At 48.1% G+C, this 144,179-nt stretch overlaps 1 long non-coding RNA gene across 1 annotated transcript; it reads right to left on the bottom strand.

Moving 5' to 3' along the window:
- Window positions 1-126,504: 126,504 nt before the first annotated feature.
- LOC138498667 (uncharacterized) lies at window positions 126,505-127,876 on the bottom strand. The gene is made up of 3 exons (XR_011278820.1): window positions 127,840-127,876; window positions 127,229-127,310; window positions 126,505-126,779 (listed from the first exon to the last, which is right to left on the bottom strand). It is a non-coding gene; the product is annotated as an uncharacterized lncRNA (long non-coding RNA).
- Between the last annotated feature and the right edge of the window lie 16,303 nt (window positions 127,877-144,179).

Below are 144,179 nucleotides of genomic sequence, written 5' to 3'. Positions count from 1 at the left end.
AGGTGGGTGCTGTTCTGGTCAATTGACTGACTTTGCCTGACCTTGGTGTTGGGACATGTCAGGTAAATGGCTCGAATGTTAGTCTGTCATCCTTCATAATATGCGAAAGTGTTTGCGTCGGAAAAGGTGGGGGGGAGTAAAGTGTTTGTGTATCCTACGTGGCAAGTTGGGGAAAATTTAACCGAAGAAGTTGGATACGGCATCTCACCCGTCAGTATTTATTTATTTGCATTTGTATCACGCAACTTGCAGCCCGGAGGCATCGAGGCGCTTTTACAGGAATATGAAAGAGGTTTGTCATACAGGTGTCCCACTTCCGTTCCCCGAGGACCCCCATCCAGGAGATCCTCACTCACTGGTCCACCACCAGGAACTGGATCGTATAGCGATGGCCGTGTCCTGGCCACCTGGATGACAGACCTCCGGGGACTAGTCAGGGAGCCACCTTCAGATTTCTCACATACACTTCCCCTATGCGGGGTGGATATGTCTGTTCTTTGTCCTGGATCTGGAAGAGAACAGGGACGAGCAATATCCACAAACTCTTGCATATCCTTTTGCTTGGCTCTGGTTGGTTTTCGTAGAGGTCTGGAGGTTTTATTGGTCTCTCTACAGTAGCCTATAAACTGGGGTTTCATGAATTCTGCTATCTCCCAGTTTCATATTGGAGAGCTTTGGGAGGAAAAGTCTGCTTACCAGCTACTTTGGGGTAGAAAATCTCCAAATGGAGGTTTGTTTTCCTGTAAGAGATTTGAAAAGGTAGGGAAGTTTTGCCCCAAGATAACTTTTTCTTGGAGCCCAGGTATTATGGCTGACAATATTTCACAAGATTCTTCTCTGATGTTAATGTGTACAAGTATCTTGGGGTACACTTCGTGATCTCCAGGTACACATGTGACTCTAACTAGGGCCGCATTTTTTAGGTCCCCAGTTGAGATTAAATCGACTCGGATAGCAGTTTGCTTACTACCAGAGTTGATTAAGACCCTTACTTGTCTTCCGTTTACCCAAGCCTTCTCGTATGTGAAATCTGTAGATGATTGACATAAACAGATACTAAAGGTTTATAGTTCTTCCCCAGGTTCATCCCGTTCTTCAACCTTTAGACAACCTATTTCCATACGTTCATCCTTTAGCTTCTTTGGACAGAGCTGAGCAACATGTCCGGTTTCTCTACAGGAGAAACAGACAGGAGGAGATGGTCTACTTCCTTTTATTTCTTCCTTTTTGCTTTCCTCTTTGGCTTTGGGATCAGCCCTTTTGATATCTATCCGTTCTCGTAGCAGCCCTTTCTTGCCTTTATATAAACCCCCTGGTTTCTCTGTTCCGTAAGGTTGAGGTTGGTGGGTCAATTTAGGATCCCTACCTTCCTCCCGAATGGAAATATTTAGCTGCATGGTTTTGCGCAGTTTCAATGGCCATAGCCACGGTAGGCCGTTTTAACTGAAGAATAGGTTTTTGCAGAAAAGGGGGTAAGGAATGAGTAAACTGTTCAAGGGTGATCATTTCTGTTAGCTCGTCTAAAGTGTTACCATTGATCCATAGAGCCACAGTGTTTTTAATGTGTTCACCCATCTCCAAAGGGGTTTATCCTGGATTTAATTTAATAGCTTTCAGCTTCTGCCGATACAAATTGGAGGTTTGCCCCACTCTTTTTAGGAACCCCTCTTTGATGGATAGAAAGGTGGCTCCTTGGGTGAAATTTAGTAGTTGATATCAGGTTTGTAATTCACCTTTTGAACAGAGGTCCCAAATAACATCTTTAAAAATTCTCTTCCCATCCCAGCTGCGCCGCTAGATGCTCAAGGTTTAGGAAAACATTTCCTAAATCTTCACCCTCCAGATATGGCTGAAGTACCCCTTGTGGTAGTAGGGGTCTTGCTTGCAAACTCAATAACTTTTGTTAAATTCTCTTGGCGTCTAACCTCAGCTTGTATCTGATGGGCCTGTTAAGGAGGAGCCAAATGCCTCTAACTGAAGTTCCTCCCCCGTCTTGCCTATATGTTGGGAAGCGGAAGTTGAAACAAGCAAAACACCAGTAATGATGCCTAAAACACAAAAAGCCTTTGAGAAAAGGTATCCATTGAGAAAGCCATTCTTCATGTATCCACGAAGAGATAGCTGCCTCTTAGGGGAAATCCCTGAAGAAGTGTGAAGATGAATGAAAGAGAATACTGGTGATGTAACATGAAGCAGAGATGACGCACCAAGAAGAGATGCCAAGGAAGAAAGTATATAGACCTTATAGAATCCGATGACGAAGTAAAGAATCTAGTAACATTTCACATGCAGAATGAAGATTGCACGTGCGAAGAGCACTGAAGAAAATGCAAGCCATTTTATAATTGTACAGATGCTGAAACACAAGTAGACTAAGTAATCATGAAGGCTAGCTATACGTAGTGAATAGACTGCAGGCGGTGCCGCCAATATAATATATATATGAATAGAATCTGGATGTTCCACGTCACATTTTAGCAAACCAGGACGTCAGTAGCAAAAGAGCTGAAAGTGTGGCGCAGCAGAGAAAAGCACCTGAAAATGGAGGAAGAATCGAGAAGGTTGTCTGGCCCAGTGTCATGGGTTGAGGTAGCCAAGAAACTGGTTATCTATTCAAAGAAGATACAATGAACGTGAGAAGCAAGGTGAGCTCCTGTTGAGGTGCAATGGAAAAACACTATGAGAGCCAAGTTTTATTCATTTAGTAGTATTAAATGTGAAGCTGCAGCTAAAGGAGAGGGGGTAAAGTGTTTGTGTATCCTACTTGGTAGGTTGGAGAAAGGTTAACCGAAGAAGGGGATACCGCGTCTTGCCCATCGGTGTCCCACTTCCACTCCAGAGGATCCCCATCCAGGTGATCCTCCCGCACTTGTCCATCACCAGGAACTGGATCCAATAGCTATGGCCGTGTCCTGGCCACCTGGATGACAGACCCCCGGGGACTAGTCACAGAGACACCTTCAGGTTTCTCACACTTGCTTCAGGATCCCAGGCCCTCTCTTTCATCAGGACCCCAGGCCCTCTTACTCCTGGATGCAGGTCCCAGACTCGCACTCTTCCATTGTATCTGCTTGGTTCACTCTCCTGCCAAGAATACAACTCTCTTTCACTTGCTTCAGGGTCCCAGACCCTCTCTTCCTAGTTCCGGAGCTCACCCTGTTGCTCCCCCACCCTCTACCAACTCCCGTGCAACCTGCGTACCTGTTTGCTTCCTTTCCTGAGGTACCATCGGTTCCTGGGCAGCTGTGTCCCTTCTAGATGCTCTGGTAGCGTCTGGGTATCCAGCGGGGTCTGATGCCTTTTCCTCGCTGCGCATTCTGTCTCTTCTGTGCTTCGCCAGGCACTAGGAGGCATAAAGGATTCACTTTGTAGCAACCCGAGTAGTCCTCTCGTAACGGACCACGCTCAGGTTCTCTCTATCATCCGGTTTGGGCTTCCCTTGCGCCTCACATCAGCTGCTCCTGTGCATGGCTCCCGCTATTCCTCTTCGGGAGACGCCTTTCTCTCTCGCGTGCCTCACCTGCGCCTGAATTTCAGCTTGAGCTTTTCCTTCGAAACTCCAGCATGGGAATGATGTACTGCTTTGGGCCAATCACTGCCATTAGAAAGCTGGACTGCTGGCTCTGCTCCTCATGAGTGCTCCTTGGACTCGCGGCCATCTTCTTTGCCCCAGTGCCAGCCTTAAAGGGATCTGCATGATTTGTCTGCGGCTGATTTTCCCACGACTGAAATGTTTGCATGGGAAATGTACACATTGCAAAATGTTCATACATTTCTCATGCCAACATTTCCTCACTCACGCCCTCACCACACCCTCATCCCCTACTTACCTTTCCTTTAGATGCACTGTGTCCCTGAAGCGCCGGATCCCTTTCACTTCCGTGATAGGGAACGGTGCTGCAGGGTCCCTTTTATTTAATTTTTTACTTTTGCTCGGGTGAGCTGCAGGGGTGTCCCCCACAACCCCCACCCACTATACTGTATAGTATAGTGTGCTGGGTGTTGTGGAGGACACCTGTGTACCCCCCAGCTTTTTTTATGAGTGGAGTGTTGTGGGGGACACCCCCCTAGCCCCATACCAACCCCACCGAAACACCTGAACACCCAAATATAAAAATGTTTGGTAGTTAGAACTCGTCGTGGTGTTTGTTTTAGGTCTTTTGGTGGGGTCGGTAATTTTAACTCAGACATTTTGTCCTATTCCCCTTAAAGCTATATTCATGATAGTTTGTACTTTCTGGCTTTTCATTGTTGTCATGCAGGTTAGGTGGACTGGGTTGACAACAAAATATGTCAGCTCTATCCAGGGAGGGGAAAAGAGGATTTGGAGAAGGAGTTAGAGGTATTAAAGCAGGGTAATACTGTGTTCTCTGGTGATAGTCGTGCCCAGTCCCATAGGGGGATTTCTTCCCCATGTGATCCTCCCTCAGTGCACCACCCCAGGGGGACTATTGTACTGTGCCTGCACCCCCCTGGCTCCATGGGAAAGGTCTCCCCCTAGGGGAGAAGGGACGACATCCCCAGATTCATCACATACCTTTCCCCTTATGCCACTGGTCTCTTTATCTCCAAGCGGGAAACTGGACAAAAACTCTACATTGCCCTGCTTCTTACCTTTCCGGTGTTCCACACAAAAGCAATATGGTTGGCGATCAAGAAACCAGCACATTATTCTGGGATTTGTGTTTTTATGGAGACTCATACAAATGAGGGGTGAGTGATCTGTTGCTAACTTGAATTCCCTACTGGTGAGATAGTACTTCAAATACCCCACCTTCCACCTTATGGCTAGAACCTCCAATTCAATTGTCACATCATTTCTTTCCCTAGGCAAAAAGCTTCCTGCTGATGTACAGTATTGGATGCTCCATTCCCTCATATTCTTTGGACACAAAAGCAGCTCCTAGTTCAACCTTTGAGGTGTCTGTTTGTAGGATGCCTTCCTTCCTTGTAAAGTTAGGTTCTTTCAATACCAGGGCACTACAAAGGATAGATTTTAAAGTGTTGAAACAGGCCTGTTCGGTTTTACACCATTTAAGTTTTTGGGGTTCTGCATTTCTTAATTTGTCAGTAAGACAAAAAGTGATGGAAGAATGCTTACAATTGAACAGTCTGTAATATCCCACAATGCCCGGAAAGGCTCTTAGGTCTCGTTTAGTTTTGGGGACTGCTGTCTCCTGTACTGCTCTAACTTTCTCAGTTTGGGATTGCAGAAATCCATTTCCAACAAAAAAAAAAGAAATACTTAACAGCGGATTGGGCCAAATGGCTTCTGGGTTGGTAGTAAGACCAAAGCTCTCTCGTGACCTCATAGAGATGCACCAAGTGTTACAATGAATAGCTATGTGTCGTCCAAGTAGGCCGTGCAAAACCCAGAGAATGGTCGTAGGAACTGATCCATTAATCTCTGAAAGGTTGTGGGTGCACCATGGAGACCAAATGGCAGAACTTTAAACTGTATCAGTCCCACAGGAGTGACGAAGGCTGTCTTTTCCCTTCCAGATGGACTCACTGGTACTTATAATAGCCCTTAGTTTGCTCAATCGTGGAGAGGAAATTTTCACATCCCAGTTGTTCAAGAAGTTCATCTATCCTAGGCCTAAGATAGTTTTCGAACTGGGATAATGCATTTAACTTTCTAAAGTCAATACAAAATCTCCACAACTGATCCAGTTTTACTACCAAGACTATTGGTGAGCACCAGGGACTTTGTGATGGTTTTATAATATTGTAAACCAGCATTTTATCCACTTCCTGTGAGACTATTTCTCTACGGTCCTCTGGGATCTGATAGGGTTTTAGATTGACAACTTTATCAGGGAGAGTACAGATGTAATAAAAAAACATTCTACTCTTCCTCGTTCGCTGTCAAAAACATCTGGGAACTGGTCTAACAGGGTTTGAATGTCCCGTTTCCTACTGGCTGGTAGATCAGTAGGGGCTAAACTAATTCCATCGAATTTATTAGCCAGGAGACTGGCCATCACTACAGAAGTTGTTTCAACTAGGTCTTCCCATCACTCCTTTAACAGATTGATGTGATAAATCTGTGTTTTGATCTGTCTATTTGGTTGTGACACCCTATAGTTAGAGTGTCCCATTTGTTCCAGAACTGCACAGGGACCATGCCAACGGGAGATCATTCTATGTTCTGAGGTGGGAAGGAGGACAGATACTTTTTGACCAATAGAAAAGGAACAAGCAATGGTGTTCCTGCCATAGTTGCCTTTTGTTGCGCTTGGGATCTATTTAGATGGGAGTGAACTATATATCTAACTATGGCCATATGTTCATTGAGATTCTGGGCGGTCTGGGATAAGGGTAACATGGCCTCATCCCATTCTTCCCATGTTTCTCTTAGCATATTGAGAACATCCCTACCGTCTCGTCCATATAGAAGCTCAAATGGGGAAAAGCCTAGGGAGGCTTGCTGAGTCTTTGGAATAACAAACAAGGCCCAAGGTACCATAGTGTCCCATTTTCTCCCATTTGCTTCAGACAACTTTTTAAGGACAGTTTTCAAGGTTTTATTAAGTTGTTCTACTAGCCCATCAGTTTGTGGGTGATAGACCGAAGTTCTAAGGGTCTTGATCTGTACAGTTCTTTTACCTTGGCCATAAGGCGGCTCATGAAAGTGGTTCCCTGATCAGTCAGGATTTTGGTAGGAAAACATACTCAGGACAATAATGGAATTAGGTGTTTGAGGATTTGCTGTGTTGTACCTCATAGGGAAGGCCTCTGGGTATGTGATGGCATAATCTACTATCAATAAGATAGATCGGTTCCCTTGTTTGGAAGTTTCCAAAGGGCCAACATGCCTATTTCTTTTCTTGAAAAGGGGACCTCAATAATGGGGAGTGGTTGTAAAGGGGAGTATGAGTGCCGGTTTTCTGACATAGTGGACAAGTGAGAATCATGCTTTTGACCTCTGTACATACCCCTGGCTAATAGAAATTATTCAATATTTGGGCTTGTGTCTTGACGGCCCCTAAATATCCAGCTTTTAGGTGAACAAGGGAAGTTTCTAGAACCATTCTTCTATGGCTGCGTGGTACCACAATTTGGGAGCAAGGAGCCTCATCCGGTCCGACAACACCCCTATAGAGTAAACCATGCCTAAAGAAAATAAATGACCCCTCTCTAGTTCTTCCCTCTTCCCCAGGAGAAACCTTGAGGAGGGGCTCTGCTAGTACTTGGTCGTTACACTGGGCGAAGGCTAAATCAGGAACGATTTCAGTGGCATCTTCACGTGTGATTCTTTTTCACCTCAGGGTCAACTACTGGCTCTATGTCTGCCTCTCTGAAACCTTTGGTTCGGCTCTCAGTTTTTCTTAGTTCAGTTTTCTCTACTATTTTGGGGAACAGGGCCTTTCCTTTTCTAAGATACCTTGAGCTACCTTGTACCCAGGTTTAACATGACAGGTTTGTTTGCCATTGTTTTGCAGTAGTATTTTGACATCCCTGCTCAAATCTGGCTCAATTACACTGGCCATTGTATATGTATTTGGATTTTATTTATTTGTAAAGCACGCCAGGCCCACAGGCATCAGGACGCATAATCTTGTAGAGCAGAGTTACAATTACATACAATAACGATAAAACTGGGCTCAAACTATTTACATAGGCATATAGATATGAACCAAGTTGACCATTACATCTAGGTCAAATTTCCATTCCAGACCCGACTTCAAGGTCAATCTAAGGTAAGTGTCGTAAATCTCCCCTGTCTCACCTGAGATCGCTTCTTGCTCTGTTCCGCGGGAGGATTCCTCTTGTGGACGGATCGTGCCTTGTATAGGCTCGCTCGAGTCTCGTCCGGCTGCAGAGCGCGTTCAGAGTTCCGGGATGGCCGCTGTTCCAGGATGTCCAGGAAAAGGGTAGCGGTCGCTAGGAATCAGGATTCCGGGAGCAAATTAGAGGTAAGGGGTGAAAGGAAGGAAGAAGGAACCAGGAACAAGGAATAGTGGATTCGCCGAACAGCACACGCACGTCAAGACACTACCTAATGATAGCGTTGAGACGTGCTTGGCCGCGGGGCGTGGCCAATTTATAGAACGTGCCGTGTGCGACGTGAAGGCTGGTGCGAGGCAAGTCGCTTGGCGCGGCCATGTTGGGAGTAACAAAGAATACAAGCCCCGTCGGGATAAGGACCAGGAAGTCCAGAAAGGGCAAGTTCTATGGTTCATGACAGCATGCCTCCTCCGAAGACCTGTTCCACCAGGTTTGCACGGGTGTATGAGATGGAATCTTCTAAGCAATCGAGGGGTATTTAAGTTAGAAACTGGTTCCCAGGTTCTCTCGCTAGGAGGATATCCCTTCCATTCAACCAGGTATTAAAGTCGACCCCGTTTCTACCTGGAATCGCATATTCTGGACACTTCATATTCCAGCTGATCGTCCACAACAACATGACTGGGTCTGCAGGATTTTCGGGTGGATTGGATGTAAGGTTTCAATAGGGAAGTGTGGAAGACTGGGTGTATTTTCTTCCAGGAATCAGGTAGCTTGAGTCGGAATGAGACAGGATTGATGATTTCCTTTATGGAAAATGGTCCATAGTACCGAGGGGCCAATTTGTTTGGCCGTAGATGTCACAGTAATAGTTTCGAGGACAACCAGACTTGATCACCAACAGAATAAGAAGGTGCTGGTCTTCTTTTGGAATCCGCATAAAGCTTAGTGCGTGTTTGAGCCTCTTTCAATTGTTCCTTGGCTTCCTTGTGTATGTTGATGAGAGTCTGTATCCATGAGTCGAGAGTAGGTACTGGAGTGGGATGTGGAAGAACAGAAGGTAAAACGGACGGCTGAAAACCTTGACTGCAATAGAAAGGGCTGACCTTGAGTGCTGAGTGATCGGAATTGTTGTAGGCAAACTCGGCCAGGGGTATGAGAAGAGACCAGTCATCCTGAACCTTTGTGGCAAAACAACAAAGATATTGCTCCAGAGTTTGATTTACACGTTCCGTGGCTCCGTTGGTTTGTGGGTGATAACCTGATGAGAGAGCGCGTTGGATCCCTAGAATACGACACAGATGTTTCCAGAATTGTGAGACGTATTGAGGTCCTCGGTCCGATATGATCTTGGAAGGAAGTCCATGAAGACGGAAAATATGTTCCAGGAAGATTCCAGCAAGTTCTGAGGAGGATGGTAGTTTATACAAAGGTGTGAAATAAGCCATATGAGTGAACAAGTCTATGGTTACCATGATGGTCGTGTAGCCTCGGGAAGGTGGTAATTCCACAATGAAGTCTGTAGCAATAAACTCCCATGGTCTTGTTGGCAGTGATGGTTGCAGTAGAAGACCTGCCGGTCTCTTGTTATCATGTTTGTTTTGACTGCAGATAGCACAAGCCTTGACATACTGTTGTACGTCGGTCTTCATTCGAGGCCACCAAAACTGTCTTTGTATAAGACGGAGGGCGTTAGTTATACCACGATGACCGGAGTCAAGGGTATCATGGCAGAGGTTTATTATCCTGTGTTGTCATTTCTGCGTAGGAATGACCAGTGCATTGTCCTTGAATAGATATTCTTCCTTAACTCTTAGACTCCATGGATTCTTCCTTGAAATATACTTCCAGAGGTCAGAGGACTGGGTTTGCACTCGGATTTCTTCCAGGAGGTTGATTGCTTGAGCTACAAAGATAATGTGGGGAAACATCTTAGGATAGGCCTTGTCCTCAGTGGCTACGTAGTCAGGACGTCGAGATAAGGCGTCAGCAATCATGTTTTGTGATCCGGGAACATGAGTGATTTGGCATTGGTACTGGGCAAAGAAGTAGGCCCAACGTGCCTGACGAATGTTCCTGCACTCCAACGACTGTTTAATTTGGAGATTCCGATGGTCCGTGTGGACCTGAACTGGATATCTTGCACCCAGAAGTAGGTGTCGCCATTCAGTGAAGGCTTGGCGGATGGCCAACAGTTCCTTCTGCAGGACGGAATAGTGTGTCTCGCTGGGATTCAGGGTTCGTGAAAGGTAAGCAATGGGGTGCTCCAGTCCATCCTCAAGTTCCTGTTTCAAGACCGCCCCTATGGCGTAGTTTGAGGCATCCGTTTCCACTAGGAATGGGAGATTTATGTCGGGCTGGGTCAGGATGGGGGCTTGTGTGAACTCTGTCTTCAATCGTTGGAATGCTTTATCTTGCATCGTAGACCAGATAAAGGGGGTGTCTTTCTTCAATGAGCAACGATCGGCTGAACGATCTCAGAAAAGGTAGAAATAAACTTCTGGTAGAAGTTGGCGAGCCCCAGGAAGGATTGAATTTGTTTCACAGGTGTGGGAGCGGGCCAAGCCAGTATGGCCTTTACCTTTGAAGGGTCCATACCAATTCCTTCTGGGCTAAGGATGAATCCTAGGTAGTGAACAGAATTAACGTGAAACAAGAACTTTTCGGCTTTGGCTAACAGTTTGTGTTCACGAAGTCATTGTAGTACTGCCTTTACATGTTCTTCATGTTTTAGAGGATCCTTGGAAAAAATTAATATGTCATCCAGATAGACAATGACGAAGAGGAACAACATATCAGAGAACACCCTATCCATAAAACGCTGAAAGACTGCGGGAGCATTGGCTAGTCCAAAGGGCATGACTAGGTATTCATAGTGACCAAAGGGTATTCTAAAGGCTGTTTTCCATTTGTCTCCTTCCCGGACACGGATTAAGTGGTAGGCACCCCGGAGATCCAACTTCGTGAATATTACGGCACCTCTCACAGCTTCCAGGATATCTGAGATCAGGGGCAGTGGGTACCGATCTTTGAGGGTGCATTGATTTAAGCCTCGATAGTCGAGGCAAGGTCTGAGTTCCTTGGTATCCTTCTTGGGAACGAAAAACAACGAAGCACCCGCTGGAGATTTCAAGGGTTTTATGGTGCCGTTTTCAAGATTGATGTCTAGGTATTCCCGAAGGGCCTTTTTCTCAGGTTCGGAAAGAATGAACATTCTGCCGAAGGGTATTATAGCTGAGGGATCTGTATCTATGGCACAGTCTTCGGACCTGTGAGGGGGTAAGGCTTGGACTATGGCAGTAGAAAATACATCAGCATATCCCTGATAGGCCTCTGGAACTTGTATGATATTGGAAACCATGAGTGGTGTTTCTTGGTCTCTTGGTGGTTCTTTAGGAGTTATCGAGGAGGGATCCAGGGATAGACAGTGGGACATACAGAACTCTGAGCCCAGGAACAATGATCCTGCTGTCCAATTGATATGCGGATTGTGTTTTTGTAACCAGGGCATACCCAAAACCATGGGGTAATGGGCTGACTTAATGATGTCGAATGTAACCCGCTCTTGATGATGGTTTATGGAAAGTTGGATCTCTTTAGTCTGCAGGCTTATGGGTCCTGAAGAGAGGGGTCTTCCGTCAATTGCTTCCACCGGCTGCATGGTGTTTCGTGTCTCGTACGGAATATGATGACTAACAACCCTGTCTTGATCAATGAAAATACCCATAGCTCCGCAGTCCACCAAGGCCAGAATGGGATAGGTCTTGTCTTTGGAGGGCGACAGGAAGGCCTGTAGTATCACCAAATTATTTTGTCCAGGAAAGTTCAAGGATGGAATTGATGTGGAGAAAACATCTCTCTCCCGACACCTTGCCCCATCTAGGATCAGGAGCTGGCGTTTCCCGAACGCCGTGAAGGGGCTAGAGGGCATTCTCTGACAAGGTGTTTATCTGAGGCACAATACATGCAGAGGCCTGTGTGGATCCTTCTCATCCTTTCTTGAGAGGAAATAGGCCCACGAAAGGCCCCTATTTGCATGGGTTACGGATCTATGTCAGGGGTTGGGGCAGAATCGAATTTAACAGAGGTGTCAAGGGGATTCTTTTGAAAGGGTGTCTTGGTCTTTCTTCTTTCAGCCTTTCTTTCCTGGATTCGGAAGTCTATTTGCATGGCTAGATCCATAAGAGCCTGGAATGAACTAGGACGAGCCACCCTGGCTAATTCATCCTTAATGTCCTCGTTTAGACCCCTGCAAAATAGAGTGAAACTTGCTTCTGAGGACCAATCCGCTTCCTTGGCCAGTTGTTTAAATCTAGTAACGTACGTTAGCATATCCTGAGTACCCTGTCAGAAATCAAGTAAGCGTTCCTGAGCACTAAAAACCTGTTCTGGGCGGTCAAACATGGTCTTGAGTGCCTGAATGAATCTGTCATAATCATCCAGGAGGGCGTTCCCTGAGTTGACTAAGGGAGTGGCCCAGATCAACACGTTCCCTGTGAGGTGCGAGATTATGAAGCCCACCTTCGCCCTAGAAGTTGAAAAATAATAGGGCTTAAAAGTAAAATGCACCAAGCAGGAATCCAGGAATCCACGTAAGGATTTTGCCGAGCCACCATATTTGTCTACCACTCCACCCAGTAACACACTGTCCTTGTTAGCTAGGTCGCGAGACAAAACAAGCTGCCTTAACGTAGCATTCTCAGCCTTTAAGTTCTGTACTTCAGTTGTGAGCTCTTGCATGCCACGCATAAGGTCCTGGATTGCTTTCTCCATAGCAGTATCAGTGTCGGTCGTTTGGCGTCTCAAACTGTCGTAAATCTCCCCCCGTCTCACCTGAGATCGCTTCTTGCTCTGTTCCGCGGGAGGATTCCTCTTGTGGACGGATCGGGTCTTGTATAGGCTCGCTCGAGTCTCGTCCGGCTGCAGAGCGCGTTCAGAGTTCTGGGAAGGCCGCTGTTCCAGGATGTCCAGGAAAAAGATAGCGGTCGCTAGGAAACAGGATTCCAGGAGCAAATTAGAGGGAAGGGGTGAAAGGAAGGAAGAAGGAACCAGGAACAAGGAATAGTGGATTCGCCGAACAGCACACACACGTCAAGACACTACCTAATGATAGCGTTGAGACGCGCTGGGCTACGGGGGCGTGGCCAATTTATAGAACGTGCCGTGTGTGACGTCAAGGCTGGTGCGAGGCAAGTCGTTTGGCGCGGCCATGTTGGGAGTAACAAAGAATACAAGCCCCGTCGGGATAAGGACCAGGAAGTCCAGAAAGGGCAAGTTCTATGGTTCATGACAGCAAGTCCCAGGGGGGAGTCAGTACTAAATCTGTTGGTATTAATTGTCTTTCGCCAGGTTCTAGGACTGCTTCCCTTCTACTGGATTAAATCCTATAGATTCCTTAGTGGCTACTGTGGGGGTACTAGCATGCTCACTAAATTTGGTAATAGTAATGGTCCCACCATTTGTGTCAAACAGGTCAGATCCCATTTCTGACACCATATTACCTTGAACCTTGCAGAAGTGTCTGGACCCTCGGGTGTCTCCCATCGCCTTGCTTTGCTGGGATAGCTCACTCCCTGTGTGTTGAGGTGAGGTTGGACTGTAGATGCAGGTCTGAGCTTGGGTGCCTTTCTTGAACAAGAAGAACACGTATGTTATGAGTGTATGTGACCAGTGTGAGCCCCCTCCCCGGAGCCTCTTCCCAGGCAGACTGGCTCCCCTGTTGGCTTGAAATAAGAAGCTCTCCTTCCTGCAGTGAGTTGCAGGGGTGGTTGTCTGTTCTGGCTTAATGTCTCTGCTCCAGTTACCTCACTGGTTAAGATAAGCCCAGGCCTGCTGTGGCTTATTATGAGATCCCATTCCCAGTATGTAATGTCAGCTTGCTTTTAGGTTGACTGTTGTCCGAAGTTCACTATATTCACTGTTTGGGTGTCCGTTATAAGCACGTTTTTCATTTGCTTATAGCTATCTTGACAATGTCCTTTCTTCTTATTTGAGCGTTTAAATGTCCTGATTGTTCTGTGGTTTCTACTGCGGCGCTGTGCTTGTGCGAAAGGAACGGTCTGATTGCTTCCTTCCTTTTTGCAGCTGTAGAGCGGGCCGAAAAGGAAGCTGCGGGCTGGACCAAAGAGGGAGCTACGGAGCCGGCGGAGGTTTGTTGTCGAGCAGGAGCTCGGATCGGTAATGGCTTAAGTCGGAGGCTGAATGCGAGGAGGAGCGGAGCAGCAGGTGAGTGTTTCTAATCCTCTGGATTAGTTTAGGAGCCTTCCTTTACTAACCTTATGTTTTCCTTTTCAGGTGCAGACTGTGACCGGAGAACCGCGGTAAGTGTTAAGCTACTAGGCAGTAAAACGCGAAGGACTGACATGCGCGTGAGTGCGGTTTAAATAGCTACCCAACCACATGCACTAGACTGCCAACTAGGAAACATGCAGGCCAGGCTGTCGACCATGTTAGTTGGTGAATGCAAAGTATACAGGTTGGCCATCTTGCTAGTGCACAAGGATGCAAACAGCTCACATGCCAACGGAATGGCCCAATGAGCGCTGAGCGCGCCACAAGGCGGTCCAGCCTTCCTTTTCCCTTGCCCTACTGGTCCCAAGCGTGATGCAGGAGCGTGTGGTGTGTGCACAAGGAAGCGAGGTCCCAGTGGGCATGACAATCAGAAAGGGTTAGGAACAGGCCTCTCTATCCCTAAAGCTAAGAGGGGTTCCCTACCCCAAAGGAAACTAGTGAAATTGCCAGGCAGTCAGAAACTAAAAAGTCTGTCACTGTTGTGTCCCAAAATCTACTTCTGTCCCTAACACTAATAATTTAAGATAACTTTGCAACAATGATCTCTTCTGAAAGTCAATAGTGTTCTTGCTGTTTTCAATCAACAGAAAAGGTCCCCGTTTCACTGGTAATAAAATGATAAGGAATAATGTTCCAAAATACTGAATTCCAACGCTAGAGCTGTGTTCCTTTCCCCTAGACATCTTCTTATCTTAAGTTACTAGATAATTCACCAATAACAGTTTCTTGATTTCACAGTTCTTGTATCCTACCAGCTTGGCATGCTCCGCTACCAAATGTAGGATTCCTCTGAACAGTACCAGGGTTCTTGAACCTCTTGTTCCCAGTCTCTCATATGGGTGCAGGTCCCTGACTTGCAAAAGTGGATTGGATCACTCTCCTGCCAAGCCAGTGAATTCTCATGTATTGTCTCTCTTTTCTCTCTCACCAGACCTTCTTCGCTTTAAAAATTGGTTTCTCATATGGGTGCGGGTCCCAAGGGAGCATGCTGCCCCTTTTTAAATCCTACTACCTTGCAGGGCAATTACAGTTTGTAGTTACCTGGTTGGCCGACCAGGCCCAGCTTGACGCCAGCTTACTGCTGGACATTGGCAAGCCTTATTACTTGTGGGAAATCCTCTGGGCGAAGGACATTAGCTGGTGGGGTAGGTCCGCACTACTGGAGCTGGTTTGGAAGATTTGGTGACGATTCCAGTGGCTTTTGGGTGGTCGAGACCTGTACTCTGTCAACATCCCCTGGCAGCAATTTGCAGGAGGAACCACAGTGAGGTCCGCAGTTTCAGGCTCCACTGGGACCCTCATGGGCTAATTACCGTAGGTGACCTGTTTGATGATGGAAGACTGATGAGTTTCCCAGAGCGGATTGCGGTGTATGACAATCCAAGGGGCCAGTTTCTTACATATTCTCAAGTGATTAGGACATTGGAGCCCAGATGGCCTTAATTTAAGTGGTGCTTGGTTGGGGACCCGGTGCTGGATACTTTATATGACGTATCAGAGCGGGGACATGCTGTGTCTAGGCTATATGAAATGTTGCGAGACACATTCAGGATTCCAGAGCTCAAGGTGCGAGCCAAAAGGTAGGCAGATATTGGGAGGGAATTCAAGGACTGGGAATAGGCCAATGCGCTGGCGTACACGAGGAAGTTGTCCAGAAACGCCAGATTTAAATTGACACAGCTATATGTCACTCATAGGGTATATATGACACTGCACCCAATCTCCCAGTTGCCTGGCGCAGAAGTGCCCCAGATGTGCGAGCGATGAGGCTGGTATGTTACTTATGTTTTGGTCCTGTTTAGTGATAAGGGCCTTTTGGCAGGACATCAGTGGGAGGGTAGTGAATGGGGGTATTTCTATGCACGATTGGTCGCCTGATGCCAATGTTCCCACGCAGACGCGCTGTGGCGCACCTGACTAAGATGAAGGATCTCATGCATATTGGATAAGCGAAAGATTGCGTTAGCGTGGAAGTCCGCAAATGCTCCTCAAAGGTGTGTTGGGGAGACCTGCGGAAATGGGTGGAAGCTAAAACAGTGGTGTGGCATTGCATGGTATATAGGGGAAAGAGGGAGGTCAGTAATGAGGTAATTGCCTGGAATGCACTACTGCAGGCAATGTTTGCCCCCTCGGATGACAGCCTTGAACACCTGTATGGTTTCCTTGTACTATGAACACTGAGGTGTGGCATGGGGTAGGGTGGGCGGGATGGGGTTGGCAGGGAGGGAAAGGGCACTGTGGGGGGCAGGATGGAGGGGCAAGAGCATGCACTGGTTTTAGGTTGTATGTTTATATGTTTTTAGGATCACGATTTGTCATGTATATGCGGGTTTACAGGAACAGAGTAGGGCTCCAGACAGACACTCCCGAAAGGAACGCTAATTAATGTGGGTCATTCATCTGTGCTGAAACCGATTATGTATTGGTAATGACAATTGTTGAGGTGACACTGCGCAGGACGTGTTACTTGCTGTAAATGATTTACTTGTTGAAATCAAATACAAATAATTTTGGGTGCAGGTACCAGACTCGCACAGTTGCGTTGTATCCACTTGGTTCACTCTCCTGCCAAGTATACAACTCTCTCTTGTTTTCCTCAGAGTCCCAGACCCTCTCTTTCATCAGGGTCCAAGGCATTCTCATTCTTGGGTTCGGGTCCCAGACTTGCACTGTTGCATTGTATCTACTTGGTTCACTATCCTGACAAGTATACAACTCTCTCTCACTTGCTTCAGGGTACCAGGTCTCTGACTCTAAATGGAAAAATCACATATTTGCCCCAGTTTATTTTAGGACCAGAATGAATTACAAACTCATTGACCATAGCCATCATCCTGGGCACTGAGAATTCTAGATTCTCCAATAATATCAGGAGATCATCGGTATGTAAAGATATCTTATGCTCTTACATACCATACCAAACCCAAACTACCATGGTTTCCAACCATTAACATAGAAAAATGGGGAACAGGGCTAGGTCCTGTCCGTTTCCTCTGCCAAACCGAAATTCCCTGGACTGGATGCCCTCGTCCTGGGGCTTGCATGAAGCACAAAAAGCCATTAATTGAATTTGTGGCTGAAGCCCAACCTTCCCAATGTCTGGAACAGATAAGTCCATGCTGGCAAATCAAAGACATTTTAGGAATCCAGGGGCAGAAATGAAATTGGTATCCCTCCCTGTCCACCGATGCCATATGTTATTCAAGAGCCTAAAATGGTGTGGTGCCGCTGTCTGGCATGAAGCTACACTAAACCAGTGTATGAACCGCTCTGTTACCCCATAAACCAATTTAGTAACACCATGGCCAGATGTTTTGTCTCTACATTCAGGAGAGAAACATTCAGGAGAGAAACCAGCCAATATGACTCTTTCCTCCAGGGGCCTTCCCTTCTTCAGTACAACACAATCTGTGCTTGTCGCAGATCTAAAGGTAAAACACGTTTCTCCATACTACATTCAAACGCCTCTTTGGAAATTGGCAAAAGTATTATGTTTGACATTTGAAAACCTAACCCGGGACCTTTTGAGACCGGGCTATTTGCCCGGCGTAAGCTGTTCCATAACCTCCCAGTTCCCTATCTAAGGTCTCTGTGTCAGCCTGACTCAGACTGAGCAGGGCAAGCAATGGAGTATCTCCCACACAGCTTCTTCCCCAGGTCATTAGCTTCTCCCACATGAAGATTCATAAAATTAGCCCTAAGCTTCCATTGTGTGTTCTTTTGATCTACAAGGCCTTTCGCCTGCCCCGTCATTTTACATATCCTATTCCTTTCCTTCTCCCTCCTGCCTAGGAGGCTAAAGATCTTAACAGCGTTCCCCCCAAATTCATTCTTTCATGACTGCATGGCCAGCAAGCAGGCCTACACATTGGATTGAAGGAATGCCTGATACTGCTCCTTTTTACATTTCAGAGATCTCAAACATTAACTTTTTCTATACTTTCTTTATGAAGATTTTTTAAAACACAATAATGCTAACATATAACAATCAACACATGTCGAAACCAACACAGAGCTAGAGAGCAAATATCATAAGCAAGTGCAAAGAAATCACACTAATAATCCAGAAGCAGAGATGGAAAGAACGAATGACAACTTTACATTTAAATCACCTTTTACCCAAGAACATATGCTTTTACACTGAACATTCATACCAAAGAGAAATGATATAACCTACATGGTTTAAGAGCACACAGAAATCAAAAACAGGGGACCATCTATTGGAATATTTCGAGAAACTATTAGGGTGTACAGCGTTAATCTTTTCCATTACATCAGGTCCTAGCTTTTACATCACCATGTAGCTAAAATGGGTCCAACAACGGGCGAGAGTTGACCTTACGGCCATTAATTAATGTGAGTGCAAGGTTGCTGAATGTCCCATTGCTTGGTAAACAACTTTCTCTCTATCCTTCATGACTACAACCAGTGGGTTAAAGGGCAGTTGGATATCCATAATTCCTTTAATTTTTTTTTTTATTTTTTTTACTTGAATTTTTAATTAAAAAGAAATGTTTAATTTTTACAAGGGTTTTCCCAACTTAGAGAATCCCGAAGCGAAAAACAAGTGCTTCTGAGTCCGGATTCCTTTCCTCACAGTCTCTTTTCTTGTTTGGTTTTTAAGGGATGCAGATGCCTCCCTCTTTGCCTTTGAGCTTTAGTCTCCTGATTTCAGTGACTCTCTCGCTGAACCTAGCTGGTTTATCAATCTAAAGGCTGCTTCTATTAGTTTCACCAATGTCAAGGACCAACGTGTTGTCTCTCTTGAGATTAGCCTGTTCCACAAAACCTCTTCCTCTACTGTTGTTACCCCTTGGAGTCGAGGTTGAAGGTATGTGGCTCTGCTTTGTTTGGTCATCTGGCATTGGAGCGTCAGATGTTTCAAGGTTTCCACTTTGTCCATGTTCTTGCATAAGCGGCAGCTGTTGTCCATTGCCGGACTGCGGATGGCTAAGATTTAATGCGTCATTAGTAGATTGAGTCTAGCCTTCAAGATCATACATCGCATGCCTTTGTTTGGGAATTTCAGGCAATAGTTTTGCGGTTTTTTGACTTTGTTAAATGTTGGCGGGAGGTGGGCCAGTAGTTTGATAGTACTGGCTTTTTCAATTGTCGGATTCCAGTCCCTCCATTCCATTTTCCCTTTCACCCGGTCCGGATTGGATATCAGATCTTCTTCTGTACAGGCTATTTCTGTCAAGATGAGTTGGAGTCTTGTAGCCCACATCTTGAAAGCCTTACATGAGCCACTCTTTAGTTCTTCTGCGATAATGTTGTAAATTGGTAGGGTGTCCGACATCAAGATTTTCCTCCATAATCTAATTTTGCTTGGTTCTACCAGCGAGGCTAGCGAGACAAGGCCTAGTTCCTGCCTGATCGCGGGCATGGAAGTTGACTTCGGTAAACCCAAAACAGACTTCCAGAGGTGGCCTTCCAGCTTCTGCCACACGCTTCTGGGGATGTTTAGTGAAGCTTCCATGCCGTAAATGATCGATGGGACCACCTTCCCTTTATAAAAGTTGATGGCCGGTAGCATAGAGAATTTTCCAAATTTTCTGTCCACCGCTCTCGTCTGTGCTGTTAACAATCTCACCTTGCTCCATAGGTGTTCTTGCATTGCTTTGTCTCTTGCTGAACCATCAATGATCACCCCCAAGTATTTGAACTCATTCCCCACCTCAATTTTTGTTTTGTTCAAGTAGCAGTTTGGTGGTCGCGCCGACTTTTTTGTTGATTTGTCGAAAACTAGCATTTTTTTTTTGCTATATTGATTTCCAAATGGTTTGTTTCCATATATTTTTCCAAGTTTGTTAATTTGCGCTGGAGTCCAATTTGCGTTTGGTCGATGATGATGGCGTCATCTGCATAGAGTAGTCGTGATATTTGTGCTGTACCTATCCTGGGGGGAAGGCACTGATTTGTTCCTCCTCCGATTGATAGTCCCCCAAAAACGTGATAAACAAAGCCGGAGCTAAGGGGCAGCCTTGCTTAACGCCACGCTTCACCTGGATCTCTTTTGACAGGGCACCTTGTTTGTTCAGTTTTACCCTGATTTTCGTGTCGGCATGGAGTGCTTTGATCGGGTTCAAGATTGCCGGGGGGCAATTCCAATGATTTAACTTATCCCAGAGTTTTGCCCGATCTATTTTATCGAAGGCTTTCGACAGGTCTACAAATGTAAGATACACTTTTGGGGCGCCATCTCTCACTTTGGCCTTTAGTATGTTGATCAATAGGATGTTTATAGAGGTGCTCCCATTTTTCTGAAACCCTGTTTGAAAGGCATCGTTGCATCGAGCCGTTTTGGCCCAGGTTCTAAAGTGGTTCAATAACTGTGATGCAAAAATCTTCCCCACGATATCTAGCAAGGCTATGGGTCTATAGCTTTCTGGATTTTCTCTGCCACCTTTTTTGTAAATGGGGACGATTATAGCCTTCAGCCAGGTTTCGGGGATCATGTTAGTGTTCCTACAGTGGGAGAAGATTTTGCTGACCACGGCCGCCCATGCTTTTGGCGATTTTTTCAGATCTGCGTTGGTCAATCCATCCGGACCGGGAGCTCTTGAGGTTTTTAGTTTGAGGTTGGTGTTTTCGATTTCCACCACGTTCGACAAGTTTACCCACTCTGCTGTGGCATCTTCGTCACTCTCCAGTGCTCTCTCTTGCGGTAGGTCGAATTGGGCCGTTAAATATGACACCCATTTCTCCTCTGACACTGAGTTTGCGATTTCTGTGGCCGTGTTAGAGTTCGTAGTTTTAATTAGTGCCCAGAAATTGCTTGACTTTTTTGTGTTGCGGGCTCTCAACATTTTCTCGCCATCTTGTTGGTACAGTTGGAGTTTGTGATGTTTTAACCAATGTTTGTACTTTTTTGCTTCTTTTTGCCACTGCTCCCATGCTTCTTTGGTGTTTGTTTTCTTCGCAGTTCTCTTCGCTTTGCGAGCAATTTTCCTCTTTTCAACTACCAGTTTGTCATAGGTATGTTTAGGATCGTCGCCTGTCTTTGTTTACCAGCGACTACTCTTCTAAATGGAAGCAACATCGGTAGATAGTTTGGACGCTCTGCGCCGCCATTAGTTGCGTCTACTTCAGTCGGCCACCCATAGTTTCTGGATAACTTTATAATATCTGTTTCCGTCAGGCGCAATCGGGTTTGCTGGATATTCACCTCCACTTGAAACTGATATGTTGGGTTGGCCGGCTGCTTCCCATTCCATGCGCACATCACGAGGTTATGATCACTGTGCGTGGTTCTTTGTACTTTGAATTCCAGGATACTCGTCAGAAGACCCTGGGAGGCGTAGATGTAATCCAAAGTGGCTTTGGAGGACAGGTTTTCCCAGGTTGGGATGTTCAGTTGGTTAGGGAATAGTGTTTCGATGTTATGTAAATTTCACGATTTGGCGACCGCCCTCCAGGCCTTTCCCCGTTTCGCTGTGTTACCTTGTAGGGCCTTGTCTTTTGTGGTCCACTGAGGTTCTGCACAATCAGCGTTCAAGTCGCCACACACGATAATCTCAATCTTTTCGAACTCTGCGTAGATCCAGTCTATTGTCTCACCCATCTTTCTACAATATGCTTTTATGTTTGTCCGTTGGGGGTTCCAATATGTATGTATTATTGCTAGGTGAATAGTGTCTTCCTGTTCCCTCGGTGTCATTTGTTTGCTCCACGTTGTGGTTGTCACCAGCAACTCGTAAGATTCCATTATTTTCTTTGGCGAAGACAAACCGGAGCCCATTTTTATTGCGGTCAACAGGCCCGACGATGGACAACCCAACAAGCCTTTTATGGCCGGTGATATTTCCACTTCAGATCCATCTAGTGACGGTTTCTCTAAAAGCCATGTCTCTTGGAGACACACGATATCCATGCTGGTTAGGTCCACGTCGCTCGCCACTGTCAGGTGAGCGTGATCTCGCGTGTTCCATGAACCTAGGGTTATTTATTTATTTATTTATTTATTTTTTATTTGTTTATGGCTTTCCTAAGAAAACCTTTACAAAGTCAAATGCAGGAGGAGCATTAGGAACTTTAAAAACATAGGCCTTGCAGATCGGTCGAGAAATGCTCACCCATTATACGGCACTTAAACTGTACTTTGTAAGTATCAGGCAATTTTCTAAAACCTTTACAATTGCCGTGGTGAGCATAACTTCCTGACCGGAGATTAGTCTGTCCCAGAAGGAGTCTTGTGATAAGGTCTCCTCTCTAGCGACGAATCTTCCAAGCAGCTGCCGTCTTACGGTCCAGGTCCCCTCGCACTCTAGCAACAGGTGTCTCAATGATTGTAGGTTCGGTGGATCGCAAAACCTGCAGAGCTTTTTGGTTTTATCACCCTGATGTCTTTTAGCCAAAATTTCTCCAGTATGAGCCAGATTTAGTCTTAGTCTAAGAAAGTTGTTTCGAATGCTCTTGTCGGGGAATTTTTGGAGATAACGTGGTAGTGTGCCTACTTTTCTCTCCGCTGTCAGGAAGAGGTTCGGTGGGTTTAAGAGCCTGACTCCTTCAATCGTACAAATCCAATCGCATATTTCAAGTTGTTTTTTGATTTTCGCAGGATTGACAATCAATAGTTCTAATGTTGAGTTCAGCCTGAGTAGAATGTCCCCCACTTTTCTTTCAAGGGCAAGAAGTTGTTTCGATTTGGCCTTTTTATGATGCCCTATTACATCGAAGAGAAGAGTTGAGGATCTAGTGGTGATAATATCGCGATATAGCGACAAGAGCTTCCAATCAGCTCGACAGCCTAAGGAGATCAGACCCAATTCATATCACAGGCTACTGAGGGGTGTACATACGGGCAGGTTTAGTACGACTCTCCATAGCCGACCCTCAACTTTGCACCAATCGTAGTTCCAAAACATAGGTTTCACTTCTAAGCCATACAGAAGGACTGGTACAGCTTTACCAATGTAGAATTTAAGAAGCGGCGATAGTGAAAATTTGCAGAACTTCCCCATCAGATTCTTCATCTGGGCCGTGATTTTAGAGGTCTTGCCAAAGATGATTGGTAGCATCTTGCTCATGGATGGGGATGCGAAGATTTCGTAACCCAGGTAAGTGAGCTCTTCGACTCTAGGAATTTCCGTTTCATCGAGGATCCATTTCCTAGAGGGTAGGTTTTTTCTCGGATGTTTAAATACCAGGATTCTATATTTCGAAGGATTGATTATTAGACCATTTAGCTTGACATAGTCCCTTAGTTTAAGCAGGAGCTGTTGCAGCCCCCAGGCCGAGCCGTCCAGCAAGACAGTGTCATCTGCATAGGCCAGCCAGTGTATACTTCTCCCATTAATCCTAGGTGCTATCATAGAGGCCGATTCAAGGAAATTCCCCAGGTCTGCTAGGAAAAGATTGAAAAATAACGGAGCACCTAGACAGCCCTGCCGGACTCCCTTGAAAACCTCTATAGCCTCTGATAGATTGCCGGCGTCATCCAGTCTTACCCTAATGGTGGTGTTCCTGTGTAGCTCTATGAGCATAGCCAGAAGGGGTGCTGGAATCCCCCAATTTTGAAGTTTCCGCCAAAGGTGTGCCCTGTCCACCAAGTCAAATGCTTTGGATAGATCCACCCATGCACCGAAAAGTGGGGAACCATCCTTCTCGTTAGAACCTTCACTGAGTAGGTTCAGGATAAGACCATTTGAGCTAGTGGATAGGCCTTTCCTGAAGCCCGTTTGGTGCCGGGAGAGAATATCGTTGGTATCGACCCAGTGAGTAAGTTCTTTCAGGAGAAGTCGCATAAACAGTTTGCTATCAATGTCGAGGAGGGCGATTGGCCGATAGCTGGCAGGCTTGAGTCTGTCGCCCCCCTTAAAGAATGGAATAATAAGTGCATTCTTCCAGGACGGAGGAAAGGAGCCAGTCTTTATAATTTCCCGAAAGAGATGGTACAACAGCTTTGCCCACAATGTAGGGTGATTTTTTAGAACCTGATAGGTTAGACCATTAGGACCTACTGCCTTGGATGTGGAAGCTGAAAGAATGAGGTCGAAAATGTCTTGTTGATTGAATGATAATGACCAGATCGTTGGGGGTCCAGTGAAATCTCTGGAACCTGGATGTTCAAAGTTCTTGGTCAAGTAGTCTATCCAGGATTGCTCTGGAACTAAATTGCAAAGAGAGCTATTGCGGCCTGTCTCCAATTGGTTGAGTGCGGCCCAGAAGCTTCTACAGTTGTTAGCGTTAAGTAAATGAAGCATCTTTTCCCCATCTTCTTGCTGTATTTGATGTTTGTGGTTGCGAGACCAGTTTCTGTAGGATTGTTTAGCTTTCCTGATTTTTTGTGAGGTTTCTCGTGGGTCTCCTCCTCCTTTTTTCTTTAGAGTGCGAATAAGATGGCGAAGAGTCCTCTTTTGCTTGTGTATTTCCTTGTCAAAGTGGTGAAAGTGTGTTTGTTTTCCTACAGTTTTTATCTCTTGTGGTGGACAGATTGACCATACGAAATTCCCAAATTTTTCGGGATGGAATTCCTCGATCCATAGCGGTCCCGGGACTGCTTCTAAGAGTTGATTTAGTTTTTCCCCACCAAATTTATATTTAGCCACTCTCAATTTGCCCTTAAGTCCGACTAAATCCTGTGGACGTGGTAGATTGAGGGCTCTCTGTAAGGCCGAGAATCGAAGTTCTAAGCTTGCATGGTCACTGCCTCCTTCCCAATTAAGGGTTAGGGTCGGGCAGTAAGATGCGAGACCTGATGTTATGAAAATATAATCTAGTGTGGATTTTGAAGAGCCCCGGCACCAGGTGTGGTTTCCTATTTCGTTGTCCCCATTTTGCTTGATGATCCTTTCGAGGTCCCAGGAGGAAAAAAAGTCCCACCATAATTTACCCTTTCGTAGTGTGGTCGGCTTGAGATGTGTGGGCCGGCTGTTTCTTGGGGTAATATGGTCTGCATTGAGATCTCCTGCTACTATAATGTGTGCTCCCTGGAAATTGGTCTTCACTGCTGTTAGGATGGTCTGTAGGAATTCCAAAAAATCTTGCAACTTTATGGTGGCTGGATTCCAGTATATATTAATGAGTACAAGAGTGACTCTTGAATTGTCTAAGTCCAGCTCTACTTTGCAGGCCTGAATGCCTGCAACATTATTACAGAGAGGGATGATTTGTTTAATACTCGAGTTTTTGAGGACCATTAAAAGTCCGCCCGCCGGTCTCCCTTGGGGTCTTTGTGAGGCCCCAAGATTTATGACTGTGAAACCCTCTATCTCTATGGGGTTGACGAGCCATGTCTCCTGGAATAATAGAATATCAAATTCTTTTAGCAATTTGTTTTTTAGTAGCTTTTTTTTTTAGAAAGGTAGAGCCTCTTGTATTCCAGGAGACGAGACCGAGACCATTTTGCTTAAAGGCTAATTTGCTCCTCGCCAAGATTCAGAAGAACCTGCGATATGATCTCAGGTAATTTCATAATTAGGTTCTCGCTCAGTTTGTGGCCAGAGGTGGGGGTCCTTAAATGTTCAATCGGCGGACCGACTGGTCCTCTCAGTCTTAGAGTGTCCTCTCTGTTTGTGTATGTGCTGGAGTGGTTTCTGAATCCATCTTCCTCCTCCTGCTCAAAGACCAGCAGGCCTGCTCTAGCTAGTTCGATTTTGTTCCCTATTAGTGGCTGAAAGGCTCTTCTTGAGCTGAGGCCAACCTCCACGAAAAATTTGTCATTGGCAGCTGGAAATTTGACATATTCAATGTCATCTGATGAAAAAAGAAACAACTTATAGTTTTTTCTGATTTCTGCCAAGAGGACTGATCTGCAGAGGGACGTGTACCCAAATGGTCTTTCCAGTCTTAGCCAAATCCTTGGAATTGTGAAGTCAGCTATTTCCTGCTCTATCTCCCACTCGGGAGAAGTGTGATAAGGGCCATCTACCTCCTCTTCCACTGAACTGGTTTGTGGACAGAGCTCTAGGTTTTTCGATTTTCCCAGTCCATTCCGGCAGTCTACTTCATAGGCCAAGGACCCTGTTGGAGCATTGTCGTTAGTCGGTTGAAGCTCGAGGGGAGAGGCCATTGGTGTTACTACAGCAGGTTTCGTAGTGGTTTTTAAGAAGATGGGCGCCAGTCTGATATTGCTTGCGCTTGTTTGAAGGGCCACCCTACTGGTAGCATTTTTTTTGGTACCCTTTTTTAGAAAAATAGGTGCTATTTTGATATTCAGGTTAGGCATGATTGAGTCCGGGTTATTAAAGGCTCCGTTCGCAGGATTCATTGGCTCAGTTTGCATGCCCGTGTTTGTGGTTTGAAGCGTTGTTTCGCTATGGGCTTTCCTTGATTTTGCGGGAATCACTATATTTTTATTTGGGCCCTTTCCTCTTTTGATGGATCTTGAGGCATTTTGGCTTTTATTCTGAGAGGGGCCGGCCACTGGAGATGCTTCAGCTTCTGGGTCTGAGGTCTTTTCCTCATTCAGTGATAATTTTTTGATAAAGGCATTTATTCCCGATTTGTTTGGAGCTCTTTTTTTTTGCTTTTTTGTTTTTTTTTGGGTTTTCTTCAATTGTGGGTGAAAGCGAAGGTCTGTTGATGAGGGCCTCTCTTTCTGCTTGTTTCTCCTTCTTCTTTTGGGGTGACATGGAGTAACCAGATCAAAGTTAACTTCATTATGTGGGGAATCTTGGACATTTACAATTGTGATTTTGTTTGGACTCTCCAAGATCTCTACTGTAGGCTCTATCTCTACATTCGCTAGTCTTCGAAATTCTTCTAGGACTGAATTTGATAATGGTGTATCATCAAAGCAGTCCACGGGGTCCTCTTCTGACTGCGGATGATTCTTGTTTGTAGTGTCTCGAGTTTCCGTGGAGAGGTTTCTTATGAGTTCTTGTGTTATAAGATTATTCTTAGCTTCTTCTTTCAACAAGGAGTATATTTGAGTGAGATCCAGACCTTGTTTTACTCCCTCAATTTGTGAGTCTTTTATTGTTGGGATCAAAATTGTGTTCATGATATTGTTGAGTGCTGTTGTCGTCGACTCGTTCTTTGATACTTCATTTGCGAGTTCTAGTAGGACGCCTGCTTGTGTTTGAACCTCTGATTTCAAAAGTTCGAATACAGAGACCAGAGAATTCAGAACGAAACTCAGTGCTGTCAGCGTGTTCTCACTGGTTGTTAAGGGCGCCTCCTGTAAATGGGGGGTGCGCTCTTCATGTTCGTCCTGTAAACCTGATGGAGCAGGGCCATTTTTAAACAGTAATGATTCTGTTTGATAGAGACAGTCAGTGGACGAGGGTGATGGAAGGATGATAACACTCTCCTGATTTGTACTGGTGGTCTGGCCATCTATGACCCTTAAGTCAGCTAGGTCGTTGGTACTCTTATTTCTTTTTCTTGCAAAATGGTCATTGATTCTACTTTGTATTTTTTTAGTCGTTAGAGTGTATTCCAATCCTCTTTTCCACCCTTCCTGAATAAGTGGGGGGGAAGCATGTGCTTCAGGGGCCAAGTGGCAGTCCGCATGAGTAATGTCTTGACTGGCCTGACTGGGTGGGTGTGATGTTCCTGGTAGAATAAGAGGTAAAACATCAGGTGTAGTGCTGCCCTCCCCCCCAAGGTATGAGCCTTCTTGATCAACCATCTCTTCCAGCGGTGACGAGCTTCGGAGTCTCATTTACTGGCTTTCTTTCTAGATCAGTGGTGGCAAGGTTTGATAAGGTCCCACACTCCCCAGAGAAAATGAGGGATTAAGGGTTACCTTTAATGTGCCTTGTGCGCCTCCGCGCCTAACAGCCGCTTAACAGTCATACTCCGGGCTTTACCCTGCAGGGCTTAACGCCGCAAGGGTACACTGAGAGTGCTTTTGTGCCCGTGGAATGTCACGTGAGCGATCACGTGAGCGGCCCGAAGCTCCGCCTCCTCCAGGAAGCGAGCGGCCGTGCAGATAGCGCGAGTTCCAGGAAACTCCCAGCGCTGACACACAAGCAAAGACCACAGGTAGGGATATTCTTTAGTTAGACTGCTGCAGTGTCAGTAGCAATACTTCTCGCCGCTCGGCTGCACTGAGAGTGCTTTTGTGCCCGTGGAATGTCACGTGAGCGATCACGTGAGCGGCCCGAAGCTCCGCCTCCTCCAGGAAGCGAGCGGCGTGCAGATAGCGCGAGTTCCAGGAAACTCCCAGCGCTGACACACAAGCAAAGACCACAGGTAGGGATATTCTTTAGTTAGACTGCTGCAGTGTCAGTAGCAATACTTCTCGCCGCTCGGCTGCACTGAGAGTGCTTTTGTGCCCGTGGAATGTCACGTGAGCGATCACGTGAGCGGCCCGAAGCTCCGCCTCCTCCAGGAAGCGAGCGGCCGTGCAGATAGCGCGAGTTCCAGGAAACTCCCAGCGCTGACACACAAGCAAAGACCACAGGTAGGGATATTCTTTAGTTAGACTGCTGCAGTGTCAGTAGCAATACTTCTCCGACGCTTGCCTCTCTCTGTGTGTTGACTGTTCCTGTCTGCGATTGTGCCGTAGACAAATTTCGCTGCTATCTCTGAGATTTCGGGTTTAGTGTTGCTTTTAACCAAGACCAAGGACCTTGTGGTGTTGCAGCTGCCTTTATTTTTTCCAAGTTTCTCATTTGATTTACCTCTGGTGACTTCCTACACGTTCTTCTTCTTGGGCTAAGGATTGTTGCCCTTTGAGGGTCCTCTCTGTTCAACCGTGAGTTATAATTTTGCTGATTACTCTCGTATCATTCTTTCTCTTTTTTCTCTCTTTTCACCGGGGGGCCTGTTTTCGGAGGTATAGTTGCAATGTTTATACCGGTGCTCCAGGTCCTCCTGACGGGTATATCTGTTAGGACTGAAGCGCCTTTTTTCATGCCATTCTTTGCCCAGTCGGTTTGCTTTATATCGCTCTTCTGTTCTAGATATGTATCGCTGTGTTCGTTCCTCCCTGTCTTGTACTTTCCTCGTTGTATCTTCGCTGTAACTTATGGTTTTTATTTCTGTTAATGTAAAGCCACTTTTTTCCAATTCTCTCACTGCAATAGGGTTAATGTATTGAATTCCCACCGCCTTGACATGGAGGTATGCCTTTGCTGTATTCCCTCTATGGTACGGCTCCACTAGTGTGATGTCTTCCGACTTGATGCTTTTTAACGTCGTTGTTTTGCTTATTATTTGAAGGATAGTTCTCCTATTCAAGACTATGTAGTCTTTGATTGCTTTAATTTGTTCGATTTTGAATGTGCGTTCTGCATCATCTGTTCTTACATTTTTGCTTTGCTGTCTGCTTGCGTTTTTGTCCTCTCTTCTTGGCTCTGGAGTTGCTAGCCTTCTTGTTCTGGCCCTGTCCTCTTTGCTGTCTCTTTTGCTGCAGAGCCGCTTCTTGTTTTCATTTTCCTTTGCGTTTGGCTCCTGACGATCTTTCAGGCCTGGCCGTTCCTTGTTTCCGTCTGCTTCCTTTACTTCTTTTCTGCTTGCTGATTGTTCCTTGACTGCAGTTTTTATTTCTTTGTCCTTTTCGATGATAAATACCTCCTGGTCTATGTCCCCAGGGTTTTCTTCCAAATGTTGCGAGAGATTCATCAAATCTGAGTCCTCCAAAAACTCTTCGGTTGCAGTTGGGGAGCCTTGGTTGTGGGGCCTCTGTTTCAGTGGTCCCAGTTTCTACGGATTCCTTTTTTTGGATCGGGTTTTTTGTGTAGTCCTTCTTTGGTTGTTGCTTCGCTCGTGTGGGTGAACGAGGCGGCATGATCTTCAAGTCTTTGCCTGATGTTTTGACGACCCTTGGGTCGCTTGCGGCTAGGAGGCTTTGTTCTCCCAAATTCGGTGCTGCCGCGTCGGTGGTTCTTGAAGAGACCCTGTTTTTCTCTTTTGCCTGTTCTTTTGACTCTTGCCAAGCGTCCAGTTCTTTCAGCCTTTCTCTGATGTCGTTTTGATTCCGTTGTGTTTGGTCTGTTACTGTTTGCCTTTTCTTCTCAGCTTGGAGCGAGTCTACTAATTTTTTTTTTTGAGGTCTTCTACTTTTTTCTCCCAGCATTGTTGTTGGTTGTTATTTCTCTCTTCTAGGGCGGTAATGTATCCTTCAATATAGGTCATTTTTGTTGTTAAATTAGCCAGTATTGCGATGTTATCTTGTACTCCTTCTTTTATCGCCTCGTACAGTTTGCAAAAAGGAGCTAGGGCGATCATCATTGCTGACATGACCGTTTCTATATCTGATTTTTTGCTAGGAAATTCTTTCAAGGTTGATGAAGATGTTTCACTGGTCCGTTTGGGTTTCGGGGATGATGTCAGTGTCGCTTGTCTGTCGGCGTTTCGGGGCCCCTCCCTCAATGCGTTCTCCCTTAGATGCTTTCCCGATTGGTCCTGGTCAGACCTGTTTGCTGACGTGGATCTTCTGTTCCTGTGCCCTAGATGGGCATTTGGGTCTTGGGCCCCTGATCTAGTTGGGGTCAGAGAATCTTGATTCCTGCTGATGTGATTTTTGGTCCATTCCAGGCAGTGATCATTTATCTGTAGTGCTTTTGTGCCGTCCACCTGTGTACCTGGCGGCCTTTCTATATTTGATGACTGGTCCTGTCGGCTTCTTTCCTCATCTTGTGGGGTCTTATTTCTCTCTCCCGACAGGTCCTTTTACAATTTGTTGTGAAACAGCTTTTACCGCATTACTCTCTTCGCCTTGTTTCTCCCCACGGAGTTGGTTCCCTGCCATGGCATCTGATGTGGTGGTGTCTTTAGGTGCTTGGTTATTTTCTGTATTTTTCCCTGTGCTTGGTGCGATTTGAGGTGAGCCGGGATCCTTTGTCGGTGGGATTGCAGCATGCCATCGTACTGCGTTGGTTTTACGCAATTTACTGATCGGCGAGATTTCCTGGACAGCTTCCAAATTTTCTGCGTCTGACAGTTCTGTTTCTGTGTCTAATTTTCTTTTCTGATGTTTACAGAAAAAAGCTTTTAGAGTGCCCGACATCAGGGGTGTGGGAAGCCATTTCAGTTACACCTCACTTTTTTTCTGCGGTTTTTGCTGCCTGCTTATCGCCCCTTTCCCTTGATTCAATTTTTCCTTTTCTTGATTTCTTCTTTTTTGTGATTTCAGCTTTGTCGTGCCCGCTTGAGCCTTTCTTTTTGTTCTTAGTTTATCCGCATTTTTTGTTTTGGCGTTAGCCAGCAGTTGTTTGTCTTCTAAGTCTGAACCCGACTCTGAACTTTTTCTTCGTCGGATTCTGTGTTAGTACATTCGCTCTCATTTGCTTCCATATCGTCATCACTTTCCTGGTTTATCGGTCTAAGAGACCCTTTGTTGTTGTATTTCATCAGGTTTTCAGGTTTTTGTCTAGGAATTCTGCTTTCCTTCTCAGTGGTTTGGATGGGAATCTTATCTGCCAGACTAGGCTCCCTGTGTACTGTGGCCATGATGCATGTCTTCTCTCTCTCTGTTTGTTTGTTCAGGCCTGCATCTCCAGCCTGTTCCCCATTCAGAGGCCGGCCTCTGCCCCCCGCGCCCTGCGACGCCGTACCTGGAGCGCCGGCTCCAGCGCTGCTCACACACGGGGCCAACTCCACCCCCTCAGGCAGCGTGTCTGCAGCCGACGGCGTCCGCGCCATCGTGCTTTCCTGGGGGGCCAGGAGGGCCGGCGTCTCGGGCGGCGCAAACGCCACAGTGTCAGCGAACGCTGCAGCACCCGCACCCGCGCCCTCCCCAGTGTTCGAGACCGGCGCGCCGCACCGCTCAGGGCCCAGCAAGAGCCGTCCTCCGGCTGCCCCCGCTGGGGACCCGCTCGCCATGCCGGCGGTCAGTGGTGCGCCGCCCGCAGAGTCAGACGCGTCTCGCAACGGGGAGGGTGAGTGAGTAGGGGCACGGCTGCTTGCTTTGTTGATTTCTTTTCTATTTTGAGGGGATAAGTTCCGATTTCTTTGTTGTTGTTCTTGAATTTCTCGGATGCCGTCCTGAATTTTATCCTCATCCGCCCTTTGCTCTCCTTGGGGCGAGATCTTAGAAGCCTCCCTGGCCTGAATGGTTGGCTGTGGGTAAAGCAGTCTTTCACGTTTCGCGACTTTGTCATAGCGGTCGAATTTGTGTTAAAGTTTGTTATCGTGTTTTTGGTGTGTTTGGTACTTCTGAGTCGGCGAGGACTCAACTCTGCGTCCCTCTCCGCCTCTGAGTCCGTGTCCACATCTGTGGAAATGGCTGTGACTGTGTCATCGCGCTGCTCTTGCTCCGCCTTTGCGTTTTTCTTTTTATGGGAGCTTTTGATGCTTTAAGGATTTTCCATTAGGCTCCATACCTCGCTAGATCCTCGCAGATCCCGCGGACTCCTGCAGACTCCAACTCTCCTCACAACTCCGCTCACCGCTTCGCTTAGGATGTGGGTTTTGAAGTCCTCCCACACTGGTAGTAGGCAGAGTAGAAAGACTGTAGAGACTCCTGCAGACTCCAACTCTCCTCACAACTCTGCTACCGGTTTATATCTTGGTGGTAACGACATTGTACACAAGGTATTTCTGTGATCTTGGTCTGCAAAAGACTTTTCAAAAATCTGTCTAACACACCACTCTGCCGTCCTTCCTCCACCTGCTCTCTTGGTGTGTCTCTCTCCAACTCCACCTGCAACCTCATAATTCCTTTAATTTCAGATAATGGGCCTCATTACGAGTTGGGGAGTAGGGGTCGTACAGTCGAGCCAGGAAGTTGAAGCAGCCCCAGTTATAGGTTTCGTCAATTATGCCCCACACATCACATTGTCTGGATATTTAGGTTTCTTAGGTCAAGAAGTCCGGGTTACCTTGCTCGTAGATTCCGGAGCCACAGGAAACTTCATGGACATCGCATGTGCTGTCAAGTTGGGTGTACCCTAGTGTTAAAAAAATCCCTAGAAGCCGTGCGGGCAGTGTAAAGAAACCACTGGCGGGGGCGTCCGTACTCCTGCTCTCTATATGGTAGAGGAGAGGCACAGAGGACCCTAGCCAAGATTCTCTATTGTTGGTAGCAATGGCCGAACAATCAAGGCCTAGCTTCTCAGGAGGTGATGCAGGCTGGTTCTTAAGTACAATGTAGTATCCAAGCACCCACAAAGGAATGTCCACACACTATTAGTTAAAACACAGTATTTATATAAATAAGGTTCAATGTTATATACACAATCACGATAATACACTTTGTGCTCTGACAATTCTAAAGTGGTAAATATATACAGTTCTAGGTGGCACCACTATTACTCTGATTCCATTAAAATGCATCAACTGTACTCAGTTCAAATAGCATATGAATCAACACAGCAAAACGATATCAACCATAGACTTAGGAGGAAGACAAAGTTGGTTAGACAATTGGCAGAATACTGAGCCCCTACCGTCAGGCACAGTTCCCTATGAGGATCCCCCCACCTGGGCAACATGTAAATACAAGCCCAGTCCATATATTGTCTATTAGAGTCTTATCTTCTTAGTTCTGCAACCCAAATGTACCTTGTGTTGTAGAGTTCTTCGTTGAGGAATCGACAGGCCCATCTTGAGTGCGCTCCCTCTCAGGCAGGAGCCACGGGTCGTTGAACTTCTGAGATGAAGAAAGGGTGAACGTTGTTGTTGAGGCAGCAGCTTCGGTCCTTGCAGTGCTCGTAGACGAGTGATCGAAAACATCCTGCAACAGGGGAGGCGTGCGGTGCACCTCGACGACGATGGTTCGTTGCTGCAAAGAGTCAGTGAAGAACTTTGGCCCAGCAAGGGCGTTGGGTCGTCAGCGTCTGGTGTCGGCAAACGGGAGGAGATGGCTTCAGTAGCTTTGTCGGCGTCTCTGAGATCTTCAGGTGGCGGGAAACCCACCAGCGGATTCTCCTCAGTCGTCGACGGCCTTGACTTTCTCCGACAGGACGAAAGCAGTCGACAGTGATGAACAAGGGAGTCCTTGGATCAAATGTTCTTAGGCAAAGGGAGCACAGCGGCTCCGGTTGGCGACGGTGGACGGCTGTCTGGTCAAGACCAGCTGGTGCACGATGCTCCCTCGTAGCTCAGGTCTCCTTACCAGGTCCTCTCTTGGATCAGTTTGTGAAGGCACAGCAGATTTCAGATTACACGGAAGGGAACAGCGGTTCACATTCTTCTTCCGGCTCGGCTTCGAGAGTAAGCATCAACTTCAGCTTCTGACCGATTTCTAGCAGTGAGAGGCCCCCAGATATACTGTTGATCTCCCATACACTCTGCTGTGTCGCACTCAGGCAACCAATCACTCAGAAGTGCATTCAGGCAGTCAGGCAGCCAATCAGGTGCACGGTGCATTCAGGCCATTCTTCTCCATTCAGACACTCACAACATAGAATGTGGATTCGGACAAGTACTCTGCCATTCAGCACTACACACATTCATACCAGTTTCGGACAGGGCTGTCTCAGTCATTGTGTCAAACACCAGCTACTAGACACCCATAACACAGAATGCGTATTCGTCACACACTCCATTCACCCAGGTCCCACCACACAGGCATACCCACAACATACAGTCATTGGGAAGGCTCCAGTCAGTCTGGCCTGGACTTCCCCAAACTACCATACAAACTACCATACATGGAACTTCCACCCAACAGTCAGTCAGGGGGAAGGGACAGAGTCAGGGCTTCTCGGGACTTTGGGAATAGTAAGGTAACAGGCAATAGAAAGCAAGAGGACACAGGGGCCATCTTGTTTCCTATCAGATATCCATTGATTCCAATGACATGGCCTGCGCATCCCAAAATGGAGGATGCGCAGGGCACCTGTCAATTCAGCACAGAGCTGCCATCAGCTCTTACCCTGCTCTGTGGGCCACACCCAGGTGCCCAAAAATATACACTAGGAGTACAGGGTTGCACTCCCACCAATGGGTGCCATAAGGGTATCCCAAGGGTCTGTTCACCAAACCAAATACAGGATGAGCCGCACCACCAGGAGTCCCGCACGAACTCCTGCGCGGAAAACAAGTCAGAACACATGATAAAAAGAAATAAAGTACAAGGATTCAGAGGCCCTGTCCCTCTGATGCATTTCCAGAATCACAGGCGGTTGATGGCACCACGCTATGTTCTGGGCCCGTAACCCAGTGTATCCAGATTCTGACGCTACGTTGCCCGGAAAAACCATCTCGAGGAGGTACAGTTTGATCTCATAGCAGCGCCACAGTTTGCCATTATTTTGGGGCTTTCCTGGTTTCGCATACATGACCCTCAAGTAATCTGGCCTGAGGGCATGGTTACCTTGTCTTCAGCGTACTCTTTAAAAAATTGCATAAATACGAAAAACTCCTTATCCACAGTCCAAAGGTAGATACCCGAGCCATCCGTCATGTCGGTGGAAACACCTGAACTGAGTGATTTGCCGCCTGAGTACCTAGAGTTCAGGGATGTATTCAGTAAACAAGCTGCAGAAACATTACCACCTCATCGGTCGTTCGATTGCCGCATTGATTTGGAGTCGGCAGCAGTGCTACCTTGTAGTCGTATCTATGCCCTCACAGAGGCTGAAACAGCACACTTAAAGGAGTACATCGATATGAACTTACATAGTGGGTTCATCAGGCATTCCAACTCTCCCGTATCATTGCCACTTTTCTGCGTGTTAAGAAGACCGATTACTTGAGACCTTGCATTGACTACCATGAATTAACTGCATCATGGTAAAGAACCGGTACCCATTGCCCTTGTTCCCGGTTCTGTTGGATCAGGTACGTGACGCAGCTATTTACACCAAGCTAGACCTCAGAGGTACGTACAACCTGGTACGAGTGCAGGCCTGAGATGAGTGAAAAACAGCATTTTTTATACCGAATTCAGCCTCTACGAGTACCAGGTCATGACGTTTGGCCTTTGCAATGCACCCGCAGCCTTCCAGCATTTCCTCGACGAAGTTCTGTGCGAATACCTAGACTGCTGGGGTATATATTGATGATATACTACTATATTCCCGGAGCATGCAAGAACACGTAAAACACGTAAAGGCAGTGCTCCAACATCTCTGAGAACACAATCTATTTGCTAAGATAGAGAAATGGGAGTTTCACTGCACCACAGTGGAGTTTTTCTGGTCATTTTGACCAGAGGAAGGTGCAAGCGGTCTTGGAGTGGCCGGCTCCCACATCAGTTAAGGAGGTGCAGTCCTTTTTAGGGTTCTCTAACTTTTACCGATGCTTCATTAAGAATATTTCTGAGTTGATTACTCAAATCACTGCTTTACTCAGAAAAGGACGAGCATTCTTGTGGGACGATTCTGCTGAGCGTGGTTTCTCGCAACTCAAGGCAGCTCACTAGTGAGAGCAGCAGAGACACGGCTGGTGCCACTGTGCTGTTAATGGCACCAGTGCAAGGTTGAGAAGGGAGCCTTAGAGGAGGAAGGTCTGGCATAACTGGGGGCAAGGGGACCATCATCCCAGTAAAGTGGGAGAGTGCTGGTGGAGAGGAGGGAGCAGCTGAGAGGCGCTGCCTGGCTCCTTACATGGCCCAAAGGGAGCTTTGCACAAGAGGAAAGGACGCAGGAGACCTGAGGAGTGGGCAGTGAGTGGGAGTGGCGTGCTAGAGAAAGGTGGCACAGAAAGCAGAGAGGAGCCACAAGGGCCCACCGCAGGCCAGAAGGGACAGCCGAGGGGGCAAGGAGTCCAGAGTAAGGCACAGAGAGGAAGGAGGCCCCTGTGGCGTCCTGGTACAAAAGGAAACGCCACTGTAAAGGAACCAGACCAGGTGGATCAGCTGGAAAACAGAGCTTTCGCAGTTCCCATACCAAGGCAGACGAGACATGGCAAAAGGCACAGGCTGCTGGGGGATCCCACCCATGCTCCACAGAGATCGGCACCATCAAAAGTGACATACAGATGATCCTAGAGGAAATCCATGGGATGCGCACGGACATTGGAGCTAAAGTGGCAGAAGTCAGAAAAGGTGGACACACTGGAGGAGCAGTTAGACGGGGTGGAGGTGAACCAAGGCTCCTCAGGGGTGTTGGAATCACAGATCGAGGTCTGTCTCAGGGACATCACTAGGAGAGAGGTGGACCTAGGGCTGGACGATATTGAAAACAGGAAGAGACGCACAATCTTCTTTTTTCGGTCTGAAAGAAAAGGAAAGGGAATCAATGGCTGGGCTCGAAAAGGAAAATCCAGGAAATTATAGGGATGGTACTGGGATCTAAGGAGGGTGAACGAGTGACCCTGGACCGAGTGCAGAGGGCGGCAGGTGGCGCCAGGGGGCCCTGGTCAGTGCTGGTCAAGCTACACTATTATTGCGACAAGCAGACTACCATCCACTCCCTGAATGGGGATGGCTATAGTCTTGAAGAGACCCTGTTTTTCTCTTTTGCCTGTTCTTTTGACTCTTGCCAAGCGTCCAGTTCTTTCAGCCTTTCTCTGATGTCGTTTTGATTCCGTTGTGTTTGGTCTGTTACTGTTTGCCTTTTCTTCTCAGCTTGGAGCGAGTCTACTAATTTTTTTTTTTGAGGTCTTCTACTTTTTTCTCCCAGCATTGTTGTTGGTTGTTATTTCTCTCTTCTAGGGCGGTAATGTATCCTTCAATATAGGTCATTTTTGTTGTTAAATTAGCCAGTATTGCGATGTTATCTTGTACTCCTTCTTTTATCGCCTCGTACAGTTTGCAAAAAGGAGCTAGGGCGATCATCATTGCTGACATGACCGTTTCTATATCTGATTTTTTGCTAGGAAATTCTTTCAAGGTTGATGAAGATGTTTCACTGGTCCGTTTGGGTTTCGGGGATGATGTCAGTGTCGCTTGTCTGTCGGCGTTTCGGGGCCCCTCCCTCAATGCGTTCTCCCTTAGATGCTTTCCCGATTGGTCCTGGTCAGACCTGTTTGCTGACGTGGATCTTCTGTTCCTGTGCCCTAGATGGGCATTTGGGTCTTGGGCCCCTGATCTAGTTGGGGTCAGAGAATCTTGATTCCTGCTGATGTGATTTTTGGTCCATTCCAGGCAGTGATCATTTATCTGTAGTGCTTTTGTGCCGTCCACCTGTGTACCTGGCGGCCTTTCTATATTTGATGACTGGTCCTGTCGGCTTCTTTCCTCATCTTGTGGGGTCTTATTTCTCTCTCCCGACAGGTCCTTTTACAATTTGTTGTGAAACAGCTTTTACCGCATTACTCTCTTCGCCTTGTTTCTCCCCACGGAGTTGGTTCCCTGCCATGGCATCTGATGTGGTGGTGTCTTTAGGTGCTTGGTTATTTTCTGTATTTTTCCCTGTGCTTGGTGCGATTTGAGGTGAGCCGGGATCCTTTGTCGGTGGGATTGCAGCATGCCATCGTACTGCGTTGGTTTTACGCAATTTACTGATCGGCGAGATTTCCTGGACAGCTTCCAAATTTTCTGCGTCTGACAGTTCTGTTTCTGTGTCTAATTTTCTTTTCTGATGTTTACAGAAAAAAGCTTTTAGAGTGCCCGACATCAGGGGTGTGGGAAGCCATTTCAGTTACACCTCACTTTTTTTCTGCGGTTTTTGCTGCCTGCTTATCGCCCCTTTCCCTTGATTCAATTTTTCCTTTTCTTGATTTCTTCTTTTTTGTGATTTCAGCTTTGTCGTGCCCGCTTGAGCCTTTCTTTTTGTTCTTAGTTTATCCGCATTTTTTGTTTTGGCGTTAGCCAGCAGTTGTTTGTCTTCTAAGTCTGAACCCGACTCTGAACTTTTTCTTCGTCGGATTCTGTGTTAGTACATTCGCTCTCATTTGCTTCCATATCGTCATCACTTTCCTGGTTTATCGGTCTAAGAGACCCTTTGTTGTTGTATTTCATCAGGTTTTCAGGTTTTTGTCTAGGAATTCTGCTTTCCTTCTCAGTGGTTTGGATGGGAATCTTATCTGCCAGACTAGGCTCCCTGTGTACTGTGGCCATGATGCATGTCTTCTCTCTCTCTGTTTGTTTGTTCAGGCCTGCATCTCCAGCCTGTTCCCCATTCAGAGGCCGGCCTCTGCCCCCCGCGCCCTGCGACGCCGTACCTGGAGCGCCGGCTCCAGCGCTGCTCACACACGGGGCCAACTCCACCCCCTCAGGCAGCGTGTCTGCAGCCGACGGCGTCCGCGCCATCGTGCTTTCCTGGGGGGCCAGGAGGGCCGGCGTCTCGGGCGGCGCAAACGCCACAGTGTCAGCGAACGCTGCAGCACCCGCACCCGCGCCCTCCCCAGTGTTCGAGACCGGCGCGCCGCACCGCTCAGGGCCCAGCAAGAGCCGTCCTCCGGCTGCCCCCGCTGGGGACCCGCTCGCCATGCCGGCGGTCAGTGGTGCGCCGCCCGCAGAGTCAGACGCGTCTCGCAACGGGGAGGGTGAGTGAGTAGGGGCACGGCTGCTTGCTTTGTTGATTTCTTTTCTATTTTGAGGGGATAAGTTCCGATTTCTTTGTTGTTGTTCTTGAATTTCTCGGATGCCGTCCTGAATTTTATCCTCATCCGCCCTTTGCTCTCCTTGGGGCGAGATCTTAGAAGCCTCCCTGGCCTGAATGGTTGGCTGTGGGTAAAGCAGTCTTTCACGTTTCGCGACTTTGTCATAGCGGTCGAATTTGTGTTAAAGTTTGTTATCGTGTTTTTGGTGTGTTTGGTACTTCTGAGTCGGCGAGGACTCAACTCTGCGTCCCTCTCCGCCTCTGAGTCCGTGTCCACATCTGTGGAAATGGCTGTGACTGTGTCATCGCGCTGCTCTTGCTCCGCCTTTGCGTTTTTCTTTTTATGGGAGCTTTTGATGCTTTAAGGATTTTCCATTAGGCTCCATACCTCGCTAGATCCTCGCAGATCCCGCGGACTCCTGCAGACTCCAACTCTCCTCACAACTCCGCTCACCGCTTCGCTTAGGATGTGGGTTTTGAAGTCCTCCCACACTGGTAGTAGGCAGAGTAGAAAGACTGTAGAGACTCCTGCAGACTCCAACTCTCCTCACAACTCTGCTACCGGTTTATATCTTGGTGGTAACGACATTGTACACAAGGTATTTCTGTGATCTTGGTCTGCAAAAGACTTTTCAAAAATCTGTCTAACACACCACTCTGCCGTCCTTCCTCCACCTGCTCTCTTGGTGTGTCTCTCTCCAACTCCACCTGCAACCTCATAATTCCTTTAATTTCAGATAATGGGCCTCATTACGAGTTGGGGAGTAGGGGTCGTACAGTCGAGCCAGGAAGTTGAAGCAGCCCCAGTTATAGGTTTCGTCAATTATGCCCCACACATCACATTGTCTGGATATTTAGGTTTCTTAGGTCAAGAAGTCCGGGTTACCTTGCTCGTAGATTCCGGAGCCACAGGAAACTTCATGGACATCGCATGTGCTGTCAAGTTGGGTGTACCCTAGTGTTAAAAAAATCCCTAGAAGCCGTGCGGGCAGTGTAAAGAAACCACTGGCGGGGGCGTCCGTACTCCTGCTCTCTATATGGTAGAGGAGAGGCACAGAGGACCCTAGCCAAGATTCTCTATTGTTGGTAGCAATGGCCGAACAATCAAGGCCTAGCTTCTCAGGAGGTGATGCAGGCTGGTTCTTAAGTACAATGTAGTATCCAAGCACCCACAAAGGAATGTCCACACACTATTAGTTAAAACACAGTATTTATATAAATAAGGTTCAATGTTATATACACAATCACGATAATACACTTTGTGCTCTGACAATTCTAAAGTGGTAAATATATACAGTTCTAGGTGGCACCACTATTACTCTGATTCCATTAAAATGCATCAACTGTACTCAGTTCAAATAGCATATGAATCAACACAGCAAAACGATATCAACCATAGACTTAGGAGGAAGACAAAGTTGGTTAGACAATTGGCAGAATACTGAGCCCCTACCGTCAGGCACAGTTCCCTATGAGGATCCCCCCACCTGGGCAACATGTAAATACAAGCCCAGTCCATATATTGTCTATTAGAGTCTTATCTTCTTAGTTCTGCAACCCAAATGTACCTTGTGTTGTAGAGTTCTTCGTTGAGGAATCGACAGGCCCATCTTGAGTGCGCTCCCTCTCAGGCAGGAGCCACGGGTCGTTGAACTTCTGAGATGAAGAAAGGGTGAACGTTGTTGTTGAGGCAGCAGCTTCGGTCCTTGCAGTGCTCGTAGACGAGTGATCGAAAACATCCTGCAACAGGGGAGGCGTGCGGTGCACCTCGACGACGATGGTTCGTTGCTGCAAAGAGTCAGTGAAGAACTTTGGCCCAGCAAGGGCGTTGGGTCGTCAGCGTCTGGTGTCGGCAAACGGGAGGAGATGGCTTCAGTAGCTTTGTCGGCGTCTCTGAGATCTTCAGGTGGCGGGAAACCCACCAGCGGATTCTCCTCAGTCGTCGACGGCCTTGACTTTCTCCGACAGGACGAAAGCAGTCGACAGTGATGAACAAGGGAGTCCTTGGATCAAATGTTCTTAGGCAAAGGGAGCACAGCGGCTCCGGTTGGCGACGGTGGACGGCTGTCTGGTCAAGACCAGCTGGTGCACGATGCTCCCTCGTAGCTCAGGTCTCCTTACCAGGTCCTCTCTTGGATCAGTTTGTGAAGGCACAGCAGATTTCAGATTACACGGAAGGGAACAGCGGTTCACATTCTTCTTCCGGCTCGGCTTCGAGAGTAAGCATCAACTTCAGCTTCTGACCGATTTCTAGCAGTGAGAGGCCCCCAGATATACTGTTGATCTCCCATACACTCTGCTGGGTCGCACTCAGGCAACCAATCACTCAGAAGTGCATTCAGGCAGTCAGGCAGCCAATCAGGTGCACGGTGCATTCAGGCCATTCTTCTCCATTCAGACACTCACAACATAGAATGTGGATTCGGACAAGTACTCTGCCATTCAGCACTACACACATTCATACCAGTTTCGGACAGGGCTGTCTCAGTCATTGTGTCAAACACCAGCTACTAGACACCCATAACACAGAATGCGTATTCGTCACACACTCCATTCACCCAGGTCCCACCACACAGGCATACCCACAACATACAGTCATTGGGAAGGCTCCAGTCAGTCTGGCCTGGACTTCCCCAAACTACCATACAAACTACCATACATGGAACTTCCACCCAACAGTCAGTCAGGGGGAAGGGACAGAGTCAGGGCTTCTCGGGACTTTGGGAATAGTAAGGTAACAGGCAATAGAAAGCAAGAGGACACAGGGGCCATCTTGTTTCCTATCAGATATCCATTGATTCCAATGACATGGCCTGCGCATCCCAAAATGGAGGATGCGCAGGGCACCTGTCAATTCAGCACAGAGCTGCCATCAGCTCTTACCCTGCTCTGTGGGCCACACCCAGGTGCCCAAAAATATACACTAGGAGTACAGGGTTGCACTCCCACCAATGGGTGCCATAAGGGTATCCCAAGGGTCTGTTCACCAAACCAAATACAGGATGAGCCGCACCACCAGGAGTCCCGCACGAACTCCTGCGCGGAAAACAAGTCAGAACACATGATAAAAAGAAATAAAGTACAAGGATTCAGAGGCCCTGTCCCTCTGATGCATTTCCAGAATCACAGGCGGTTGATGGCACCACGCTATGTTCTGGGCCCGTAACCCAGTGTATCCAGATTCTGACGCTACGTTGCCCGGAAAAACCATCTCGAGGAGGTACAGTTTGATCTCATAGCAGCGCCACAGTTTGCCATTATTTTGGGGCTTTCCTGGTTTCGCATACATGACCCTCAAGTAATCTGGCCTGAGGGCATGGTTACCTTGTCTTCAGCGTACTCTTTAAAAAATTGCATAAATACGAAAAACTCCTTATCCACAGTCCAAAGGTAGATACCCGAGCCATCCGTCATGTCGGTGGAAACACCTGAACTGAGTGATTTGCCGCCTGAGTACCTAGAGTTCAGGGATGTATTCAGTAAACAAGCTGCAGAAACATTACCACCTCATCGGTCGTTCGATTGCCGCATTGATTTGGAGTCGGCAGCAGTGCTACCTTGTAGTCGTATCTATGCCCTCACAGAGGCTGAAACAGCACACTTAAAGGAGTACATCGATATGAACTTACATAGTGGGTTCATCAGGCATTCCAACTCTCCCGTATCATTGCCACTTTTCTGCGTGTTAAGAAGACCGATTACTTGAGACCTTGCATTGACTACCATGAATTAACTGCATCATGGTAAAGAACCGGTACCCATTGCCCTTGTTCCCGGTTCTGTTGGATCAGGTACGTGACGCAGCTATTTACACCAAGCTAGACCTCAGAGGTACGTACAACCTGGTACGAGTGCAGGCCTGAGATGAGTGAAAAACAGCATTTTTTATACCGAATTCAGCCTCTACGAGTACCAGGTCATGACGTTTGGCCTTTGCAATGCACCCGCAGCCTTCCAGCATTTCCTCGACGAAGTTCTGTGCGAATACCTAGACTGCTGGGGTATATATTGATGATATACTACTATATTCCCGGAGCATGCAAGAACACGTAAAACACGTAAAGGCAGTGCTCCAACATCTCTGAGAACACAATCTATTTGCTAAGATAGAGAAATGGGAGTTTCACTGCACCACAGTGGAGTTTTTCTGGTCATTTTGACCAGAGGAAGGTGCAAGCGGTCTTGGAGTGGCCGGCTCCCACATCAGTTAAGGAGGTGCAGTCCTTTTTAGGGTTCTCTAACTTTTACCGATGCTTCATTAAGAATATTTCTGAGTTGATTACTCAAATCACTGCTTTACTCAGAAAAGGACGAGCATTCTTGTGGGACGATTCTGCTGAGCGTGGTTTCTCGCAACTCAAGGCAGCTCACTAGTGAGAGCAGCAGAGACACGGCTGGTGCCACTGTGCTGTTAATGGCACCAGTGCAAGGTTGAGAAGGGAGCCTTAGAGGAGGAAGGTCTGGCATAACTGGGGGCAAGGGGACCATCATCCCAGTAAAGTGGGAGAGTGCTGGTGGAGAGGAGGGAGCAGCTGAGAGGCGCTGCCTGGCTCCTTACATGGCCCAAAGGGAGCTTTGCACAAGAGGAAAGGACGCAGGAGACCTGAGGAGTGGGCAGTGAGTGGGAGTGGCGTGCTAGAGAAAGGTGGCACAGAAAGCAGAGAGGAGCCACAAGGGCCCACCGCAGGCCAGAAGGGACAGCCGAGGGGGCAAGGAGTCCAGAGTAAGGCACAGAGAGGAAGGAGGCCCCTGTGGCGTCCTGGTACAAAAGGAAACGCCACTGTAAAGGAACCAGACCAGGTGGATCAGCTGGAAAACAGAGCTTTCGCAGTTCCCATACCAAGGCAGACGAGACATGGCAAAAGGCACAGGCTGCTGGGGGATCCCACCCATGCTCCACAGAGATCGGCACCATCAAAAGTGACATACAGATGATCCTAGAGGAAATCCATGGGATGCGCACGGACATTGGAGCTAAAGTGGCAGAAGTCAGAAAAGGTGGACACACTGGAGGAGCAGTTAGACGGGGTGGAGGTGAACCAAGGCTCCTCAGGGGTGTTGGAATCACAGATCGAGGTCCGTCTCAGGGACATCACTAGGAGAGAGGTGGACCTAGGGCTGGACGATATTGAAAACAGGAAGAGACGCACAATCTTCTTTTTTCGGTCTGAAAGAAAAGGAAAGGGAATCAATGGCTGGGCTCGAAAAGGAAAATCCAGGAAATTATAGGGATGGTACTGGGATCTAAGGAGGGTGAACGAGTGACCCTGGACCGAGTGCAGAGGGCGGCAGGTGGCGCCAGGGGGCCCTGGTCAGTGCTGGTCAAGCTACACTATTATTGCGACAAGGCAAGGCGAATGGGAGCCTTTGAATACGAAGACTCAAAGGTGTCCATATTTCAAGAGCTCTTGGCACAGACCCTATCAAGACGTAAGAAGTGTGCCCCCCTTACGAGGTGGATCCAGGAGAAAGGGGTGCGATACAGGTGGGTTATCCCATTGCACTTATATTCGAAGTTGAAGGAGAGAAACACCACCTGGTGCTGGAGGAGGACATTGAAATGGCCACAGAGGAACTCATGAGGCACCTACAGGAGCACAAGGTGTATTAAGGGGGAGAGCGCTACCATCGAGACGAGAATTTAGGGGCCCAAGGTCTGAATATGGAAGGGGCAAAATTCAAAGGGCCAGGAAATTCCAGAAGCTTGGTACTCTCACTCCAGAAGCAAGATCACATGAGGGGAGCCTGGTCGGCTGTTGACAATTGCTTGTTCCGTGAGATCCCAAAAGCCCTGTGCTCGGAATCCAGTTGCCACAAATCCGTTTATGATTCCGAGGGGAAATGTAGGGTGGGTCATGGGAGATGTGAAGCGATGGAATTTAAGAAGGGAAAAGTTTTGTTTGTTACCATGTTACTGTTCAAGTTTCAGAAGTAGGGAATCTCAGATGGGGCCATGGCAAAAGACTGTGGCTGATCATATGGGAAAGGGAGATTCAAGTGACGCTATGACACTACATATAAGGGGGAAGTATAGGGAATATTTCTGAGGACAGGACAGAGGCTGCTACCTTGGTGGTTCGGCTGGTAAGCCTGGAATTTCTGAAATGGGTGGCAGAATGCCACTAGGAGGAAAGGGAAGGGAGGGAGACAAGGAGGGAGGGTGGGAGGTTGGGTTGAAAGGGCGGCAATGGAATGGGGAACGGAGAGGAAGGCTTACAGATACAGGGGAAGAGGGACAGATTGAGAGAGTTGGAGGGGGCAGGGGGTTACATGCAGTGCAGCATCATGACTGAATTTGGGGAGAGGACCGACTGAGGGCGGAGGAAGAGGGAGGTGTCAACAATGGGACAATGGTTAACTGGAAGGTGACAATGTTGACTATGAAAGGGCTGAACTCACCGAACAAAAGGTCTCTCACTGCAGATATGCTTCGCAAAGCTAAATTGGCAGTGCTATTTTTGCAGGAAATACGTTAGAGACAGGGGATGGAACATGGGCAGACCTACTGGGCCTCGCAGAAGACAAGCAAAAAGGATGGGGTGGGGATGGTGCTGTCACGAACCATGCAACTGCGGGAGGTCCAGGTGAAGAGAGGGTTTGTTGGCAGGTTGGTGGCAGTGAAGGGACGCATGGAAGGGAAATTGCTCACACTCGCATCAGTGTACGTACCAAATGTGAACCAGATAGCCTTCCTTAGGAAGGTGTACTCAGTGCCAGAAGAATGGGGGAGGGCATGCTCATGGTGGGAGGGGACTTTGATCTGATCGCCGACCCAGCAGTGAACTGGTGGACAGCGAAGGGTGACAAGGTCAAGGTGAGGGGAAAGGAACACAAAGCATTCTCCCAAATGTTACAAGACCACTTCTGGGTGGATGTGTGGAGGTCCAGGTTTCCCCAGGCAGGAGGGTATACCTTCTTTTCATCCCAGCATCACACATACAACAGAATCTATCTCTTGCTGGTGCCAAGGGAACAGGAGGCCATGGTATCATCCCCGAGTGTAGAGACTGTGTTGTTGTGACAATTCAGTTGGAAGTTGTGCAGTTTGCCACTAACCTTAGCAGTGGGCAGGTCCTTGGCGACAGGAAAATCCCCCTGTGAACTTTACTCCCCTCTGCCTGATAAGAACAGGACTCAGAGCGGAGCAAAACCCCCAGGGGGAAAAAACCCTGTGCTGGAATAGAGAGTGTGGGTCTTAGCAGCTCTTTCGTCTTCAGAATCCTGGAACGGGAAGCTACAAGACTGGATATTCTCAAAGAGTCGAGTGGAAGCCTTTGTCTGTCAGAAAGAATGAAAGGGTAAGTATGGATGTAGAAAGAGAGAGAGGTAGAATGAGAACAGCAGAACTGGATTGCACCTGGAGAATAGTTTATGCAGGTCTCGAATCAGGCTATAGAAAGGGCTTGAAAGATCCAGACATCCATTCCATGGAGGGTATAATCAGAGAAGAAATGAGAAAGAGGAAAGATTCCGGATTTTGCTCTGAAGCCCGCCCTTCCCTGCACTACTTACGGGGCTACGGGTGTAACCAACTCTACAGGCTTCTGTGCCGGTTGCGTAGTTGTCGGTAGTGAAAGAAAGACTCTGACCGTAGTTTACTTGCAGGGTGAAAGAGATTAGCATTGTGTTTAAAGCTTATGAAAGACATGATCCTCGTAAGATCCCTACTACGTTCTTATGTCTTGAAGAGGATTCAGAGATGAAAGGCAGAGGAAGCACTTCAGTGTAGGAGAAGCGGACCGGGGGGAAGTGTCAGCCCAGCGAGAGATGCAGGAACCAGGAGCGGACGTATCCACAAAGATGAGAGATCTATAACAAGAAAGACAGGTAAGCATGGAACAGGCATGAAGGATAGGAAGATAGGTTTCCCTAGGCAGCGAACCTACAGAGTGTCTGTTACAAGAGTAGCGATGCCCTGGTATCCAGGAACCGATGGAATATAAAGCGGCACATGACTCTGGCCAGGCGGAGCGCTCCTAAAGGCTGGAGAGGACAAACTCGTTGCACAGACTCGGCGAACCCCAGCGGCCATGTTGGATTTCCACAATACACCAGCGTAGCGAATACGGCCACAGCGCCGCCATGACCAGCGACAGTAATGAGACATAACAGTATGCCCCCCCCCCCCGCAGAGGTGGACAGCCGGGCTTACCCGGGCGGAGCCGATAGAAGAGCCGGACCAAGCGTTGAGCATGAACCCCGGATGCAGATTCCCAAGACTGGTCAGCCGGGAAGTAATCCTTCCAATCCACCAGGAATTGCAGACGTCCCCTATGGTACCTCGAATCAAAGATACCTGCAACCTCATATTCAGCCCCTGAAGTAGTGACCACCGGAGAAGGGCGCACCGAAGGGTTTCTCAAAAACCGATCAGGCACGTCCAACTTGATCTAGGAAAGGTGAAAAACCGGGTGGCTTCTGGACCAAGACTGAGGGATTTGAAGATGAACCGCCACCTCCCCAACCAATTTAAGGATAGTAAAGGGGCCAAAAAACCTCTGAGACAGTTTAGAAGGAACGAAATGGTGAGCTAAGTACTTGGAGGACAACCAGACGGCATCACCCACAGGCAGAGCAGGGGCCGGTCTCCTTACGCCTGTAAGCGTAGAGTTTGACTCCATCCTGTGCATCATGCAAGGCCCAAAGGGCACCTTGGTGGCCTTGTGAATGTCCGCAATCAAAGCATCGACGCCCGGAAAGCGAGTAGAAGAGGGAACCACTGTAGGGAAGAAAGACGGATGGTACCCATATGTGCAGAAGAAGGGACTGGACCGTAATGCAGTGTGGTAACATTGTTATAAGCGAACTCAGCGAGGGGTAACAGGACATCCCAATCATCCTGGGCATCCGAGACAAAACATCGCAGATAGCCCTCCAACGTTTGAATCAATCGATCAGTCTGACAATTGGTCTGAGGGTGAAACCCAGAACTCAAGGCTTGTTGTATGTGCAACAGGGCGCATAGTTGTTTCCATAAGTTGGAGGTGTACTGAGGACCCCTGTCAGACACGATCGTATCCGGCAACCCATGACGCGAAAAGATTTCAGAGATGAAGACTTGAGACATCCAAGCGGCGGACGGGACTCCAGTGAGAGATGAAAAATGGGCCAGCTTGGTGAAATAGTCGATGGTTACCATAATGGCTGTATGACCGTTAGAGAGGGGAAAGGCCACAATGAAGTCAGTTGATATAACTTGCCAAGGCCTCTTAGGGATAGGCATGCGTGTGAGTAAGCCAAGAGGAAACTGACAAGATGACTTGGATTGTAGAAACGTAGAACAGGAGGAAACATAGTCATGAACATCTGCTGAGACATTTGGCCACCAAAAATGTCTCTGGACAAGAACAAGGGTAGTGTTTATGCCACAACGACTGGCTGCACGAGAATCGTGACACATATGCAGGATCTCTTTCTTCAAGTTCCCGGATGGAATCAATACCTGTTGATCATAAAAATAAAACCCTCTTTCCTGTGTGTGTTTGTAGGTCTGAGCCAGTTCCAGGCAAAAGTCTTGATGAATCAAGGTTTGATGACTCGTTGGAAAAAATCGGTAATGACATGAATAAACACTGCCTTCGGGAAGATGGATTCAGTGCGAAAACTTGCGGTGGGATGATCCTTACATGAAAGGGCATCAGCTCGGAGGTTCTATCGTCCTGGTAGAAAGGTGAAGACAATGTTATAGGGAGGAAAGAAATGTGCCCAGCAGGCTTGACGACTGTTCGCTGTTTGAGCATATTGAAGAACCTTGAGGTTTTGGTGATCTGTCCAGACTTCAATCGGATACTGGGATCCCAACAAGAGATGTCTCCATTCTTCAAAGGATCGTTTAATAGCCAACAACTCTTTCTCTAATACAGAGTAGTTTATCTCGGATGGGTTAAAGGTCTTGGATAGGTAAGCCATAGGAGATTTGATTCCTTCGGAAGTTTCCTGCAACAAGACAGCGCCTAAGGCGTAGTGTGAAGCATCAGTTTCAAGAAAAAACTGTCTTTGTTGGTCAGGGTTCACTAGGATAGGAGCAGACGTGAAGAGATCTTTCAGGTGGTCAAAGGAATTCTGATCCGGGGAATCCCAAACAAAAGGTGTTCCCTTTTTAAGGAGCCGAGTGAGAGGGAGAATAAGTTCAGAGAATTTGGGGATACACTTTCTATAGAAGTTTGTGAATCCTATGAATCTCTGGATTTCTTTGACATTGGAAGGGGGTGGCCAGTCGACCACAGCAGATACTTTACGTGGGTCCATTGAAATGCCTTGTGAAGATAGTACAAATCCTAAATAAGTTACCTTAGAACGATGGAACTCACACTTATCTGCTTTACAGTACAAATGGTCGGCTTGTAAACGCTGCAGGACCAAATTCACATGTTGTACATGGTCACTTTGGTATGCCGAGAATATCAGGATATCATCTAAAACAAATGCAGTAGCACATCTAAAAATACATGATCCATAAAGCGTTGGAATATCGCTGGGGCATTGGAAAGGCCAAAGGGCATCACATGGTACTCGATTTGCCCAAAGGGTGTTCGAAAGGCTGTCTTTCATTCATCTCCAAGGGCGATTCGTATGAGATGGTAGGCTCCTCTGAGATCTAATTTCGTGTAAATGGTAGCTCCTGAAACTGCTTCCAAAATAACAGGGATTAGGGGCATAGGATATATGTCCGCCACTGTGATTTTGTTCAGCCCGCGGTAGTCAATACAGGGGCGAAGTTCCTCTGTATCCTTTTTGCGGATGAAAAACAGGGAAGCTGCTACTGGAGAGGTAGATTCAGCGATAAGCCCATTCTGAAGATTTGTCCTTAAGTATTCCTTAAGCACTGACTTCTCCTTCTGGGACAACATAAACATCCGTCCGAACGGTATGGGCTGGTCGGGCATTAGTGCGATATGGCAGTCATCTCTGCGATGAGGAGGAAGCAATGAATATTGAGGTGTAGCGAACACCTGGGCAAATTGATCATAGCGAGCCAGGATGTTGCTCACATGGCTAACTGTAGTCACCCCTCCTGGAGTTACTTCTGAAGGAGAGGTGTGGACACCGACTGACTGATGGGTAAGACATTTGGCTGTACAATATTCTGAACCCAGAAATAGAGTTCCGGCCATCCAGTTTATGTATGGGTTTTGTAAACACAATCACAGGAGGCCCAGGATGACGGGAAAGTGAGCCGCCTTAATTAGGTCGAAGCACAATTCCTCAGTATGTGAGGCAATCCGGTACACCAAAGGTAGAGTTTGTTCCTTGATTGGCCCAGAGACAAGCAGACTACCATCCACTCCCTGAATGGGGATGGCTATAGTCTTAGGGACTCTGGATACCCTTGCTCGTGGCCCAGTTATCGTCCAAGAAATTTCCAGCTGCGCCACAGTCAATCAGGGCAGGAATGTTTTGAATTACCTGGTTGTCAAACGTGAAATGCACAATAATGATCAACATGGAGTTTTCTGTGTCTCTTGCGTTTTGCGTGAGTAGGGGTAGATCGGAGGAACCCTTCTGACACACCCAGGTTGTGGTTCCTCTTACGGCTGGGCTGGGGAGTTTCCCGACTTCTTTCTTTCAGATCATCTTGGGGGAGCTATCGGACAATCCCTGACTATGTGAGTAGACGAGCCGCAGTACATACAGAGACCTTGTGTTAATCTAAGGTCTCTTTCTTCGGTTGTGAGCGACCCCTTGCCAATCATAATTGCATCGGTTCTCCTGTAGACACCGGTTTTGGCGGGACATATGGGGATCTGAGCGAGTTCTGGATACGCATATTTTTCTTCGCTCCATTTGCCGTTCATGTAAACAGTAATCCATTTGCATAGTGGGAGTGACCATGTCAGCTAAATTGGCTGGTCAGGGAACCCTTGAAACCTCGTCTTTTAAGTCCTCTGTCAGTCCTCGGCGGAACAGGGTAAGCAGAGCGTCATCTGGCCATGTGGTCTAAGAGGAGAGTTGCTTAAATCTCGTGATATATGACATAAGGTCTTGGTTGCCTTGTCTAAGATCCAGCAGTTTCTCTTGGGAGGAGATTAATAACTCTTGCCGATTAATCATTTGTTTTAGGCTGTTCATAAAGGCTGGATACGAATCGAGAATCGCATTCCCGGAAGTCACTAACGGTGTAGCCCAGGCCATTGCTGCCCTAGAGAGATGTGACACCAGAAATCCTACCTTGTCTTTGTCGGTGGGAAAATACTTGGCCTTGAAAGTAAACTGTACTGTGCAACTGTCCAAAAACTCTTTGAGTTTGTGTGGACTACCGTCATACTTGCCAATGGGTAAAGAGGAGGGAGGCAATATTGGATTGGCCCTTGCTACCTGTTGCCATAGATGGGTATTTTCCTGTTTGAGTTTTTGTACCTCATGCGACAAGGATTGCATGGCAGCCATAAACTGCTGCATCTGCTGTTGCATGGCCACTGCAACTCCTTTGTATTTTGGGTGTCGCTAACTGTGACAATTGAGTTGGAAGTTGTGCAGTGTGCCACTAACCTCAGCAGATGGCAGGTCCTTGGCGACAGGAAGATCCCCCTGTGAACTTTACTCCCCTCTGCCTGATTAGAACAGGACTCGGACCGGATCAAAACCCCCAGAGAAACCCTCTGGGGGAAAAAACCCTGTGCTGGAATAGAGAGGGTGGGTCTTAGAAGCTCTTCTGTCTTCGGAATCCTGGACCGGGAAGTTACTTGACTGGATATTCTCAAGGAGTCGAGTGGAAGCCTTCGTCTGTTAGAAAGAATGAAAGGGTAAGTATGGATGTGGAAAGAGTGAGTGGTAGAATGAGAAAAGCGGAACTGGATAGCACCTGGATAGCACCTGGGAATAGTTTATGCAGATCTCCGATCAGGCTATAGAAAGGGCTTGAAAGTTCCAAACATCCATCCCATGGAGGGTACGATCTCTATAATCAGAGAAGAAATGAGAAAGAGGAAAAATTCTGGATTTTGCTCTGAAGCCCGCCCTTCCCTGCACTACTTACGGGCTACGGGTGTAACCAAGGCTGCAGGCTTCTGTGCCGGTTGTGTAGTTGTCGGCAGTGAAAGAAAGACTCCTTTCGTAGTTTACCTGCAGTGTAAAAGAGATTAGCGCTGTATTTAAAGGTAATGAAAGACGTGACCCTCGTAAGATCCCTACTACGTTACTACGTCTTGAAGAGGATTCAGAGACGAAAGGCAGAGGAAGCACTTCGGTGTACGAGATGCGGATGAGGGGGAAGTGGCAGCCCAGCGAGAGATGAGGGAACCAGGAGCAGACGTAGCGAACGTAGCCGCAAAGACAAGAGATCTATATCAAGAAAGACAGGCAAGCATGGAACAGGCATGAAGATAGGAAGATAGGTTGCAACAAACTTACGGAGCATCTGTTACAAGAGTAGCGACGCGCTGGTATCCATGAACCGGTGGAATAAAAAGCAGCACATGACTCTGGGCAGGCGGAGCTCTCTTAAAGGCCGTAGAGGACAGACTCGTTGCACAGACTCTGCGAGCCCCGGTGGCCATGCTGGATTTCCGCAATACACCAGTGTAGCGAATGCGGCCACGGCGCCAGCATGATGAGACATAACAGATGTGGTCGGACCAAGAGATGGTCACCACCGACCAATGGATAGAAGAGGGGAGGTAGGGATGGCCACGCTGGAGATGCAATGATGGTCTCCTCTGAGACCCAGTGTTTCGGGATTTCCTGCAGACTGAGATTGCCCAATACTTTAAAATAAATGAAAATGGGGAGGTGCAGTTGAACAAGGTGTGGGAGGCGGCCAAGGCAACGGTACAAGACCTTCTTACAGCGCAAGGGGCCCGTAAAAAGAGGGAAAGAGTGCAGATAGAGGTAAGGTTACTGGAGGAATTGAGAGGCATGAGAGCAAGGTTAACAAGACCAGGAGTGGATAGAGACGGGTTATTGCAGATGATGCGGACAAAAGACAGGACCTACACTCGATTTTGATAAGAGAGTGGCAAAGAAGATTTGCTATACCGAACAAAGATTTTACGAGGGTCGATTGAGTGGGGACACTGTTGGCAATTAGGATCAGGGAATGCAGAGTTGACAGTCCATAGGCTAAAGGACGAGAATGGTGATGTAATTAGGCCCAAGGGAAGCATCCTAGAACATTTCACTGACTACTACGAAACATTGCACTCCCAACCAAATACACAGGGGGAGAGGAAGGTTAAGGAGTATCTGGGTAAGCTCCCCATCCCACAGCTGAGTAAAGGGGAAAAACTTTACTGGAAACAGATATCACAAGGTAGGAGGTCAAGAGAGCTGTAGGGCAGTTAAAGTCAGGGAAGGCCCCAGGAGAGGACAGCTAGATGGCAGGTTTCTATAAGCAGTTCCAAGAAGTACTGGCGGGGCCCCTGGCGAGAGTTTTTAATTCCATAAAGCAACCGAAGGATATACTCCCTACGTTTTTGGGAAGCACTTATAACAGTAATCCACAAGCAGGGCAAAGACCGGACGAGCTGTGCCTCACATTTCTAAATTATCCCAACGAAGGGACCAGCCCACTTACTAACCACCGCACAGAAGGCCCTCTTATGGTTTTTATGGGCAGGAGCAAAACCCTAGGTGGCTTACAGGACGCTGGTGTTGCCAAAGAAGAATAGGGGGTGGGGTTCCCAGAGATGGGAGCCTACTATAGGGATTATGGTGGTTATTACCACCTAGACACAGACACAAGGAAGCAATGGGCCCACATGGACAACGCAATCTTATAACCGGTAGCATTGGGTGAATGGATGTGGGTACCACTGAAATTCTCAGGCGAGTGTTGGTACATCCCATTCTGGAGGTATTCTGGACGATTTGGGGCGAGGGAAGTGCTACCCGATGGTTGTCGACATTGCCCTCTTCCCTTAGTTGTATCTGGGCACCACCCATACAGAACTTCATCGTAGAACCACTGAGAGTCCAATCGTTGTACGAGGCAGGGCTCTTGAGGTCGGGACAGCTATGGGGTAAAGGCGAGTTTATGCCATTGACCCGCTTGGAAGAATGCCTGAGGATGAAGGGACTCTGAATCTTTAGGTACCTACAGCTAAAGGGGGCCTTGTTGAAGCCGAACTGGGGAGATAATCTGCATCGGGAACTCACCCCCTTCGAGAAAGTACTATTGCAGGAAACCAATACAAAGGGTTGCATATCCAGGCTCTATGGGGAGCTAAGAAGGTGGGAGCCCACTGACATACTACTTACACGTATGAAATGAGCCAAGGATCTGGAAAAATATCTGACTGACCAACTGTGGGGTAAAATGTTCAGGGGGATAAAAAAAAAAAGGCCACACACACTGTCTCTGCAATACAGAATTCAGGCATTCAAGCTGATACATAGATGGCACTACCCACCAGCAACACTAGTGAAAATGTACCTGCAGATGGACTCGAGCTGTTGGTGTTGTAAAAGAGCAAACAGTGACTATTACCATATGTGGTGGACATGCCCACTCATTCAGATGTATTGGGAGGAAGTCTTGGGATGGCTGAAAGGCCTGGATGGGATACACAGGCCCAAGGAGACAAGCGTACTGCTGTTTAGGGTATATGAGAAGGAGGGGCAGGGGTGGGCCACATGATGCGCACTCTGTTAGTAGCGGGAAGGAGTTGTGTGGCACAACACTGGAAACGGGAGAGTGCACCCACAGAAAGGGAATGGGTACAGAAGGCGAGGTCCATATATGACATGGAGTACTTGACCCACCTTTTGGATGAGGCACGAACAGACATAGAAATGGTTTGGCTACCTTTCTTTAACAAGTACGGACGATAACCTGCTCTCATAATACAGGGATATGGTTTAGGAACTCATCGGTTGTGACAAAGAAATATAGGGAACTGGTGGTACTGCATATAGGGGTGAGGGCGAGAGGGAGGGAGAGGGAGAGTAGGCGTAGGAATTATGGGTTGTACATTTTGATGTCAATGTTGATGTTTTGAAAAATTACAAAATAAATGTGATTTTCCACAAAAAAAGAAACTTACTTTTGAAGCACAGCCCAGCGCTGCGCAGTGCTGTCATCCAGGAAGCCCGTTTTCAATGTTGATGAAGTCCAACAGTACTGCGGGGCATCCGGCCGTGCTTCATCTATAAGCTTTTTTAAAATATAAACACCATTAGCACCCATGTAGCTAACTACACAGGTGCTAATGGCAATATGTCTCTCGGTAACGGCACTGCCACCCTTGTTAAGGGGCCCTCCCTGCCCTCTGGCCCTTAACTTGGGTGGTGGGCCGTTACCTACAGGGTTGGCCCGCCACCTCGGGACATATCGCCTCAATACAACACAGTCCGAATTGCCCCATATGTAGGGGTGGAGGTTGAGGTGCTTGCTGCAGTGGATGTGCCCTGGGATGCTGATTCTGCCTGAGTCAACTATGAACCTGTTGGGTGGACAATAACATGTTGTCAGTCATCATGCATACTTGTGCGTGGCCTAGCAAGAAAGTCATGCACCATGATGTATGCTCATCCTACATACGTTGTCCCATCAGCACGGTCGGTTGCAGGCCAATGAGAACGGCTCATGCCAGGTGGGGTTAGGGTCTGCAGAGGGTGTACACAGCATATGCATGGGCTCATTGGCAGTTGGCCTGACGATATGACTTGTACATGTGTTGGCGCAGGGGGTTCCCTTTGCCACTTGGCTTTACCAGCACACATGGGTGCTTCGAATGGTTGCATGTGGTCACATGCACATTTCCGTTTTGGCCGAAATGGTCGAATAAAAAAAACTGAATACGCGTTTGGTGCACATTCTGCATGGATAAAATGACCAAAGCCCATAATACCGAACAAGGGGATCATGGGTTGCGGGGCAGGGGGTGGGGGGGCTGCTCAACTAGTTTGGTACTGCTCAACTAGTTTGGTATTATGGGCTGCTGGGGTTGCGGGGGTGTCCCCTGGATTACATTGAATGCGTGGCAGGGGAAAAACAACCAAAATCCCAAAAGCTGGAATTACAAAATGCGAACAAGTGGGCTTTGCAATTTTGTAACTCAAGCTTATGGGATTCGTTTTTTACAGCATAGATCCGCTCATTTCCCCTACAGTGCATGTGTATACAGTAGCAGTGCCTTTGCACACATTGCCATTTGGTTGGCCATTCCCCTGTTCATTGGAGCCAGTGTATTCTCATTCATACTCGCCAGCATCGCCTTTGCTGCTGGCTCCAACTTCAGCACTCCCAACACTCTCACTCCCTTCCATTTGGAGGATGCTGCTGGTTTTCTCCTCCCACAGTGTCAGGGTGAGGGGCTCCACTGTGCCACCTCCTGGGGCAGATGCCTCCCGCCATTGTTCTTCCAGGAGGCTGCGGACCCTGGCCTTCAGGTCGTTACAGTGCTTGCGGAGGTCCTCACTGTCACGTGGGACTGTGCCCACTGCCGCTGCCATGTCCCTTATGGAGGCCCAGATGACAGACTTCCTCTGGGCAGAAGTCTGTCTGCCCAGTCCCAAACAGCTTGTTGGCATGAGCCACAACATCATCAGCTACGACCTGCAGCTCCACCTCGCAAAATTTCTGCTTCGGCAGCCTCATATCAGGCACCATTCCTTTGCCTTTGTCCTGTGACATTTTTCCAGCAGGCTCTTCTGTTTGGATGGCAACAGGAAATGGGAGATTCAGCGAATTGGATTTTTAAAGACGGCCGCCACCTGACTTCCTGTTTCGGGCATAGTGCTATTTCCGCCCGGTGCTAATTTGGCTGGCAGAAATAGCGCCAATTTGCCCGGTGGTAATGGTAATTCTGCCAATCCATGGTGGAATTATAGTCCGAAGTTGCTTTTTGGCGGCAATTCCGCCAGACAGAATTACTGTTACCCCTGATGGTCTGTGCTTGCTCCCGTAATCTTGCAATGCGGCAGTAATTCCGCCGTACTCCCCGTGGTAACAGTAATTCCATCCGGCAGAATTACCACTGTACTCGCCACCCAACTCTTAATGAGTCCCAAAATTCTATATGTCTAAACAGACATTTGGGAAAATGGAAATAAATGTGATTCTTATATATGAAATATGATATGTAAATAATTGATTTATTTTGGATTGACACTAAAGTAATGAGGGTTAATTTGGCATTTATAGTCAATAAATGAAAGGTGAAAGAATCATATTCAGTGCATCTGAGCAGTTCATGTAAAGTGAAAAAGTGCTAGCGACTACTTCAGAAAGCATGAACCTTAGGACATGACCAAAACATATGCCCCAGAGTGCCTATGTGGCTAGCACATATGGCTAGCTTGCACAATATTAATAGGGTCGTTTCGGGTGGCACTCGTGAGAGGGTTAAAGCTAAGTGTGAAGCTATACTGAATTAGGAAGTTGCTGCATAGCCCAGACTCTATAATGTGCTCGGGCCTCTACATGTTGAGGGCAACACAGTACTGGCATCGCTATGGCTGGAGGATCTATATAGAACAATCGATATCGAGACCATAACACCATTTTTTGCACTATCCCTCTTTCACCTAAGATATCGGATGTGGAAAGATATATCTGGAGTCCATAGACCAGCCCAAATTCCTCCACCAATTTGAGGATCTCTCTAAGTGTACTGCCCGGATTGTGAACATTTAAAAACATGTCATTGGCATAAAGTGAGATGACATGATGTTGGTCTGCCACACTGACCACATCCCCTGAACATCTTGCAGGTATCAGACAGACTAGCGGTTCTGTAAACAAAACAAAAATTAAGGGCGAATGAGGACACCCCGGTGTTGTTCCACTACTCATTGCCATCTCTCTGATAACGTCCTGTTAATCCTGATTCTAGCCAAAAGGGGTGTATGGCAGCAAGACCCATTTCCTGACCTATATGTACCCAAAGTGTCCTTCATAAAATGCCAATCTACAGAGCATGCAAGCCTACTATATCATAATTATGATCTCCTTTTTTTAAAATACTCCCGTAAAAACCCAGCTTGGACAAGCATGGTAATGCCTCTTGAGAGCCGATTTGCCACTATTTTCCTAATTATCTTATTGTCTGCATGAATCATGGCTAGTGGTCGGTGGGTTTAGGAAGGAGTGTTATTGTTGCCTCCCACAGGGACACAGGCAGTAATCCCTCTTTCAATATCGCATTGTACTTTGCTAGCTGTCTGGGCATCAAAAGCTTGTTATATGTTTTATAAAATTCAATACGGAGACCATCCCTCCTAATGTCTCTCTTGCACTCAATGTGTTGATGGCCCACTCAATTCCCTTTAAGCTTAGTGTTGTGTCTAATGTCTCACTGTCTTCCCGTGCCAACCTTGGAATTTGGGCTTCTTCCAATAGCCCCTGCACCCACTCTGGGTCACTGTCGATTTGCTGTGCATATAGATCTTCATAGCAGTCTTCAAATACTTTATTTAGGTCAGTTTGATTATTTACTATATTCCCATCCTACTTCCTAATCGGTATTACCCAAATTGTTAGTTTACAATTGTTGGAATGAACAATTGACCGAATTTAAAGTGTCACAATTGACCTTTTCACAATTGACCATATATATATATATGGGTTTTGGGGGGTTTGGCGTTGGGTGGGGAGTTGTGGGGGGTTTCCCCCCACATATATTTTACATTTGACCTTCACAATTCGGTCAATTGTGAAAAGGTCAATTGTAATTCGAACAGTTGTAAAACGAACAATTCGTATACAACCTCCTAATCATTCAGATTGTACTTTATCCCTTCTCCCTATTCAGTGGCCATGTATGTGTATGTCCAACCTGGTTGCCTGCATCGTTAGGCATGATGATGTAGGTTTTATAGTCATACTTTTCTAATATGTCATATGCTTCTACCCGTTCCTTTCACTTTACAGCCAACTCTTCGTATTTGGTCTTGTCAGTGATTGCCGGCTTTGTCTAGTTCCTCCACCCATTTGTCCCTGTCCGCAGCCTCAGCCAGCAAGTGCCTTTGCATCCCACAATGCATAGATATGCATTTGCCCCTGATGGTAGCATTAAAAACTTCCTACAATGATGCCTGCAAATCTACAGTATTCTCATTAGGAGCAACATAGTCTATAATTGCTTCATATGTGGATTGCACAAACACAATCTCTCAAGAATCTTGAAGGTAGCCTCTGGTTTCAAGTGTTCACTGCAATCCCCAACCCACCTGATCTGACCCTGAGCATCATATAATCAAATAGGCACCTACCCAGGTGCTCTGCCGAACTAAGCATACTAAGGTTCCTGCTCTGTGTAAATCTACAATACATGTGGGAGAAAGAGTTGTGTGAGGCATAATAGAAAACATACCCCCTTTCACGGTTGTGAAAGTATCACAGCTAGAACTCAGCTAGGTCAAATTTCCTGACCAGTCAATTCAATGCATTAGATGCTGTACCCATTGGTCTATCAACTATAGATCTGTCAAAGTCACTGTGTGTAACACAATAAAATCTACCTGCCCGCCATCGTGATCGAGGTAGCCACACAGCAATGATATTACCTTTCTGAAGAAAGTCTATATTCGGGGTATACATGCAAAGTAACAAAGTTAGCCTCCCACACAACGTGCCCAGAACACAGCCATTTCAGCCGCCCTCAACCAAAAAAACTGTGTACCTGCAAGGGTATCGTGAGGACAATCCATATTAAAATCCCCCTCACAGAGGACGTACACGAAGAATAATATACTTGAACTTGTCATGTTCTGGAGCAGTCTGATGTATCTCGTGTAACATACAAATACCTGGCTGCTTCCTTGATAAATATGACCAGATTCAGTGCCACTTAATCACCACATAGATGTTCTTTGCATTCCATGATACAGTCTTCACCATAGCAATCACTTGTTGCAGCTTGCATCATGTTTTCAACTACTTCAGAATTGTCTGAATTACACTCCTTTCACTCTCAAGAGTTAGAATCCCCAGCACCAAAAACAGTCCACATTATTACACCCACCCATGCAGACACAACCCACAATGTGTGCTGCAACACACTGCGGGAGCAACCGCAGAGATATGAGGTAACCTCCTACAACTCAACCCATCCCACAATAACTCGAAAAAGCAAGCTCAATAACATACAATTCAACAGCCACCACACTAACAATTGGAGGGTGATCATAACCGCACAGTGTTCAACAACAGGGAAAGATTGGAGGCCTCCTATGCCCTCCAATCCAGACCAGCCGTTCATCCGCCACCAACCAAACCCTAGATATTCAGAGTAGACAACAGCCTCCAAAAAAATTAGAAAGCTGCGCTACACCTTCAGCACTTTTCCAACACAAAATATCAGCCGCCAGACCTTGTAGTATGTATATGCTTTACATCCCATGACTATATAATTAATAACCAATCAGTACTATTAATGTGACTTCGTTCAGTGTCATTATCCCACCTCCATCCTATGCCCTCTGCCTCCATAGAAATAAAGGGGAGATCTATGTTAATATTTCAATGTAATATATGGCTTAATTTTGGTCCACAAAGAAGTGTCTCTTGCTCTTTATCTATTCACAGCCTTTGAGGTGGCAAAAGTGTATAGTCCATCCCCTTCACCCAGAGGAGTTTCTTGACTTCGTCAAACATTTTTCTACATCCTCATGTCTCAACTCTAAAGTCTGGGTAGATATATATTTAATCTTTACCATAGCTAATGTCCCCCTGCTTTCTTACAGCAGTCAGCATTTTGAGTTTATCTTGGTAACTCAGCACCCTGATTGTCTCCATCATAAGTAGCGCAGTAGCGCACCAGAGTACAACCGCTCTGTGGGTGTTGAATGTGCTTGATCTACTTTAAGCCTCATGAAATAGCTGGGGGAAAAAGCCTTTCGCAGCCACAAAGATGTATAAGTCCTAGGTCGAAAACCACCGCCTATCACTATACCAACGGGATTCAGAGGAGATGTTAAGAAAAGTGAGTGGTCATGACCCGCGAGAACAACATCGACGAGGAAACGTGGGTGCAGTTCTTTAAAACACTCTTCTATAGCGCATCAACCAGTCCCATCTTACAGCAGGAAGAAGTCAACGAATAATGGGCTGACCTGGGAGACAAAGACGCAATCATAGAGGCCATCCGTAAGCTGAAACCATCAAGAGCCCTGGATGGTATTACAAACATTGATCTCAAAAACCACCCTGAGGAATGGGCCGTCTTTATTAGTGCCGTCTTTGTGAGATGGTAGTCCCCATCTTTAAAAAGGGATGTAAAGAGGATCCGAGAAATTATCGTCCCATCGCGTCATTGGCAAGGTATTCAGCGCTCTACTCTTGAAGCGTTTCCAGCTCTCGGCTAGCTCTGCACCGTGTGCTGACACTTTCCAAACAGGCTTCACGAAAAACATTGGGACAAGTGCCAACATTATGTTTATGAGCGTCCTGAAGAGCAAAATCCTCGAGGGGGCCCGAGAGTCTTTGTGGCTTTTATTGACCTGGCTCAAGCTTTTGATCAGGTCAATCGAGAAAGGCTATGGGACAAACTAAAACTGTGGCAATGTCCGCCTGCAATCTTACAACCTATCCGCGCACTCCACGATAACACCAAAATGAGGGTGCGCTTGAGTCAACAGGGCTGGCTTCCCGAAGAAATACCATCATCGAGAGGAGTCAAACAGGGGTGCCCCTTGGCGCCAGCACTTTTCATTGCATACATGGGCGACTTCAAAGACTCAGAGGAAAATATAAGATCATTTCCACCCACAACGGGCTTGATTAAAACTTCTCGCCTCTTGTACGCGGATGACATGATATTAATGGATTATACACCAATTGGCTTGCAGCGCCAGCTTGACAACTTGGCCTGCTACATACGCTCAAACAATCTAGAGATCAACATAGGAAAAACCAAGATTATGTCTTTGGAAAAATACCAAAAGAAAAAAGAAAAGCTCAAATGGTTCTTAGAAGCCACTGAAATAGAAAAGGTTAACAAATTTAAGTATCTAGGAGTGACCCTTGACTCTTCAAAAATAAACATGGCTATGCAACAAGTTCTTCATGAAAAAACAAGGAAGCTCACTGCGCAAGCTAGAGAGATAGATAAAAAATGTGGTCGCCTTTCCTTAGTCCCAGTGATCAGCTTCTACAGATCCAAGGTGGTGCCATCCATAACATATGGTGTGGAAGCCATGCCTCAAACACCGAAAGAAATATGGCTTCAACTCAAAGGGTATTTCTGGAGGTCTGTGTTAAACTTGCCGAAATACTCTTCTATGGTGTTACTCAGACGAGAATTAAACCTCTTTTCTCTCCAAGCTATAATTGAACAGAACAGCATGATGCTGTACAGGAAAACTTTGTTGGACAACTGCCCTTGCAATCTCAATGTGATAGACTGGAAACAACAGGAGAACGGTGCAGTATGCTCAAAGTATGGGAACAAGATTGAAAAAGAAGCTGAGAGAAATTCAAATTTGTGAAGAAGAGCTGATCCAAAACCCTTCAAAGGTAAAAAACAAAATGGACGAATTAGATTGGATTAATACCTTAGATTCTGTAGCACATTTCAAATCAACAGCCCATTTACTGGCGCAAGTAAGGAAACTACGCTGCATACAGAACTACCTAAAAAAGTTTCCAAACAAATCACTAAGGAACATTTTTCTTAGAGCACGTCTCAATCTCCTAGAATCAAATGAGATCTTAGCTATCAGAGGCCTTGCAAGTACGAAAAAGTGCCGTTTCTGACGACCAGATTGAAATAACAAGACACCTGCTCTTGGCTTGCCCAGGAACTTTAACCATAAGAGCAAGGTATCTGAAGCCTCTTTTGGTCTTTGCACATATTCTGGAAGAAACTTTGTGGCGGGAAAGACTTATTGGCGGCGAAAAGACCGCATGGATAATAGCAACTGCACAGATCTTGAAACAAACTTTAAGCGGGAGCAACCCTTAGGTTTAATTTGGACTGGTCTGCTACTTGAGAAACCACGAGGACAAACATTTTTTTTTCTGTTTTGTTTCACTCTTGTTATGTCAAGTTAACCCTAGATTTTCTTCTTCTTGCTCTATGCTACGTTTTACTTGCAACAGTTATGTTTTCTTTTCTTGTAAAAATCGCTAATCTGATTAAACCAAGTCATTAAAATAAAAAATAAAAGCCTTTCGCTAACGTCTCCCTAGCTCTCTGCTCTGTCCTTTCCAGAGACCCAGCATGCGCACATTGTGACATCTTGATCAATCTTCCAAATCCTCCAGTTTCGTGACATGTTGTCTGATCTTAGCTTGCAAGGTTGCTATGGTGGATACATAACCATCAGCAGGATTTTCTAAAGAGGATGTGCACCGCTCTACTCCTGCCATGATATCCTTTAACTTCTGAATATCATGTCTCGTTTGTGACACCAGGATGGTCAATGTGTCCATCTTCCTTTCAATGTGGTTATTGCCGTCCAGTATCAAATTCTTCAGCTCTGGAAGTGTGGGAGTCTCATTTCCCACATGGCTGTCTCCATCTAAGTCGTCAGTTTCTGGTTCCCTTATGGTGATTTACATGTCACTTTCACAAAGCTTTCTGCTATGGACCCCTTCTGCCGTTCAGGGACCCCACCTCCGTTTTTCCTTTTATTCACCATCTACAGGCTCGGCAGGTGCTGCTCTTTCTTGCTACAGGTTCCCCTGCCTCTCTTCCTAGTGGACGTCTGACAGTCCTCTGCGAACACCTCCTCATCCGTACCTCTGGTTGCTCATTCCGATCTGTGCCTCCTTCCCCGGCTACTTATTCCAACAGCCCAGAGTGCCTTGTATTGAAAGCCAAGGAGCAATGGAACACCTCCTATGTTGCAAGCAGCTAGTCCAGGGGCGCTAAAGCAACCCATGATAGGCAGCTGTTTATATTTTTGTTGTAAAAATTAGCAGATTAGTTCAATTAGGATGCGTTTGCCAGAACCAGCTTTACCACAGATACATAAGAGAAGGACTTGGTAATCCTTGCAGTTGCATGTTTTGTTGTCATGGTGTAATCCACGTTGTACTTGCTTAGTTACTTGCAGGTAAATTCTGAGATGTTCATCATTTCACTGAGATACTAGCATTACTAGAGCTTTTTCAGATTGTTTGAATTGTGCCCTGATGTTTTCAGTCCCACTCATTGTTATTTGTGCTTCATTTTGAAGGAAGTAGCTATTTTCTTTTCTTGGTGAATCTCATCTTCCAACAGTTGTTTTGTTTAAATTTGTCACTTGTATGGCTGTTTCCTGTTGCATAGAAAGCAGCCCAAAATGTATCATACTGCCCTCTCAATACTTCCCCTTTTGTTGCCAAGGCTTACATTACTGTGGCAGAGTCATGTAATAGAATTATTTCTGCTCTACAGATTAGTAAGAACATTTTAGATAGTGAACTAAACTGGTTTATGAATAGGTCACCAGACAGCCTTCGCAATTTGAAATGTTACATCTACCAGCTGTTTCATCTGCATGGGCTCTTTTGTGTGTAGTATTGTGCTATTTCATACAAACATGTTTCTCAAAGCAGGACTTCTGTTTGAATAACATGTGTTGAATAGATTCGTTTTAAGGATGTCTTGATTATTTACATTTTCTACAGCTATTACTTTTCTTGGAATGATGTTAGTGATCTTTATATACATGAAGCTGCAACATGGATTAACCAGGGAATGGTTTCTGATTTTCTGTAAAAGCTCTGCCTATTAAACAGCCTGCCCCTTTTTATGTACCAGAGTTTCTATGGGGGAGAATTTGGATGCCAAAGATGAGTAGGTTTTGAGAAAGAGTTTTCTCAGAAGAAATGACATTCCAAAAATCTTTTAACTCACTGTTTTCAGCTTTGGTGATGTGGGCTGTGACATAGCTTGCCACTGTAGTCGAATTGTCTCCCATGAATGGAATATCTACATTAGCACTCCATATGGATGCAATGATAGGATTGCAATAATTGATATTATAATTGTTTTTGGAAGATTCGGCTTTGACGCATTGATGCTGTGTCCAACAGAAGACATGCAACTATTTATCTGACCTTTGGAGCATACAGACTTGGAAATCCAAAACGGCATTTTATATAGTATGAAGGTGCTGTGGCATTGGAAGTATTTACCACACGTATGTATTTGAAAATGTAACACATTGTGCCTCATTATGGGTCCGGCGGTAACCCTGCCGGTGCTACCGGCGGGTTGCTGCTGGACCCGTAATATTTTACCGGCGCCTGACTTCCCGGTGCCACTGACTCATTACGAGCCCGGCGGCCTGGGAAGTCAGGCGCTGGCAAATTATAAGTCCCCATTCCCATAGAGTCCTATAGGAATCTATGGGAGTGGGGACACGGAAGCACTGGCACGGTTAGCAACGGTGCAAGTGCTTCCGTGAACAGTCTGCCTACCATGGCAGCAGCGCCCGGCAGGGTCAGACCTGTCAGACACAGCATTCACGTCATGCAGACTCTGAGTTTGCTGATCTGGAAATAGGGGTGCCGGTGAGCTTACAGGCACCCTTGTTTCCGGATCGGCAAACTCGTAATGAAGCCCATTGACTCATAGGTCCTTATTTATGTCTTCTGTTTGGATGACCAATGCAATGTATTTTTGTATACATTTTAAGACAATCTAATCTGTGTCATGGCCACATTTTGGAGTGTCTTATCATTTGGAGTCCCTCTTGACAGGTATTTCTTTCTCCAAAATAAATGTTCTATCTCTCCAAATGGAGGGCAATTTTTGTTGCAAATGAGATGTAACATGGCAATAAAAAAAATGGTAGACAATTGGAAAGCCCAAGTGGTGTAGGCTCAACTTCACTCAACCCCCATGAATGCAGAGAGCTCGGATTCCCTGGTGACAAAAAGGTGACCTAATCAATATGTTGGCAGAGCTGAAGCAAGAGTTCAAACTCAATGGTGATAAATTCTCCAGATCTATTGCAGAACGTGACATGCTTGCCATGGGGAAAAAACTGTATGACATGGAAAACTCCATGTGTGAACAAGCGTACGAGCAGGCAGAACTATCTGGCAAAATTGAGGGCCTGGCATACCAATTATTGATGGTTCTGACAAGGCAGAAAGATGCTGAAAACTGCTTGCAAAGGAACGAAGTTTAAGGGGCAACCTTTGACAGATATGAGACCAAGACCTGGAAGAATGTATACATAGCCTATTTCAGCAAGTACTTCAATCTCCAGACCAGTCCGAAATTATTCTGGATAGACTCTATGCATCCATTCAGCAAAAGAAGAATCTGATACGGGGCGTCCTTACCAGTGTACATTTATATCACTAGAAGATCAAAATAATGTCTGCAACTAGAGCAAGAGGGCATTTCAATTTCAGTGATGGTGACATCAATCTCTACCAAGATCTTTTGCTGATCACCCTCGCCAAACTGAGAACATCTTATATATTGACTTGCTGGCTGAGTGAACGTAATGTGAGATAGAGATGGGGTTTTCCATATAAGCTGCTCTTCGAATTTACAAAACCATCAATATGCATTTTCATCTGGGAAAGAAGTCACCAAATTGTTAGAGGATGCACCAATACTCTACCAGGTGAAGACAAAATGGAGAGGGAGCCCCTCTGGGACAGGGATACCCGGAATATCTGTGGATCGCTAGCTGTGTCCAGGAAACTGAAGAGAAATCAACTAGACTCGATGTAGTCCATGAAGAAGACAACAACCTGGCTCAGAGACAAACGCTGAGAGCCTTAACGGTGTGAAGTTGTACCTCTAACAGCTTGGACATTTGTTACAGGAGGCATGACCTGCTGCATAGGCAGTATTAGTAAAAGTTGCAATTCACTGATGATTGACGTTAGGGTTTTTAATAGCTAAAGCCCACTGTTGGCAAATGGGGATAATTAGCCTCAACGAAACCTGACTATACAGATGACTACTCAATGTAGTAGACGTCCCTGTGGAGATCTGCCTGTATTAACTCTAATAATAGGCATAGAATGAGTTGCACCAGTGCTTTATGCTTGATTTTTCTACACGTATTCTGTGTAATATGCATACCTACAGGGGAAAGGTAACGGGGTTTTGTTCGGAGTTTGTTTATGTTTAATTATTTTAGGTTACTTAAGCTAAGCTAAACTACTAGAAAATAGGGGTCCGAAATGGGTTTGATCTTTAGTTGCATGCACTGTTAGATTATGGCCCAAAACACACTCACAGCCAGATGGTGTCTCAAACCTCTCACTGGTTACTCTGACCGTGCAGGGGCTCAAATCACCCGTAAATGTAGATCTATTATTTAGAGGTTAGTGTAACTGGAGGTATCTATGGCCTTCCTACAAGAGACTCATTTGCTTAAACTGGACAAAAATGTATTTTGAATCCAGTAACCAAACAAAAGAGAATAGCCATCTTAATACATAGGGATCTTCCTTTTCACACCCCAGAGGTAATGCGTGAACCTGAGGGGAGATATGTAATGATTAAAGGTAAGCTGAAAGGTCAAATGCTCACTTTGATGTCAATTTACTGCCCAAATGAAAATCAGGACACTTATATGATTGACACAATTCCAATTATAGCCTGCTTTTCTGAGGGTGAAATAATAATCGGGGCTGATTTCAACTGCATACAATAAACCCTACAATCGAGAAAACCCAACCTCATTGGTATCAAAAGAAACGTTCACGCCATTGCCAAAATACTGCACAATCTCTCCCTAATGGAAGCATGGAGGGTTTTTCATACAGGGAAAATAAATCATGTTTGTTCTCAGCAGTAAATACAAGATTTTCCAGACTGGCTATGTTCCTAATTTCCAATTCTCTAATCCCCAAAGTTCCATTGATATTCTCCCGAGATAAATTTCGGACTATGCTCCGGTCCAAGTTATGTTGAATCTAGTCTTCCCTCCTTCCCTTAAGAGACAACTGTAGCATCTAAATGATTTTATATTATGTAATCTGGGCATAAGACTGCACAAAGAGGAAACAATCATTAACTATTAAAAAGAAAAAAACATTGAAGGGGTAGATCAGGCTATAAATATTAATGCTGGAAAAGCAATTAAAAGAGGTCCCATTATCAAACAAACCTAAGTCTACACTGGGGCCAGATGGGCCCAACGTCTAATCATGGAAGACGATGTCCAGCTTTGGCAACTAGAAAATAAGCGCAGCGGATCCCAGAAGAGTATAAGGCAGCTACAATTAGCGGAAAAACAATTAGAAGCTCACCTATCTGAGAAAGCAATCCCAATTGATACTATACTCTAAGCAGTATTACTATTCAAATGGCAACATGGGCAATAAATTACTAGCAGCAAAATTGCAGAAACAAGCTAATTGGAATTGTATCCCTAGCCTGCTAGATAAAAAGGGGTACAGGGAATACACAGAGGAAGGGACGTTGGCCATAATAGAGTTCCATTTGGGAGAAAGCTACAGGAATCCCAGTCCTCCGGTTAAACTGGCAAGCTTTGTAACTAAGATTAACCTTCCAAAGATCAACGAGGACATTCGAGAGACCCTTAAAGCACGAATAGTCACAATAAAAGTAGCACAAGCAATCCAATTCTTGCCAAACGGTAAAGCTACCGGTCCACATGACTACTACGATATATTTTATAAAACATTCTAAAAGTTGTAAATACCACTCCTGTATAACTCCTTATTAAATCTCAGGGGCCATTTCGGATTCCATGGCTGAATCAGCAACTGTGCTGATTCCCAAATTGCAGAAGAACTTGGAGGTTTGTACCTCTTATCTGTCCATTGAGCTGTTCAACACAGATGCAAAAAATGTATAGCAGAATCTTCACTTCCAGACTGGTGCCATTTCTTCCGACACTAGTCCATATTCATACTTAATAGAAGGGTGTTTTATAATGTTAGAATGATTAATTATAATTGGTTATTTACAACGCACATAATACAGAAGAGGTTTCTAAGCATTCCAAGACTAGTGCGATACCACTGAGCTATACTACCGGTGCACCATTAGCCTGATAGTGTCTAGACTACAAATAGATTCATGCTTCGTAATTCTTCGCCTAGACGCACATAGAGCATTCAACAGCATTAATTGCCACTATTTGGAAGCCATCATTGCCACAGTAGGCTTTGGACCCAACTTTACAAAAGCGCATTATGGCCAACGTTAAAATTCTAAAACTGGTAAAATGTTCAATGATTTATGGTTGAATTTGATTAAATTAGAGTGGGGTGGGGGTGCGTGGCAAACCGACAACCGATGCACAGGTGAAGTCCCGTAGCTCCCATGCAGCGGGTGAAATCCGGCATAAATCCTGCTTGTAAATCCCCATGGAGAGCAGATAATTGGTGGAGTACGGTGCATAAATGGTCAGAGCAGTGGTCAAAGTGCTCGGACGGCGGTAGACAGGAGTAGTTGTCCCCCGACGACCCACGGACAATCCTGAGGCCGCAGCAGGAAGAGGTGCGCACAATGGCTCCCGCGAGGCAGTGACGGGGAAAGAAGGAGGAGCGCGGTCCATCGAGTGCTACTGACCCGAGGGAAGCGAGAACGGTGGCTGCTGTGAGGACGGTCGGTGAGGGTGAACGAGACTTTGTGGTGTCCTGGAGAGGGGGCGGAGAGTGGAACGGCTCCCCCCGGGTGGCCGCTGGAGGCCAGCGACTCGGCGGGAAGGTGTGCCTGGGACGTCCCTGAACCCGCGGGGATCCTGGCAGTAGGAGGCTGTGGCAACCCGCGCCGCGATGGAGCAAGACCGGCGGTTGCAGAGGAGGAGCGGAGGGTGACGGCGTTGGATCGCCACCCCACGGGACGATCGAGTGCCCCGCCAGTGCTGTTGGTGCAGGGACTGGCGGGAAGGCAGTAACGGCCCCTTCGGTGGATTTGGGACCAGCCCTGTGAGGAGATCTCGGGAATGCCGCTCTGAGACCTACGTCTCCACGGACTGGAAGGTGCATACCGACGACATCGCTTGGACAACGATGCCCCGAGTGGAGGGGCAGAGAGCTCTGGAGGTGGAGGTGGGGGTGTATGGTTCTGGAAGGCCGGCTGGAGGAGAACAGCTGAGGGATAATAAGCCTGACAAGCGGGCAGCAGGTAAAGTGCGGACCCTGCGCCTGGAGGTGGGAGAGGGTAGTGATACCATAATGGGCAAGAGCCAGCAGCGAATGGATAGATATGCTGAGCCTAAGGACGCTGTGCGGCGGCAGGAGGGCCCAGATCGGCAGGAGACCCCGGGGGGGGATGACAGAAGAAAGGTGACCCTGGATGCGCTGATGGAGGTGATAAAGGTCTCAAGAGACACTCTCCAGGAGAGCATCAAGGAGGTGGGGGTCGATGTCCCTCTGGTGAGGGCGGACCTACGTAAAGTCTCAGAGAGTAACGGAGGTGGAGCAAAGGGTTAGCACGGTGGAGGATGAGGTCCAGAAGTTAGAAAATAAGGTAGCGGGTCTGGAGGGGGCGACCCGGCTGCTGGAAGTCAGGGCGGAGGATGCCGAGAGAAGCTCCAGGCGGGGTAATATCCACCTGGTTGGCGTCCCGGAGAAGGAGGAAGGACGTAGCGCCAAGCTTTTTGTGGAGAATTTGATTCTAAAGGTCCTGGGGATTAAAGGTTTGTCGAACTTCTTCACTGTGGAGAGGGCGCATAGGGTTCCGGGAAGACCCCCACCCCTGGGTGCTCCGCCAAGAGTGCTTGTCGCTAAAATTATGAACTTCCGAGATCGAGATGCTATTCTGCAGGACGCCCACAGGTGCGGCTATTACGAGATCGGAGGTACGAAGTTGAGGATTTTCCCAAACTTTACGCTTGAGGTGCAGCGACAGAGGCGGTCCCTCGATGCAGTGCGCAGTCGCTTGAGGGAGCTAAATGTGACGTATATGATGTTTTTTCCAGCTAAGTTGAAAGTGCTGTCAGGGGGAAGGTCATGGTTCTTTACTTCTCCGAAAGAGGCCTGGGCTTGGTTGGATGCAGGGCACTGTCGGGAGGAGTTGCGGAAGGGGACTCCTAAGAGGGGGATGGATCAGGAGATGGAAGGGAGTGGATGACGCCTAAAGTATTGTTATCGGTAGAGGCCACAGCCGATACGGGCCCTCTAAAAAGGGTGGGGGCCCTGGGTGGCCAGGAGGGGAATGAACTGATGAGCTGCACGGGGCGGGTGGTGGGCCCCTATTTGACGTGACATTACTGACCACTGGTCCCAAAAAGACGGAGGAAGACGGGCAGTGTTGGCCAGTGGGTCTATAGTTTAGGAGGGGGAAGGGGTAGGGGGGAAGTTTGGGGGGATATGTGGGTTGTAGGGGGTAAAGAGGGGTGGTGGGGAGGGAGGGTCAGGGGGCACCAGGTTGGGGTGTGGTGTCCTGTGGTGGGGGAGCCACGAGTGTGGGAAGGGGAATATGGCACAGCAGTTGAGGCGGGGGAGGCTTTGGGAGACTGGATTGGGTCGGGGGGAGGGAGGTGGGCTGGGGAGAAAAAATTTGAGGAACTGAAAGGAGTAGGATGGGGGGTCTGAAGATTGGGTCATGGAACGTCCGCGGGTTGGGGAATTATCAAAAACGGAGGAAGGTGGGGGAATACCTAAAGAGACAGGGAATACAGGTGGCCCTGCTACAGGAGACGCACGTGAATGCGGAACTCCTGGGGAAGCTGGAGAGGCAGTGGGGGGGTCAGGTGCGGGGCACAAAATACTCTACTCAAGCGAGGGGGGGTCCTCATCTGGTTGGCACAGGGGGTACCTTTGAAGTTGGAGCACGAAGTTGTGGACGGGGGGGTAGAACGGTTTTGGCGCAAGGTACATGGGGGAACAGATCACTATGTTTGGTCAACTCGTATGCGCCTAATGTGGATGACAAGGAATATTTCCCCTCGGTGCGACGTATGATGGGGGCCTACAGGGGGGAAATGATAATATGGGGGGGATTTTAATTGCCATTTAGATGAGCGGCTGGACGGGCAAGGAGCTAGGGGAGGGACAAAGAAGAATATGGCAGTGTCATTACGGGAGGTCATGCGAGAACTGGACTTGGTAGAGCTTTGGAGGGAGAAACATGGGGAGGAGAGGGGCTTTTCTTATTACTCGGAGGTGCACGGCTCTTACTCGCGCCTAGACTATATGGTAGTGGGAAGGGAATACTGTCACTATTTTGGGGAGACCACCTACTTGGGACGTGTTCTTTCGGATCACTCCTCTCTGGTGACAATGTTATGCGAACCCAGGGAGGCCCCGCCAAGGCAGCTATGGTGGCTGCGGATGGAGACGTTGCGGGATGGAGCGTTTGTGGCGGAGCTTAGAGAGGAGATCGGGCGGTATTCTGAACTGAATGAGGGCACGGTGGGCACTAGGGGGATAATCTGGGACGCTTTTAAGGCGACCATTAGGGGGAAATGTTTAGCCATGTTAGTCGGGGTGAGGAAGCGCCTCTCGGAAATACTGAAACGGACGGAATCCCGAATAGCGGGTTTGGATAGGGAGGCGGCAGACGGGACGGAAGTGGGGGAAGCCCTGGCGGAGGCGCTGGAGCTCCACCGGAGGACCCTGGCAGAACTGGCCCATTTTGATGATAGTAGACGGGACACGCAACTCCATGGTGAAGGAGACAAGGCGGGCAAGCTTTTAGAGTGGCTCATTAGTAGGGAGGCCCCGAGTCGGGTTATAACTCAGGTTCGGTCTGATGAGGGAGGGATTGTTGGGACTCAGAGGGAGATCAATGCAGCATTTGTGGCATACTATAAGGGACTCTATACGAGTGAGAAGGGATATGTGGAGGTGGAAGTGGAAGACCTTATGGATATGATTCAGCTGCCGAAACTGGGGGAGGATAAGCGGGAGGAACTGGATGCCCCCATAGGGGAAGAGGATATACGATGGGCGATAAGCGCCATGCGGAGGGGTACAGCACCGGGCAGTGACGGGCTCCTGGTGGAGTTTTATGCAGAATTCGCTGACTTACTGGTCCCGCAGCTGCAGAAGGTATATGAGGAGGTGTTCCGGGAGGGGTGTCTTCCGGAGTCGATGAGGGAAGCGGTAATCACGGTACTCGTGAAGGAGGGGAAGGATCCGAGGGACTGCACGGCGTACAGGCCCATATCGCTCCTAAACGTAGACGGGAAGATCCTGGGGAAAATTCTGGCGGCCAGACTGGCGACGGTGGTGCCGACTCTAGTACATCCGGACCAGAGCGGGTTTGTAGGGGGCAGGAGTACGTCGGGTAACATTTCCCGACTCCATCATGTGATGGACCGGATGAAATTGCAAAAGCGGGACATGGCCATAGCGTCGTTTGACGCTATGAAGGCGTTTGATTCTATGGAATGGAAGTGGCTATTTTGGGTGCTACGGGAGTTTGGGTTTGGGGAGGATATGATTGATATGGCTATCCCTGTTATACACGAAACCACGGGCGATGGTGAAAACTAATAGCTGGGTTTCAGAGACATGGGAGTTAGAGAGGGGGACTAAGCAGGGGTGCTCGGCTTCCCCAATTTTGTTTGCCCTGGCCTTGGAGCCAATAGCGGCATATTTACGGCAAGAGATGGGTGAGGCTGGAATCGAGGTGGATGGGCAGAGGCACACTGTATCTCTATACGTGGACGATTTGTTATTATATATAGGAGATCCCAGATTATATCTTCCGGACCTTTTGGAAATCCTTCATAATTTTAGGGCCAATTCGGGGTTCCGTATAAATCCGGAAAAATCGGTCCTGTTTCCGCTGGGGGGGTTGCGGAGATGCTCAGTGGAGGAACTACCAGAGTTGGGAATAAGATGGGAGCCGGAGTCCTTTCGGTATTTGGGGATTCAGGTGTTCCATGATGTGCTGGACACATTTGTACACAACACGGGGGGGGGGGGGGCATTGTCCAAAATAGGGGACTCCATCCAGTTTTGGAAGGATTTACCACTCTCGTTGATGGGCAGGGTGGCGTTATATAAAATGGTCATTCTCCCGCGGTTGCTATACTTTTTCGTGAATATACCGTATGTGGCAAAAAGGGTGTTTTTCAAAATGTTAGATGTTAAGGTCAGGGAGTTGCTTTGGAACTCGGGGAGGAGGCGGGTGTCCCTGCAGACTCTGCAGAGATCGAGAACGGATGCGGGGTTGGGCCTTCCGGACTATGGGAAATATTTTATAGCAGCGCAATTACAATCGGTGCTGGTGTGGGACCAACCGGAGGCGGAGCTCCTGGGCACGCTGGTGGGATCGGCGCAGCGTGATTGGCGCCCGGCGGAGCTTCTGTGGTACCCAAGGGGTAATGTGGGGACATCAGTGGTTTTTGGAACGGTACGAGAGCCATGGAGGAAGTACGTGGGCGGTGCAGGGATCAAGGGCCGCTATGAAGCTAACCTCCCGTGGGGAGCCGACCAGAAACTCCGACAGGCAATCGGGAGGGTAGGGATACAGAGGTTATGGGAGAAGGGATGTGAAAAGGTGGGTGACCTTTTTGAGGAGGGACGGCTTCTGACCTGCAGGGAGTCGTGTGAAAAGTTTGATCTACCGCAGGGGGTCTTTCTGGTGTATGGGGCGGTGATTCGGAGGTTAGCTGAGTTATGGGAGGGGATCCCTGAAGAACCGGTGTCATGCCCGGTGCTCCGAGCCTTACTCGATCGAGTAGAGGGGAGGAGACGTATCACACGACTATATAGGGCCCTCGGGGAGAAGGAGATGGAAAGGGAGTTAAAAGTGAAAGAAAAATGGAAAGCGGATATGGGACGCACGATCCCGAGTGAGGAATGGGAGAAGGCCTGGGAGCAGGTTCAGAAATCCTCGAGGAATGCCCGCTTCCAGCTGGTTCAATTTAATATCCTACATAGGGTATATGTCACCCCGCGGGCGCTTAAAGCAATGAACGAGGAGCATTCGGGGAAGTGCCCTAGATGTGGGTTGGAGGAGGTGGGGTTTTGGCACATGGTGTGGGAATGTGGGGCAATAGTGGAGTACTGGGAGGAGGTACTCAGGGGTTTAAACGGGCTACTGGAAGTCAATTTGGAACGTTGCCCAGAGGTTTGCCTGTGGGGGAACCTACCAGGGGAGAAACGGAATAAGTTACGGAACAGAATGTGTCGTTTCTGCTAATATTGGCTAAACGCCGAATGGCGATTTAGTGGAAGTCCCCACTGGGTCCGACAATCCAGTTATGGAGGAAAGATGTAAGGAGGTGGGGTCTAGCGGAGCTGACGGTGTTGCAGGCATTGAAGGGAAGGGGAAGGAGGATATAGGGGAGGTAACGATCCACTGGTCCCAATTGCTGAATGACCTTGCAAAAGATAATGACTTACGCCCACCGTGAAGTGAGGGATGCTGGGGGAAGGCTGTGAGGGGGGGGGAGGTGTTTGAAGATGGGTGTATCAGAGGAAGTGTCTCTAACTATATTGGACTATGAACTTTTGATGCTCGTCTGCTGTGCCTTATGGACAAAGGAGGATTCATACGGGATTTGGGTGGGAGGTGGGGTTGGGGGAAAACATGGGTGATGTTGGTTGAGTTATGATATTTGGGGGAGGGCGGGGGGACATTTTTGGGGTTGGGAAAATAGGGTGGGGATGTTGGGAATTGTTATATTAAAATGCCAATAAAGTGTCTTTCAAAAAAAAAAAAGAGAGTGGGGCAACAGGCAGGGCTGTCCCCTCTCCAGACTGATATTTGCTTTGGTCAAGGAACCTTTAGCTCAGATAATTCAGACAAAACCCAAAATAAAAGGGCTGAGATGTAAGAGCCAATAAAGTTCCATTATATGCAGATGATATTTCACGTTTCCTAGAGGACCCATCATATCCCTGCCACAGTTCTTAACTGCCCCAAATAATTTCGACAAAATGTTGTTTTCTGCATTAATTAGTACAAATCAATAGAACGGAATATCTCAGAATGGCTAGAAACTATTGCCTCCCAAAGTAGTAAGTTCCTATTTAAATGGACACAGAAAGTGATCAATTATCTGGGAGTTAGCATTGCCCAAAAGACAATATCCCTACCAGACACCAACATGCCAGAACTATGGAAAATATCTAGAGAAGAGCTAGCACAGTGGTATCACCAAAATATCTCTTGGCTAGGTCGTATGCATGCAATCAAAATTACTCTATTACCAAAGACTACTTTAATGTGTTTCAGGCGCTTCCAATTCAGATATCAAAAGTCAATCTAGGGCAATTATAGAAAGAAATCTTCAATTTATTTGGGCTAACTAGATCCCAAAAGTTCGATGGAGCTTTTGATCAAAGCAGATCTATTGGGTGCAATGGGGGCCACATTGATACACCGCTATTTTATTGCCTCACAAATAGCCCCAATGCTGGACTGCCCTTAACATAGAAGAACACAAAATGCAAAGAAATAGAACAAGTGTTTTCGAACACACCACTTCATCTTCTCCATTTTCATTCACCTAAAGCAAGATAGCTAATGAAAGGATTACTCCTGGTGACCCTTTGCTCATTAAAATACTGGCATAAAGCATGTAGTGTGCATGGCTTTCCCCTCAGGGTTAGACCCCCTTTCTCCAGTCACACAAAACCAAGATTTTACACCCGGTCTAGCAAAAGATACATTCAAGTAATTGGAAGAGGCATCATTTAACACTAGGGGATTTATACAAAGGAGGAGTCCCACTAACATTCACTGAATGCAAACATAAATACTCCCTACTGGAATCAGAGAGCATCATATATGTGCAGTTAAGGCACTGGATTAACAATAATGCAGTAAGAACAGTGGGAACAAGGAAACCCATAGGCATACAACTAACAATGCAAGAGGGCTTGAGCTCCAAGAAGCTAGCCAAATGTTATAAGCTTCTTGATACAGATGTCGTAAAGGGAAAACTCCCCTATATGCCCAGATTTGAACAGGAACTGAGAGTGCCTATCTTGAACGCTCCATGGCAGTACATCTGACATAGGGCCCACAAAAGCTCCATATGTACCCATATTAAAGAGGGGGCATACAAAATCTGCTTTCGATGGTACAGAACGCCCCAGAGACTGCAAAACATGTACCCACACTCCTTGGATGTTTGCTGGCATGGTTGTGGCCAATGGGGTGACAGGAGCCATATGTGGTGGAACTGCCCACAATTAAAACATACTGGAAAGAAATTCTCTCATAAATAAAGGAAATAACTAGTTGTCAATCACCCCTCAACCTAGTTGTGATAATTGCAGGGGACTTGGCAGAAGATGGAACCTACGCTCTTTCGGGGGTCCCGAGGAACTATATTCCATCTTTTGTCAACCACGCGTTCTACCATGACACAGTTCTGAAAAGACAGCGGGGTCCAATACTAGCTCATTGGTGGACCAAAACTTAGGAAATACTAGACATGAAAAGAATGTCAGCTTTAATATCAAACACAATTCCCAAATATATCCTTGCATAGCCCCCCTTCCTCGAATATGTCAAAGATCAAGAACCTACCTGTCACAGACCTCATATTATGTGATATTTTTCATTAAGTTAATGGAAAATCATGTTAAGACAAATGGGAATTGTACAAGGAATATTTCGATGTGTAAGGCTTGTACCAGAACGACATTAGGGCACCATGCAGCGTAACATAATGGGCATCTCAGCTTGCAAACTCAGTCAATGTGCTTCTTTATTTTTTATTTTTCTTTCCTCCTTTTCTCTTCAGATATCCTAATCTAGTAAAGGTATTGTCCAATTTTCTTAGTAGCTTTGGGTTCATATCAGAGGAACAATTGTTCTGCTTGTTTATTGTTATAAAAAAGGTATTGCTATCACAATGACATTGGAAAATATGCCTCCCTTTTCTGTGGTGTGTTTTGCATATTGACCCTTTGCTGAATGTGTTTTGGAAGCCATTTGTCTGGATTTCTTTTTTAATGTAGGTTGAGAAGTAGCGATTATTTTCATGGTTTGTGTATTCGTGAGGTGAAATCAAACTGTTTTCTTTCACATTTGCAATAAATGTCGCTAGAGGTGGGTGAGGGTCTGATGCTGCTTTATTATGCCTACACATTGTAGTTTTCTATGATTTCTTTGGGGTTGTGATTTTGTTGACAATTATTATATCTGTCATTAAAAAATGAAGGTGTGGTCTTAATAAACTATATGCAAATGCTGTGTACTCTGATACAGAACTTCATTTACTGTAATACGAATGGTTGCCATTCAGTCAGTAATTACAATGTTATGTATTGTAGCATATACATTCAATTTAGAGAAACAACAAGTATGTAATGCATTTTTAAATATATAACCACATTCTCAAAAGCTAAGGCAAATAAACAAAGTGAAAAGGAGGCATACATTTTATTTGCATTAGTTTCAGAACTTAGCATGTTACTTATTTTGAAGGTTGATCTGTTCAGTAATAGGGGGCTGGGCGACAGCGCAAAAGAAGAGCCAGCCAGTCCACTTGCATACATTCGTGTGGGTACTGTGTACAATTTATTACAAGTTCTTAGTTCTCACATGGGTGTGGCCAGCACAGTTCACACAGTGATGGGCCCTTAAAGGGCTTGCTATTGTCAAACGTCAGCACAAAAAGATAAGCATTTCTATCTGGGTTTGAGGGTAAGAAATGCAAGTGGGATAAGAGTGGTGTATACCGATACTGTCCAATTTAAAAGAAAAGCATGAAAGGTTCAGAAATGATCCTGATTTCCTTTGTACACCCTTCTTGTGTCTGTCCTAAACTGGGGTAAGGGAATTACTTTGTTTTCTGTACTTTTTTAAGTGAATACTGTTTGAGTATGGTGTGCACGTTTGAATGTGTAGAGATGGTTCTTGATTTACACAAATCCACAAAGGGTTGAGAAAGGGTATATGAATGTGTGCATTATGATGCTCGCGTTGAAATTCACTTTGAGCGAAGGGTACATCTTTTTTGTTTCAAATGATGAAATGTGCTACTGCATGTCGTTATGTGTGTCCAAAGATGATGTGAGAGTTTGGCACGTTGTGTGTATACAAGGTTAATGGAACACATGATAGCCTGAGCGAGGGGTTAGCATTCCAAGACACTGAACTGTTCTCAATGTGTTGCTCGAGGTAAAGGTGCAGGCAATACAAGGGAAGGAACATTGTAGCAAGAGATTATGACACTTTACAAAGTCTAAAAGGGTATTGGGAACATCTCTATTGTTATAACTGTTATTGCATGTTGAAAAGGAGGGTGTAGTACTACATTTTGCAGACTATTAAAACATGAATTCTACAGTGTATGATTTAAAAAGGAAAGAATGATGAAGAAGCCAAACTAATAGCATTGCTAAAATGTTGTGTTCTATCCTTCTGGTTTGTTTGTTTGTTTCTGGAGTAAATTAGCATCCTTAGAATGCTGTGTGTAACTGCTTTTTGTGTTGTGTTCACTCTGGACGTAAGTCAAGGAGATATACATAGGGCATCTTCAGCACCTGCCGCTGAGGCCTCCCTTTCTCCTGGTTTGCACCAGCTTTTATAGCTCGATCGTTTTTAAGTATTGGCTTTATTATGTGATAGTTCAGTTCTACTCTTGGTAGAAGTATTTGCTTTCATCCACTTAGGTGATTGTTGTGTAGCACGCAACAGAGGAGTCTAATGTAAGTTGTACTGGCACAATTGTACTTACTTCCTTTGGAGAAAAAAAAAGAGATTGCTGTCGTTAAGGTTGCATATGTGGCTGATTCAGGATCAAGGTTCAACTTTCTGTGCACATTAGGAAGGAGATATACTATTGTAATTGTGAAGTAAAAGTTAAATGTATTAGTTATATGTGTTTAATACATAAAAATGATAAATAGGTAACAGTACCTATATTATAGTGGTTGCACTTTACATAAGTGACAAGGGTGGGTATTACCCCACTATGTGTTGTATATAACTGTTTGCTAAATCCAAGGAACTGCAGGGAATAAACTTCTTTTAAAAAATATATTTCAATGTGTGCGTTTTTACATGCACTGTGCCTTTTCAAATGTGCAACATTGTATATGATTTTTTAAATGTGAAATGGTGTTAGAAGGGCATTTGAATGTATGCATATATAATGTGTATTTTCCATTCTGCTTTGTATTTAGGTCACATTTTTAAGGAAGCAAGAGATGAGCTGTGTCTCTGTATGTAAAGATTGTACTGTTTTTACCATTTGCATATATTTGAATTGGTAGTGTGTACTTTGAATAATCAAAATATATATTCAAAATGCAAAAAGACTTTAACCATTTCATACAGTAGCATGTTTTATCAATTGACACTCTAAAAATATAAATCACATATAAATGGCCACAAATGTTTTTATTGAAATGTTGCATATATTCAATTTTCTGTTTCAGAAGTCATAAACATTTCAGCACATTGTAAAGTGCATGTTTGTCATGTTCTCAGTGCACTTCCTCAAGACCTCTGCTTACTGTCACTAAAGAAGGACTTCAAAAGACAAAGCCATACTGTGTAACTTCTTTTGAATAGTATTCTTAAACTGTCCCCATATACCTCTGATGTGCTGTTATCATACGCGATGTCAACAGATTATTTCAGTGAAGATGCCAATTGTAATAACATCCCTGATGTCATGGGTGTCGGTATGTTCAGTGCATGGCGGGAGCATGACTAGTTGCGTTGCTTATTAAAAATGGCAATTTTTCTCAAACATTTTTTTACTGAATACACCTACACACACCATAAAGGCTCCAGAATCCAATGAAAATATTAACTCAACCACAAAATGATAACAAAACCGTTTAATATCAAAATGGGCCTGTACAATGTACCTGAATAACCAACTGAGGAAGCTAAACAGATCCCCCTAACGTCTTCCTCCTTACACAAGATGCCTGATCTTGGAACACTAACAACCAAAAAGGGCAAGCAAAACGGTCCTTGATCAGATGTCCCTTTACACCTCAATATAGATCTAATAACAGCAATTCTGTTGTGCCTCTCTTCTTTTGACAGAGAAACCAAACCTGCTGCATAACTCCTAACCTTTTCAGAACAGGAACAATTGCAGTGGGTTAGAACAGAGTTACTATTCTCACCAGGAGCCCGCCCAGGCAACACATTCTCTTCAGAACCTATTTTCTGCTTATCGCTTCTCCTTTATTGCAAATGATAGGTGATTGTCATGTGTATCAGGCAGGTAGTTGGGGTAAGCTGGGTGGGGCTTGGCAGGCCTGGCATAGGCACACAAAGAACACATAACAAATCCCTCCTTTCATTCCTTCCTAGTGTTTGTAGTAACTTCCTGGTTACCACTTCCTGTTGCCAAACAGGAAGTGCATGATAACTCATGAGCTCTCTAGTGTTTGGGTGTGGCTGGCTATATAAGCCACACCCAATATTTTTCCAGTGCTTTGTGTTGCTTACTGTGAGCTGTATCAGCAACACACTTGCCGTGCTCTGGATCAGCCAGCATCTGCTTACCTGCTCTGGATCATCCTGTTTCTGCTTACCTGCTCCAGATCATCCTGCTTCTGTTTACCTGCTCCGGATCATCCTGCTTCTGCTTACCTGATCCGGATCATCCTACTTCTGCTTACCCGCTCCGGATCATTCAGCTTCAGCTTACCTGGTTCTTACTCTATGCCGCAGCTATCTCCAGTCAAGAGGGGACTTCTACACCGGCACCTGTAAGAACAAAGAAGAACAGCATTAACACGCGCACATCAGTAACGCTGCGCATACTCACTGAATCTTCCCGCGATGCTGGAATTCAGGTTAGTTGCACGAGCGCACAAACCCCTGTAAGAAAGCAGAGACATTATTCATTGCGCTCGCTCCAATAATGCGGACACTTATTTCACTGCGCTCTCTCTCTCTACGTGGTGCATACTTACCAAAAGCCTCTGTGCAAATTTACCTAACCACCAAGTCTCCAGTAGCGCTGAACCTGGACTTGAGGTGCTAATACCACATAATTTCTCCTGCAAGGGAAAGGGAGAGACATTACCAGGCCTGCACGAATTGAAGGCGCTGCGCAAACCTACCAGCAGCTAGCTTCTACACGCAGCGCTACTCACCCACAAAAATACCGGCAAACAAAGACAATACGGACAATTCTGGACACTGAACATTCTCCGCGCAACGTTCACTTGTGGGAAGGACTTTCTAGCCAGTGAAGAAACTGAGGCATTGAACTCTCGGCCTCGCTGTGAAGGCATAAAATAGCGTTTGGCATCTGAACTCAGCCTACAGACATTGTTGGCACCAATCACATGAGTGAATCACGCCCCTGCGAATGCAGGATGGAGTGCACACCCTACTAAAGATCAAGGTAAGCCCATAGGGGGACATCACAGCACACAGTAAAGAGAAGGGAAGGGCCGAGGGGAATCGGGTGAATTAAGGTCTGAGTGTACACCTTGTATTTGACAGGTATTCCTCCGGGTGAAACAAGGGAAGTGAAGACTCGGGGTCAAGGGAGGCTCGTCCATCGCTCCTGCAGAGACACAGGTGAGTGTGACAGTGATCTGCAAAATAAACTCAATCAAACCCTGGAGAGTGGAGGACTGTGCCTCTCTTGCCAGCTCCATTTTAATCCCTTTTTCTAGTCCCCTACAAAACACTGTGTACTTTGTTCTTTCTAACCACCTGGTTTCAGCAGTGGACTGATAAAAGCACATGATATATGTGAAATAATCCATGAAACTGTGCTGCAAATGGAAGATGTCTTCTACAACTGAATACTCTATGCCATGTCACTCAAACATCTGACAACAACCAGCTACAATGACTGGACGAAAGTCAAAAACAGTATTGTCAGTTTCCACCAAAGGCAACTCATTTCTTTTTTTTTCTTTTTTCTTTTTTAATTTATTTATAATCCACCAAAGTCTGCAGGCATCAGGGTGCAGACATAAACACAGAAGACTGGGGGTCATGGGGAAACATGACAGAAAAACAGACTTATGACTAGGGAGTAAGGAAAGTTTATTCAAACAGCCAAGTCTTCAACTGCTTTCTGAACGCCTGGTGGCATTTCTCAAGACGTAGCTTCAGAGGTAAAGTATTCCAGGAGCGAGCCGTAACGAGGTCAAATGACCGTCCACAGGCTTTAGACATAATGTGCTAAATTTCCAACAATAAAGCCAAACTTGCAACCTATGAGCCCAATTCAGGAGGAGGAAGTAACGTCCAAAGTGGAGAGTGTTGGGGTGGTTGATAATGGTTTCAATGGGAAAGAAGGGTTTGCGTTGCGCGCAATATAGGTGAATGGGGTGGACGCAATGTTAGCGCGATGTTGCAATCTGGTATGCATGTAGTATAGTTAATGAGAATGGAATAAGTGTTACTATTAGTGTTATTTTGTGTATAGTTGATACATTTCAGATGTGCACACACAAAGCAACAAAATGACCAGTATGAGGATATAGTGTGAACACAATGCAGTTGTATGGCATGCAATATAGTGCCTAACGATGGGAGGCAAAGAGCTTTATATGCACACGCGAGAAAGGAGATTCCCGGATGGGGAAGCCACTATGAAGGGACGTGGTAGTGTTGAACACACGTCTATATATATATCTGTAGTTATGGTTAAATTGGTGTTTCCATAGGAAGAGCACTTTTTGGGCAGCTTATAAATTCGCTCTCCCTGGACGAATCCTCACCAAACTTTGCAAAAAAAGTATTTGGGTCACTCTGAATTTTTTGTTTGGTGAGGATTCGTCCAGGGGGAGCAAAGGTATAGGGGGGGGGGGTCCCAAAACTTGTTTTTCCCCATAGACATAATGGGATTTTTTTTTGCTCGTGTCTACAGCCCAAACCGCTGGACGGATTTACACCAAATTTGCGGCAGGAGCAGCGGCTTGGTCCCGAAAGCGTGCTTTGCTTTATTTGGTGTAAATCCGTCCAGTAGTTTTTTTAAAAAAAAGACAAAAATGTAAGTTAAAAAAATTAGTGATATCTGTGTTCGCTTCGCGGACACACTTCCCTGTTCATTCCGCGGATTGGGCAAGCAGCTTGCGTGATGTCCACGGACATCTGACGTGCTCTCTCATTGGATGCGGTGAAAGCGTGCAGTGCGTCTGGCTTCAGAGATGCCTGCCATCTTTGTTCCTCGCCGCCTGCACAGTAAGTCTTCTTAAGTAAGTCTTCTGTTCCTCCCACCCCCGCTCATGCCCCGTGTGTCCTTCTTGTCCCCCCCACCCCCACTCATGATCCGTTTATCCCCTGTTTCTCCAGCCCCCCGCTCACGCCATCGGCACATGGTGGCCAGCGGAGGGCCGAGGAGCGGGATCTGCCGCCTGCACACGAACGCCGTGTGTCTCTCTCCCTCCCCCCCACCCCCGCTCATGCCCCGTGTGTCTCTCTCCCTCCCCCCCCACCCCCGCTCATGCCCCGTGTGTCTCTCTCCCTCCCCCCACCCCCGCTGATGCCCCGTGTGTCTCTCTCCCCTTACCCGCACCCCCGCTCATGCCCCGTGTGTCTCTCTCCCACCCCCCACCCCCGCTCAGGCCCTGTGTGTCTCTGTACCTCCCCCCCACCCCCTCTCATGCCCCGTGTGTCTCTCTACCTCCCCCTCACCCCCGCTCATGCCCGTGTGCCTCTCCCCCTCCCGCCCACCCCCCACTCATGCCCTGTGTCTCTCTCCGCTTCCCCCACCCCGCTCATGCCCCGTGTGTCCCTCTCCCTCCCCCCACCCCCTGCTCATGCCCCGTGTGTCTCTCAAACCTCCCGCCCACCCCCGCTCTTGCCCCGTGTGTCTTTCACCCTCCCGCCCACCCCGCTCATGCCCCGTGTCTCTCCCCCGAACCGCCCACCCCCCGCTCATGCCCCGTGTCTCTCCCGTTCCCCCCACCCCCCGCTCATGCCTCGTGTGTCTCTCACCCTCCCCCCCACCCCCGCTCCTGCCCCATGTGTCTCTCCCCCTCCCGCCCACCCCCCGCTCATGCCCAGTGTGTCTCTTTCCCTCCCCCCCACCCCCGCTCATGCCCTGTGTGTCTCTCTCCCTCCCCTCCACCCCCGCTCATGCCCCGTGTCTCTCTCCCCTTCCCCCCTTCCCCCCACCCCCCCCACCCCCCGCTCATGCCTCGTGTGTCTCGTGTGTCTCTCACCCTCCCCCCCACCCCCGCTCATGCCCCGTGTGTCTCTCTCCCTCCCCCCCACCCCCGCTCATGCCCCGTGTGTCTCTCCATCCCCGCTCATGCCCCGTGTGTCTCTCTCCCCTTCCCCCTGCTCATGCCCCGTGGGTGTCTCTCTCCCCCCAACCCCCGCTCATGCCCCGTGTGTCTCTCCCTCCCCCCCACCCCCGCTCATGCCCCATGTCTCTCTCTCTCTCCCCTCCACCCCCGCTCATGCCTCGTGTCCCTCTCCCCTTCCCCCCACCCCCCGCTCATGCCTCGTGTGTCTCTCTCCCTCCCCCCACCCCCGCCCCGTGTGTCTTTCCCCCTCTTGCCCACCCCCGCTCATGCCCCGTGTCTCTCCCCCTCCCGCCCACCCCCCACTCATGCTAGGTGTCTCTCCCCTCCCCCCCACCCCCCGCTCATGCCTCGTGTGTCTCTCTCCCTCCCCACACCCCCGCTCCTGCCCCGTGTGTCTATCAGCCTCCACCCACCCCCATTCCTGCCCCGTGTGTCTCTCCCCCTCCTGCCCACCCCCCGCTCATGCCCCGTGTGTCTCTCCCCCTCCCGCCCACCCCCCGCTCATGCCCCGTGTGTCTCTCTCCCTCCCCCCCACCCCTGCTCATGCCCCATGTGTCTCTCTCCCTCCCCTCCACCCCCGCTCATGCCCCGTGTCTCTCTCCCCTTCCCCCCACCCCCCGCTCATGCCTCGTGTGTCTCTCTCCCTCCCCTCCACCCCCGCTCATGCCCCGTGTCTCTCTCCCCTTCCCCCCACCCCCGCTCATGCCTCGTGTGTCTCTCTCCCTCCCGCCCACCCCCGCTCTTGCCCAGTGTGTCTTTCACCCTCCCGCCCACCCCCGCTCATGCCCTGTGTGTCTCTCTCCCTCCCCTCCACCCCCGCTCATGCCCCGTGTCTCTCTCCCCTTCCCCCCACCCCCCGCTCATGCCCCGTGTGTCTCTCTCCCTCCCCTCCACCCCCGCTCATGCCCCGTGTCTCTCTCCCCTTCCCCCACCCTCCGCTCATGCCCCGTGTGTCTCTCTCCCTCCCCCCAACCCCCGCTCATGCCCCGTGTGTCTCTCCCCTTCCCGCCCACCCCCCGCTCATGCCCCGTGTGTCTCTTTCCCCTTCCCCCCGCTCATGCCCCTGTGTCACTCTCCCTCCCCCCACCCCCGCTCATGCCCCGTGTGTCTCTCTCCCTCCCCCCAACCCTGCTCATGCCCCGTGTGTCTCTCCCCCTCCCGCCCACCCCCGCTCATGCCCCATGTGTCTCTCTCACTCCCCTCCACCCCCGCTCATGCCTCGTGTCCCTCTCCCCTTCCCCCCACCCCCCGCTCATGCCTCGTGTGTCTCTCTCCCTCCCCCCACCCCCGCCCTGTGTGTCTTTCCCCCTCTTGCCCACCCCCGCTCATGCCCCGTGTCTCTCCCCCTCCCGCCCACCCCCCACTCATGCCAGGTGTCTCTCCCCTTCCCCCCACCCCCCACTCATGCCTTGTGTGTCTCTCTCCCCCCCACCCCCGCTCATGCCTCGTGTCTCTCTCCCTCCCCCCACACCCGCTCATGCCCCGTGTGTCTATCAGACTCCACCCACCCCCGCTCATGCCCCGTGTGTCTCTCCCCCTCCTGCCCACCCCCCGCTCATGCCCCGTGTGTCTCTCCCCCTCCCGCCCACCCCCCGCTCATGCCTCGTGTGTCTCTCTCCCTCCCGCCCACCCCCGCTCTTGCCCAGTGTGTCTTTCAACCTCCCGCCCACCCCCGCTCATGCCCTGTGGTTCTCTCTCCCTCCCCTCCACCCCCGCTCATGCCCCGTGTCTCTCTCCCCTTCCCCCCACCCCCCGCTCATGCCCCGTGTGTCTCTCTCCCTCCCCTCCACCCCCGCTCATGCCCCGTGTCTCTCTCCCCTTCCCCCGCCCTCCGCTCATGCCCCGTGTGTCTCTCTCCCTCCCCCCAACCCCCGCTCATGCCCCGTGTGTCTCTCCCCTTCCCGCCCACCCCCCGCTCATGCCCCGTGTGTCTCTCTCCCCTTCCCCCCGCTCATGCCCCTGTGTCACTCTCCCTCCCCCCACCCCCGCTCATGCCCCATGTGTCTCTCTCCCTCCCCCCAACCCTGCTCATGCCCCGTGTGTCCCTCCCCCTCCCGCCCACCCCCGCTCATGCCCCATGTGTCTCTCTCACTCCCCTCCACCCACGCTCATGCCTCGTGTCCCTCTCCCCTTCCCCCCACCCCCCGCTCATGCCTCGTGTGTCTCTCTCCCTCCCCCCACCCCCGCCCCGTGTGTCTTTCCCCCTCTTGCCCACCCCCGCTCATGCCCCGTGTCTCTCCCCCTCCCGCCCACCCCCCACTCATGCCAGGTGTCTCTCCCCTTCCCCCCCACCCCCCACTCATGCCTTGTGTGTCTCTCTCCCCCCCACCCCCCGCTCATGCCTCGTGTGTCTCTCTCCCTCCCCCCACCCCCGCTCCTGCCCCGTGTGTCTATCAGCCTCCACCCACCCCCGTTCCTGCCCCGTGTGTCTCTCCCCCTCCCGCCCACCCCCCGCTCATGCCCCGTGTGTCTCTCTCCCTCCCCCCCACCCCCGCTCATGCCCCATGTGTCTCTCTCCCTCCCCTCCACCCCCGCTCATGCCCCGTGTCTCTCTCCCCTTCCCCCCACCCCCCGCTCATGCCTCGTGTGTCTCTCTCCCTCCCCCCAACCCCCGCTCATGCCCCGTGTGTCTTTCACCCTCCCGCCCACCCCCGCTCATGCCCTGTGTGTCTCTCTCCCTCCCCTCCACCCCCGCTCATGCCCCGTGTCTCTCTCCCCTTCCCCCCACCCCCCACTCATGCCCCGTGTGTCTCTCTCCCTCCCCTCCACCCCCGCTCATGCCCCGTGTCTCTCTCCCCTTCCCCCACCCCCCGCTCATGCCCCGTGTGTCTCTCTCCCTCCCCCCAACCCCCGCTCATTCCCCGTGTGTCTCTCCCCTTCCCGCCCACCCCCCGCTCATGCCCCGTGTGTCTCTCTCCCCTTCCCCCCGCTCATGCCCCTGTGTCACTCTCCCTCCCCCACCCCCGCTCATGCCCCGTGTGTCTCTCTCCCTCCCCCCAACCCTGCTCATGCACCGTGTGTCTCTCCCCCTCCCGCCCACCCCCGCTCATGCCCCGTGTGTCTCTCACCCTCCCCTCCACCCCCGCTCATGCCCCGTGTGTCTCTCTCACTCCCCTCCACCCCCGCTCATGCCCCGTGTCCCTCTCCCCCCACCCCCTGCTCATGCCTCGTGGGTCTCTCTCCCTCCACCCCCTCCCGCCCACCCCAGCTCTTGCCCCATGTGTCTCTCTCACTCCCCTCCACCCCCGCTCATGCCCCGTGTCCCTCTCACCCCCACCCCCCGCTCATGCCTCGTGGGTCTCTCTCCCTCCACCCGTCTCCCGCCCACCCCAGCTCTTGCCCCGTGTGTTTCTCCCCCTCCCGCCCACCCCCCGCTCATACCAGGTGTCTCTCCCCTTCCCCCCACCCCCGCTCATGCCTCGTGTGTCTCTCTCCCTCCCCCCACCTCCGCTCCTGCCCCGTGTGTCTCTCTCCCTCCCTAACACCCCCGTTCCTGCCCCGTGTGTCTCTCCCCGTCCCGCCAAACCCCCGCTCATCCCCGTGTGTCTTTCCCCCTCCCGCCCACCCCCCACTCATGCCCCGTGTCTCTCCCCCTCCCGCCCACCCCCCGCTCATACCAGGTGTCTCTACCCTTCCCCCTACCCCCGCTCATGCCGCATGTGTCTCTCTCCCTCCCCCCCACCTCCGCTCCTGCCCCGTGTGTCTCTCTCCCTCCCCCCACCCCCGTTCCTGCCCCGTGTGTCTCTCCCCGTCCCGCCAAACCCCCGCTCATCCCCGTGTGTCTCTCCCCCTCCCGCCCACCCCCCACTCATGCCCTGTGTCTCTCCCCCTCCCGCCCACCCCCCGCTCATGCCCTGTGTGTCTCTCCCCCTCCCGCCCACCCCCCGCTCATGCCCCGTGTCTCTCTCCCCTTCCCCCCACCCCCCGCTCATGCCCCGTGTGTCTCTCTCCCTCCCCCCCACCCCCCGCTCATGCCCTGTGTGTCTCTCCCTCCCACCCCCGCTAATGCCCCGTGTGTCTCTCTCCCTCCCCCCACCCCCGCTCATGCCCCGTGTGTCTCTCTCACTCCCCTCCATCCCCGCTCATGCCCCGTGTGTCTCTCTCCCTCCCCCCCACCCCCGCTCATGCCCCGTGTGTCTCTCTCACTCCCCTCCACCCCCACTTATGCCCCGTGTCCCTCTCCCCTTCCCCCCACCCCCCGCTCATGCCTCGTGTGTCTCTCTCCCTCCCCCCACCCCCGCCCCGTGTGTCTTTCCCCCTCCCGCCCACCCCCGCTCATGCCCCGTGTGTCTCCCCCTCCCACCCACCCCCCACTCATGCCAGGTGTCTCTCCCCTTCCCCCCACCCCCCGCTCATGCCTTGTGTGTCTCTATACCCCCCACCCCCCGCTCATGCCCCGTGTGTCTCTCTCCCCCCGACCCCCGCTCATGCCCCGTGTGTCTCTCTCACTCCCCTCCACCCCCGCTCATGCCCCGTGTCTCTCTCCTTCCCCCCCACCCCCGCTCCTGCCCCGTGTGTCTCTCTCCCTCCCCCCACCCCCATTCCTGCCCCGTTGTGTCTCTCCCCCTCCCGCCCAACCCCCGCTCATGCCCCGTGTGTCTCTCTCCCTCCCGCCCGCCCCCCGCTCATGCCCTGTGTGTCTCTCTCCCTCCCCTCCACCCCCGCTCATGCCCCGTGTCTCTCTCCCCATTCCCCCATCCCCCGCTCATGCCTCGTGTGTCTCTCCCTCCCCTCCACCCCCGCTCATGCCCCGTGTCTCTCTCCCCTTCCCCCCACCCCCGCTCATGCCTCGTGTGTCTCTCTCCCTCCCCCCCACCCCCGCCCAGTGTGTCTCTTCCCCTCCCGCCCACCCCCGCTCTTGCCCAGTGTGTCTTTCACCCTCCCGCCCACCCCCGCTCATGCCCTGTGTGTCTCTCTCCCTCCCCTCCACCCCCGCTCATGCCCCGTCTCTCTCTCCCCATTCCCCCCCACCCCCCGCTCATGCCTCGTGTGTCTCTCTCCCTCCCCTCCACCCCCGCTCATGCCCCGTGTCTCTCTCCCCTTCCCCCACCCCCCGCTCATGCCCCGTGTGTCTCTCTCTCCCTCCCCTCCACCCTCGCTCATGCCCCGTGTGTCTCTCTCCCTCCCCCCAACGCCCGCTCATGCCCCGTGGGTCTCTCCCCTTCCCGCCCACACCCCGTTCATGCCCCGTGTGTCTCTCTCCCCTTCCCCCCGCTCATGCCCCGTGTGTCACTCTCCCTCCCCCCACCCCCACTCATGCCCCGTGTGTCTCTCTCCCTCCCCCAACCCTGCTCATGCCCCGTGTGTCTCTCCCCCTCCCGCCCTCCCCCGCTCATGCCCAGCGTGTCTCTCCCCCTCCCGCCCACCCCCGCTCATGCCCCGTGTGTCTCTCTCCCTCCACCCCCTCCCGCCCACCCCAGCTCGTGCCCCATGTGTCTCTCTCACTCCTCTCCACCCCCGCTCATGCCCCGTGTCCCTCTCCCCCCCACCCCCCGCTCATGCCTCGTGGGTCTCTCTCCCTCCACCCGTCTCCCGCCCACCCCAGCTCTTGCCCCGTGTGTCTTTCCCCCTCCCGCCCACCCCCGCTCATGCCCCGTGTCTCTCCCCCTCCCGCCCACCCCCCGCTCATACCAGGTGTCTCTCCCCTTCCCCCCCACCCCCGCTCATGCCTTGTGTGTCTCTCTCTCCCTCCCCCCCACCTCCGCTCCTGCCCAGTTTGTCTCTCTCCGTCCCCCCATCCCCGTTCCTGCCCCGTGTGTCTCTCTCCCTCCACCCCCTCCCGCCCACCCCAGCTCGTGCCCCATGTGTCTCTCTCACTCCTCTCCACCCCCCACTCATGCCCCGTGTCTCTCCCCCTCCCGCCCACCCCCCGCTCATGCCCCCTGTGTCTCTCCCCCTCCCGCCCACCCCCCGCTCATGCCCCGTGTGTCTCTCCCCCTCCCGCCCACCCCCGCTCATGCCCCGTGTGTCTCTCTCCCTCCCCACCGCCCTCCGTTCATGCCCCGTGTGTCTCTCTCCCTCCCCCCACCCCCTGCTCATGCCCCGTGTGTCTCTCTCCCCTTCCCCCCACCCCCCGCTCATGCCCCGTGTGTCTCTCTCCCTACCCCCCACCTCCGCTCATGCCCCGTGTCTCTCCCCCTCCCGCCCACGCCCCGCTCATGCCCCGTGTGTCTCTCTCCCCTTCCCCCCACCCCCCGCTCATGCCCCGTGTCTGTCTTCTGTTCCCCCGCTCATGCCCCATGTCTGTCTCCTGTTCTCCTCACCCCCGTTCATGCCCCGTATCTGTCTCCTGTTCCCCTCATGTGCCGTGTCTGTCTCCTGTTGCCCCCCACACCCCCCGCTCATGCCCCGTGTCTGTCTCCTGTTCTCCCCACCCCCGCTCATGCCCCGTGTCTGTGTCCTGTTCCCCCACCCGCTCATGCCCTGTGTCTGTCTCCTGTTCCCCCACCCGCTCATGCCCCGTGTCTCTCACTTGTTGCCCCCATCCCTCCGCTCATGCCCCCTGTCTGTCTCCTGTTCTCCCCACCCCCCGCTCATGCCCCGTGTCTGTCTCCTGTTCCCCCACCCGCTCATACCCCGTGTCTCTCTTGTTGTCCCCCACCCCCCCGCTCATGCCCCATGTCTGTCTCCTGTTCTCCCCATCCCCCACTCATGCACCGTGTCTGTCTCCTGTTCCTCCCACCCCCCGCTCATGCCCCGTGTCTGTCTTCTGTTGCCCCCCACTCCCCCCGCTCATGCCCCGTGTCTGTTCTCCACACCCCCCGCTCATGCCTCATGTCTGTTGTTCCCCCCACCCCCCGCTCATGCCCCGTGTCTGTCTCCTGTTCCCCCCACCCCTCGCTCATGCCCCGTGTCTGTCTCCTGTTGCCCCCCACCCCCGGCTCATGCCCCGTGTCTGTCTCCTGTTGCCCCCCACCCCCCGCTCATGCCCCGTGTCTGTCTCCTGTAAGCCCCCCACCCCCTCGCTCATGCCCCGTGTCTCTCTCCTGTTGTCCCCCACCCCCTGCTCATGCCCCGCGTCTGTCTCCCGTTTCCCCCCACCCCCGCTCATGCCCCATGTCTCTCTCCTGTTGCCCCCCACCCCCCGCTCATGCCCCGTGTCTGTCTCCTGTTCCCCCCACTCCCCGTTCATGCCCTGTGTCTGTCTCCTGTTGCCCCCACCCATGCCCCGTGTCTGTCTCTTGTACCCCCCCACTCCACGTTCATGCCCTGTGTCTCTCTCCTGTTGCCCCCCACGACCCGCTCATGCCCCGTGTCTGTCTCCTGTTGCCCCCCAGCCCCCCGCTCATGCCCTGTGTCTGTCTCCTGTTCTCCCGACCCCCGCTCATGCCCCGTATCTGTCTCCTGTTCCCCCATCCCCCTCTCATGCCCCGTGTCTGTCTCCTGTTCTCCCCACCCCCCCGCTCATGCCCCGTGTCTGTCTCCTGTTCTCCCCACCCACCATGGTGGCCATCTTTTTTTTTTTTTTTTTTACCACCCAGCGTTCCCCCTTCGAGGACATAAGATGTTAGTGGTCTTCATCTATTGAAAAGGATGTTATGGTGACGTTGCACTAATAAAAACCTTTAAAATTTGGGGGGCGTGGCTAACCGCCATGTGAGAAGGACGCGTCTTCAGTCAGCTCCAGCGATGTGCCCAACATATGGCCGCTAAAACAATATTTTGCCGCAACAACCATTCCCGAATTTCTCCCCAGAGGTAGAAGTCGGCTGGAGGCGCTGCCCGCCGGAGTTTCGGACGTCTGGAGGACTCCGCCGAAGAGAAACGCTGTGGGCCTAGGCGAAGCGATCCGGCGCGCAAAATGGCGCCTGCCCAACAACCGCAGCAGTGATCGGCACTGATCGGCCTAGACGCCCGGAGACTTGAACCCGACGAACTTTGCAGGGATCGGAGAACGCATGACGAGGAGCGGGAGAGCTGATGCGGAAATTGCTGGCGGCGCGGAGCTCTGGACCGAGGCGAGTCTGAGTTGCGTGACACAACACAAGACCGGGGCCGCTGAGGCCAGGAGAGGCAACGCGTGTGGCGGACCCGACGGAAGTGAAGAAGCGACCAGCCCCCGCCGGGTTGAGTTGATCCTCGCCCGCAGCAAGTCGCAACCAATACCCCGCCAAATGAAGTAAGGAGGGACGGAAGAGGTGCGGGGGCCCGGACTCCGTGGCGCGGGGGTGTGGAGGTTCCCGTCATCCCCCCCGCCTGCACTGCAATCACCTGCTGAGGCGGGGACAAGCGCCGGATCCGCGCGGGACCTGGGGAGTGCGCAGAGCTGCGAGGTAGCCCCTGGCCATAACACGCCACATGTAACAGAGGCCTCGGCCCACAGGAGCCACTGAGACGGGGCGAGGGGCCCTTCGCACACCTACAAGCTGAATACGTGTGCAGCCCTACGCTAGGAGACAGGGCCAGAGATCGGCACACTTAAGCACCCTACTCGGACAACCACCCCAGAGGACACGCTGATAAACCCGGGGGCTCTCCACTTCGAGTCAGGCCAACTGGGCGACGCACACTAGACGGAGGCGCCCCAGACAGAGGCAACAACATCGCCGCACTATTAACTCTCGCCACATGGGTAGCAGGCGCGAAGGCTTGTGCGAAGCAATGGCCACTAAAGGGGCCAGAAACAAGCAAAGACAAACAACAATGGAGACCTACGCGGCCACTGGGACTGCGGGGGCGGATGCAAACCCTGACCATGTGTCCGCGGCGGGCACCGGGCCCCCCAAACCCGCTAATTCCCAGCTGCTGGAAGCCATCATGATGTTACAAAAAACGATGGAGAGTAAAATCGACGCAGTTGCTATAGACTTAAACTTCCTGAGGCAGGATGTACGATCCATAGCGGGCAGAACCGAAGTGCTAGAGACTCAAGTCAAGGAAAACTCAGAGGCAAAGACGCTGCTCCTCAGGGAGGTGGACATTCTAACTCAGAAAGTGAAGAATCTAGAGGACAGGGCAGATGAGGCGGAGGGGCGCGCACGCCGTAACAACATCAGACTCATCGGCGTACCGGAGGGAATCGAAGGGAATGACCCCACCAACTATGTGGAAGACCTCCTGATCCAGGAAATTGGAGCTGGCAACTTGTCCCAGGGATTCACCATCGAAAGGGCTCACCGATCCCTCACTAAGAGGCCATCACCCGGAAACCCACCCAGGCCAATAATAGCCAAGGTACTTAATTACAAAGACAGAGAAACGATTCTTGCTTTTTCCAGATCGGGCGGCAGCATAATCAGGAACTCAGTGAAAATTGCCATCTACCCGGACTATACCCTCCAGGTTCAAAGGAGTAGAGCCCAATTCAATCACACTAAAGTCAGACTGAAAAACGCAGGCCTGCGGTACATGCGCCTATACCCTGCCAGACTGAAGGTCCTGGTCAACAATAAAGCCCATTTTTTCGATACACCAGCGGAAGTATGCGAGTGGATGGATAGGGAACAAATCCCAGACATCGAAAGCAGACAGCGTCGGCCACGGCGGTCGGCGCCCTGACCACTGCCACATTGGCCCGAAACCTGTAGACGGCAACACACTGCATGACACTCCAAATGCGGCAACACAGAGTCAACCGGAGCCATACTGGAGACCAACGGCGAAGTAAGTCACCTGCTGAGCCAACCTTTCTCTTACCCCCAGAAACACTTTTGGGTGATTTACCCACCCGTAGGGCACCTGTAGACTTAGGTCAAATGGAGCGGAAACGGGATAGTCAGAGGGGGGGCAACCCCACTAGACTGGTTTTATTGTTTAAAAGTTCAATGGTTAATGTTTTTGGGACGGGGAACTCATATATTACACTCCTGGGAGCCCGTCAAGGCGAGAGGAAACCCGCCGGACCGGTTCTATGTTCTGGGATCTCGCAGTTATGGGGTCAAGTTTGGGGACCCGTTGTTACAGAGGTCTTGAAGACAAAGAGGGAAGGGACACGAGAGAGTAGAGCCCATGTTGGGAACTTTAGTCAGACAACACCGAGACCACACGAACACTCCATAACAGATATATCACTTGTAAGGCCTGGACCTGAGCGGAGGATAATCTATAGATACCATGACACCCATGGCTGGAAATATTAACGTAATAACTTGGAACGTCAGAGGCTTGAATAGCTTTGTTAAGCAACGCCGGATACACACATACCTGCGTAGATGTAAAGTGGGAATCGCCATGCTTCAGGAAACACACTTGACAAGGGACAAACAAGAGACTATGGCCAAAATATGGCGAGGAACCCTGATTGGATCCCCCTACTCTTCATACGCTAGAGGGGTCCTGATATGGATAGACCCATCCATCCCTTTTAGAGTTTTGAACACCAAGACAGACAACGAAGGCAGGATGGCACTGGTGCATGGGACCATGGATGGGAGGGAGGTTTGTCGGATTAGCACGTACGCACCTAACCATGACGCCACAGCTTTCTTCCACTCCCTATATTCTCGAATTAGCCCCTATGTAGACTGCACTGTGATTTGGGGGGGAGATCACAACTGCACGCTAGACCCCACGAAAGACAGGTCCGACTCTAAACACTCCCACCCTTCCCCCCCCCCCAGCCAAGGTACTCTCTAAATTAATAACCCAACTAGCTCTATGTGACCTGTGGAGAGAACAGAACCCCGAGAAAAGCGAATATTCCTTTTACTCCCCACCTCACAAGGTCCATACCAGATTGGACTATATCTTAATAAGCCAAGGGCAGCAAGCTGGGTTTAGAGATGCACGTTACTTGCCCAGGGTGCTGTCAGACCACTCTCCCATGCAGGCCACCTGGGAGATATACCCACCTAAACCCCCAGTTCCCACGTGGAGACTTAGAGCCGAGGCCCTACTAGACACAGCCTTCCGAGAACATATAAGAGACAGAACTGAGGAATACTGGCAGAACAACCTAGATAGTGTGGACTACATCAGAACGGCTTGGGAGGCTTATAAAGTTGTTATGAGAGGTGAGATGATAGCCACAATCGGGGGTACCCTGAAGTCCATCATGACCTCCCTAGTGGGCGCCGAAAAAGAGCTGAGTGTGCTGGAGGGCGGGGCAGACTCGACCCCGGAACACATACAGAAAATAACCGAATTGCGACAGGCCTGTTTGGCCCATTGGGAGTCGCTTGGGAAACTGAGCTATGCTAAACATTCTGAAAGGACGCACGCACTAGGGGACAAACCTGGTAAACTCTTAGCTTGGCTCTATAAGAGAGAAATCCCCAGGATACCCATTTGCTCCATACTCACACCAGATGGCACCACAGCACATACCCAAGATGAGATCAACTTGGTCTTCTCCGAGTTCTACCGAGAACTCTACTCCAAATCCCCGCCCCCCACCAACACTGAAATAGAAGATGCCCTGAGTAGTATTGAGCTACCTACACTAGACGCTCAAACGGCCGAAACCCTAGAGGAGCCAATCACCCCAGACGAGCTGTTGGCTATAATCAGATCCTTACCAACTGGAAAAGCGCCAGGCTCAGATGGCATACCAGGGGAATTTTATAAGACATATGAAGACGCCCTCGCCCCAATGCTAGCACGGGTATTCAATGAGGCATATGAGCGTGGCATCCTCCCCGACTCTATGAGGGAGGCCACAATAATCCCTTTGCTAAAGCCTGGAAGAGATGGAATAGACTGCGGGTCTTATAGACCACTTTCTATGCTAAATGTGGACTGCAAAATATTAACAGCACTTCTTGCAAATAGGCTACGCAGAGTGATCCCTCAGCTGATCCACCAGGACCAGACTGGCTACGTGCCAGGGCGCTCTATTACCGAAAACCTGCGTAGGTTGCACCACATTATATACAGCACTGAGCATAGCCCCCGAAAATACGCGGTGGCGTCACTGGACGCCACCAAGGCCTTCGATTCGGTGAGATGGGAATGGTTGTATGCTACTATGGGCAAAATGGGGATCGGGCCCGCCTTCCTGAAATGGACCCAATTGGTCTACGCCTGCCCCACCGCCAAAAGTGCGCACCAACAGGATGTATTCTGATAAATGGCCCCTTCATAGAGGCACCCGGCAGGGATGTCCACTGTCCCCTATGCTTTATATTATAGCGGCCGAGCCTGTAGCAGCATATCTCCGACAAGAATATGGTGACGGTGGCATTGAACTGGATGGGGTGACTCACCTCGTGTCCATGTATGCAGATGACATGCTGCTGTACTTACACAATCCAGAGCACCTCCTGCCCTACATACTAGAGACCCTAGAATGCTTTTATAGACTTACGGGCATTAGGATTAACAAGGACAAATCGTGCCTTTACCCCTTGGCTGCTTTATACAGGGAGGAACTTAGATCCCTACCCCCACTAGACCTTAAATGGCAGGCAACATCCTTCAGATACCTTGGTGTCACCATACTCCGCAACCCCAGCACGGAACATATCCTTAATACAGTCAGAGCCAAAGACTCCCTTGAAAGGTCCATGGTTTTTTGGGGCAAGCTCCCCCTCTCGGTGGCAGGGCGAGCAGGTCTTCTCAAGATGGTAGCACTCCCCCGACTATTGCATTTCTTCACTAACGTTCCCTTTAACATCCCCCCCTCATTCTTCAGAGACTTGAACAAACTCTGTGGGAGATTCCTCTGGCAGGGGGGTAGGCACAGAGTGGCGCTGGAAATTCTCCAAAGACCCTTTGAGAGAGGAGGGCTGAAAGTCCCTAATTTCGAGCTGTACTACCTGGCCAGCCAGCTTAGACACGTGACACAATGGATGGCCAACGAAACCACCACTGATACTCGACTTCTCCAGCCGGCCCTGCCTACATTGCTGCTCCGGGACACACTGTGGGTTGAGAAGGAGACACTACGGCACTATCCTTATCTAGCTAAACTTGGGACCCAGCTCTGGAGGCGGGCCTGTGGAAGAGTGGGGTCTGCAGACCCACTCTCCCCGCAGATTCCCATCGCCGCAATCATGGCTAAACACCCATGGGGGCACACGGAAATTCGCACCCTATGGGAACCCTGGGGGGTGGCGGTGCTAGGGGACCTCACTTGTGAACAGGAACTAGTATCATTCATCGACCTCAGCGGGTCCACAGGCCTGCCCACGGGCCAGTTTCTGCTCCACAGAACAGTAATTCAAATCATAAAGAAGAGATGGCCTGAGACCACAGACCAGGTCATAGAAAACGAGACCATCGAGCCAATGCTCGACACTGCTGAGGGAGGCCACGAAACCTCCAGACTATATGAAGCGTTGCTGCAGGGCACAACCAAAAACGAACTCAAATGCAAGAGCAGATGGGAGACCGAATTGGGAAGAGAGTTTGAAGATCAAACATGGGAGAGGATAACCCACTACCACAAAAAAATCTCTAGGAATGCCCGCCTACAGCTCATCCAACTTTACATTACCAACAGAGCCTACCTCACACCAGAAGCCATATCAAGGTTCAAGGGAGCCACAATCCAGACGTGCCCCAAATGCAATATGCCCAAAGCTGGAATGACCCACATGTTCTGGGGTTGTCCTGCTGTTCAAAGGTTCTGGGCTCAGGTGAAGGAAAGGGTGGCATATGCCGATATAGCAGTTGACATTCTTGACCCCGCAGCCTGCATATTGGGGAGCTACAAGAGAAGCAGCAAAAACAAGCCCCTCAATAAGCTCAAGGACTTAATATACATAACGGCGAAAAGACGCATAGCCATGAGCTGGAAAAGCGCAAGAGACCCGAGTGAAGCCCTCTGGTGGGCCGATCTCAAAAGATGGATAACGGCTGAGACTGCTGCATGGGAAACAGCAATCCAAGTACAGAGATTAGAATCCAGCAAGGAACTACTCCGGTGGGTGGCATTAACTGTGCCACTGCTTCACCCAGCAATGCATGATAGCGCCTCAGAAGGCACAAACAGTCCAGGTCCGTCAAGGGGCTAAAACTAAGATTGAAGTTCTAACGGTGGTCTCGGTGGAGGTGGGTGGGGAGGGAGGGTGGGAATTGTTTTATATACCTTTGAAATACTCACACGGCAATGATTAACCATTGATTTTCTGCCTATATCTTGTTGTAAAACTAATAAAGAAAGTTGATAGGTTTTTAGTAGGACACTGTAACCAGACCCTTCCTTTAGCATAGTTTTTTCAGGAATGGGGATAGGTTTGTAGTAGTGCAACTTAACCATAACGTCCCTTTAACAATGTTTTTTGTTAGTGAATTTCATAGGTTTTTAGTAGGGCACTGTAACCGGAAACGTTGCTTTAGTAAGATGATAGCTGTTTGGTACTGCAACGGAACCATAATGTCCCGTTAACAACGGTTTGTCACCGATTCCTTGGCTGCCGTCATGATGAACATGTGGAAAGGCCAAATTCTCTGGTGTATGTATCCATTTGTGCTACCCCTTCCTTTTCCTAATAGTGTTTGTGTATCTTAGCAATTACAGATGTACATGGTAAGTGTTGGTGAGTGTTTGAGTGGTTTCTCTTTTTCTGTTAGCATTGCATGTTGAATCTGTGCCGCACAGTACTGGCCAAGATGACTGCAGGTGAGCAATATGGACGTTTCCTAGGGAGACTGCACCTGGCCGGCGTATGTGCAATCACACCGCAAGTATCCATAGGACTCCATTAGCTTCTTCATGTCTGCATCTTCTAATGCACATTGAAATAGTTGTGGGAGCGCATGTGTATCCATTGCACAGCTATACCCATAGGTAGGGCATCCTCAGTGTGCTGGTAACACCGCCCACTGTCGCCAGCCCTAAGGATTCATGCAGTAGGTCACTGCATTTCAAGTACTCCTGCCGACTACGTGGGTGGCTCTGCAAACCTATCAAGGTATTGCTGCAGCACGCCTGGCTGTATGAGGCCTACGGGTAAACAAGGAACCTGCAGTGTAACGTGGGCATGTTAAATGTTGCATTCATTTGATTGTTGTGCTTCTTGCCCTTCTATGACCCGTGAAACAGACACACCATCTCTGCACTAAGCACTGTGACGGAAAGTGTCAAGAGGTTGCCTGCGGGTCATTCATTTGAAGAAAACATGTAACTGCAGGTGGGACAGTTTGTAGTGAGCCTGCAAAATGGCAAAGGTGGTGCGGCTTGGTCACGCACATACTAGTGCATGTAAAGGCAAGTAAGCAAACAGTGTCAGTGGTGGTTAGAAAAGTACTGTAGCCACATGGGTCGTGCTGAATAATTGTCTTCGTGCTCCACGTAATGAAGCTGTGCTGCGATTTGTTGTAAACATAATTGTATTCCAGAATGTATGCATCTCCGTGAATGCTACTCCTACGGCTAATGGCGTAGCATGAAGTGTTTGTACTGCATGTGACGACAACTGAAGCACAAGGGACCAGTGGGCAGTCTACCGCCCTTCCAACAATGCAGTAGGGTAATTTCATGTACAGCATTTTCCACAACTGCTGCGGCAAACAACAGGGGCACTCCTGTAGGGCAGCGGAGCTCTAAAACATCCTTGCAGACCATATGCCGTGCTACAGACCCTTACCCAGCAAAGGGCATTGTATTGGGCATGTACTGCAACGTGCTACTCTACAGAAGGAAGGTACTTGGAGTGCGTGGGAAGGGTCTGTCTGGGAGCATGACAATGACTGGTGCCTATGTAGGTGAGGGCCACCCAATAATTCCGTCTCTCAGCACATCCCCTATGGTATCCATGCAGGTGCTGCCCCTTCCGTACCGGGCCTTTCCTGCCATTCCTTCTGTGGCGTGTGTTAGAAGACCAAAATAAATCGAAATGAACTGGGAAAGGAAAAAAAGGGAAACAAAGAAAGCTCCTTTCAGAGATGAACAATGGAATTGCCAATGAACGGATGCAGGGCGGGAGGCATGGCACTGTGCAAAACACTGTAGTTTAATCGGGTGGAAAGGGGTTCGCTGTAGAAAGAGGTTTCTTTACTTGTTGCAGAGTGTTTTGAAGAGTTTTAGTGCACAACACTTACTACAGAAATTCTTCCACTACTTTTAAGAAGGGCAGCAAGGCAATTTGGATGGGGTGTACAGAAATCGCAGAAATCGGGATGGCAGGAATAGTAAGATGAACTTTATTGCTGGGCAAAAGTGTTTGTGCTGTGAAACCTCATATTCCTTTGCGGACCAAATCAAAAATAACGCAGCCCCATCAGTGTCTGCGTATTGCGAGAGAAAGTTATGCAGGACATCGGAAACAGACGCATGACCTGGGCAAGTGCCTCCTTCATCGCAAACGGCACTGAAAGTCATGTAACATGCTGCGCAATTTTCCCTCCACAGTGAACAATAATGTGGGCATGATTGCGCGTCACACAGACAAACAAAAATCAGTGACTTCATTGTAGGTACTCCATAGCACTACACATCCATATGATAGAATCCAAAATGAGCAGCCACTGCACAGTGTTTTCCATTCACTTCCAATCAATGTATTTCGAACTCCCGCAAAACCTGCACGCTGTGGCTCGTGAAACACACAGCCATAGCCGCACCCTCTGCATTTGTGTCGACAACAACACCAAATACCACAGTCTGTGCCTACACGCCACACCCAGAAACCTTATTGACCAATCCCGTAGCCTCTACAGACCCATTTCTATGGCGTCATCTGCAAAAGGGGTGTATCTAACATGTGCCACCCTGCAACTATAGCAATGTCTGTTGACTTTTCGTACTGTGTGTGCGCAGGAGTGGGGGAATAACTTTGAACCAGGGTAGGGCACGTCGTTAGTTGTGGCGGCACTGAAAATAGCCTTTTTTTGTGTTTTTTAAAGGTGCTTCCATAGAAACACCTTTTTTTGCAGGTTTTATAAGTAGTTTTGTCTTTTGTACGTCAGCTCACATTCTTACAATAGGGTCTTCAGTGCAGCCTGTAGATTGTGAAACAAAATGTCATTGCCACTGGTCGACAAAGACATGCATTTGCTTTGAAAAGGTGTATATATCATGAACCAATGTTCTCATTCTCACAGGAGAACATCCCAGTAGCATTCAAGAAGTCACACATGCTTCTGTTGATGAGACCCCTTCCGACCTCTGGCTGGCGACAGGAATCATTGGAATAGTCCCATACTATTCTCGGTGGTATACATGAGAAAAGCACCTTGATAGTGGGAAAAACGTGCTGCACTGCTTCCATCATCATCTTCAGTTGACGGTACACACGGTAACAAGGCAGGGAACCCAAAGAGAAGGCTCCAAAGTGCACAACCACAACATGTACACTTGTGGAGGTGGCCATGCATCGACATTCTATAAGCACTCCGGCGAAGCAGCAGCTTCGACACTGCACCACAAAGCCTCCACTCCCTCCAAATCGAAATTGCCACAAAAGCCTTTTTGGAGGGCATACAGGAACAGATCTTCCACAAAGAACGAAAACTGTGCGCCTTGCCATGTTTGCCAGCCGCACTACACAAAGTAATGAACAAAAATGATTGCAGCCCTTTCCTGTGATGCACACCCTGAGCACCTGATTGGACAAACCCCACAGTCCCTTTTCCATTGGCCAGCAAGGTGAGGAGCGCAGAATGTGGCACATGCACTTCCCCAAGTACCGCAAGGGCCGCTCCCCAGTAAAGCAGGCGTAGTCTTCCTTCCTATTGCTGCCCTTTCCTGTGAGACACACCCTGAGCATCTGATTGGACATTCCCTACAGTCCCATTTCCATTGGCCAGCATGGTGAGAAGCGCAGAATGTGGCACGTGCCGTTCCCCAAGTACCGCACCCCAGTGAAGCAGGAGGAATCCTTCTCCCTATTGTTGCCCTTGCCTGTGACGCACACCCTGAGCACCTGATTGTACAATGCCCACAGTCCCATTTCCATTGGCCAGCATGGTGAGAAGTGCAGAATATAGCATGTACGCTTTCCCAAGTACCGTGAGGCCATGCCCCAGTAAAGCAGGAGGACTTCTTCTTCCCTGTGCACTATTTCTTGTCCATCACTACCTCATTGGGGACTGTTAAATAGTCACACAGGCATCCACCACTGGCATTCAAGACGTTAGCATCGTACACTGTCCATCTGTACAACACAATCAACTTAGAGAGACCGGAGGTACTATTTTTTACGACCACTTATAAACAGCCCTCTACCAAAGACTTTTGTTTAACGATACACTATGTTTACAGGGTCACTTGCTTCCCCAAGTCCTATTATGGTTTTTCCTTTTTATACATGATTTATACTCATTATATTATCATATACCACACCAATTTGTATCAAAAATAGTTATTTATTATTTTTTAACCATATTGTTAATAAAACACTTTTTTTATCTTTTCTGTTTTACAGTTATAGAAATTGATCACACAATTAATAAACAACAAACATTTTCTCAATACTTTGATCACACTATGCACATTCAATAACATGTAGTATTTCTTAATTTAACAATTATTTAAGAATAAAAAATTCATAGGGATCTGTTGTTTGCTCTCCTCTCTCATAGAGAAGTACATCCCAGTCCATAAAACATTTCACTCTGTATTCATATCACCCATGCTTACTTTCATACTGCATTCATACCATACCCGACATGTTTCATTCCTTTCACACTTTCATACAACTAACAAGAAAATTCTTCAGGGGTAAAAAATATACCACAGTCCATTGCAATGTACAATTATGTTTGTCTTCTTTTAGGTTTTTTCTAGGGATCAACTGTCAATGAGGTCCAATTTTTCCTTCCGTAGGGTCCAACCATCAAACGGAAAACTGTGGGAAGCAAGTATGGGATATTCGAATTTTAGTGTTCAAAATATATCCCGGCTGACATTATTATTATGTACAACCTGCAACATTAACTCGCAGCACAAAGGAGTAGCTTATTGTAGTAGCTCCTTCTTCACATCTATTGACTACATCATCTCTCCATCTTACTCAGTACAGGTCATTCTACAGAGAATTCATTAATGGCAGGCTTTGTATTACTTCATTCGGTTGCTCTAAATGATATCTCACTCGATGTATTCTCAGTATGCATTATTATTAGTCTGGGAATTATATTTAAGGTTACCTTAATCTTATTTACTTCTTCATTTTCTCGTCTTGATATAGCCCCTCTATTTTTCTGTCAACTTTTGTTGGTTACTCTGTTATGTTGACTTGGGTGTTGACTGTCAGATGGAAACACCAGGGACAACCATGCTCTTCCCCTGTTGGAGACACAGTACTAGTTTACCATAACGTTTGTTTGCCCATTTTATTTTGTCATTTACTTCCATCCTGTAATAAGTCATTTTATATTTCTCATACTGACCTAGTGTTCTTGTAATTTCGGTTTTTGATTTTACTGGTTATTTACAGCTCCTGCCGTTTTTCTGTCTGCTAGCTGGGCCGGATTGTGTCGTCTAGTCATTTCTTTATACGAGGCGCTCCGCTTCTATTGTTCTATAGTGAAGAAACACAGTGGGTATAGAGTTTTACTCTTTCGGGCTTATTGGTCATGTGGAGACGATTCTAATTGCTTCTATTGTAAGAGCTGTTCTTACCTTAGCATTATCTTCGTACTCCTACTATTTCCAGGAGCCGGGAGTATGCAATCGTCGCTTCTTTTACGATCCGTCTCCCATCTTCTCTCACTGTTGGCGTCTCTGTCCGTTTCTGTTGGTCACCTGCTTCCCTTAATGATACCCGTCTTTACTTTTTATAGTTTCCAAGTGACCACGTGACGTGATCGTCACATGATTAACGGACTGTACAACACTTCATATGTACTGTTGCACATTAAGCCTCCAAGTGGCGTTTCATTGTAAAGCACGTCCAGTAGAAAGTTCAGTAAAATAATGCAAAATATGTGCATCAACATTCATCCACGTGAGCACCCATCACCACAAACTGGATGTATGAATATTATTTCTGCGAAATGTGTACAACTCCGTTATATGTACCTGCGTGCATGGTATGTGCCACTGAGCTTCCATTACGTTCGTAAAGATTTTACTGTTTTTTTCTCCCACCCACTGCCATGAAGTGACAGGTCAATTGCATATGCTTGCAAAGTTTCCATTTACCCATATCACCCATTGCTATATCGCAAAAGGAACTCTTCTTTCCTTCCGACAATAGTACACATTTTTTTCACTACTAACCCATGTCTTACAGAAATTGTAACAATGTGGCTTCAAAACCAGCACTGAATTATATATTAGCAATGTAAAGCAAGGTCCGAAAACCTCACTGGCTCCACAGCTATGGTTCTCTGTAGGCTAGACTATTGCAACAGCCTCGGTCGAAATTTGCTTCCTTCCACTCTACACCCTCTGCAACTCATCCAGGAGAGGACTGTGCACCTTGTCCTTGGCCTCAAGCCCAGGGATGGTATCTCTCCGGGACTGAAATGTCTTCACTGGCTCCCAGTACCTGCGAGCAATAAGGTAAAAACCCTCTTCATAATGCACAAGGCCTTCTGGGCCTTGGCGCTTCAATATCTGTAACTGTCACTTCGTAAATATGTGCATGCTCAAGCTCTTCCCTCATCCGCCTCCAACTCCCTCAGGGTCACCCGCTTCTGCAATGAACCACTTGGTGGTAGATCTCTTACTTTGGCTGGGGCCTTCCTCTACAATAGCCTCCCTGCCTCCCTGAAACTTGAGGAGAACCATCGCCGGTTCCAGAAGGAACTGAAAATCTTTCTCTTTGCCTCTGCTTTTGCTCCTCGTTTCCCCTGCTGACTTACTGCCTGAAACTGATTCTGCACTGGTTACCTGGCCACCCTCTGATGTCGGTCCAGGTCCAACCCCCCTGCCAGTTACACTCCTGCACTGCCTTTCTGGAAACCCCTCACTTGGGGACTGTTTGCTGTATCCCTAACAGTTCCACCACCTCCAGATGTCTGCACTTATCCTTGCACTTGCCACCATCGGGCCGTATTTTCACTTCTTGTAATTTTTTCATCTTCCCATTTACTGCACTTTTGCCTCCCGCTCCCCATGCACTTGGGCGATCTGAGTGCCAACTGGCCTAGTAGGTTTGTTGTCTCTGTCTCCCCTCTGTTCACCCTCCCTTGCTTCGTTGCACTTTGCACAGTTAGTGTATGGGCGCACTGTAAATGGCATATCATACAATTTGACATCATATCATAACCACATTGCATTATGATATGATATTTTATTTGTATCATGCTCATACACAAGTGTTTCAGAGCGCGACTAGGCAAGGGAGGGGAACAAGGGAGAACACAGCACAACATAAAAACGATCTTACTAGGCCCAGTGACATTGAGAACGCGCAAGTGCATGAGAAAGGGAAAAGGGAATAAGTGCATGGAAGGGGGAGAGCGGAAAGTGCATAAGCCGAGGAGCGCAGATAAATAAAATAAATAGAAAATTGAGGCAAACTGTGGTAGTGCAGCCAGCAAGTGGCAAGTGCTGTGTTTAAGGCAGCAGACTGGGTAGAAAAAGAAGAAAAATGGGGGGGGCTGTATGGGTACAGACAGATACAGTCCCCAGTGCAAGGGGTGACCAGGAGGCAGTGCAGGAAGGTGGCAGGGTGAGCAGGTACCTGGGCCCAGGGGACAGAGGGTGGCCAGGTGCACAGTGCCAAGAGAGCAGATCAGCAGGGGAGAAGGGGAGCGAAGGAAGAAGCAAAGAGGAAGGTTTTGAGGTGCTTCCGGAACCGGAGATGGTTCTCCTCAAGTTTTAGAGTGACAGGGAGGCTGTTCCAGAGGGAGGCCCCAGCCGAAGATAGAGATCTACCCCCAGCTCGTTTCTTTGAAAAACGACTGACGCTGTGGGAGTTAGAGGTAGAGGAGCGAAGAGCTCGAGAGGGTAAGTATTTTCCGGAGGGATAGCTGAAGGTATTTTGGACCCAGGCCCCAGAAAGCCTTGTGGACAATGCACAGGGTTTTGAATGTAATCCTTGCGTCCACTGGGAGCCAATGGAGAGATTTCAAAGCTGGAGAGATACGATCCCCGGGCTTGAAGCCAAGGACAAGTCTCGCAGTCCTATTCTGGATAAGTTGTAGAGGGCGGAGAGTAGAGGCAGGTAGAGTTAGAAAGAGGCTGTTATAATAGTCCAAGCTAGAGAGAACCAGAGCTTGGGATACCATGAGCTTCTGGGGGAAGGAGAGGAGAGGCAGAATACCTCTGAGGAGGTGCAGTTGGAAGTTTGACTTTTTAGAGACATCAGAGATATGGGCCGAGAAGGAAAGTGTGGAGTCAAAGATGACGCCAAGGTTCTTAGCCTCGCAAGTAGGGGTAGGAGGAGGGCCAAGGGAGGCCAGCCAGAGAGTGAGGAGTAAGGATGGAGATGGTGTATCGATGAGGAGGATCTCCGTCTTGCTGGCATTCAGACAAAGATCATTGGCGGCACACCAATTTTGAATGGCAGTTAGGCAGTCAGAGATGAGAGAGGGAGAGGAGGTGGCCGAGGGCAGCCGGAAAATGAGTTGAGTGTCATCAGCGTAGCACTGGAAATTTGAGCAGAAAGTGGCAATGCAGTGAGCGAGAGTTGCCAGGTATTGGTTGAAAAGCCAGGGTGAGAGGTTAGACCCCTGGGGAACCCCACAGGTGGAGAGAAAGATAGATGATAGGAAAGACCCCAGTTGGACCTGGGAGGGTCGATCAGAGAGGAAAGAGGTCAGCCAGACCAGAGCCTGATCAGTGATACCCAGATTATCACGGAGACGGTTGAGCAGGATGGTGTGGTTGACCGTGTCGAAGGTAGAAGAGAGATCAAGAAGGATGAGGACAGAGGGAATGTTAGAATCAAGGTTGGAGAGCAGATCTTCACGGATATTGAGGAGAGCAGTTTCCGTGCTTCTGGCCGCTCCGAAGCCAGACTGGTGGTCATGGAGACAACCAACAGAACCTGAATGAACGTTAAGCTGAGAGATGGCCAGCTTTTCCAGGAGTTTGCACAGAAAGGGGGTAATGGAAATTGAGTGATAGTTTGCTGGACAGGAAGGATCAGCTGTTGGTTTCTTGAGGAGAGGATGCAAAAGGGAATGCTTCAGAGGGGAGGGGAAGGATCCTGAGGCAAACGAGTGGTTGCAAAAATCAGCAAGGGCAGGAGCGAGAGTGTCAATGTGGTCCTTGATGGTTTTGGAGGAACAGGGATGAACCTGTTTTGACGAGGCTTTCATAGATCGGACTTGTCTAGTGACCTCGTCAGGGGAGAAAATAGGAAAGGAAGAGAAGGATGGTGGGGGGTGCTTAAAGAGGGGTCGCCAAGCACAGACTGAGTGGGAATAGGCGGGGGAGGGGAGGCGAGGGTGGACAGGATGTCCTGGGTTTTAGAGATAAAGTGCGAGGCAAGGGCTTTGCAGAGAGCCTGGGAGGCAAGAGGAGGGGAGGAGACTGCTGCAGGGTTTGCAAGCTCCTTGCAGATTTTAAAGAGTTTGGCCGAATTGTTGGATGCCGCAGAGACACAGGCTTGAATGTGGGCTCTCTTCTTAGTGCGGACAGAGAGTCGATATTGCCTTTGGAGCAGGCGGCAGGCCAGTTTGTCAGAGGATGAGCAAGAAGACCTCCATTTCCTCTCAGCCGCCCTACACTTACGTTTAAGTGTAGCTAGGTCGGAATCATACCAGGAATTGCACTTGGCTTTGGACTTCAAGCGGATCCTCATGACAGTGGCAAGAACATCAAGAGTATCAGAGATGGAAGAGTAGAGAAGGGACAGTGTTGTGTCGGGGTGTGAGTCAGCCAGGGGAGGAGGTGGGGGAGAGAAGGTGGCAGCGAAAGCCTCAGCTGGCACACGCTTCATAGGTCGGATGTCCGAGAAGGTAAGTGGAAGTGTTGGGGTGTGGTTGGCTTGGGGAGAAGAGAGTGAGGGATGGGGGGAGAGGAGGCAGTGGTCACTCCAGGAGAGAGGATTGGTCAGAGGAATAGAGAGGGGGAGGCCAGGGGAGATCAAGACATCAAGTGTGTGTCCTGCAGAGTGCATCAGGCCAGAGGGGAGGATAGAGAGGGAGAGGGTATCGCAGAGGTTGCGAAAGAGCAGCGATGAGGGACAGTGAGGTGAATGTTGAGGTCACCAAGGAGGAGGAGTTGAGTGGTTGAAGCCAGGAGGGAGGAGGAGAGGTCGGCCCACTCAGAGAGAAAAGAGGTGATTTGCCCGGGCGGCCAGTAGAGAGTAGCAACAGTAAGAGAGTGGCTAGGAGAGAGTGAGAGCCTGCAGACAAGGCATTCAAAAGAGGAGTAAATCTGAATGGGAATGATAGTGGCAGGAATCCACTCAGGAAAGATCAGGGCTACGCCCCCTCCAGGTCGAGTGGATCTGGGTGCGGAGAGGATCTTGTAGCCCTCAGGGAGTAGAGTGTCAAAGCTTGTGAAAGACCTAGCCGTGAACCATGTCTCCGTCAGACCGAGGAAATCAAGGTCCAGTTCTTCGAGGAGGTGGCAGATGTCAGAGGCGTGTTTGACAGCAGAGCGAGAGTTGAGAGTGGCAAGATGAAAAAGGTTGCCGGCCTTAAAGACCTTCCGGGGAGGGGTACAAATCAGAGGTACACCCTGCGGAGTTGTGGAGGTAGCCTGAAGAGTGGCAGAGGAGGAGGAAAAGGTGGGTAAGGTAGCCAGGGAGTGAGAGGAGGGGACAGCTGGAGATGCGAGGAAGTTGATGAGGCAAGGGAAATGCCTATCGAAGAGGAGGAGATTGGCCTGAGGACCTTGGACCATGACAGTGCCATTTAGGTAGACATTAAGGATGACTCTGGAGGAGTCGAAAGAAGCCATGAGGACATCCCAGCGAGTGCCACCATTAATGGGAGAGGAGGAAACAGGACAAAGCACAGAGATCATATGGGGGTCCATAGATCCGGCGAAGGAACAACAAAGAGGATGTCGGTGAGGGTCTGTCTGGAAGAGGCGCTGGTATAGGTATCAGCGATGGGGAGTCCAGGGTTGGAGGCCAAGATATCCTTTTTACATTTCTTTTTTCCAGACTTAGTGAGAACAGTCACTGGGCTAGCAGGTTACAATCAATGGCCAAAAGTTAAATGCAGAAATACACTGAAGTTGCACTTTCAAGTAAATGCAGAAATACACTTAAGTTGAACTTTCAAGTAAATGCAAGAATACACCCAAGTTTGACTTTCAAGTAAATGCAAAAATACACCCAAGTTTGACTTTCAAGTAAATGCAAGAATACACCCAAGTTTGACTTTCAAGTAAATGCAAAAATACACCCAAGATTGACTTTCAAGTAAATGCAAGAATACACCCAAGTTTGACTTAAAGGTTAAGTGGGAGACCAGTAGTTAAGGAATTTAGAGTGGTAGTCAGATGGTAGAGGTGAGTATAGATAAGCTTCACATGAGAGCATGACAGGAAGAGTTGAGTACCCTCCGAGAAGGGAGTACAGGTAAATCAAGGAGGGAACTAACCCAAAAGGAATATGGTAAGAGAGTCATGGCAGTCCAATAGTCCAGGGAAGCAGCCTCAGTGACAATGAGGGTTTGGCTGTTGCAGAATCTCATGATGCAGCCTGTGAAGCAGACAGAGAAGCTGACAGGGACCTTAGAAAGTAGACCTTTGAAACAGGGGCGGGCTGAAGCCTGCCGGTCCCCTGATTGGCTTGAAAACAAAGCCAACAGCCAATCACTGCAGACGATGGAGGTAAGCACTTTAGATACACAGCCAGCCTCATGCAAACAAGGAGGCTAGGCAGCCATGATGGAAAACCTCAAACACACTGAGAGGCAGCAGGAAACATCCATTTCATTGAAATGAGTCAGTGCAATTTAAAGCAGCAGAAGGTTAGAACACCTTGCCAATTTGCACAGTGTAATTTCTGAAATTAAAATGGTTTGCCAAGTGAAAAAAATGCTTTTTTTTCTGATTTTTCGTTTTTCTTTTTAAAAGCTTTTTTTTCGTTTCTGGTGCTGCAAGGACAATGGCAATGCACCTACCTGGTGCAGAAAGTGTCGGTGGGCCCAACAGATCAAGAAATTTAGGAAGGGTGGGAGCTTCAGAAAGACCTCGAGCTCCGTAGGATGTAGGAGGCAGAAAGCAGGGAGAATCACTGGGCCATGGAGAGGGGGGCCGGATACAGCCTGCCCGACCCCCAATTGGCTTGAAAACAAAGCCAACAGCCAGTCACTGCAGACGATGGAGGGAAGCACTTTAGATGCACAGCCAGCCTCATGCAAACAAGGAGGCTAGGCAGCCATGATGGAGGTGCCTGCCACTTACCTTGCGCACTTCATTGTTTTTTTTTCCGCAGTACCGCACTTACGACAATCGTTTAAAAAAATATTGAACAAAAGCACCACTGAATGCATGCTTCCAACTTCAAATAAGTACATGCAATGGATGCATACAAACAGGATGCCTTCCCGTTACCTTCCACCATAGGCTTCTGCACTTCTTTGTACAAAGGGACCTTCTGCAACAGTTTTTGCTTACACACCACAACCACAAACCTTATTGAACCTTATTCCATGGCTCCTATCCTGGAAATAGCTGGATGTGGCACGTGTAATCCTGAAACTACAGCAGAATCCGCTGAGTTTTTGTGCTAGGCGGGTGGAGAGGTTGGGTGGTTAGTACTGTGTCTGAAAAGATGTGGGGTTTTTTGTTGTTTTTTTGTACTGTTTTTGGTATGTACGTGCTTGCATACAATTTTTTTTATCTCTTTCGATGCATTTCTTGCTTCTCCTCCTGCCCTATTTACCGACTGAAGGTGAACGCTTCCCTTACATTTTTACAGGATTCTCTGGAACGCTTCGTGCATAGTGGCAAACAAAACAGCATTGCCAATGGAAGTAAAAAAATGCCATTTACTTGAAACCACTGCAAATCGTGCTCGTTAATGTTGTCATAGTCAGTGCAGAACATCCCAGCACTGCACATAAATTCACACATGCTTCTGTTTATGAAACACCTCCCGAGCTCTGGCTGTGGACAAATTACATCGGCATGGTCCCATGCTCCGCGTGGTGGTATGGCTGAGAAAATCAACTTGGCAGTGGGAAAAATCTGCATCACTGCTGTCATCAACTTCTTGCGGTGATGGAGCAAACGTGAGCACGGCATGTACCCCAAATGTAGTCCTCCATAATGAATGACGACTACATCAACCGTACCGACAGAGGCCACACATGTACAAAGGAGAACCATGGCACCGAAACCCCACTCATAGACTGTACTCCAAAAAGCCTCCACTCCTTCCAACTGAAAGTTAATAGCAAAGCCTCTTTCCATGGCATACCTGTGCAGATCTTGCACAAAGGTATCACCCACGAGAAGCACTCTGCATCTCTCCATCTCTAGCAACCTCGCTGCATCAACTTTTGGGGAATTATATCACCCCCCCCTTCCTGTACACCACGCCCTCGACGCCTGATTGGGTAAATCGCACAGTTCCATTTCCATGCCCACCATCCTTAAAAGGGCAGGATGTGGCAAGTGTGTGTTTCCAGCTACAGTGAGGGCCCCACCCCAGTAAAGCAGGGGAAGTCCTTTTTCCCTTGCCACTCCAGCCATGCATGCAAGGCGCTAGGCCCTTACCACAGAAAACAAACCATAATACACGCTATGTTTAAATGCTCATGTCATGTGCACTACACCCCCCTTCTCCAATTGAGCCTGCCAGCTTGGGCACATATATGCATGCATGGCTGCATTACGTTGTGTTGGGTGCGCTCAATGGTATGTAGGAGGCCGTGTACAATAGCCATAGTTTACATGTGTGCTGCTGAGCATGTCCTTTCATGCTGCAATATCTTAAAGCACTCCCTAAAGCAAGGGGCTTTAAGGGCCAAAACATAGGAAATACACATGGTGGCATGTGGCTCCCTGTTGTGCAACTGGGGCAATGATGTACACCATATGCTAATGTACGCATACCAGCTCCCTTCTGCTGATCTACCAAGTCTACAATGTCCTCCACAACCATTGTGTAAAAGTCACCAACTTCAAATGCATGCAGACGTCATGGTACACACTATGTTTAAATGCTCATGTCATGCGCACTTCACTCCCCACCTGCAATTGAGCCTGCCAGCTTTCAGCCTGGGCACATATTTGCATGCATGGCTGAATAACGTTGCGTTGGGTGTGCTGAACAGTATGTAGGAGGTCGTGTACATTAGCCATAGTTTACATGTGTGCTGCTGAGCACGTCCTTTCATGCTGCAATATCTTAAAGCACTCCCTAAAGCAAGTTCTGCTGGTCTACCAAATCTACAATGTCCTCCACAACCATTATGTAAAAGTCACCATCTTCAAATGAATGCAGAGTGACAACTGCATGGCTGCATTATGTTGTGGTGGCTGTGATGAATGCCTAAGCTGTTGGGTGCAGGTGTGGTGAACGGTATGTAGGAGACTGTGTACATTGGCCATAGTATACATGTGTGCTGCTGAGCACGTCCTTTCATGCTGTAATATCTTACAGCACTTCCTAAAGAAAGGGTCTTATAAGGGCCTAACCATAGCAAACACAAATGGTGATATATGGCTCACTATTGTGCAACATGGGCAATGATGTGCACTGTATGCTAATGTACGCATAGCAGCTCACTTCTGCTGCTCTACGAAGTCTACAATGTCCCCCACAACCATTGCGTAAAAGTCACCAACCTGACATGCATGCAGAGTGACAAGTACATGACTGCATTATATTGTGGTGGCTGCGATGAAGGCCTAGGTAGTTGGGTTCATGGCATGCGGCCTACGGCCTTCGGTTATGCACCCAACCGTCTAGGCCTTGCCTTCACCCACCACAACATAACAAAGCCATGTAAACATGTAGGCATTCGCCACAATTCAGAAAGGCAACATAGGCACCAGCACTTCTACCCAACCTCCACACCCTAAAGCTGGGATGCAAGCACACATGTTCCACTTACCGTAATGCACAAACATACCACAGTGTTTGGCACCGCTACCCACTTCCATTCAGAAACCATTGTAATAATGCCACACAAACAACACAATCTTCACAACATTGGTACTGCTCTCCACACTACTATGTGCATAAAAGCAATACTGCATAGTGCACTACAACACTTACTAATCTGCGCTATGCAGACTACCGAGGCACATATTTGAACCAGTTGAACCGTAACTTTGTCTATATGTACACTATTCCAATAGTGCACCCAGTGTACACACTTCACGACTGCTCACTACAGCATCTCCACCCATACACCGACAACTGTACGATGTGCTAACAATCACCACACCCATGCAACCAACAATGTCTGCAATGCAGCCAAATCACACACACAAAGGAACGATGTGACACCTACTTGCACCCAGTGGACATAGCTTTTCAAGCAGTGGACATATTTTTCTGTGCAAAGGCTCCAGCCATGCATCGAAGGGGCTACGGACTTACCACACACAACACACCATAGTACATGCTTTGTTTAAAGTTCATGTCATGTGGCATGCACTCCCCGTCTGCAATTCAGCCTGCCACCACTCATCACATAAAGAGATTGCTGATGGAGCTGTCATGCCACAACGAAGGCTGCCTACAATTACCACACAAGGTTGTTGCCTGCTGAGGTAACCGCAAATTGGCGTAGTATGCACAGAGACTGCTGGCACACCAACATCTGCTTATAATGAGATATATCACATGAACCACTTCTTACTGCCCCACCCTTTCTATCCCTTTTTCCCACCACCAGATGCCGTACACTATGTTTTCCTGGCCCTTTTGCAGCCGCATTGTCCTCAGATACAACGTGCTGGCGTTATCGACAACTATTGACGCACAACACGTCACTGCACACTGCAGTGCAATCAAAATTTTGGCTGTGCGGCGAACAGGGAAAAGGGACACTGGAGCGGAGGCAGATAGGACTACTTTTAGTTGCCACAGTGTTACATACAGGAGGCCCAGCTATGAAAACAATGCCTTAGGGGCTTGGCACACACACCACATGGCAGCGTTTCCCAAAAACCTTTGACGCACAGCACGCTTCTCTCCAACCAACCACCAGCCGTGTCCAAAGTTTGTTGACAGCACGGCATACTGCAAGCCAATGAGCCTTCTGTCCGCGGAGCGAACAGGGAAATGGGTCCGTCTAATTTTTTGAGACGTACATTTCAGTTCTTTGCAACAAAAGTACTGGTCGGATTTCCACGAAACACACAAAAGCACGCTTTCTGACCCAAGCCCCCGCTTCTTGGTGAAAAGCAGTTCGGCCTGTAGCCACGCGCAAAGTTTTTCCCCATTCAGTCTATGGAGAGAAAAAATGTTTTGGGACCCCCTTATAACTTTGCCCCTCCTGCACGAAACCTAACCAAACTTGCCGTAATGATTTAGAGCAGGGCATATACTTTTTTTGCAAAGTTTTGTGAGGATTCCTCCAGGGGGAGCGAAGTTATAAGCCGCCGAAAATGTGGTCTTCCTATGGGTTTAGCAATTTAACCATAACTACACAGCCGCTACCGCGGGCTGTGTAATATATACAGGGTTTTCAGAGAAATATGATCGGGATAGTTGGGGAACAGGGGGTACATGGTGAATACACGAGGAGGCCGTTTACTGCAGGTCCCTCATAGTTGGGGTTAGTGTAGGCCACAGAAGCCTAGTTAGGCGAGACAAACTAGGTACGACCTGTGAAGTTGGTTGATAGGGGAAGGCAGCTAACTGCATTCGGCCAGCTCCAATAACATCACATGGTCAGTTGCGGCCAGCACGGAATGAAGTGCTCAGGGTTCATAAGGTTTACGACTTGGTGCTGTGTGGATAAGAGATGTAATCTTCCTGAGACCATGGGAGTTTTTTATTCAGTGACCAGGTAAGTCTGGCCACATGGCAGAGTCGACTAAGGGACATGTAATAAACCCGGCAGAGGGCAGAGTGTGAAGGCATCATGAAGCAAGACACAGACAAAAGATTAAAAGTTCAAAACAAAATTATTTATTAAATCAAATGTCAGGATGGTAGAACGCCTAACTTCCCCTATGCTAAGGTGGGATTTCCGTACCTGAACAAAACTAAGGACTGTCTGAGTCAAAGAGTTCAATTTAAAAATCTGTGTCCAAAACCTATCTTTGCCCTCACAACTAAAGCTAAACAATGTGTAGGGATGTCAACAGTAAAAGAAACAGTGATCAAAATAAAATTCTGAGCTCCGTCCAGCTCTTAGTTTCCTCTTCAGCTCCCCTTGCCCAAGTTCAAGAAAGTTATACAAAAGTCTCAAGATTACTTTTCTCAAGTTCAAACCGTTCAACAAATTCTTGGGGTTCCCTTCCCCCAAGTTCAAAGCAATACGGTTCCACACAATCCTTGGGGTTCTCTTCCCCAAGTTCAATGCAACACTATTCAAAAGAAAAGAGATCTTGAGGCTCTGTCCTCAAGACAGCATTTGCAGTTCATCAAGTGTCAGGATTCCCTTCCCCAAGACTTAAATTTAGACTTTTTAACGGGGAGGGGCTGCGTCCCAGCCCCTCCTGTTGGACTAGATGCTCACAATATACAGTTTCTTAAGGGTACACAGTTCACAACACGTCTCTTTACTATGAATTCTCAACAATCAGGGGGTGCGTCCCAGGCCCTCTTGTTGGAGCGAATATTCATAGCACAAAATTCCTTGGTTTCAACTCGATAGGTTCACAAAACAACTCCAGGTCAACTTGACACTCCTTCTAGATTGCACTCACAGTTCAGATAAGGTGCTCCTTCTTGTTTTATTTCACAGTGTCTTTATCTTTCACCATTGAGGGTTCCCTGGTCTAGACACAGTTGTCAGACCACACGGTCCACCCATCACAGGTCACACAACTAGGAACCCTAGGCTCTACAGTCCACACAGGTTCTTCTATATTTGCTCCTGTGTACAGATTCACATTCACTTAGCTTCACTGTGTCGGCCTCTTGCCTTTATTTGCAGGTTCACTCTCTCCTGGCTTCTCCTGGTTAGCCTCTTGGCTTTGCCATTTTGTGTCACAAGTCTTATGCCAGTCTTTGGCCTTGCCACACTGTATCCATTCATAAAGTTCGCTTTGAGGTGGTCTAATGCTTTCCCCTCCTTTCTGTTGCACTCTTTCACACTCATATGTTGCTTTCAAATGGGCACTTTCCCTTTTGGATTTCATCAGATAATAGCTTTTGCCCATAAAGTTTCATTCATTTCGATATTCAGTATGCTTAATTTAGCTCCATTCCAAGTTTTCATTCTGTTTGAAATCAAGTTTATATCAACCTCTTCAATACTCTCTTGCTGCTGACAGTGTAAGTAGGTTCAGAACTCTTTCTCCTATAACCACTTGCTCATGTGTACAACACTTTCCATTAATATTTTTCTCCTCTTCACTTTGTTAGCCAGTTTAGCTTTTCAATCACTCGCACTGTTTAATTTAGGCTCCTTGAATCTTAGTTGTAATTAAACATGCCTTTCCATGAGAAAACAAAGGTTCTATGTCTGGTTTTTCAATTGCTGCAAAGCCTTGATTGGTTTAACAAAGAAATTATATATTTTCTTTAGCACGTGATCACTTGCAAATCTTAAAAGTTCTTCTCAACACTAGAAAGATACACTGATAAATGTTTGTGTTCGCCTATATCCTCTACAGATTATTTCAACAATGGAAGAAACTTCATTTGTATGTACATGTATGCACTCTAACACGCTGGGACAATCGCTTGCGGAACAGCCCAGGGTTTCTTTACTTTGTGAAACTCACTGGTTCTTCTGTTCGCCTCCTTTGCACACGCTGTCCTTTCTGCTCACATGACACGCCCAGGCTCTGCCTCCTGCAGCTCCAGTCGCTCTGATGAGAGGTCTCTCTGCCCCTATAAACCGCCAGTGTTCCTTTAACACACGGAGCCAACAAGCATTCCCTGAAGTCCTTGATAAAGTTAACACAGTCCGCCACAGCACCGCCTCCAACAGCACAACCTCTTGCAGTTAAGAGCATAGGCCCTTAAACCAAACTCAAGACACATATTCACTAGTACAGGGGTCACTGTATCAGCATCTCCTGCTTCTCCTAACTGTAGGCTAAGTCTTCCCTCTTCCTGCTATGCTGCCGCTGCTTTCTCTCTTGCTCTCTCTTATACTTAGGATAGTTGCTAACTGTCCCCAGGTGTGGGGTGTTAAGTTCGTTCCATTATGAGGATATGCCTGATTTTCCCAGCAGTAGGTAATAAGTATTCATAGCCTCTCTTCCTCGCCCCAGTATGAAAGTAGTGTTTTGGCAGATTAGCATTGGGGAAAGTGGGTGGAGGCAGTAGTGGTAGGAGATCCGGGCAGGATGGTAACATCAAGAGGGAAGATTTGGCAGAAGGAAGACGTGGTAGTATGAGTGATTCAGGAGGAGGGGCTAACGTCAGAAGTGTAAAGTGGAGAGAAGGAGGAGGTGGTAGTAAAAGAGAACAAGGAGGAGGTGGTAACATTAAGAGGCGAGAGTGTGGTGGTGTTAGTGCAGGAGACGAAGGTGGAGGTGGTGGCATCTTGATGCTAGAGGTTTTAGCAAGAGGTGTTCCACAGGGGCACAGAAGAGGAGATAAAAACCAGAGGCCAGTGGCAGGTGTGGATATCATGGCCCCATGATCGACAAAGAACCAGTCCCCTCAGACAACAGGAGTGACGGAAGGTGGTAGGAGAAAAGTGAAGACGATCAATGAGTAAAGGAGAGAGTGAGGAAGGCCAGAGCACAGATAGCAGGAATAGAAAGTTTTCAGTGGGCCAGGTTGTCCCTAGGGAGTACCAGACTTTGGAAGGGGGAACGAGACGAGCCAGGGATGTTACCATCAGATCAGAGAGGACAAGGAGGTGAAATCCCGGGTGTGCTCAGGCTGGTCAAGAAACCCCCTCTCTAGTTCAACATGTCTCTGGACAGCCTGCAACTAGACTGACAACACCGTTTTTGACACCTGCACACTGCAATGCCAGAGGAGAGAAAGTGAAACAAGCTAAACGTTGCTAAGACTCAGGCATTGGCTCCACAGGAGAAAGGGCATTAGTTTTGGGAGAAGCCCATCCTGGCTATTATTTCTTGTGGGAAGATCTCAGTTGTCTATTGAACTATTGTGGGGCCGGTGGCGGTCATGCAGCTGGCCTCACAGGTGCTGGGGGGCCCAGCACCATGTTGGTGTGTCGGGGTCACCCAGACATATAGATGTTGGAGGGCAGGACCCTGTGAGGCCATGGGGGCACAGCCTGGGTGCCAGCAGCAATGCCGGCAGCATCCTGAATGGTGGGTGCATGGGCCGGACCCAGTGCACCAGGCTGGTCTGGGGGGCCCAGACCAGCAGGGATGTGATCACACAGTGTGGGCTTGCAGGCAACATCTATAAGTCTGGGTGACCCCGGCACACCAACATGGTGCTGGGCCACCCAGCACCTGTGAGGCCAGCTGCGTGACTGCCGCAAGAGCCCCACAATAATGGCAATGAGGTGAAGAATCCCCCTCGGTGAGCCCCGTCCCCCCTGTCCCTCATTTTCAACAACAAAAAAGAAGGGAGAAAGGAGGACGCAGCCTCTACCTCCCTGGAAAAGAGGGGTGGATGCCATGCCCGGTGCCCTGCCGGCAGATCCTCCCTGGCCGCGGCCCTCGGAGAAGAGGATGCTCGTGCGGCCGGGGAGAGGGTCCACCTGCAGCCCCCTGCGATATCCACGACCAAAAAGAGAGAAGACGCTGGGCAGCCTTGGCCGCGTGATGGAGGAGAGAGGCCCTGCACGCCTGCAGTGTCCTTGGTGTTTCGCTCAGGGTACCGCCACAGCTTCAGTGAACCTGATGCGGCATCCGCCTCCGAGAAGGTAGAACGAAGGTGAGTCCACTCCCTGCGTCCCCAAACGGCAACCGAATGCGCTCCATATCTGGCCAATGTGGAAAGACAGAGCATATCCCCCAGCAAAGTCCCGTGCTCTATCAGGGAGCAAAATGAAAAGCTACAGCGCTCCATGAATGCGCTGTCAATGAAAGACGTATGGGCCGACCGGCGGAGGGAAACGTAAATATAGCAGCTTCTGAAGTGGAGAAGCGGCTGCATCAGAATTAATAGAACTCCCGCTGGAGGGAGAGCCTGATACCCGTGACCGCAGTGATGTGCCTGCAGCAGCCCCAGGCAGGCAGTGGTGGCCCCTCCTCATTTCCGCGCAGGGGAGCGCTCTGCCCCAGGCATGCCCTGGCCCACCGGCGGTGAAATACATGAGGAGCTGCACGCTGGTGAAATAAAAAGAATGATGCGCTGTGTGCCGGCATGACTACGAGAACTGTATGACCACCACTGAGATCCTGGGCCTCCCGGCGGTGAAAGCAGTCTAATGCTCAGTGTCAGAGCGAAGAGGTAAAAATATCCGGGCCATCTGGGCAGTGAATTTATATACACTCCAGGTCAGAGCTCAAAAAAGAAAAAGAAAAACATAAGTGACTGCCCGCTCTCATTGATACAACGAGCCGGCCTGCACCCTGCTGTGCTGAAACCCCTGCTCCCGGGCCGCAAGTTGTATGTATTTACTCATTGTGTTTGTTTACTCGGCTACACCAGAAAACAAAGGCAACAAGAAATGAAGCAATGCAGGTGCCTGTGTGTGGGTGCACAGTAACTAGGTATGTCCTGCAACAAAGCTAGTTCAATGTCTAATGAGAAAAGGAAAAACCAACAACCACTGACTGTAGCAGTGCCCATCTTGAGCATGTGGAAAGCTCTGTTTCTATGGCACCATGTCATTGTAGTAAACGTGCTGACCATTCCCGGGTACACCTAGGAAGTGGACACTGCTCCATAACAGAAGTTTCAGAATGGAAGAACTGAGTGAACAGCCTGCTACTAGTGTTACCATGCCTGCTTAAAAAGTGGCCCGAAACCCTGCCACTAGTGTCACCCTGCTTGCCCCACCATCCGTGGACCAGGCCGAGGTGGCTCCAGGTGAGATTCCTGTCATGGCCCAGACACCCTGTCACTTGCATCTGCCCAACCAACCTGGCCCTGATGCTCTCCACCAAGAAGGAGTGCAATGTGCAAAGGAGGGTTGCAGCTCTGTACGAGTGCTTGTGCGCCCTCATATGCCATTACAGTAAAGAGATACTCCTGCCTGGGGTAGCGTGACCGAAAAGAGGAGGTGAGTAACATGCTGTCACTCCATGCCCTGTCAACATCTTGTGGCGCAGCCTAGATGCCCTGCTGCCTGTGTTTCACTGCCTACTCCAACATCAAGGGGCTGACTGAGCCTGCGTGTGGCGCAGCCTAGATGCCCTGCTGCTACCTGTGTCTTTCTGCCTGCCCCAACACCAAGGGACTGACTGAGGCTGAATGTGGCACAGCCTAACCGCCCTGCTACCCGCGTCTTGCTGCCTGCCCAAACATTACATGACTAAGCCGATGTGGGCCCTGGTGCTCCCAGGTGGGGCTTTGCCAGCCTTTGAACGGTACCGTCAATGGACCTGGACCTGTGATATTAACTATCCACAACGGATACTGATGCAAAGTGAACTGGTCTCCTGCAATCCTGCAAGTGCTTGGAGAAAACTCAGTAAACATGTGTTTAGATGCTGTAAGCTTGCATGTAGATTATATGATTAAAGTGGCCCCAGTTAAGTGGATGTGAATCTGTGCTCCCCTAGTTTGTAGGCATGCCCGAAATGGTGCCAACAACTAGCAATGGCGTCATTCAGTGGTTGAAGTTCCACTTACCCCAGGTTAATAAAGGGTCAGACTCTTGTAAAATATGGTAAAACTGCCGACATTCTGCCGGCGGTTCGCCAGCCATGACTGTCACCCGCTGATTATGTTTAGAGTGTGTTGATATGTGTTTTATGTCTGCAACTACCTGAGTCCCTATGTACGTATGAGTGGCATATCCTACTATTTGTCTACCCTACAATTCCCAAATGGTATACGTATTGTTGTTCTGTAACAGGGGCAGAGGGGATCATTTATGTTTCAGCAACATTTGTTTTGTTCGTTATGAAAAAGGAGGATTGCTATGTGTGACCCTCCCATGTGTATTGCCCTTTTAACATGTGTTTCCCTCCCACGTGTATTGCCCTTTTAAGATGGGCCATGACTGTGTCATGGCTCGAGCTAATAAAAGGAGCAACTACAGGCATGTGCAACAGAACGGCTGCAGACTCCAACAATGGAGTCCTGTTGTCTGCGTCTCTCACTTTGGGCCTGCAGAACCACACCGTGTGATCACGGTCCGGCAGGTCGAAGCAGGTCTGGGCCCCCCAGACCAACTTGATGAACTGGGTTCAGCCCAGGCACCCACCATCTAGGATACTGCGGCATTCAAGGTGCTCCGGGATCCAGGCCGTGCCCCCATGGCTTCACAGGGTCCTGCCCTGCAACATCTACAAGTCCGGGTGACAGTGCCACACCAACATGGTGCTGGGTCCCCCAGCACCTGAGGCTGGCTGCGTGACCGCCGCCGGCTCCACAATATGAACTTTGCCCATAAATGTACACAATCCCAAACGAAACGGTAAACTGACAACACTTATCCTTAGTGTCCTTCTTGATACCAGGCGTCCTGCATGGCAGCCCATATGCATACTGCCTAAAAGTGATCATTCAGAACTATAGTTGATGCAAGAAGCATACTTATACCTAAGCAGTCGTTTTTTTTTGCATGGCTACTCCCCTGCGTGTGGTCTGTGTACAAAATTCAGGCCTATAGGCTTTAATTGCTTACTATTTACAAGGCAGTTTATCCTGGCAGCAGCAGCAATTGGTTTACTTATCCAGTTATTCCGGCCAGCTCGATGCGTCCATGGCTGCTCCCAAACCCTTCACCAAACAAAACATCTACAACGAAATCGTTCCACTCCCTCCCCCACTCAGCTAAGAATTCACTCTCCCGTCTAACCCTTGACCTCTGACCTCGCAGCTCAGACAACCCCTCCCTTCCTCCCTGAAAGTAAGTTGGCTGGCAGGCAGGCAATAGCCACAGCCCTAGAACGCTTCAAAAACAAATCGCACACACGAGCGCCGTTCTGCCCCTCACACTAGATTGCTGATCATACGCCCGACACCTTTTAAGACATGGCCATTGTGCTTGCGAAATAACCTGTATGTAAAACAACGGAGCCGTGGGGGAGGGGCGTGATACATAAACAAAACAACAAACCAACAAAGCTGCAAAATCCAGGATCACCGTCCAGCTTTAAAAACGCACATAATGAAAAACACCCAAGGAGCATTTTAGAAAACTAGCCGTGGCAAAAAGTATGGTGACGTTTGCAAATAAAGATGTTGTCATGTAAACGGGCTTAGCTTGGATAGCATGTATTGCATGGGCTGTTTTCATTTTGCGTGGCCAAGTAAAAAGATACATTTTAATGCCCTGGCTTATGTTTTGTTTTTGTTCACCTTCTCAACTCTCATGCTGGACCTCCCGGGGATCTCGCACTCAGGGTGGCTCTGAATCATGCTGTGCTCTTCTTGATTTCTTCCCTATATTCTCTGTTCCTGGCAACATTATGTGTTTTACTGACCTCTGCAACTGTATTCACTCTCCCCTCTGCTTCTCTGCTCTTGTTCACTGTTTATTCTCTGTTCTCTTCTCCTCTCCCTTCTCCCGCCCTCCCTTTCTTTTCTATGCACTTATTCTATCAGAATTGTCTCTTGACTCCTAGTATGATAGCAACAACGTTTGTCTCCTCCCTGTCCCATACTTGTTCTCCTCCCCCCCTTTCAGCATTATCTGAAATGTCATCACGCATAGTATGATTAGTATGATAGCTGCTTGTTTTGTTCCTCTCCCTCCTTCTCATCCCTTCTCCCTCTCCTCTTGTAAAATTCCTGCTCTACCAGAAATGTCATCAGGCCTAGTATGGTAGACGCCTGTCTGTTTCCCATTCCTTCCTATCTGTGTTTTTGCACTTGCTCTACCTGAAATGTCGCCAGGCCAAGTAAGATAGTTAATTTCACATTCTTGTTCATGGCCTGCAAGAATGTCATTGTATTTGTCCCTTGTTCCCTCCCTTGCCGTGAAGCGCTTTGAAACACATTGTGTATAGGCGCTATATAAATAAACTATCATATCATATCATTGTGTTAACCATGCTGTCGTAGATCTCTGTGTCTGGGTATTCCACAAACCTGGGACCACAGTGCTGGCATGGAGGCCATAACAATGTATTTTGTCTGTGCTCTGCTGGATTTCCCCTTATGTTCCACAGTACTTCTGATAGCAAAGTGCCACAGAATTGTTACCATTCTCTTGAGAGATAAGATGGCAACGCCTGACTTTACACCCTCGGATCACACCCCTTGAAGCGAATAACTACCACCCTTAACTTTCTATTATGCTCAAAGCTAGAAGCCTCTGTAATAGGCTTCACCTTCCCCGATTTACCGGGCAAGACCACTCCTACCCTCCTCCCAAGGGAAATTTCACAACATCCATCCCATTGCAGATACTACTGCAATCAACTCTTATGGAACCAGCAACCCTGTCACTAAAAAGATTCACATTTCAGTCCCCCACAAGCCCAACTTCCTTGTCAAAATCCTTACAAAATTATGAGGAGACCATCTCCGAGAAAGAAACCCCGGTCACTTAAAATAGGCTTCAACCCTTTTCAGGGCCTGCCCCGCCCACTCCTCCCTGTGAGGTATAAAAGGCCCTGGACTACCCAGAAACCTACAGGGTTAAGCTTTTCAGATAATTGCTGACAGAAAGCATGCCTTCTCATTTTTGGGGTAGGTACATCAGAGCTCCTAGTGCTCTAGCTTTCCACTGCTTAGGAGGTGCTTTATGAAACACAAATTCTTTGCGCGAAAGGAAAATGGACGACATTTTTTGACCAAATGTGTTCCTGCAAAATGGAAGAGGAGACGGCTTCTGCCCCACCTCTGAACCTCCTCCTCGCACTCACCCCGCCTATACACCTGACCTCTGCCACCACCTACCTATTTGCAGTAAAAATGTTGCAAAAAATTCAGGCAAAAGAAATTCGACCTATTTACTTTCTACCCAAGTTGTGAGTACCGCTTCAGCAGTCACCTCATCAGCCTTCATCAAAACAACTGGGGCAAAGCAGACCTAGGGATAGATCACCTCTTGTCTCATTTATTGTCCGGGATTTTTCCTTGCTCACACAGGCACTAAGACTGGTTATGTATGTACTGCCAGACACATTAATGTCAGGGTGAAACAATTTAAGCCAGGTGTATGCTTTAGACATTATTGCACTTTTGTACATAGATCTTCCTCAAGTGCACCAAAGTTAAGTTCCCCTGGCCTTTGTTAGTTACACTGGGACCTTGAGCAAGGATTTTCTGTTATAACCAGATCGACAATTTAATGAGCCATCAGAAGGTCTCAGATTCTGTGTGGGGGCCACCATTTCCATTTTCTGGACTCCCAAGAACTAAGTAGGGTTTGTACATTGAAAGTTCTGGTCAGTTTCACTGATTTTCCCTCTCCCACTCTATCTGTGTGCCGGTGAACTATCTGCGCCTTTTCGGGTGTATAGCGCAGCATGGGGTTGTTTTTGACATGTGTCTCCAGCCGCACAGGTCCCTACTGAAGTAACAGAGGCAGTCTTGGCTCCTTCCCAGGAATGGCTTCTTATTCGATTCTGCTTGGCCCAGGGTTTGGTTTTCTTGAAGAGCAACCTGCAAAGTTTAAGGATATCCGAGAATCTCTTCTTGGACTCGGGCATGATAAAGGATGCAGGTGTAGTGTGACTTGAACTATAACTCTGTAAAGGAATGAGGCATGTTACATATTTGTTGTCTTCTTAAACCCTGGCAGCTATTCCAGCTGGGACAGATTAATGGTATAAATCACTTCTGCTAGAGTTTTCTCTATTCCAGGTGTGTTGCCTTTGCTCCGAATTTCATTGGCTTTTGGACACGGGTTATGAATGTGTGTCTTCCAAGCAAGTACATGGCCTTAACAAATGTTAAGCATTTTCAAATCACCCCTTTCTGGCAGAAGGTACAAAGTGGATTCTGTCATAGCATCTTGGAAATGTTTTCTTTTCCAGGCATATCAGAGGGACATGTCTATGGCAATGTCTGTGCTTTCACAGAATACTCATGTCTTACTTTTCCTTTACGCCAAGGCTCATACCCCACCTGTTGTACAAGTTGGCTCCCAAGACAGGGTGCAGACTTGGCTGCATTTTATTTCTGCAATGGCAGCTGTAGTATTGCTGAAGGGAGAGTGGAATCAGGAGTAGTAATTAAAACAAATGACTCCCACCACAGAATATTAATCCATTTGTGGAAGAAATGGGGAACAGAGGGTGTGCATTTTGCAAAAGTTCAAGCACTTTACCTGGCACTTGTGCACACACATGAACATGTTCCGTCTGCCATCCCCATAGTATGATTCAGATGCGTCTAAAACAATGACCATTTTCATAGGCCACTGGAGTGGTAGCACAAAGAGGCTAACACAAGGATAAGATTTAAATCGTTTTTTTTTTAACTCCAACAAAAGACAATTCTGGATAAGTCTCCTTAACGAAAATCAGGATAAAAAGAAAGTCTCTTATACAGCTTCAAGTTTGGTTGCTCCTCACCCCAATTCTCAAATCAGGAGATTACCTGTGCCTTTGTCTGAGTGTAAGACAAAGGGTTTCCCCACAGAATAACTGTGCCACACTGTTTGATAGAGATTTGTTTCTCAAAAGAATCTGTATTGAGTTTTAATCAAAAACAAAAATGTTGTGGTGCCCTTCAGTTTACACGTGTTTCGGCTGCACTTGAGCTTTTCTCAAAACAAAATAGGGCATAGTGCTGTTGACAAGTTCAATAATTTGACATATATTCAAATAATATACATAAATTCAATTGGTATACATAGGGGGAAAAAGAGACAAGTAGGAGGTATTGAGATATGGTAATGCCAATTAGACAAACAATAAATATAACATAATTGCGGGAAGTAAAATTGGAAAAGAAATAGAAAGAAACAGAAAAGATAGGGAGAAAAAAACAGATAAAAACAATTATTTAGATTTGGAATTAGTGTTTGGCCCAATGGCCCATACAGTTACTGAATATACAGTTCATCCATTTTACTGAACAATAAGAGTTAATCGTAGTCAAAATTGGCTCAGGTAAGCCTCTTTCATCCAGAATATGGCTAAACCTTGAACATAAGGCAAAACTGAAATTGCTGATACTAATGCAAGACTTGTTATAAAATCAGAATGGTCAACAACTACAATATATGGTCCCCTTACCTAATTAAAGTAGTTTAAAATCCACATAAGGAAAATGCTTTCATCCAATGTATCACGGATAAAGTCATGGGTTAAATCCCACCTATACCGAAAAAAAAGTTTCTGTCATGAATGGTTGTTCATGCATTGCCCGCTTCGTATACAGGCGATACAGTACCCATATTATATAGTAAATTCCACTATATATCCCACGGCGCCCGCAAAAGTTTCTAAATAAGTATTTTGTGCGTAAATGTTCCCAATGTTAATTGGAAAAGCCAAAGATAGTATGTTAAATTGTGTCCCTCACTGTATTTAGAACCATGGTCACGGACGTATTTAATTATTTGGTCATTAAATTACTATTTGCTAAAAAGTTAATACTTTTCTTCACAGGTAGCCACACATATGTTAATAGTAAAATACGTTGATAAAAGGTTTGTTCCATTGTATCCCTCACTGTAATTAACACCCCATGGTCTCGATCGTATTAAATAAATTAGCCAATAGAGTGTGATTACTAAAGTCCATTACTATTCAAAAGTACCCGTGCATATTACTAGTAGAAGCGGTCCCCCATGACCATGTCAATGTGTCCCCACCAGGGTGAAATCGTCCCCTCTGCTGCTTACCTAACATGGTCTGCATCGGATCCCTGCGCGTCGGCCGTACGAATTACAGACGCCAGCGCGCAGGTCCATGTTATGCTGAAGGTTGTTGTTGGCATGGCAGCCCGTGGTGTCCCTCCTCACTTTCCGTTCCAAAAAATCTCCTGGGGCGCCATGTTTGAGTGATACAAATTCCTCGGGCTCGCAATGTATAAATTCCCAAAAAACTGAATATAGAATATGCAAGAATGTAATAAATACTATAATATGTAGTTCATTCTTGAAGTTAAAGATGAATGCATAATTAAATGTACTTGAATTCCATACCCCGTACCAATACACATCGAGGTTTTAAAGTTTTGAATTGTGACGAAAGGGCAGTTAATAAGAAAACAAGTCATTAATTTTGTCCCTGAGTAATTATAGTGGTATACCATCAAAAAGACATAGTAACATCATATTTGTATATATCATTATATTGATGGGGTCATCGCTTTTCAATTGGAACCAAAGCTGATCACTACAGAAGCATTGCCTTGTGGGAATTGAAGTCCTGGTGATAATTGTTCATGTTCAAGGCTCGAAACCATATGTATAATAGATTAGAAAGTCCAAACTTACCCCAATGGCGTTCCCTGCAACCCATACTCACTTTAAGGAATAGTCCAAGCATAAATATTTCTTACACCAATGTCTTGGTTACATCGTAATATCATGGTGTCCTGTAACCTACATCACCTTTAAGTACACGTAGTGCAAGAAAAGACAGTGCAAGAGAAACACATCTGTACTGTACATAAACATTCCAAATACCCAATCAGGCATAAGTAATTCTATCACTATGGCCTTGTTGCATTATCATGGCGTAGTCTCCTGAAACCTAGGCCATCTTACAGACAGTTTTGTATACACATTAATTACAATGGCGTGCAAAAATAACTTATAGATTATAAATAAATTATTGAAAAGAACGATCATTAGACATCATAAAAGTCAAACACAATTGTAATCGGATAAAATTGACCATCTCATTGTCTTTATTCAGTCCATGATCAATTGTCCTGAGTTTGCAAATAAGTCTCACCTCTTTTTGTCTAAGTGCCTGTTCCAGATTGCCACCTCTTTGTCCCAGTTTCACCTTCTGAAGTCCTATAAACATGAGATCTTGTTTATTGTCCATTTGAGGTTTAGGTTGCCAATGATGTGCCAACGGTAATGAAGCATCCTGGCTCCCAATTGTTGAAAAATGTTCTTGAATCCGGGATCTGACCTCTCTTTCGGTACTCCCAATATACAGACACTTACAAGGACATATTATAGCGTACACTGTATATTTAAATCTGCAATTGATATTTTCATTGATGTCCATCTGAGTTCCTCATGCATCTTGAAATGTCTTAGTGGTCTCATGAGCGTACTGACACATGGTACAGGTGCCACATTTGCGAAAACCAAATACTTGATTATCCAACCAGGTTCTGTTCGTTTCTCGATGTTCTTCAGGGGGTAATGACGGACTAAGCGTCATTTTAAGTGTTTTTGCTTTTCTAAATATAATCCTTGGTTGTTCTTCGATAAATTTGTTTAAGTGTGAATCCAATTTGAGAAGATGTCAGTTCTTAATAAGAATTGTTTTCACTTTTGAATTGTTCATGCTATAGGTAGTGATGAAATTGACCTTCTCTGATTCCTGATTTGATTTCTTTACTTTGGGCATCAACATATGCTCCCTTGTCATGTTTTTGGCTTTTAGGCTTGCTGCTTTAATACATGCTTTCGACTAGCCCCTTTGCTTGAATCTATCCTCCAATAGTGCACATTCTGCCATAAAAACTTTCCTCTCTTTACAAATACGCCTTGCCCTGATGAATTCACGGTTCGGGACGTTCCACTTAACTGGTCTGTGATGACAACCCACGGCATTCAATGCAGAGTTCACCTCAGTGTCTTTACGGTAAGTGCGCGTTGTTTGTCGTCCATCTGACACATATATGGTCCAATCTAGAAAATTGATTGTTGAATCGCTTGCATTTCACAAAAATTCAATAACATAGTCATTCAAGTTCATTTTTAGTCTGCAGTTGTTCAAATCCTCTACTGTTCCATCCCAGATTAGCAAGACGTCATCTGACCCATAGTATAACCTTGGTAAGGCATGTCTCAGTATTAGGTCGCTGGCATAAGAATTTGTACCCCACCCTGACCCCTCACCTTTGTCTGAGGGTTGCAGGTTTTTGGGGATCCTCTTGGGATGAATCCGGGCTCACAGTCCTTGGACATGGGGCAGTCCAGTGGTCTCCTACAGAGACTGAGGTATTGGTCCAATACCTCAGTCTCTGTAGGGGACCAATGGACGTGTAGTTTCTCCCACAAGGGTTCCCTTCTCTAAGGTCTGGGGACAGGGCTTGAGAACTCTGAGGTATTCTAGTGAGCTCCCTGTTCTGGGGTACCAGTCGGGGGACATGCCCAGTACGACTGGGCATGTCCCCAGTGAGGTAGCAGCATCTTGTTCATCCACTTGCCTCTGAAGTCTCCCCTGGACGGACCTAGTCCACCAAAACCACCCTGCCCTTTTTTACTAGTGGGTGCACCTGTACACTTGCATCCTTCTAAGGTGTTTTCAGTATATCTATTCCTCCGTCCTGCTACTCTGATAGTATGTCTATTTTTTTGTAGACACTGCTCCTTTACTTTAGATGATCTTTTTCCAACCTTCCCAATATCTTTGTCTCTACATGGTTCCAATTCCTTATTCAACCTGCTCACTGTTCACCCTCCAACCTCTAACTCTATCCTCCAGGCTTTACACATTCCTCCTCCAACCACCTCAAACTCTCTCCCTACAGATGGTACCAACTCATCCTCCAACTTCCTCACTCTTCTCACACCAACCTCCAAGTCTCTCCTCAGGCTGTCCTCCCAATACACTTGCCAACCTCCTCGAAACTGCTTCCTCTGGCTTCTTCTCAAATGGTCCACTATACAAAACTCAAAACTGAATTGGCTTCTTTTTATTGGGGGGGGGTTAGGATTCCCTTCCCCTTGGGTGGTGCTTGGGGGTTTTGTTGCACCCGGGGTTGTGTGGATTGGGCTGTTGTGTGATTTGTTAATGTGTTTGGAGCCGTGGGTTGCTGGATTGTGCCCTGAAGAAGTACAAGGATGAGTAGGGGTGAAACTGCTCACTCAGCCCTCACAATGCTACAATCCAAGAGCCAGTAAAATCATAAAGGTAAAACAGACACATTTAAGAGATATATCTCCTTCGCCTTTTGTGGTAACATGGACAGAGGGAAGGCTATGCTCTTAAGAGGGGTATGAATGTGATTAAGTAGCGATCCAAATAGCAAACAGTCCAAAATAAAGGCAATGTCCAAATAAGGTTCCATAAGAACAGACATACTTTAATTTTTTCTTCTTTATTGTATATGGTTTACAAAAGAAACCTTTACAAATACATTAAAGGAAAGAAAAGAACGTCAATATCAAGACATCAGTATAAAAAAAATCATAAAAGAGCATACATTACAAATACAATTTCATTAAAGATACATTACAACCCCAAGATCCTTATTCTAAAACAGGAAACATTAAACAGACCTTTAGAAATCAGTGCAGAGATAAGATTTGATATTATATTTAAAAGATAATTTTAAAAGTCAAGCTTTCCTCCACGTGTAGACAAATTTTGGTAGGGTTTCAATAAAATTCCCAATTTTATATAGATCGCTAATCTCCTTCCTTCTATTTAGAACTTCTTTGGTAGGTAACAGGTTCCATCTAAGTTTCAGGAGAAGTGAGCGATAGTGGCGGTTGGGAAATTGTGTCAGAATAAAGGACAAGCAGCCTCTCTTCTTATGATCAAACTGTAGATCGCCAAGAGATGGATAGGCATGCAGTTTTCCTAGCGTATCGCTCCAATCACAACAGAAAAGACACTCTTTAACTTTGTTCGGATTAGTCAACAAGGTATCCCTATCAGTGGAGAGATCTAATAGCGTCTTGTCACAAAGGTCCCTACATTTTGAGAGATACAAGGTAAGGTCTCAAGATCCCTGTGAAAAAAGCGTCTTACCAACATCAGCATAATGAGTGTCCTGTTTAGGAGAGCGTAGTGCAGAGAAAAGTACAAGAGCCCTCCACAGGATTCTTGCTCGCAGAGAAACTAAACCCAATTCATACCTTATGGCAGCTATTGGGACACAATTAGGCAGTTTCATGCCCGTTCTCCAATAGATATCCTCAAAGGTGTCCCAAAAGCTCAGGAGAGGTAAATAGTGTAATTCCATTCCGTATATTAGCTTTGGAGTCACCTTTCCCTTGAAAACGTATGCAATCGGCTTAAAGGAGAACCTACCATATTTATTATCTAACTTAATAGATTGTGAGATAAGCGGGACTAATTTAAGTCTAAGGGAACGTCTTAATTCGGACACTGAATGTTGGGCAAGAATAAGGAATACGTTCCCAATTTGGGAACTCACGTCCCCTGCACACTTTCATATATCTGGAATACCAGACCAATAATTAATATTTTGTTTGACCAGTAATTCAAATGATACTTCAAAAGAAAAATTATATTGTGTATATTAGAAAAGCAATAGTATTAAAAGAATAGACATTCAATCAGATGGGGTCACAAGAACCAATCTTAATTTTATTCATGATGGTGAAGCTGTGGAGGGCCCAACGCGTTTCGAGTGATACAACACTCTTCATCAGGGGCAAATCAAATTCTGGAAAAAGATATATGTACAGTATTTACAACAAGTATTTGTAAGAAAAACAATTTCTTTAAATCATAAAATCGTAAATTGAAAATATTAAATCAAGAAGCCATTTCTCAGTTCGTCAGGTAACGTGAAGCCTTTCAACATTGTTTTAGGACTCTATGTCTACAGGTTGTAACATTTTACCAAACTCTACTACTGTGGTGCTATGATTGCAGTCAAGATTGAATGAGACATACATCCTGAAAAAAGGAGTCTACTAAGATATATGATTGGGGTAAGGGTACCAAGAAACAACTAAATAATATCTAGAGAATCTACAAGACTAACCTTGTGATGTTTTGAAAAAGTTTCTTCAATTGGAGAATGTCCTCCGGTTTAAGGGACCTGAAAATGCGGGAAATCGGAAATGCAAAGCTTGAGCGCTAAACCCTATCTGCAAAGAGAGGGTGGACGTAAATGGCGTTTAATCTTAACGGTCTCAGTGCCGAAAAATGAGAGAATGACAAAGATCGACTTACTAAGGTATGAAGGATGGTGTTCTAACAGAAAGGTTCCATCAAGAAGGCATTACAGGTGGGTGTTCAAACAGGTAAGTCTCATCAATAAGAAATCCCGGATTAGAATGGAGTCTTGGCGGAATATAGGCTCTAGAAGATGCCAAAATATAAAAGAAGGAAGCAAATAAGTGATACAGAATGTAAAAGGACTGCAAAAATGTCTAAGCCCCCAGCGGGCTGGCTAAAAGATGATAGATTAGTCTTACCTATTGCCAACAGCGTTGCAAGAAGGAGACAGGAAACCCTCGGGCCACCTGACTCCATTTGCAACGCCTTCGGTGTACCACCAGCAGACACATTTTCACGGTTGCTCAACCTTTCCGCACTTACGAGGCCATTTGAGAACTACATCCTGGCATTGCCCATTTCATTGTGAAGTCCTCTAAATTGAATTTAAGCCTCAGATGAAGAGCTGTCTAAGGCTCGAAACACGTGTCAGGCTTCTTTTCTTACGCTCCAAATAAATTCTTTGGAAATCATCCTTCAATCTATACATTTCCTTGGCGCAGAGAGACTGGGACCTTTTGTGTTCTCTATGAAAGGAAACCGAGCCAGGGTGGCCCTTATGGAACTTCTCCCTGAACTCTGGGACTAACTAACCCATTCGAAGGCAGTGGGCATCAATGAAGGCAGGCTACATTTTTGTTCCCCTTGTTAGTTCATGACATTTTCCTACAGCGCCGGGGATGGCCCCACTTTTGCTATGGTTCTTAATGGCCCAACAACTGTACATTTGCTCAAATTCATAGTATTCATTCCCTAAGGTTCTCACTTATTGTTCATAAACATATGTTTCACACTTGACATTCAGCTTAGCCCCTTAATGCAATGAAGTATGAGAGCTGTGGTCATGTCACTGACGGTGTTGTGGTTTGATGTTATGTTATGTTGTATATAGCGCTCTATATATCATTGGAATGACCTCAAAGCGCTGGTAGGTTGAAGCCCTCGGGAACCGTAGTTCTGGTCAGTAGAGAGAGATAGTGTCGTAGGATCCGCGGGTGCACCAGATATGTGTGCAGCTGATGTAATTGTCGGGTGGTAGCTGCATCCTAGCGTTAGGTGTGGTGCTGGAGATATCAGTTGGATGTTTGCAGTCTGGTGGGTGGACACCCAGACTGGGGTCTGGCTGTTTTAGGCCTGAAGGATGCATATGTGAGCAGCTGGGCGGAATGTGCTTGGCTGGCTGAGTTTTATTAGAGTGATGAGGTGTTCATGGGGTTGTATTTATATGTGAACAGCTAGGCCGAATTAATCAGGGGTATAGCTGTGTTCTACTTGAATGATGGTGTATAGTAGAGAGTAAGTGTAGTGATGTGATATGATGGTTATCTTTAAAGCGCCCGAGACCTGGCGCGTGAACAGGATAGCAGGGAACATAGAAAAACACGGACACATGGAGACAGGTGGCTGTGCTTACAGTGAGAGGGGGGGATACGGATATACAGCAACAGCGTGGGGAACTAGGAGGCAGGGTACACAGTGATATACGTGCGGGCATGTTAACATTTACATGTGTATTTCTATCCAGATGTGATTCAGGCTAATGTTCACAGTTCCACCCCTCCATTCCATCCACCCACTCCTTCAATGTTTCCATTTCCTCCATTCTATCCACCCCATCCACTCCATCCAGTCCATTGACTCCATCCATTTCATTGATTCCATCCATTCCTTCTGCCCCATTCATTCCGTCCACTCCATCCATTCAATCCACTCTATCCATTTTATCCATTCCATCCATTTTATCCATTAGATCAATTCCATCCATTCCATCTATCTCATCCATCTCATCCATTCCATCCATCTACTTCATTCAGTACTTCATTCCATCTAATCCATCCATTTCATCCATTACACCAATTCCATCTATTTAATCCATTACACCAATTCCATCCATTCGACCCACCTCATCCACTCAATCCACTCCATCCATTTGATCCACTCACTCCGTCCACTCCATACATTTTATCCACTCATCTCTTTTGCCCACTCCATCCATTCTGTCCATTCCATCCATTCCGTCCACTTCAACCACTCTATCCATATTATCCACTCCATCCACTCCATTAATTCCCTCCACTCAGTCCACTCCCTCAACTCTAACCATTCTATGCACCCCATCCACTCCATCTATTCCATCAACTCCACCCAGTTCATCCACTCCATCTATTCCATCTACTCCATCCACTTCATGTATTTCATCCCTTTCACCCACCCTATCCATTCCACCCACTCCATCAATTCCATCCACTCCACTCACTCCATCCACCTCATCGATTCTGTATATTCCATCCATTCCATTCATTTAATTCATTCCATCTATTTTATTTGTTCCATCCATCCGCTCCATCCATCATTCCATCCACTCAATCGACTCGGTCCATTCCATCCGTTCCATTAATCGGTCGATCTCATATCCATACACTCCCTCCATTCCATCTACCCCATCTGTTTCCTTCATCTGTTCAATCCGTTCCATCTACTCTATCTGTTCCATCCATCCATTCTATCGACTCCGTCCACTCTATTCGTTCCATCCATCGATCGATTCCGCCCCATCCGATCCATCCGCTCAGTCGGTTTCATCCATTTCATCCGTTCCATCCATCCGTTTTATCCAACCGTAACCATCCGTATCCATCCATCCATCCATCCATCCATCCCATCCAATTCTGCACACATCATGCAATTCTATCCATTCCATCTATAAATTCCATATACACATATTCCAACCATTCCATCCATTGCATTCGTCGATTCTCTGTACATATCTTTCAATCATTCCATATGCATCTATGCCATCCATTCCATCCACTCGCCCCACATGCGTCCATCCACTCCATCCATGTCATAGATTGCATTCGTCAATTCTCTGTACATATCTTTCAATCATTCCACATACATCTACGCCATCCTTTCGCCCCAAATGCATCTATCCACTCCATCCATGTCATCCATCCCTTCTAACTGTCCGTCTTTTTATCTATTTTGTCCATCCATTCCATCCAGCATCCATTTCATCGATCTCCTCCATCCATCCGTCCACTCCATCCACTCATTCCCCTCCATCCATTCCATCTATCCATTCATTCACTGTTCCACTCATCCGGTCCATCCATCCACTCCATCCATCCACTCCAAATTCTCTTTCATCCATCTATTCCATCCATTTAATCCATTCCGTCTACTCTATCCGTTCCATCGATTGATCGATTCCATATCCATATATTCCCTCCATTCCATCCACCTCATTCATCCATTCTATCGATTCATCCAATTCATCCATTATATCTATTCTATTCAATTCATCCGCGCTATGTATTTCATCCGTTCTATGCATTTTATCCGTTCCATCTGTTTCATCCGTTCCATTCATTCCATCTATCCATTCCATCCATCCGTTTATCCAACCACATCCATCCATTTCATCCAATTCCATCCACACCATCTATAAATTCCATACACATATATTCCGTCAATTCCATCCATTGTATTCATCAATTCCCTATACACATTTTTCAATCATTCCACACGCATACACGCCATCTATTCCATCCATTCATGGCGTATGGAAGGGGGCCAAGGAAGTGGATGAGGTAGAAGCTCAGTGTTGCCGCACACCATGACTTCGGTTTTAGTGGTGTTTAGGAGGAGGTGGTTTATAGTCATCCAACAGTCATTGTCTAGGAGGCAGGCTGCGAGGTCGGGCTGAGAGTTGGAGTCTGAGTTGTGGAATTTAAGGATGATTTGGGTATCGTCGGCATAGTTGTAGCACAAGATATTGTGCAGGATGGATGATTCCAGGGATGGTGGACATATAGTGGTTGAATAGGAGAACTTATAGACAAGTGCCTTGCGGTACTCCAGTATTAACTGGGCGAGCAGCCAAGAGAAAAGGGGAGAGGAGGGTTATTTGTTTCCTGTTGTTAGGGAGTGGAGGCGGTCAATGAGGATTGAGTGGTTAATTGTGTCGAAGGCTGCAGACAGGTCGAGGCGAATTAGTGTGGCGCATCCTGCAGACTCTGCAGTGATTTTAAGATCCTCCCAGATTGAGACCAGAGTGGTTTCCGTTCAGTGTCGCGGTCTGAAGCCTGATTGGGTGGGGTCAAGCAGGTTGTTGGATTCGACAAAGGCGTTTAGTTGGGAGTATGCTGTTGGGTCGATGAGTTTTTCAAGGAATCTGGTGTTCAAGATGGGACGGTACCTTTTGGGGTCAAGGGATGGTTTTTTAAGGAGAGGCTTGACATGTGCAATTCTGAAGGCATCAGGAAAGATTCCAGAGCCGAGGGAGTCATTTAGGATGGTTCTTGCCTGCTCTCCAAAGCAAATTAATTGATTTTGGATGTTCTCCATCGTTAGTGACAATAGTGAATCTGTCATGATGCCTGCCCCCGGGAAACCAGACCAGGCCCAGCAACCCCAGAACCCCAGAAGCATGCATCATGCCATTTAGAGCAAGCCCAAAAACCCCAGCTAGGGGCTGTTTGGGTGCAGTCCTGGCACCTGTGGCGCCAGGCTCATAAGAATAGAGTCAGTCCTGGCGCCATGGGCGCCAGGCTCATAGTAGAAAACCTACCTGATGCAGACCATGCTGCAAACTTACCTGATGCAGACCATGCTGCAAGAAGCCACAAGCCAAATGAGGCTTAGGAGCGACTATTTTACCTAAGGGACTACTTTTTACTCGGGTGGGGCTGTGGAAGAATACTTACCTGGGACTACTTCCAAGGCTATTTAAACCACGCCCGGACAGCAGCACACGCTTCGCGTTCTTCTGCATCCAGCAGCGTAATGCTCACTGGGCCTGCAGCAGCTTCTAGTCTTCAGCCACACCCGCCTCGAGTCCGGAGCTCCTGAAAACAAGAAGAAAGAAGGAGGAAAGGTCAGAACAGGAGTATTACCTTTAATCCTTACCTGAATCCTGATCCATCACGCCACAGAGCTGGAGAAGAAGTCTTTAAAAACGCCTTACTATGCATCCTGCAGCGCCGCGCTGTACTCACCTGCCTTGCAGCACTTCAGTATTCCAACACGCTCTTCTCCATCTCGCGACCGCTCTCCGACACCTAAGGAGACAAAAACAGCAAGGTGAGCCAAGGGGATACTCTAAGACTGTACAAGCTACCTCCCAAGACTTACCTGATTTACCACAGGGGGTACTTACCTCATTTCGGGTCGGCGCAGGCTCCGCTGCATCTCCGCCGTGCCCCGGCCCCTATGGGGAAACAACAGAACAGCAAGGCGCAATAAGGGGAAACCGATTTTTTCCAAATAGACTTACCTGGTTTTACCGCTGGAGGCATCAATCCCCAAGACCTCATACCACATCAGCGCCTGAATGGGGGAAAAGCCACATGTTATACATTGACACCATTTTATTGAACTGAGCCGGATAATATAAACCCTTACCTGCATCTTACCGGTTGCCACGTGGAACTCTTCATAAGGGCAATACAGCAACCTAAAAGGAATTGGACAGAGTGAAGGTCAGACGTGTTTTGAACTCTTACGGACTACAGACTTACGGCGTCTCGCCGGCATTCTTTGAGTCAATACCGTTCTGGAACTCCCCAACTCCTCCACGCCAGTGAAGAAACTGGTCATCTACGCGCCCCTGTGCTCGAAGCAGGATGGAGAGCTCATCTTTCCAAACCATCAGGTGAGAGCATAGAGGGAATCCAAAAGTGCCCTGTGGGAATAACTATGGGAGAGGGGAAGGTGGGGTTAGCGCTCGAACTCTACAGGTGGTTAATTCCCTTTCTCCATTACAGAAGGATATTCCTACGACTCAAACAAACGAAGCTGGGTGGGCCAGTCCAGTCCATCATCTCGGCACTACGTGTCTCACTGGTGGAAACAACAACTGGCCAGTTCAGATCTATGCCCCCGTGGGAGCCAGGTGAGCGTAACAGAACGCAAAGCCTACCCACAAATACCCACCTGGGCGTTATGGAGACCTCGGAAACCGATCAGTTGGCCCAATTATTAGGGGAACTGAGGGCCGAAGTGCATTCCGCCCACCAAGAAACCAATGCCCTCAGGAGAGAACTGATTGTATCAAAAGAACGAACAGATGCCTCAGAACCCATGCAGGGGTTAGAGGACCCTTAACTCAGAAAGAAAGAGAAAGAAGACGGCAAATGCAATTGTGTCTATATTGCAGGACTACTGGTCATTTTCTACGGAACTGCCCTGTAAAAATACCCAAGAAGATTGTAGGAGCAGCAGATAAAAACCATTTGGAACCTGACTCGGGAAACGACCACGCCCGACAAGCGTAGAGGTCCGCTTGCCGAGCTTGAAGAAGGACACTCAGACCTCGCATTTCATCATACCAATGGTCCTTGTAGATCCAGAGCAGCCATCATGTATGCACGCGGTAAAAGCATACGTTGATAGCAGAGCCATAGGAAACTATGTGGACTATGAATTGGCTTCCAGGATGAATCTACCTCTCACCCGAAAGACCACCTCAGATGTCATCACCACAGTAGATGGAACGGAAATTGCCTCTAGGCCCGTAACTCATTCCACCGCAGAGATGACATTGCTGGGTCAGGATGGACACCGAGAGGCTATGGTGTTTGATTTAATCAAGGCCCCACAGTTACAAGTAATACTGGGGATACCTTGGTTGGAAAAACATAATCCCTGTATCGATTGGCAAGAGAAGAGAATAACCTTCCCAGAATGTGCGCACACCTGTTACCCAAAGAAAACACTAAACGCAGTCTTGGCCCCAGTAACCCCAGCCGCCGTGCAATTACCTGCAGAATACCAAGACTTTCAGGACGTCTTCCAAAAAGAACAGGCAAACACCTTACCACCTCACAGATCGTATGATTGTCAAATAGATCTCATACCCGGCGCACAACCCCCTTGCAGCAGGATCTATGCCCTTACGGAGCCTGAAAACCTTCACCTGCGCCAATACTTAGACCAGTACCTTGCTAATGGCTTCATTCGCCCGTCCAAGTCCCCTGCATCTTCAGCTTTGTTCTTCATGCCCAAAAAGGAAGGTGACCTCAGAACGTGCATAGACTACCGCGCACTGAACCAGATAACCATTAAGAATCGATACCCATTGCCTTTGATCCCTGAACTACTAGACCAGGTGAAGGACGCTTGCATATACACTAAACTGGACCTTCGGGGGGCATATCACCTGGTACGTGTCAAAGAGGGCGATGAATGGAAAACTGCTTTTCGCACCAAGTACGGGTTATTTGAATACCAAGTGATGCCTTTCGGACTATGCAATGCACCAGCAGCCTTCCAATTCTTCATGAATGATGTCCTTCGAGAACTCATCGATGTTTGTGTTGTCGTTTATATCGATGATATCCTGGTATACTCCTTATCAGAATCTGATCATGTGAAACACGTCCGAGCAGTCCTAGAGAAGTTACGCCAGCACAAACTATATGCTAAACTGGAAAAGTGCGTCTTTCACGCCACAGAAGTGGAATTCCTTGGGTTTATTCTGACCCCGAGAGGGATCAGGATGGATACGCGTAAGGTGGACGCAATTCTTAAATGGCCCTCGCCAAGTTCAGTCAAAGGAGTACAAAGCATGCTTGGCTTTGCCAATTTCTACCGCAGGTTTATCCCGGACATTTCACACATTGTACATCCCATTACAGCACTCTTGCGAAAAAATAAACGCTTTGTGTGGACAGAAGAAGCTGAAAACGCCTTCCAAGAATTAAAAGCGAAATTCACATCTGCCCCTGTATTAAGGCACCCGCGTCCTGAGCTCCCATACATAGTGGAAACTGATGCATCCAGTCTAGCCATGGGAGCTGTCCTATCTCAAAAGGACCCCGAAACTAACCAGCTTCACCCAGTGGCGTTTTGGTCTAGAAAGTTTTCAGCTCCCGAATTAAACTATGCCATTACTGATAAGGAGATGTTAGCCATCAAGTCTGCCTTCAAGGCTTGGCGGCACTATCTACTTGGTGCCAGGCATACCATTACGGTCATCACCGATCACCGAAACTTGCAATATCTAAAGACAGCCAAGGCCCAATCTTCGCGCCAACTCCGTTGGGCATTGTTCTTCGCCGAGTTTGATTTCGTGATAACCTATCGACCAAGTTGTAAGAATGGTAAAGCAGATGCCTTGTCCCGAATTGGGATGGGAGAAGCAGAAATGACCCTAGAACCCGTACCCATAATTCCCGAACAGAGGATTCTTGGCATGACAACTGTACAGACACTGGAGGACATTCAGGGGAAGATCCAACAATTCTTTGATCCTATTGCCTTACAGGACTGGGCAAGGAAAGGCCCGGAATACTCTGTCACCAATGATTTGCCTTATTACCAAGGGTGGCTATTTCTGCCACAAAAGGAACTACAAGAGCTAGTCATTTCCCGTTACCATGATACCTTAATGGAGGGACACCCTGGTATTGCAAAAACTGAAGCTAAAATCAAGAAACAATTCTGGTGGCCCACCTCGCGAAAAGACATTAAGTTATTTGTCATGTCTTGTGACATTTGCGCCCAAAACAAAAGTCAAAAGAAAAAACCAGCTGGACTATTACAACCTTTGGACATCCCACCTACTCCTTGGCACACCTTGTCATTAGACTTTATCATGGATCTACCCCCGTACAATGGTTTTAACACCATTTTAGTTATTGTGGATCTTTTTTCCAAAATGGCCCACTTTATTCCTTTAAAGGGAATACCTTCAGCTTTAACCCTGGCCAAAGAGTTCCTTGAAAACATAGTTCGCCTACACGGCTTTCCATCCGTGTTGATTTCGGACCGGGGCAGTCAATTCATTTCACATTTTTGGAGAAAATGTTGCCAACTGGCGCAGATAGATGTTAGGCTTTCGACCAGTCACCACCCTCAGACCGACGGTCAAACAGAGAGGACCAACCAGACTCTTGAACAATACCTGCGTTGTATGCTACATCAATCTGAGGGTAATTGGAAAGACATTCTTTGGATCGCCGAGTATGCGTACAATAATTCTGTACACTCGGGAACTGGACAAAGTCCTTTTTATACCATATATGGACACCATCCTCGAACCTCGGACCTTGATTCGCCCCAACACTTAGAGATGCCCACGGTGGACCATCTCCACGCGGTTATTACACAAGCCTTTAATGAAGCAACTGCACATTTACGAAAAGCTAAGGAAAAATACAAGAAAGATGCTGATCAGCACAGAAGTGAAGCACCGCAATACAAGATAGGGGACCAAGTATGGTTGGCCACTAAGCACATACCACTCAAGGGAACACGGACCTTTAACCCTAGGTATTTGGGACCTTACTCTATCAAGGCCATTATCAACCCGGTGGCCGTCAAGTTGGACCTACCTGCTCATATGCGAATTCATCCCGTCTTTCACGTGTCACTTTTGAAGCCAGTGCAACCAGGAATAAGGCTAACCAAACCACCAGATCCCATCCTCATAGACAGGGAACCCGAATTTGAAGTTAAGAACATCTTGGACTCAAAAAGGGGGAGGTCAAAACTCTTCTATCTAATCGACTGGAAAGGTTACGGACCACAGGAAAGGTCTTGGGAACCTAGTGACCACGTGCATGCACCTCAATTGGTGAAGAAATTCCACTGAGATTTCCCAAACAAACCAAAGCCAAGGGGAAGAACGACTTTAGGAGTGGCCTTGAGGGGGAGTGCTGTCATGATGCCTGCCTCCGGGAAACCAGACCAGGCCCAGCAACCCCAGAAGCAGGCATCGTGCCATTTAGAGCAAGCCCAAAAACCCCAGCTAGGGGCTGTTTGGGTGCAGTCCTGGCGCCTATGGCGCCAGGCTCATAAGAATAGAGTCAGTCCTGGTGCCATGGGCGCCAGGCTCATAGTAGAAAACCTACCTGATGCAGACCATGCTGCAAACTTACCTGATGCAGACCATGCTGCAAGAAGCCACAAGCCAAATGAGGCTTAGGAGGGACTATTTTACCTAAGGGACTACTTTTTACTTGGGTAGGGCTGTGGAAGAATACTTACCTGGGACTACTTCCAAGGCTATTTAAACCATGCCCGGACAGCATCACACGCTTCGCGTTATTCTGCATCCAGCAGCGTAACGCTCACCGTGCCTGCAGCAGCTTCCAGTCTTCAGCCACGCCCGCCTCGAGTCCAGAGCTCCTGAAAACAAGAAGAAAGAAGGAGGAAAGGTCAGAACAGAAGTATTACCTTTAATCCTTCACGCCACGGAGCTGGAGAAGTAGTCTTTAAAAACGCCTTACTTCGCATCCTGCAGCGCCGCGCTGTACTCACCTGCCTTGCAGCACTTCAGCATTCCATCACGCTCTTCTCCATCTCGCGGCCGCTCTCCGACACCTAAGGAGACAAAAACAGCAAGGGGATACTCTAAGACTGTACAAGCTACCCCCCAAGACTTACCTGATTTGCCACAGGGGGTACTTACCTCATTTCGGGTCGGCGCAGCCTCCGCTGCATCTCCGCCGTGCCCCGGCCCCTATGGGGAAACAACAGAACAGCAAGGCGCAATAAGGGGAAACAACCGATTTTTTCCAAATAGACTTGCCTGGTTTTACCGCTGGAGGCATCAATCCCCAAGACCTCATACCATATCAGCGCCTGAATGGGGGAAAAGCCACATGTTATACATTGACACCATTTTATTGAACTGAGCCGGATAATATAAACCCTTACCTGCATCTTACCAGTTGCCACGTGGAACTCTTCATAAGGGCAATACAGCAACCTAAAAGGAATTGGACAGAGTGAAGGTCAGACGTGTTTTGAACTCTTACGAACTACAGACTTACGGCGTCTCGCCGGCATTCTTTGAGTCAATACCGTTCTGGAACTCCCCAACTCCTCCACGCCAGTGAAGAAACTGGTCATCTACGCGCCCCTGCGCTCGAAGCAGGATGAAGAGCTCATCTTTCCAAACCATCAGGTGAGAGCATAGAGAAATCCAAAAGTGACCTGTGGGAAGAACTACGGGAGAGGGGAAGGTGGGGTTAGCGCTCGAACTCAACAGGTGGTTAATTCCCTTTCTCCATTACAGAATGATATTCCTACGAGTCAAACAAACGAAGCTGGGTGGGCCAGT

This window comes from Ambystoma mexicanum, chromosome 5q (genome assembly GCF_040938575.1).
Source record: "Ambystoma mexicanum isolate Mex_15411 chromosome 5q, UKY_AmexF1_1, whole genome shotgun sequence".
Taxonomy (NCBI): Eukaryota; Metazoa; Chordata; class Amphibia; order Caudata; family Ambystomatidae; genus Ambystoma; species Ambystoma mexicanum.
Note: the sequence above shows the minus strand (reverse complement) of the source record. Positions and strands in the feature narration are given on the sequence as shown.